Source organism: Phaethon aethereus, assembly GCF_964289735.1.
Source record: "Phaethon aethereus genome assembly, chromosome: Z".
Classification (NCBI taxonomy): Eukaryota; Metazoa; Chordata; class Aves; order Phaethontiformes; family Phaethontidae; genus Phaethon; species Phaethon aethereus.
Window position 1 is genome coordinate 36,468,714 of NC_138577.1, and position 144,179 is coordinate 36,612,892.

At 39.6% G+C, this 144,179-nt stretch overlaps 1 protein-coding gene across 1 annotated transcript; it reads right to left on the reverse strand.

Moving 5' to 3' along the window:
• Positions 1-9,942: 9,942 nt before the first annotated feature.
• MPDZ (multiple PDZ domain crumbs cell polarity complex component) lies at positions 9,943-99,707 on the reverse strand (the record flags this gene model as incomplete). The annotated part of the gene is made up of 44 exons (XM_082013293.1): positions 9,943-10,089; positions 11,412-11,535; positions 12,608-12,720; positions 12,838-12,942; positions 13,903-14,025; positions 15,150-15,193; positions 15,823-15,919; positions 17,304-17,390; positions 20,400-20,547; positions 20,791-20,984; positions 21,093-21,176; positions 21,497-21,642; positions 23,925-24,102; positions 25,534-25,608; positions 25,701-25,793; positions 26,798-26,878; positions 27,210-27,300; positions 27,576-27,667; positions 29,748-29,944; positions 30,560-30,722; positions 37,930-38,040; positions 40,175-40,352; positions 40,840-40,932; positions 41,714-41,818; positions 49,070-49,268; positions 53,532-53,655; positions 54,569-54,856; positions 57,815-57,973; positions 60,498-60,614; positions 62,969-63,178; positions 65,553-65,738; positions 66,714-66,881; positions 69,231-69,377; positions 70,097-70,176; positions 72,166-72,255; positions 73,579-73,774; positions 75,473-75,561; positions 77,982-78,096; positions 81,102-81,305; positions 82,494-82,622; positions 84,514-84,727; positions 86,756-86,895; positions 87,848-88,069; positions 99,525-99,707. 44 exons carry the CDS (start codon positions 99,705-99,707, stop codon positions 9,943-9,945), a joined length of 6,129 nt encoding a protein of 2,042 aa, XP_081869419.1.
• Between the last annotated feature and the right edge of the window lie 44,472 nt (positions 99,708-144,179).

Here is a 144,179-nt window from a genome sequence, read left to right on the forward strand (position 1 = left end):
GTCGATTAGTAAAGGATGCCTGAAGCAGGCTGGAAGAGTGATTGACAAACTTTACCCAGTTCTGTGTTGGCACAACTGACTCTTATCACCAGGAAAGTTCAGCCCTCCAAGCTGCAGCTGAGGGACTGGCGTGGGAGGGAAAAGGAGGGCTGCAAGATCTTAATTCAAATTGTGGAGAAACAGATGATCAACCTTCAGCGCTGTTCAATCTCTTATCTTGTTTAAACATACACCTCTCGCATACTGACACGAAAAGATGAATTTCTACAGAAAGTTGGTAGGTAACGATGTTCTGGGTGTACTGTAAGTGTAAGCAAGCCTCAAAGATAGCCCATGTGTCTTGGTAACAGGCTGTCATTTCTGCAAGGAACAGCTTACTGGCTAGAAGAGTTCCCACATGCATCAGCCCAGTGCACTGGGAGCTCCTGAGAGCTTCTATCCATGACAGCCAAGTCTGCAGTCCTTGAAGTTCCTGTACCTAAGATGAAGCACGCTTATAGCAAGTAAGCACCAGTACAGCTGCGTATTTTGGTATCAGTCTGTTTAGTGTACTTTAGAAGCAAGCTGCAAGAGTCAGAGACCCTGAGCTGCTTATGAATCTGTCCTTCAAGACAAGCATTAAGGAGACATTACTCTAGGAGTTCAAGACCTTCAAACTTCAAATTTTAGATCCTTGCCAAAAACTCTTGAGACATGTTATCAAAGTAGGATATGGCATATGGGTATACAAACCCCATTAATAAATAACAGAAGAATTTGCAATCACCTACACAGTACTTTGGAACCAAAGTCAGGAATACCGTTTTCAGAGGAGATCACCAAGTTTCTTACCTTGCACAGCACCGTGCATTCCTCAGAACTGCCAGAAAAATTGTTTATGGATGTGCAGATCAAAAGTACTTACAGGTATTAAGTATACGGTTTGCAAGAGGAGTGCAAAACCTATGAAAATGCACAGCACAAGCAGGCAGTAACCCATGCCTTTCTCCTAAGGCCTTTTGCGTTTCCTAATCCCATATGGGGCTTCTTGAAAGGCTATCAGTAAGCAAGTAAAAGTTGTAAGTTTATTGCTTTTCATAGCAGAGATTAAAAATATCAGTTCTTGGCTTCTCACACAGATTGTCAGTAATGATTTCATTACCTTAAATTCTTCTTGGAAAGCTAAAAACACCAAGTAATTTTGCAAGGGATAGAGTAAACTTCCAGAAAGTGACAGGCACAGACAACTTTTTACCCTCTCTGCAGATGAGTTCTGTTGAGGGTATGTTTCTGGAAGCATAATTTTGGAAAGCATATATGCCTATGGATAATTTTAGAGGCATATTTTTACTTCCATTTTAAAGTGTTCACTTTGTGATGGCCAGTATGAAACATTTTAGATTTAATGCACATTTTGTGAAAGCTTGTGGCCTTCAATAAAGATCAAAAGTAATAAAAAGAGGGCTAGAGTAGGGTAACTGTTCATGCTACTATTATTGTTCATGCTACTCTTTTTGCTTGGGAATACATCAGTGTAGACATTTTAAATACACCAGAAGTTAAAACAACTTTCTCCTGATTGAATGATTTCCATTAGGCTGCTGATCAGAGCTGAACACCAATCACTGACTCCAGTGGTTGTTAGTTTTGGAGTTTAAATCTTTGCAACCCATGCTGTTTTGAGACTTATCTTGATTCTCTAGTGCTATCTAGCGGCTAGTACTGAAAATAATTAATGCATAGAAATGCAGCTACACAACAGTGAGCACCTATGGCCAAATCCAGGTCCCTCTCCCATGGCTAGTCCGACATCAAGGTGTGCATGTGGGGCTGGGTACAACAGACAAATAGCCTCTCCCACAAAGCTTCAGTAGCGCCCAAGTCCCAGGCTAAGTGCCCAAGTTGAAACCAGCAGCCGACTGCACAAACACTTTTTCTTTTTTCCCTTGAAGTACCACAGAAACACTCACGCAGGCAGCATTCATTGCTGGTGGCCACCTCTAGGCCTGTTTGTGCCTAAATGGGTGAGCACTTGCCCTCTCCTGTTCCCATGCACTTTTGAACTGGAAGTTCAGACTAGAGCAGTTCCAGAGAAAAGCAAACAGGCTGCCAGGCGCCAGCAAACACCTTCGCCTCCTTGCCGCTTGTTGCCGGAGATTTTTTTCTTGGTTCATCTTGCCTTGACATTGAGAAGGAAAGCAATCTAGTTCAGGGTTCCCACTTTTGGGCTTGGTCAGAGGTTTGCTCACTTGGCCAAGAGATTTAAGGTTTACACTCAAGTCTGAGTGTCAATAATATGTACAGGTACGCGAGAACCACACTATCAACTGAGTAAAATTGAGTACATATAAAGGAACAGTCCTATGAACGTAAGAACTTTGACATTGCCCTAAATAAAAAGCTTTTAGCAGTGAGGAAGTCTGGAGCATACTGATACTTCTTGAGGTGCTCTAAGGCCCACAAACACTGTATCAGTACCCCAGACCCAAACAATTTCTCAATCCAATGAAATAGGATTTCATTGACCTAAAAGCACAATCTGGAATGTACTCCATACTTAAACATACCAAGCTGATAGAAAAGCTGTATACTCACATAGAAAAACATTCATCGGGAATCATTATAATCACAATCTAATGGAGAAGGAACAGATAATCCTTCTGCTGCAGTTTTTCCTGACATTAAAATACACAAAATACTTACTCCCTTTTTTAAAACCCTTTGAGACCTATGGTTCAAAAGGGTTAGAGTGCCTATTTTAATTTCTTCCATGAAAAAAAAAATCATGCCTGGAAGCAAATATCTGCAGGCTAATAATTAGCACTTACACACAGTACTATTCCTCAAACTACACATAAACATGCATACATAAACGTATGTGCACACAAAAAGCCTTTGACATCCTCCCCTCACACATAATATCCCCATATACACAAGACACACACAAATTAAAAGAAATGGGAGCAGGGGAAGTATGGACAGGAATGGTTTGGCTGCTGGAAAAATAAATAGCTTTGACGAGTCTCTGACTTCTTAGGGTGGAAAGAACAGAATGTCGTATGATAGCAAACAGTAAACTGTTAATGAGTTATTTCTACTTAATGCTAATATTCCCTAGATCTGCATTTAAAGACACAGGTCCAGTTCTATTTTTAATTCCAGCTCTAGCGACTGCAATTGGAAAAGCAAAGGCCTTTCTCTAGAGGGAAAGAGACTACATGCACAGAATTCCGATGGTCAGCTGGTATTTGACAAGAATAAAAGCCAAGTTGTTCCTAGGGAGATAAGGCACATTTCAAAAAGAAGGCCTGCTTAGTCATAATAGGAAATTCAGCTCAGTCCAGGAGGTTCCCACCTTGTCTTGAGCAACTCACTTTCCTGGCCAGGACAGAATTACAGTTACTGCAAAGGCTTTGTTAGACACCCAATTTAACACAAAGGCAATCACTGCTGTCCTTCAGTGTTGTGAAGGGGCTGTAAAAGCTTTACCAGGAGACTGTGTTCACAAACATTTCTGCAGTAATTAACACACATACTTGGTTAGAACAACATCTGACTCTACAGTAACAATAAATTTAAGTAGATTACTTCTCCTGATGTATATGCTTAAAAAGGGAAGTATATGATAGAACTGGAGATAAAGGTAGAACAAGTGCAGGTCCTCTGCATAGTTCTTAAATTTAAGCCAAGACATTCATGGCTAGATCTTAAAAAAAAAAAAACCCAACGCACCCAACCAATAAAAACCCGCCTGACTTCTAGGACTGCAAGTGAAGTTTGTCAGATTTCTGGTACACACCTGTATGCCGACCGAGGAGAGCCAAGTACGCATCAGTCCCGTCAAGGGAGCGACCTTGGAGCCAAGTACACCCAGCGGTGGGTTTTTAACCACCACGTCTCTCCGAGGAGGTCCGTCAGGAACAGCATCAGAGTTTTTGTCTGCCTGGGACCTAAACCTCAGGATTTCTCATACAGAAATCTACAGTTATTCTTCCAAAATGCTGCTGGACCTTATTTTCCATTAAAGCATGACTTGCCAGTGAAATGGTGGAACCTAAGCCTTGGATCCTAAGATCCTTTACAGGATCTTTTCCAGGACATAGGAATTCAAGCAGTGAACCATCTAGGTGTGTGCAAAACGAAGAAGCTGCAGGTGCAGCTGGTATGATCCAGTGTTTAAGATCACCATGAAACAACACTAATTTATGATATTAAATGTGTTACTTGTGCTATTTAAATCCCCAACTACCAAAAATTAAGTCTCCGGCCCAGACACTAAGTTCGGAGAATTTTAAGAACGACATTTTCCTTCACTACCTATATTTGCATGTATTCATCAAAACCAAGAAAAACAATGTATCTGAAACAATAACCGAGTCATTTTTTTTTATTCCAAGAATATCATAAGAATAACACCTTATTAGTTCTTTGCAGGCACTTTACACTTTGGATAAAATCCAGGAAAAAGAGCTGGTGTGGACTTGCCAAAATAACATGACAAAAATATGAACACTATCACTTCTAACCATCTTCTGGTCTTGGTGACAGTACAGAAGTTAATGCTTTCCCCATATGACAATCTTTATTATCATCTGTCCTCAGTGTTTCCTGTCACAAACACAATTCCATTGCCCATTTGCTGCTTTAACCATTAGGATTATATTGATATTTATGTAACTCGTCAGCAACACTGACCTTTCTACTCCCATCACACATATTCACATTTAACACTGAGTAATGAATAATTTTTTCCAACGAAAAAAAAAGCGTATGTCTTTTACAGTTTCAAAGATTCTCCCCAAACAGAAAACAACTCATTTCCTATCAAATACCAAGATGTTGCTCCCATTGTTTTTTGTAAAATCTCCAGTAATGTGAAACTCTGAAGTGTTGGATGTGGTGGCTATGGTATCCCTGGGATGAGAAGGTACTTGAAAGTTACAGCCTGCAAAGACTTTTAATGTTCCTCAGCCTAAGTGCTCGTGTGAGGTACCCAACAAGAAACTCAGACTCCTTTCTCTCTCGACTGTGCAGCAGCAGAAAGCTGATGAAGCATCCTGAAAATGTGCCATTTGGTCTCAGTCCTCCCAGTCCTGGTATCGTGCACTCATCTGTGGCTATGAACAGTGAGGAGCATAAAAATATGCTATGACAACACACCGAACTGTGATGCTGTTGTTGACCAGTGCTGACAGTCTCAAAAAGGTACCCCACATCTCATGGAAATACTCTTGAAGAATATTCAATCCCTTTTAGCTATAACACTTACCTTGCTCAGTCTAAGCATACTCTTAATTAAGCTGAACTACACTTAACAGAGTGTAATCTTAACTAAAAAACTGCCAAAGGCTGAAATACCAGAAAACATTAACAAGTGCTGACAAATTCAAAGCCTCCCATATTAAGACAAAAACCTTTCACTTACCTGTCTGTGGGTAAACTGGACATCTAACTGCAAGCAATTAAAATATCCAGTGTAGCACTCTCAGCTAAGAACACAGCTAAGATTTATTGCACGTGATTCAAGCACTCCCTTTATGCAATAAAAAACCACACCTACCTATCTGAAGATCAAAAAAAGTAATAATGGAGTGACCAGAAAGTAATTTGATGGGAAGTACTAAGTGAAAGCCTGTTTAGTTTACTTTCTAAAAACAATTTGCTGCTGCAACTTAACAATAAATCTTGAGTTAAAAATGAATAAACCAGTTTGGGTAGTTCTGTTATCTTCAACCAAGAGGTATGCAGCTTTCAGGATTAGCAATTTATCAGAAATTATTCTCCTCTTCTTTCTACTGAAGTAAGAGAAGCAACACCTATTTTTTTCTGACCGTTTCATATGACCATTTTCACTGGGAGTAGAAAGTTCAGTAATATTGTGGAAGATTTTACCACAGGAGAATGAAAACAATGTGGCAAAAAGTCAGGAACCTTGAACTACTTATGCATCATCTTCCATTAGCAGATATACTGTTTTCAAGTGTTTGAAATGTATCAGTCTAACCTGACACTGTTAGCATTTTCCTGAATATCGGTGGGACAACTTCACAAGCTAACACATAACTTTGCAACAGTAGTTATGAACTAAAATGCATTAAAATAAAGATCAACACAGCTGTTCAGGAAAATGCATGATTTCCAATTCAGAGAGAAATAAAAACAGCTTGCATATACACTGCAGGTGTTGAATATGCTAAGGACAACAGTGTTCAGAATTTTAATAGCATTTGTAAAGGAAGTGAAAATTTTTATCTATTCTTAGTAGTTTCAAGTAGTGCCTAAGACAGAAGTGCTCCCTACACATGAACATTTCAGATGCTTCAAAGAATTTGTTTTTAATAAGAAAGAAAAAGGTGTGTGTGGGAAACATGTCACTCTCACATTGGAGAGAGAAGGCTTTTTTGCAAAACACTATTAAAACCACTAAGTTCCTCCACATTACTTGCAAGTGTCTGTCAGTAACAGAATACATTTTTGACACTTTAGATCAAAGACAACAACTTTTGTCTTCTTTTAGGTTTGGCATTTCTTTTAGGCAAGTTCATGTCTAGGTCCACAGAATATCCAGCTGCTTTTTTTCTTAAAAAGAGACTGGAAAGGGTGAAGGGAAGGACATCCTCAACGGCTACTAAATCCACCCACTCTCCCAACTGAGAATTACCGATACCATAAAGCTAACCCAGAAATAAAATCCAACAGAGGAATAAAGAGGAAAGCAGCCATGCCAATGATACCTGCTCACTGCTAAGAAATGAACTATGTGCACTCCCGTGAGCCAGCTGTCCTTTGTCCAGACCCACGCTTACAAAAAGTGACAGTCTTTTTCATTAATACCACTGTAGGACTACTAGCATTGAACAGGTGAGAGGTAAGCAGAGTTAAAAGAAAGGACTGGGCATCCGAACACACAATGGGCTGGAGTCTTTCAGATGCCAAGCCCTTCAGCTCCAATCCTGTCAAGTCCCATAGTTAACACAGTCATGTGGCAAAAATGTAACCAAAAATGGAAGATTTGATAAAACTGGGGCCACAGTACGTAGCACCTTACAGGACTAATCCCTGTGACATGAAAGTTGTGTTGAATACCAAATTATGAAGAAAACCAAACATCCTAATCCTGCAAAGTTTACTGCACGTCATGGTCCAGTGCATGGCAGCCACTATGTGGTCACTGGTCATGCAACAGCTTTCCCAGCTTGGGGCTCGGGGGGAGAGCCTGTGCTCTGGAACAACAGCGTGGGTCACAGGTAAATGCAGAGTCCCAGGCTCCATGGCTCACTGTTTTGACCCCTCATGGCAAGTCCCATGTCTGAAGGAATGTTTTTTAAACAAACCGAACAATGATTAACGCTGGCTGTTTCAAAAAAGCAAGGCAGCTCCATATTAGTTCCTGGATAGTTTTGGTATCTGGTCTCATGGATTTGCTAGAAGTTTGGAAGCAAAGATAAAATCTTAAAATCCAAATAAAGTAATTTTTAGCAGATGCTTTAAAGTTCACATAAAAAGCAATGCCTTTTTTTTTTAAATAATGTAAATTGCTTTGAATTAACCTTTCACAACGGAACAAGCAATGCAAGACGCCATTGTAAAGCAACCAGAAACACACCTGCAACTTTATTTCTTCATCATGACAGTTTGGAATTTATTCACTTAAAACCTCTATTTAATCACAACAGCAGTAATAAAATATCTGTACACTACTTCTGTTACAAATATAGGTACTATTTAAAGTGACTTTACATAGTCTAGTGGAGGCATTCTCACTCTAACCAAGGAATAAGTATAGAAGAGCAATTCAATAATAATTGAATAGTAACAGTATCATCCATTTTCTTTCACCTTAGCCTACCACAGTGTAACTTCTAGAATAGTTAGAGAGACAAAGAGAGTGGGTTTTTTAGTTAATTCATTTCGACATAGGTATCAGTTTGTTACTACTATTTCACAGACATTCCTAATACTGTTTTTGTGTCGCACTAAAACAAATGCTAGTCTTTTGTATCTTGCCCTAATAATGGCCTGACTATTGCCTGCATTTTCAGTTCAGATTTTTCCTAAATGACAACTGACATGGTGGCCCTCTTGCTGTGATTTTTTTGCTAATTAACACAAAGGGCCTTGCTGCTAATTAACATGCTAATTAGCTAGGTATCTTTCTCCCTCAAAAGACTTGGTGCATTTTTCTGCAGGAAGGTAAATCATGGGCAAAGTATGTTTTATATATGTCCGATTCCTAAGAGCCAGTTTGAAGGAGCAGAGGCACAGGCAGCCTACAATCAGCTAAGGGTTTCAGTGAGCGCAGTTTTTGGACGTTTTAGTGAGGACCCCAACTTAGGAAACTGAGAATGTTGATAAATTTATTGACCACACTCCTACCCAAATAACAGCTCCACGGTTGCACTGTACTTACTAGACACTGTCTCGTATTTGTGCCTCTATCATTAATAACCCCAAAACAACTTGTGGCTCTCAAATCTCCTCCTCTGCTTAATGCTGATGCAGGAAGTCCTTCACTGCTGTCTCCACTGGGCTCACTCAACCTCCACTGGGAAGGATTTTCAGCCTTTTACCTGTATGGGATGGCCAGCTAGACTGGTTTTGGAGCATGGAGGCGAGATGCAGGGAGCTGTGAATCGACTCAGCTTCGTCTCACCTTGGCAGACGTGAAGTGAGCATTCAAATAGAAGTTCAAAAATTTGTGAGTGGAGTTCAAATACATTGTTTATTTGAACCTTACAGTGAAGTCTAATTTGCACCTTACAGTGAAGTCTCCTTCTCACCGTCACATTACCGACCCTCAGCTCCTGGTTTTAGGCCTCCTCCATCCGAGGAGGACTCTTACCTTTGCTGCTACTGATAATGGCAGCAACACCATAACATCAACTTCTTCCACCTTGGCTTAACCAGTATCAACAAGTCACTGTCTGCAGCTAAGTAAACCTGCCCTGATGAGTTTGTTCACAGCTCTGATTCAAGCAGCTCGCAGAAATGTCTGCACTGAGCCTGTAGTTAATCTTGCACATTGGAAGAGGACAACCTTCGCTTACACACACTTCTTATTGGGAAGGTTGCTTTCACACCTATATAGGCTGGAAAACACTACTATTATAGAGTTCTAGTTCTTCTAATGCTGCAGTTGCTGGGCAGTCTCATTCACCAGAGTAGTTTCCACTAGCAAAGGGATTTTTCAGCCCTGAGCACAAGCTCTCTCCTTTCAAAACAAACACATACACGCCCCTGCGTCAAAAAAAATCCACAACCCAAACCCTCAAACCTAAGCCAAAGTAAAGCACAGTTTTCTTTTTTTTTGATACACTGTGACTTAGGAAATTTAAACACAGAAATGGACAAGCAAAAAAATCCACCAAAGTCACCCACCCAGCTCCTTCTACTTGGGCACTGTGAAACAACACAAATAACCATCTTAGTCCACTAATCATCTGCCTCCAGATTACATACTTTTCCTTCTTTTCAAAAAATTCCCTATTTTGGGTTTGGGGTTTTTTTCCCCTTCAATAATCTTATTTCTGTTTTCTGACTACTGCTGCCCATGACACCCCCTTGTTGACAGGTGACTTTGTAACTTTTCCAACATATTTCAAATATCCAAAGCCTCTTAGCAAAACATTCCAGTTTTGTTATGTGGTTATTAATGGAAACATTCCTTTCCTTTTTTTTTTTTTTTTTTCCCCCGGTAGCTTACAAGCAATCATTTTAACACTAATAGGAAAAATATCACTGTCTTTCCATAGTTTACATAACACCATCCCAGTAGTTTAACAGTAAAAGAAATAGTTCTATTGCATACAAAAATACGGTTAAATGTTTTTTTTTTCATCGGTGTTGTAACACAGTCCTGTGAAGCTGGAAGAGCAAGAAGGCTATATAAACACTTCCATTCTCTTTGCTATACGGAATGTAAATAACATAGTCTTATTGACCCTACCCCTTTGGGCAGCCAGTTCACGACAAAACAGTCAAAGTGACTGTTCCTTTTGTCCTTTTCAGAATAGCAACTGCTTCCTCATGGGTCACCCCTTCTAAACTCTGCCCATTCACAGCAATGATTTGATCCCCCCTCTTCAGGCGTCCATCTTCTGCTGCTGCACCCTGAAACGACACAACATGTAACTGCAGACTCAAGCATTTTGTTTTCTCCCTGCCACACTGTCCTTATGGTGTGAGTAAGATGGGTTCAGTGCACAAAATCCCTTAAAACCTTTTTGATTTTCAATGATTCAAATACAGTCAATTGTAGTACAGCCTGCTAGTGCTGCAGTATGCCGTGCCTTAAGCTTCACAACACCTAGAAACTGGATCTATAGAATTTTTATATTCTCTTAACCCTGTTGGGCCAGCTAGTATAATGTTTAAACTCTACTATCACAGAAGTAAGATTTTCAAGACTTAATGAAGTTTTCAGCAACTGGTGTAAGAAATTCAGTAATCAAAATCTAGCTCTGTAGATATACCATAAATGTTTGGAATTCCTGATTTCATTTTTCTCGGACTCCAGGATGTTTTCTAGGGCAGTCCAAGCTATCAAAACCAGGTCAGTACCTGAACTTCTCCAAAGGTCCAGACTGAGTTCAATTATTTTACCTTGGTCTAGCTTTCAAAATAAATAAAGAAGTCCCTACTACTACGTGAAGAAAATACACTCTAAAGGTAAGGCAAGCGGTCTGTTTTGCTAAGTATGTGCACAATTCCAGTTTTGAGAGTTGAAGAAGATTCTGCACAGGAAGGACATGGACTTGTTGGAGAGGATCCAGAGGAGAACCACAAAAAGATCAGAGGGATGGAACGCTTCTCCTATGAGAACAGGCTGAGAGAGTTACGGCTGTTCAGCCTGGACAAGAAAAGGCTCCAGGGAGACCTTATTGCAGCCTTCCAGTACTTAAATGGGGCTTGGAAGAAAGATGGGGACAAACTTTTTAGCAGGGCCTGTAGCGATAGGACAAGGAGTAATTATTTTAAACCAAAAGACTGTAGACTTAGACTAGACATAAGGAAGAAATTTTTCACAATGAGGGTGGTGAAACACTGGCACACGTTGCCCTGAGAGGTGGCAGATGCCCTGTCCTGGAAACCTTCAAGGTCAGGTTGGATGGGTTCTCTGAGCAATGTGATCTAATTGAAGATGTCCCTGCTCCTTGCAGGGACTTTTGGACTAGATGGCCTTTAAATGTCCCTTCCAATCCAAACTGTTCTATGATTCTACATGCAGAGTCACATGCATGTGGAAATTCTGAATCTTCCTAAGATCATAGCCTTCAAATGCTGCAAGCACATTTTGACCAGCACTGGCATTAAGGAAGAAAAGCTGTGAGAAACTCTAACAATCCTTTCACTTCAAACTCAGGCCATGTTTTAAAATAGTAGCTGCTATGAACTAAATAATATATGTATTGACTGAACAAATTTACACTTACCTTTGCAAACACTGTCTTCACATAAATGGGTAAGTCTCCATGGGGACTGCCATAACCACCCACAATACTAAAACCTAGGCCATCTGGTCCTCTATCCAAAGTAATGGTCTTGTACTGAGGAGGTCTAAGGAAAAAGAGTATTGAGATGTTGTCTGAACTTACAATTTAACATGTAGAACATTCAGCAAAAAACATTTTTCCTTTCAAGCTATTTCCCTTTCCACTATAATTACAAATGCTTTTATTATAACGAACTGGCTATTTTAGTTCATGTAAAACACTCTAAGTAACTGCCTAATGCCCTCTTTATTACTTAGAAATAGCTATTTCAAACACCTCTTCCATCCAACTCGGGGCATAGTTATGGCTACAATGTCCCACTAACAGTGGTTACCAGTAAAACAGAGATGCAATACCAGTACCTCAAATCTCCGTAACAAACATGTACTTTAAAAATCTTGTAACCCATTGCACCGCCTAAAAAACATCTAAAATTAGCCCCTATAGTTTTTCCTGTAAGGTTTAATTGATTCTCTCCTCCTCTAGTATATAACTGTGTATTTGTATGTTTGTGTTTATACAGGCTATTTATAGGTATATTTCTCCACATATGACTATATGAAATTTTAAGTTCTATCTTTCAAAGTAGATCTATGGGGCTAATGAAACCCATTCTCTCCTTCCCTCTTCATAGAAAAAAAATGCCTCAGGTTTATGACAGAGTTTGAGGCAAATCTTGTTTACATAGCTGTAGCTTGCAGTATACCAGAAGCAGTATACTTTGTACGCCAGAAAAGTTTGATGCTTCTGATAGCCCAGGGCTAGCAAGCACATTATGGAAACAGAGGTACCACTGTGGAAAGGGCCTCACTATTTAAGTCTGAGGAAAAAAAATTTGGGTGTATCAATTAACCCCTGCTACGAAGGCTCAGTGAAACAAACGACGTTGTATTTACAGAGGAAAAAATCAGATCACATCGTAACTCTACAAAGGGCAAAATAAATCAGCACAGCAAATCACATCATGAAAAATGCAGAAAAGGACCTATGGCCTACAGGTCCCACGTATATCAAAAGCATTAAATTATGATCAAGTCAAACAATTCATCCATTATTTGCTAGAATTTTAAGGTTTTCAGCTTGAGTTCCACCTAAAATAAAAGGCTACAGAGGTTGTATATTCTATAGTTACTGACCCTAAATCATCCTGAAAAATGCTGGTTGAAGTTAGTCCCGTAAATGAAAGATTGGATGTAGGTGGATCCTGCTGCTGACCAGTTATGACACTCACTTCTCCTCCAGCTACAACCTAGGAACAGAGTTCATAAACCGATAAAATGAGAATGCTGACACTAAAATAATACATTGTAGCAGCCTGCAAAATAGTATTCAGATAATATTCCAAATGTCACTGAAGATTTTTTACCTGCAACTCAACAGTGCCTGAAGCACTTTTTAAGAGACTAACGGCTTGGGAGTGAGTCATGCCCTCAGTAGATGTTCCACAGATGCTAACAATCCTGTCCCCAACCTGCAGAAGAAAACATAGAAAATCTAACTAACAATAAGTTTAGTTACACAGATTTATTTGTCACTTTCTTTCAACATCAGCAGATCTGGGTATTTGCATTTAGCCAGATTTTATCAGTGATATAGGGCAGGAAGAAAGAAATTAGCAACTGTTCACGGTATGTTTTCTCTCAAAGGAATATCATCTTTGAACTACATAATGACCCAATAAGAAGGTAAAAAATTCAACATCACAAGTAGCAAATTACACTGGTTTACTGTATTCAGCATAAAAAAAAGTAAGGATGCTTTACAAAATTGATCCTAACACTCTAGAAATGCACAGCACATAAAAAAAGAGATGCATTTTGCATGTCATCTCAAGACAGACTGAAGTAGCAAATTATCATCAGAGATTTTATGTTTTAATTGAGATTATATGTTTGAATTCATCCTGAAATAACACTGTCCATCTCCCAAGGAGCACAAGTCAAATTCAGCCACCTTTGGTACAGATTGGATACAGTATGCATGTAAGTACTGTATCAGATAAAACCTCCCACTTTAACTCAGAACATTAAAAGTACTATCTCTATCCTAAGACAGATAAGCATAGAAAACATGAGAAATAGAACAGACTGGATACATACAGTTGCAGGAATGGCCACCACGCTCATCAGTGGAGCTCACTTACAGAATCTATCATTCTGAACAACTTTCTCTGCTTTTAATTTTCACAAGCTGACTACCTCTATGATCCAAGATTGCTTGAGGACTTCCTTCCCAAAGTTAGTATCTTTCAGCATTACCTTCTACCATCCTACCAATCTGAGTTTGTTTTGTCAATCCAAACAGCAAAAATTCTTGTCATAACCAGAAGCACTTATGACTGTATCATTAAACTGCTAGTTTATTGCCTGCCTAGAATAATTATTGTGTCTTACCCACGCAATCTTTACAACCTTCTTAACAATTAACTTACTCTGAGTTTCTGAGTCTGAGCTGCAACTCCATTCGGATGCATCATAGCAATAAATATGGGAACATCTCCAAGAGGACTTCCTACACCTCCAGCAATGCTCACTCCTAGTGAATCTGCAGGTCCCTGTTTTGTAATGAAAAAAGGTTAGATTTTTCTAGAAAGAAAAACACATACAGAGGATTGCAGGCTTATCTCAAAAAAATATTAAAGCCTCTTTTATGAGAATCACTATTCCTATGTCTCAAGCCATTTTTTAAGCTAATACACTTTGCATCATTTTAAGAAAGAGCAGAAAGCACAATATATGTTTCTTCTTACCAGTGGTAGGTGACAATTTGCTGATCTAGTTGCATGTTTTATCCTAACCAAACTAAGTACTTACAGAATTCAGCATCAGACCCTTAATGTCAGCATAGAAAGTCTGGGCAAGGAAAACCGGACAGATGGGATTGCTTGTCCTTAATACTGTCTGGATCAATCTCCTATTATAAACCTGCCGAACACTAGAATTATCTTTATGCTCCCCCTAGTGTCCTATTGTTGAAGAACAAAACTAGCTGTTCACTGTCGTACAACACCCTACTACTACCTGACTGTAAAAACTGCTATTGTAAACTGCAATTTATTTGCAGATTCCACTGTAAAAGGAGAATGGCTAAATACAATCCATGTAATCAAGTGAACTAGATGCCAGGCAAAGTCAAATAAATATAAATATTTTGGACAATCAGAAGCAGTCTATGACTCAGATCTTATGTTCCTGTAAATAAGGAAGTCTACTAAATTTCACAGTTGAAAACCTGGCAGCTGTTGTGTAAGAGCCTATCCATTAAACATATGTGTGAAGAAAAATATGAAATACCAAACAACGGGCTTGCAACTTAGTTCCCTTGACTTCACTAAAATGGAGTCTGGATTTTACTCAGTCTAGTAACAGTAAAACTAGGTCCCATTAGCTCTTACTAATCCTTCCTCCTTTTGTTTTCAAAACAGGTCACAAAATATGACAGAATAAACTGCACTGATTTTACACAACAACACAGGCAGCAGAGATCAGATAGACTTGACCTGAAAAGATAGGCTATGGCCTATCAATAGACTGCTACCAAAAAGACAGCTATGGCCATGTCAATTCCCCTCCCAATATGACTACCAGGGCCAGACTTCTTCCCTTCTGTAAACACACCTATTGACACATAATCTACAAAACCTGTTCCTGATATATACCACTTCACATTGTAGCTTACCTTTTTTATTTCAACTGTTCTTAGTCCCTGTATTTCAGAAGCTGCTGTCAAAAGAATTTAAAAAAAGAAAAGTTAAACTAGCAGTTTTAGGAAACTTTTCCATTAAAGTTATCTAAACCACTAAACAGACATGTTTTAAACTGATTTTGAAAGTGTCTGTCATTAAATTAATAGGACTGAAATACTTCTAGAATGGGTGAAAAAGTCATTCATTCTCTCCATTTAAATAATTTTTGGAACAGGACTGCTAAGCATGCTCAAATAGATCATAAAAAGCTATTATTTGCTAGCAATACTTTGGCCAGTAGTAACTTTGTTCTAAATTTGAGCACGAGACAGCTATTCCACATCTATTCTAATTTAACTATACAGTATCTGGATTTCTATGCATGAGACAGCTTGACTGAAGACATATTTAGATTAAATAAAAAATTATGGCTACACAGATTCTAAGTATCCAAACTGCTGGTGTAACAGGCTGCTAGTTTAATTTCTAAAAAGCTATTCAAAGATATATATGATGTACTGTACAGTAACCAACTCTGCAGTGTTTTAATGACTAAGGAATCACTTTCAGGCATACAGCACATAATGACAACATTTTAGAGAACGTGAAAGATCTCAGCTACCAGTTCACATGTATAGAATACTGAAAGCATCAAAGAAAACTTACTGGTATTCTTCTTTAGACCACTTTCAATGACCTCAGGTGCACTGGACCCAGAAACCAGGACACTGAATGATGAGAGACTGCCACTTCCTTCACTGACCTAAATACAGTGTTAGACTGGGATTAGAGAGCAGCTTCAGACACCCAACTGATAAAAGTAAAACTGTAACCCACTGTATTCAGTGTATTTTGTTGTATTTTACTTTTTCTGTGCCCAGTTAAAGCTGACACAGTGAATCTCCACATACTTCTTGGTCACCCTAGAGGGCTCCTTCCTTGAAACATTGTTAGACCAACAGAGATTGCATGTCTACAACCCCATGCAACGCTCTGAAGCACTACTTCCGAGGGCCAGACTGTGTCCTTCTATTTGTACCTTCTATCACCTCATAGAGATCTTCGGGTGCAAATGTTAGCCATGATTATCAAGGTAGTGACGGAATACAAAAGACAGATCTTTATACACCCTCATGTGTACTCTCACATTCACCTACTGTACCAGCTAAAACTACAATTAGGCTCTCCACTCGCCTTCACCTGCACAATTTCCAGAAAGATTTTCACTATACCAGTAGGGCAATGTAAAACAACATGGCTCCCAGTGAGACTCGTTCACTGACTGTTATAGACTCTTCAAAACATTCAACACTGTGAGATTCTCTTACTTGACAACTTAGATTAAGGCCACCCACAGCCTGCATGTCTTCATCTCGTTTGGCATTACCCATTTTGAAGAGACCCTAACATTTCAGTCTTATCCAGTCTTAGCCTGCTCACTTGAAACTGTTTAATTACAGTTTGTCTTAAAACTATTTATCTTCAGTACTTGATGATTTGCACAACCAGTTTATAACCAGAGAAACTTCTACGGTAACTTCTAAGCTCCTACTGGAGTGAATCACGATGTGAGCTGCTACCACCTAAAGGATGTATTCAAATGCAGAAACGGTTACAAGTCTGTAACACTCCACCATTACATCAATAGTAGAATAAAAAGAACTTGAGAGAAGTCTGATGGAAAGGGTGCAGGTTTCTTGCTTCTTATGACAAAGATTATGATAAGAATATGCAAAGAGTGGAGAAATTCACTAAGTTTACTGGAACAATACCCCATTGCATGCTAAGCACTCCTAAAGTAACAAAGAGGTTTAAAGTCTAAGAAGAATTCTAAGTTCTTCTGGTATCAATGAGAATCAGAGTGCTCTCTGCTTCCCAGGGTCGATCCATAAAAACAAGACTAGGCAACATAGCAAAGCCACTTCTGGAATACATTTTTGGCTGTATCATGTCTTTAACAGATACAATATGCTAAAGGGAACATATAAAATGGGCACTGAAAAGCTGCAAAGTAGATAAAAACTACTTTTTTTCATCTTGGATCAGGTATGTGGAAAACCATTGTCATCATAAAAGCAATTCTTTTTATTTGCTTTCATTATTTAACCATTATTTTTTCCAAACTAAACAGTTTTACAGTTACACACCTGGCTGCTCTGGGATGTTCTCCTCTCGGAGTGGAATGGACCAGCTTTTATTCTTCCGACCTCTAGTCTTACTGTACCTAATGAACACTAAAGAACCAGTCACTTACAATGCATCTCTTCTATCTACAACATTAAAGCGTATGACAATATTTACGTCACTTATTAGATGGTGGAAGAAGAAAAAAATATTGACAGAGGGGAAAATAATGGGCTAACAACCCTCCAATGAGCACTGAGCAGACAGAGCTCATGGCAGGATCAGAGCCACACTAACCAAGTACACCATGATATTCAGTACTGAGCAGGGTACTTTTTGGATTAACCAGTATTACAATACAGATGTGAAAATTACACAAGAAGACTAATTCTGTGACCTTTCACTTAACTGGGAGTAATTCTGGCTTTTCAATGGTAATGTCAACGTATATTTTCAAGATGGCATTTTTCGAGGAATAGTGAAATTGACTATTTTCACAATAAGCACTAAAAATAGCATAACACCTCAAAGTATTAAGCATTATTTCTGTTGATATGAATGAGTACATGGTATTCAAACTGGTAGTTAGTCATCTCTCTCCCACTCTTGAAATTATCTGTTACTCTGGATTCGTACCAACACAACTGATGAAATTTTGGTCAGGAGATTTTCCAAACATCTATCTGTAGTTTAAGTGACCTTTCTGTATCTGACTCCTAACAGGAAGCTGGGTGATATGGACTGTTTGTATATTGGAAAATTTCCACAACTCCTCAAGCTTTTGATTATACTATTCAGTATTTACATGTCTGCATAAAATGCGTGTGTTAGAAGAAAATTCCCCCTGCAATTAAGTATTTAGAAACCAAGACATTAGACTGATGTTGGAAACAGGTAAGTTATTATCACAAACAACATTTAGAAAACTGGACTTCTCATATAATACAAGTAGTGCCAAAAGAAGACCACCTGTCTGCAACACATTCAGATACAGAATGTGTTTTTCAGAAAATTCACAGTAAGAAATAGACCAATGCACCAAAAACAACAACAGGACATACCCATTCAAATAGGGTTTCCATACCTCAGATGCTGTTGTTATTCTCCTAGGGGTGACGAGATTATTACTAAATTGATTTTTATTTTTTAAATAAAGCTGACTTCTCTATGTCCTGGGAAAGATTTGATCAAAGTTCAGGCAAAACCATTCTTTCCTGCTTGTATGAATCAACTCGTATTAAACCATACAGACAAGAATATGTAAAACTGATGAAGTAATCCATGTACCTAAAATTACAACATATTCACATAAAATGTAAACCCACAAATGAGATTTAAAAGTTATAATCCGTGAAAGTGGGAGGTAATACTTTCCAACTGAACTTGTGAATAAATCAATTCACATTTAATTTTATTACAGCTTTCTCCCTCTTCCTGAAATCTCCCACTTGATAAATCTGTAAGTCAAATGAGGGGAAAAAATTATCAGCTTTCCACATGTTTTAGGGATACTTAAAAAGAAACACTGCAAGAACAGGCGGAATCCTCAGCCTGATGACACATTCTAATGGTCTCATGCTACTTAAAATACACTGGGATTTTCCAAAGATTATAAGTAATTTTCTAGCAAAATACCTTTCAAGCAGTTCAAGGAAATTCAGTCCTAGATCTTACTCTCATGAATGAAAACAGAACTGAAACCTGAACTAAAAATGGTGACTGCCTACATGTGACTGATCATGCTTTACTCCATTTATACTGCATGAACAAAACAGAATCGTTAACAGTAATATATCTGAGGTATTTTAAAAGCTTCATTTCTCACGGCCATGACAATAAATTGTAAGTATTACTGAGTGGGATGAAGTACTTAGAACATGAATACATGAATGGTAAGTGGGAACTAAGAATTTTCAATTAGATATTCCAAAATGCTTGCCAAAATGAAAGAAACTTTCCACATAAAATGGCATTTTAATTTAGAGAGCATGTAAAAGTGCAGTATATGAAGAAGAAATGCACTGTCCTTAGGTAAAATAAAGTATCAGGTAAGAATGGAAAAGTACTATTAGCCCAGAAGAGTACATTAAGGACTTCACTGTCAGAACACAGACCCAGTTCTGGCATTCTCACTTATGGGCACATGATGAAAATACAGAAAAAGGGCTCCTACCTCCCTTTTCTAACCCCTGCCCCTCCTTCCCCCTCAAAAAAACCCAACCAAAAAGTAAGCTCCAGGAATTGTTCAAGACCTGGAAGATTATACCTTTGAATGCGAATGCAAAGAAGCATGAATGTGTGTCTATGTATTTAAGAGTCAGCTATGAGTAGTGGCTGTTAAATATTTTGAAGTGGAAGCATTTTCCACTGGAAATGCTAACTCCATGGAATCAAGCAGAAATGTCTCAAATGCAGCAGGAATGTCTCAAAACCCTGGAAGGAAAACAGACAAGCTGGCTGACCAGCTGGACTTCCTATCAAACCACAGGAAATGTTGTATATCTGACTTCATTCTGATTTGGAAATGGGAGGAGGACATCAGAAGCATAAAATTTATTGAGACAAGAAATTCTGGTTCCAAGAGCTGCAGACAGGAGTTTACTTCAGCCACCTTTGTGAGAAAGCAATTTCTTATACTAGGTGCCTTGGTCACTAAAAAATGGATTATAGTATTTAATGATGTAAGGTGACAACAGACATACACAGGAAAAAGACAAACATTATCAACTATGAAAATAATCACATTTTGGAACAACTGCTCTGATGAATTCTCCATCATTTAAAGTCAGTTCTCCTTATCTTTCTTAAAAATGTGAGATAGCTAACCAGTTATCAGTTTGTTGGAGAAAATACAGTGTTAAGTCTTAGGTTATTCCAGGCAACGGTATTCTACTGCCCTATAAACGTATGGCGCGCTGCACCATCACTACTCCCATTTTCATCAGGCAAAGTATCAAAATCTGAATGCTCTAGACTTTAGGAAATGTAAATTTGGATCCACAGCTTATTCTCACTGACATCTCAGTAACAGTCTGAACTCACTCTGAGTAAAACTACAGCTTTCAAAAAATCTGGATCTCAATTCTTCACTTTTATCCACCTTCTCTTTTCCCCAATACCTTTAGCAAAGCTGCAACAGCCTCCTGGTTAGCATTTCGAACATCTTCTCCATTCACTGTCAATATCTGGTCTCCTTGCATCAATCTCCCATCTGTATCTGCTATTCCTCCTTTGACGATGTCTGACACAAACACCCCTGTATCATTTCTGCAAATACACATAGGTTTTGCATTACAGCATTGTTTGAGGGCCATTTTTATGGCTTGCTATTGGGAAGATAATTGTCTCATTTTTCTGTTGAGAAACGCTGCACTAGTTCCTCTAGGAACGACCAGTTAGCTTAGGTACAAAAATTACATATATGGCCTTCAAGCCCACTCAGTCTGAGCACCAGATCCCAACAGAAACATGAGCGTGTCCCAGCCACTGACTCTCCAGGTACATTCATACCTTTTCCCAACAATACTCAGTCCAAGGCCTTTGCCAGGCTTCTTTTGGAGCTCTATGTTCAGTACATCATACATGTCTTCCTCCTTGTACTGGGCCTCATCTCTGTACACAGTCAGACGAACTTTTTGGGGAGTCTGCCTGAGGACATTTATTGCTTCATCGTGTGTGGCATTCCTGAGGTCAATCCCATTCACCTGCAATGAAAGCATACAATGATAAAGTGTGCAGGACCTTCCATCAGACAAACAGAAGATGCCTAGCTAGCGAACGATGAAAAAAAATGACCAAAGAAACCACCACACCTCTAATATCTGATCCCCAGCCCACAGTCTCCCATCTTTAGATGCTGCTCCTTCTTCATATACTTCATGGATAATGATTGCTCCCTGTGGATAAATAAAACAAAAATAAATTGCATGTTGAAAGAACGTGCCCCTACATTGAACCAAGAGCAACTGAAAATTCCTACTATAATTTATCAGTGATAAACAAAACAGATGTATGATGAACAATTGCCACAATATTTAAGAAGTTCATTTATACTTTCGAAAGTGTTTTTTTCTTTTTTTTTTCCCCTGAATTGCTATCTTTGGTATGTTTCTATAAATACTAGGGAAACAAATTAAGAAAAAAATCTCTTCTATCAGACATTTTAATTTCATTAATATAATTTCACTTGAGTGACACACATATTTTTCCAACCAACCAGCAAAGTGTCTGCTCCTCCAACAATGCTCAGACCAAGACCAGTCCGCCCCTTGGAGATATCAATGGTTGTTTCACATCCAGGAATGATGGGACAAGTAGCTGGGTCAGAGGTTAATGTGGCTGGAGTTGAAGATCTGCTTGTGTCTAAAACAACAATTATACATCCCAGTTACAATAAGAGGGCTCAATATTAGAAAAGTGACCTTAAAACAGCATTTTGAGAGTCCACTGACAGGACTCCAGCAACAGATGAAAAGCTGACCTACAGAGAATGATGCTGCCAACTCTCCCATCCCCTCAGAAAAGTACTGCATTGTAGTTTTAATCACAGTTGTCCAGTTTTTATACCATTAAGTATCTGGATCACAGTCTGGACAGCCAAAGAAGCTATTGTACACAACAGATTCTATTTAGGATAGAATTTGATTTAAACATCTATACCAGCAACTATACAATGTAAATCAGAGATAAATGAAGTACAGAGTATGTATTAAATACATGGATTCAAGGATGTCAGCCCTGCACTTTTTCAATGGGTCAAGTCAAGGTCCATCTAACTAAATATACCATCTCAGACTCAGTTCTGTACCATGAGAAAGAATGCTAAATATGAATCAAATATAGTGGTTTCGCAAGTCCAGCAATCCGGGGTCACGTCAAAGTTTTCATATGTATCATTATATTTAGTGGTCCTCAAAAAGAACTTTTTTACACCCGTCCAACTTTTAACTGGCCACTGACACAGCTTTTGGAAGCAGTAAGTTTTGTGGTGTAAATATATATTCTCATAGTACAAATATATATGGCATCCTTACATAGCAATTTATCTGTAAATTCAGTATCTCTGGTATGTCACAAATGGATCTTTACTTCAGTATTTTAGTATGTTCTGTACTCTTCACACACAAAAAAAAAAAAGGCAAAAAATACTAGGAGGAGATACTGTGTAGTGACTAAAGGGAAAAATCAGCAATCAAAACGTCTGGGATGTTCAGATTATCTCTATCACTGATGGCTTCTGCACTTTAATGAAGTGTTTCCAAAGTTAAAAACAGGCATCTAAATCCTTTTGAGGCACTTTAAACAGGGCACTGATTAAAAGAATTTCCACTGAAACTACCAGAGGACCTGACTGTTCAGAAATTTCTATAGACATAGAAATATCTATATACTTAGATATAGTGTAACCAATAGGTCTTACAGGAACAGTAAGTCTCAAAACTAAGAGTCTTGGCCTCTGAAGGGAACCAGAAAGGCAATTAAGACTTTTTAAGGGTAAAGCTTCTGTGCAAGTACAGAACAGATTACTCTACTGCTCTGTTATGCAAATTCTTTGTGTGTACGATAAGCAACTGCTCATGCTTAGTTTGAGCTAAGTAGGAGAGTCAAGGCTTAAGTATAATAACTCTGTCCAGAAGGAATAAAATGCACATGGAATACATGGACTGAAGAATTGGAAAGATGTCTTGGCGTGCAAGGTTGCCTCATCTAGATAGCTGCATCATTACTGGGCCAAAAACTGCCTACATAGTACTGCTGGAAAGACCAAAGTTGGGTAGAGATCCTTCGTAAAAGAAAGCGGGGGAATAAGTTATAAAATCAGGTGAAGAACCAAGAGGAGGGAGATCTTCCAACAGTTGGGTTGTGGATGCCTGTAAATGGTAGTGAATCCAAGCTGCAACTGCAAATCCGCAGGATGCTAGAGGGAGCACCGCTGAAATCTCCATCAGGTCTTTATCCCTAAGCCTTGCTGTGACAGCGTGGAGACGGAAAGGATAGACTTGGACAAAGCAATAGATTTTACGCTAAAACTAAATGCAGAAGGGAAGACAACAGAATTATTACCTAGTAGGTCTCCTGTCTGTTTCTTAAGATTTCTTTATAGTAGTATAATTGCTTATCAATACTACTGCTAGTAATAAGCAATAAAAACATGACTCAGTAATACTTGCAGTGACGTACATATAAATTGTGATGTGTGCATTACTCAATTAAGTTACTATTAGCTTCTTAGTGTGCTGCTTAACCAATAACCACCATCAATCGGTCACATCTACATTGCTAGTCATAAATGGCAAGACAGTCTCAGCCATTCCCCTTTTAGGAAACATGACATGACTTTTCTCTCTCATTTAAAGGAATGCCTCCCACTTAGTTCTAGACAACCATGACAAAGGCACCTGCTGCACAGCCTTGGGAGGGAGAAGGAAATCCCTCCATCCTCCCACCTTTACAAAAGTGGGAAGGCAAGATGTGTGGAGCCTCACTGCTTTATTTAGGTGGATATGTAATCTGAAAATTAGCACTAGACAATGCAATGCAGAAGACAGCTGAGTGCATCCAAGAAAAGAAAACTTGTTTACAAGCTGAGTCTTCATTTTTATGTCACAGCCCCAGTGAAGACAGACACACAAGGAGAACCTTACTTTTCACTGCTTCCGGTTCCGGTGAGTTAGAAGAGGGGACAGTTGCTGGTGGCTGCATATTCCTCCTCTCTGCTGGGGCAGTGCTGGAAGGGGCTGGGGCTGCAGTCAGGCTATCCGTCTCTGCTGAGTTGATTGTAAGCCTCACCACATTTTTGGATGTCTTCAGGAGACTAATAAACTGAATGATAAAGAGAAAAGCTGGTGAAGGGTGTAACTAGACTGTTCAGTTGTAAAACAAAAATAAAGCAGAAGAACTGTCCTGCAAACTGGAGCTACAAGTCACAATCCTGCAAGTTTTCTTGGTAATGAACAAGAGCAAATACTGATGTTTTTTATAAGAAACTGCAATAGAGTTAACTGTGGGCCAGACCTGGCTGTTGTTAATCAAGTAGCTTCCATGAACCTTCAGCAAACTACACCAGATGAGAATGTGACAGTCTTTCAATGGCTTCTCTGGACAAAATACTATGTTTATAGCAATTAGAAAAATCAGAAAACTAGCATTGTCTTTTAATGCTTGGGTGGAGCCCAAATCTGATCCTACACAAGTCAATGCCAAAACATCTACTGATTTAAATAAATGTGCTACTGCCATTCTAGCTCCTTAATCAGATGCACAGCTGGAAGAAAAATCTAAAAATATTATCTGAACTATGGGAGGGAGAGAAGGACACTAGGGTAGAACACAAAATCTAGTTTAAAGGGATACTGAAAAACCTTCAAAATTAATTGTCATCTCACAGAAAAGACACCAAATCCTCCCAAGACTTTACATTTAAGTAGAACTAGAAGTATTTTCAGAAATTACCTACTCAATCTGTTTCTTCTTCCAAAGCCTACCTGCGTCTCTGCAGACCATTTTACTATCTCTTACTCATTCAATGCTTCAGAGAGCAGTGCATCAAAGAGTAAGATGGATGCTCTCCTAATTGCCCTCTAACAAACAAAAAGTAATTTTCTCATGCCTAAAGAATCACTTTTCTCAGTAGAAAGACAGATGCAGAAAAAAAGCCCTCCTTGATTCATTACAGAACCCAAACTGAGTTCGCAGAGCTAGAAGTTAGAAATAAATCCTGTTATTTAGGAATGGAGATCGTTTTCTCCAATGGGTTGAAATATCAGGCTTGGAATACAACGAGGCAGTTATTACAGACACTCCCCATGTATAAGCACAGTTCATGAACTGATTTGCCATTGATGTAACTCACACATGTAAATTTACACTTATTAATTTTACTGGTTCTAATACTTTTAAAGTGGACTAGCTATGAAGAGTCATTACTGAGCGATAGTTCATGGCTTTTACCCCACAATTAAGTGCCTCTCAGTCATCACATCTAAACTACAGGGAAAAAAAAAACCACATTTGTAGCACAGAGATAGATGATTCACGTAGTGCATAAATGTAAAACAGCAGCTGAGATTTAAATTCAGGCTTTAGCTTATTCTCTCCTTATTCAGACAATGCCTGCAGATCTTCGGTTCTTTAGCCGGCTTTGAAAATGAAGTCAGAGTATAGTCACGAAAACCTCACTGGTTTGTTAAGACACAATCACCTCCTACATTAAGAGCTGTGATTTCTGCGACATTCCTGACACTTCAGATATACCTTTTCTACTGGATATCCCACAACAATTTCATCATCCACTGCCAGGATCTGATCTCCAACTTTGATTCGTCCATCCTGGAAACAACACAGAGTAAAAAATATGAGCTATGGCTGTTACTCCAAAAAATATTTTTCATTCCCCATTTGGATTTTAAATGTTCTCACACCTTTGCTGCTGCACCATGATCTGTCAAGCTCTTAATAACCACCCCATTAATTGTGTCTTCTTCACTAATGGCAATTCCAAAGCCTCCTTGATCCTGGGGCAAACAGAAAAACGCAAACGGTTAGGTACTGTGTTTATCAAAATGTTAGAACACCTTCACTAAAGACTAGTGAAGCCTGCAAACATAACACAAGTTTCAGTTTTCACAATGCATCAATACTTTTGTTTTAAACTAATCTATTTCTGAAATAGATTTGCCCACCTATAAACAGTATACTGGCTACCAAGATAAATCTGAAACATTTCTAAATTCAAATCCACCCCCTTTATGTGATTCAGTTGTTAAATTCGTAATAGGGGTAAGAAACACAAAATATTTGGAAACCAGAAACTGAGATAAATAAAACTTCATGATACAGCTTGAATTCATTATTTGAAACCACAGAAAAAATACTCACAGAAGTGGAAAATAGAGAGGATGGAAAAATGCATGCTCTTCCCACGAGATTAGTAAATGTTTGTGGCAAAGTGAAATTTCCCTAATATTGTCACCTAGAGTTAAATCATCTGGATACCATCATCTGTAAGATGTTCTCCTGCTTAATAATGGAAGGCTAAATGCCTTCCAAGAAGAAAATTTACCAACAGTCCACAAGTCTCTATCCTTATGTCCACTGAATACAACTATCTCCTCCATGCCAATAAGCAGGAACAGCATTTTTTCCACCCTCATTTGGCAGCTTCATAGTTACAGAACACCTGGCCATTTTCTCACAGCTGCAAAATTTCAACTAATTATCTATGTTGTTTGGGGGATTTGGTGTTTATAATCCGCTAATTCATTTACTTTGAAGTAAGAGACACAGGGCAATTGGCAAATTTATGTGAAGAGACTCATGAGGTTGCCAAAGACAGTCACTGCATGAGGAAAACTTCGGTGTCCATTCACAAATAGGAAGAGAAGATGTCTAGAAATCTCTATTCTGACTTCCAGTAAGTAAGAAACAAAGTTTGTCTGCCATATGAGGGACTCTATTACAAAAAAGCAAGCTAGTGAATACAAATGTGGCTGATGTAAATTTAATTTTCAGCACATACCTTAGGGAGTTCAACATACTGAAGGTTTTTACATGAACTGAAGTCAGAACAAGCACTGGAATTTGCAGCACTGATATCAATCTAATAGAAAATGAAAACATAACTGTGAACAACTACATTCAACATTTTGCATCAAAAGAAACTAGCACACAAACATTTAAAGCGGGTCTGATAATTTTCTGGATTAATTTAAACTGCTATAACCCAATTCACAGGGATATTAGATATATTTCATAGTTTAGATTAATATAAAATAAAACAGAACTAAGTTAACAGCTTTACTAAAATCTCACTTCTTTTTCCCTTGGATTTCTTTTTCTTTTGTAGTATTTGATAAGCAGACAAGGCACTCTTCTATCCAGCACAATGTTAGTATCTCAGTCAAACGAGGAAAACAAAAAATTTACTTTACCTCTTGACGTTGAAGTGTCCCTGAAGTACACTGTGAAGCCTCTACTGACTTTGCAGGGCAAACAGCCATCTGATTTATTGCATCTTTACTTCTGTAATAGATTCAGTTAAAGAATGTAGTAAGAATGTGGTAATACACCACCATATTTCTTAGAACAAGTTTGAAACTAGCACTTTTACTTTACTTCTGGCACTCACAATGCAAATATCAAACCAGAAAACTCAAGACATATTTAACAACTACTATGAACTGGGTTCAAAAACACTTCTACCTTACCAAAATTGAAAATAAAAAAGAAACACTCTGTGCAAAACTTGAACATATTAAACATTAAACTTTTTAGCCAAATCTTTAACCAGAACTTACCTGATAAAAATTATTTTTACTTTAGATGGTGCCCATTTGATTATTGAGGAGGCATTCTGATGAGTCCTTCCATAGAGTATTTGCCCATTTATCTATATAAAGGAAGGTACCAATTATTTCCCAAAATATTTTAATTCCCTTAAACTAATTTTTAAGCCCTTAAAAAAAAAATTCATTATCCCACACCACTGGCTAAAGCAACAATTGTATTATAATAACAGAGTATGTTGTGTCCCGCTTTCACTCTCTTTTTCCACTAAAAAATTCCTTATTGTTTAACTTCAGATGAACACTGTCACAGTGCTAAAAATGTCATTCTCTGAGTTATACTGGGTTGACTTGGCACATAATCTATTTCCACTTGCCATTGTTCACCTCATGACTGGTGTTGTGACAAAGCAGGGCCATGGGAAATTCTAACGATAACAAATAAATGAATCACGTATATCCAGCAATGAGATTGCTATTATTCACCAAATCTCAGCTCTGAACTGGGCACTTGATACACAGGAGTCTGAACACCAGTGAATTTACAATCTGAAGGTTTGACCTGACAATTTTTGTCTTTGCTGGAATAGACTCACTGAACCCGCTTGAAGCTCCTACGATTCAGATATGATTAGAAGCATCAGCGTGGATTTGCAGAATAAGGCCAGTTATTTGTTCACATTTCATTAGTTGCTTTTGTTCTTGGAAATGGAAAACTACAATGCAGAAGTCCACCCTAAGAAAGGGGAAATGACTGGAGAAGGACAGCTTGGCCCTACACAAAGGAAAATAATGCAACACACACCAAGGGAGTACTAATAGAACTAGAAAAGCAGCGAACAGTGAGCAATAACCACAAGACACTGAACTGAGGGTTGAGCATAACAGAAACCCCTCAGCTCCACACAGGCTGTGTCCACCAGGCTTGGTCACAGGGACACCGAGCCCTATCATTTACACTGGAGGTGACTATCCAGATGCAGCACTGCTTTCAGTGTTTGCCACGGCCTTATGAAGAACCACAGACAGACTGTCAGCTGTGGGATGGGGCTCAGCCTGCCCTAAGGAACATAAGGAGCAAGCATAGGTGTCTCCTCTCAGAAGAGGTTGAGACAATCTCTTAGCATCAGTTTGCAGGCTTACAGAGTGGACAGTAAGAAATCACATGAGAGCAGACTCAGACAGATGTGCTTCAATGTGTTCTGAGGATACTCAGCATCTGCAACATCAAGGTTTTAAAAACAGACATTTTAACTGATTCAAGAGAACCACCCAGCAGATAACATTGGACTCTGCAACTAGCAGGTCCCTCCTTGAGACTAGGTCCACAGTGCCACAAATCCATTAGTTACTCTCCTAGTCTGCAACTACCAACTTACATCGTCCACTCTCTCAGTGTCTCCCTCAAGCTTTGTTCAGTTTCGCTATTCTCTCTCTGTATCATCTCTCCAGTGCATCCTCAAACATCTCCACATACAGTTTTGAAGTTAACAGAAAGCATTTATGTGAGAGCAATGTTACTTACTGCTATCAGAAAGAATGGGAAATGCTATAGCAGCGAATACATCTGCAAGTACCATCAGCTGAACTGTGGTGATATGAAAATCACGCTCGTATACATATTGGGAATGCTAGCTGCACGTTCAGTGATTGGGTCCCTCCACAAAGCCACAAGCAAACAGACCAAATGCGTCATAAGATAAACATCCATAATATAAATGGATTTGTTCTTGTTTCCCTGATTTAATTTCCATTTTATATTTTACACAACATAAAAATATTCTGGTATTATCACACTTCCAGTAGACAGAGTAGTAATTAGAAAGTCTAGAGCACTCCACAGATGGATGGACTAAAGGACTTACAGTATTTTCCATGGTCTGCAATGCATTGCCCTTCCATACCTCTCCATAACCCAGAAACTGCTGTCATGCCCTCATTTTTATCCATTTTAAATACACACAGACACCTTTACTTACTACTACTATAACTAGGAAAAAAAATCCCAGCTACAACTATTTGGCATATACCAGAATGAAAATCTGGTAGCACAGTGATATTAACTTCGAAAACTTGGGGATTTTGAAGTCCACTGAAGAACATCTATATAGCAGCAAGAACCTAATATTCTAGTGCATTTTAAGTCAGTATGTTTGGGTTTCAGTATAAATCGTAAAAACTCACCTCTAGTAACTCATCTGCAATCTGTAACCTGCCATCTTTGCCAGCTGCTCCATTTGGATCAATTCCCACTATAAAGACACTCATCCTGGATCGGTCTTTGTTACCAGCAAGACTAAGTCCCAGACCTGTCCTTCCTTTTTCCAGCTCAATCATGTGTAGCTCCCCCGGCAGATTTCCATAGCGCTGCACAATCTTTTCTAAATGTAAAAGTGTGGGCAGCAGAGGTTGGGTTTACATTAGAAAGTTTCACAAGTCACCTAGAGATTCAAGATCAGGGTCCAGTAGGTGGTAACTGACAGAAAAATCCCAAACTGGATGAGAAAATTTTAGGTGTACACCACATATTTTTTTAAGCTAAGCCTTAGGTGCTTTATAACAATATTTCTAGTTCCTTGTTTTCCTTCTAACTTTGGAAAACATTAAAACATCTTTTAAAAAAAGACTTTTCACACATAAAAGCAGTAATATTCCCTCCAGTAACACCTTCACGTAAGAGAAGCTATCACATCAATCACTGCCATTAGTTACCTAAAGTACATTGAAATTCTTCAAGTAGTCCTACACGTGAAACAGTGAGTTTGGACCATGGAGGAAAACAGAGACTGGAGTGCAATGAAGAAGAACAAATTAGTTTTATATTTCACCATGTGCATCTGACCAAGCACAACTGAAAGCTGACAGCAACACTTAACACCCAAATCACAAAGCACATGAGAATGAAGTAGTTCAAACTGGAACCCCCCCCATACCTTCTGCTACAGTGCTATTTCAACACTGAGTATTTCGGACATTATCACAAAGGATAAACTTACTCCAGCTGTAACCGAACTCATCCTCCTTCTCCACATCCTCTGGGACCCTGCTAGAAGATGACTGTGCAACATCACAGCTCATTCCTGAAAATGCTGAAGGAGGGGGCACAGGCAAGTTACAAAGCGAAGTCTTTTCTGTCTCTAAATCAGACTGATCGAATGCCTGCGGAGAATAAGAAAAATGCAGTGGCTAAGCAGATGCAGACTCTATGTAGGGCAAACTAGTATACAAAGATGTCGAAATGGCAATCAATGGCTATGACTTTGAAGTTTAAATACCAAGCAGCTGGAATTCTAAATTAATAACATGGCACAGAAAGGCTGCAAGAGATCAAAGATAGAAACAAACACCAAGCAAGGTAAAAGATAACACCACTCCAAAATGTATTTGGAAGCAAACAGATCTCACAATAAAAGCCCAATTCAGTAAAGTTTTATGTGCCACTTTACATTTCAGAAAAAGTCTCTTACAAAGACTCAAATGATTTTTTTTATGACATATTTGTAAAATACTTCCACTTTATTTTATTTTTAAAAGCCACCGCATATCATTTCTTCCTATCATATGCTTTGGAAGCCAAATAGGAGGAAAGGGAACAAAGAATTTGGTGCTTTCAGAAATGCCTCCAGAAAAAAGAAAATAACTGGCGTATTAACTGAAAGGACAACTTAAAAACAACATTAAACAGATGATAACTGAAGAAATCCACAGGAACCAAACTTTTCCTGTTTATTTACTGGTTTCCTATAAACTGCACAGGGGAGATAAAATAATGGAGGATACAGATTAAATGACAAAGGAGAAAAATACTTTTGGTTTGAGGTATGTGATCTATTTATATTCACAAAAAGTTAAAAAGTATAAACACATGACTACTGCAATATAATGGTTAAATGCCCAAATCCACAATCTGGCAAGCCTCCATTGAAGTCAGTTTCCTTGAGGAACATGGACTCTGGTCAGGGGTTTGGCTAAGAGTTTGTAATTCATATCATTTTGACTTGCCGAGAGTAAACATGTAGGCAAGAAATTTGTATCTGAATATCATCATTCTGAAGCTTATGCATGCCCAACACTAGGATTTTCAGGTGTTGCCCTAGCTTCATAGCTCTATTGTCATCATTTCAGCTTTCATTACCTCCATTAGAAAAAGTTCATCAGAGGCAACAGTGAAATGGGTAACAATATACACCCTGGAAGACTTCACTCCGCTTTAAATTGAGGGTGTTGAAAAAACTATAAAATTACCAATTTAGGTCTTACTGAGATTTAAGGAAGTTCCCATCTCTCAGGGAAAATAAGTTACCTTTATTCTCTGTATACTCCAAAGATTTAAAGAAAAGGCAAGTTCCCTATTTCAGTTTCCTCATTCTGCTTCTGCTTGAAAAAGATTTTCCTTTCATTCACAAACTTGTTCTAGGAGCTTAACTAAGAAGTCATTAAATGTCAGAAGTGTGGGAAGTTTTAATATGGCACCCAAGCCAATGTTTTTTATAAAAAAAATCATATAAATGCTGTATGATTTTTTGTATATCGGTCACACTGATCTGTGCTTCAAATATAAGACAATGCCACCCTGCTGAGATGATACCTTGCATCACTAAACTTCCTGTAGGAATTATCTACAGTTTAGGCAAATTATACTCTAAAACTTGAGTTACAGGGCAGACATAAACCTCAACTGAAGCAGCAAGATTCTAGCAAACACATTGTTACCAATCAGAATCAGAGTAGGGGGGAAATACTACTTAATAACATTCAAAGTGACTTTTCATAATCAAAAACTCATGTATCCTCCAAGCAGAAAAGTTGGTGACAGATCTCTACCTCAAGCAGCGTTGAAGGGGAGAGTAGTTCTAGAAACACGACTTTTCAGAGTGCTTCCTAGAGTTTTAACTAGAAAGTTACGTAACATACAGAAAAAAATGAGGAAATAACAGTGTTGAAAGCAGACCAAATCAGCAGACCTTACAGTAGCCTCTGTGTTTTAAAACCAAAATTAACGTACCGCTTTAGTGGTATTCTTTATAAATGATGGTGTCCAAGAACTTTGCAAAATTCAAGAAAACATCACCAAAAAAAAAGAACAAAAAATTGCTGACAAGAACCTCTAGAAGATGGTGGATGTACGGCTACATCCTGACATTATCAGCATTTACAAATTGTGGCCACCATAATCTGATTGACAAAATGCTTCTTTCTGTACCTCTGTGCACAGGTACATAAAACTGAACATGTCTAACTTTTAATGAAATGTTCAAATGAAAGTAAAAGCAAGTCTCCTTTGTGAGAAGGCTAAAAAAGGTGTTACAATGCCATTTGGGTGGAGAGGACCACGTCCTGCCTCCAGATCTCAGCCTGCCACACATGCACCACCAGCAGTAGATGCTGGCCCCCCCAGTTTACACACACATAAGACTTTTGCTCCCTGAATCGGGCCACAGACAAAAAACTAAAATGCTTTAACTCATGAAATACTTTCAGTATGCCATGGCACAGTATTTCATTTAAAATGCAAAGCATCAGACAGTGCATGAACCCATCTGCCTACCAAGGTCACCCCAATCACAGCCAAGCAAATATGAAAAATGGCAGTAAGTTTGGAGCAGTATCACTTTCAACAAAGGAGGCAAACGTGGAGGAAGAAGCAGTACTCCAGAAGGTATCACAGGCCATGTACAAACGTACAGCACGCATACAGCAGGACTCATTCACTGGAATCCAGACAAACCTTGAATGGTGTAGGAGCAAAAGGGTTAGTTGGGGAACAACGGAAGGTAGCCCTAATTGGATTCGATACCTCCTACAGTAACAGAAAACAGTAATCCACATGTTACAGAACCTTTGTCAATACACAGCATTATTAATGAATAACTCATTTTCAATTACAGTTCTATTTAACTAACTCCAGCAATACTAAGTCCATTTATAAATGGATGAAGTATTTAAGGGGGTTACTAAGGACCATGACTCAGCAAAGTTTCTTATTGTACATGAATCTTACAGTTCAGCAGAATCACACAGAGATGACAAAAGACCGTTCTTATCTCGTGTTAAAAAAGGAATTATGCAGAAACTGCAAAACATTAGCTTCTCTCTAAAAATATGTGCAATTTTTTTCCAAAATACTTTTGAGAACATAGAAAATACAAGTCATCATTTATGTTACACTTCTACTGCCTTTCTTCAGAACTGTAACAAACACAAAGACAGATTTCAAAAACACACATGCAATTATACACCATATATCATGTCGTAAGTGTTCATTGTATATTCGACCTATTTGACAACAAGGGGAAATAGACAAAGGGCACAATCACTCCCAAGACCTATTACCAGCTAGAAATTATTTTATTAAACCAGAAATGCATGCACGTAAGAATTAAGCCTTTATTTATTATTGTGCTAGAGGTTAATTCTGTTTCCAGTATGAATAACATGCAGCAAGCACTAACCACAAAAAAAAAGAATCTAACCTTTTTCATATTTCCAAAGATGTCAGCATCCTGTTCATGGTGCATTAAAAGAATTTTCAAGAAGCAGAGGGAAAATACATTCAGCATCATAAAACAAAAGCTGCCAATGGTTTTTTTTTTTTTCATGCAAAAAGAAAAAAGATATTTCAAAGCTGGAAAGTCCTAACCACATAAAAAGAAAATTAAGTACACAGCAGCAAAACACCTCACACTAATGAGAGGCATGGGTCCACTCAGGTGGATATTTTAACATATACCACAGGGACTGATTTCGTAATTGACAACCTACTCCTTTGGTAGCTCTGATTAGATCAGATTTAGTGCTTACAATTACTGGAGCTGGCATTTTTTAACTTCTGCAAAACTGTTCTATTTGCATGTGTGTCTGTGTCTTTTTAATTTACTACACAGAATTTCTACTCTCATCAGCACGTATTTTACCCAAACTGGTATCAAAGAATTTAAATGCAGAGAGACACTAGTGGCAAAGAAGCACAAATATAACGTTTGATGAGTCAAAAGCAGACAGTGTGTCGTCATCCAACCTTGTTAGTGCTGAACTGAGAAGAATCAGCAAACGGATTAGTGCTGCTGAAGACAGCTGATCTACAGAAAAGACTGTTCTGCGGGAAAGGCAGGGAAGGGTTCTAAAAGAAAAACATAATAGAAACTAAGCAAAAACATTTTTAAATTAATCCTTTGTGACTCATGAAACAAAACTTACTTATTCAGCAGTTTGTGCTAACCAAACAAGGTCCGCTTCCTGCACTTTGCTACAGACATGGGAAGGTAAGCAAAACTGTATTTGCCCTGTGTTTGTATCAGCTCTGTTTAGCAGAGTGTAGAGAAAAAGCACCAATCCTCATACCTGTTCTAGCCCACAAAATGCATGAAGTGCAGAATTCAGCAGCATGATCAACACAAAATTTTCTTGCTGTGACATTTGTACAATTTTGTCCAAGCATCTCAGCATACGGGATACTCTTATACATTATTTAATTATAAGATTGTGGCTTTCTGGATTAGAATAAAAACAATTCTTTGTAATAATGCAGTATGTTTGGTTTTATTTTGAAAACCAGATTAATTCTTGTAATTTGATTCACCTCTTGTGGTAAAACACTCACTGTGTCCTTTGCAAAAGAGAAGGTTTAGTAATATTAGGCATCTCTAAACAGACTTCACATCTAGCAACTTTTACAGATCCCTTTGTATGTGTGTGCATGCATCTATGATTTTCTGAATTTCTAGTTTAATGAAACTAAATTCTCTGGTTTTCTCCTTAACCAATACAGGGTACTTCGTTATTATTATTTAACACAAAAAGAGTTTCACATTTAGACAAAATTAAAGGATGTAATTTGAGCATTTATAATCCTTATGCATTTTTCTACTGTCCTCGAGATCAGAACCTGTTTAATAAAGAGGGAACAGCTCTGATTTTTCATACTATGTTGGAAATCCTGTTCCATGCATACTTAAAAGTAATTTTTGCACTAGGTGTATCCATCTGGCAATTGCCTAAACGTCTTAGGGTTGTAAGTTTAACACTGCTGGAAAATAAGTCGCATAGTAAATGGAAAGGAATATGAAAGGCTTGTAGCATCAACTGATACATTTCTATCATGGAAATTTAATCTAGATATATGTTGCTGCTAAAAATTTTCTTAAAACATTTTTGTTTTTTAAACGATTCTGAAAATAGAAAATGCATCCCTAAACATTTACTCTCACATATCATTTTGGAAAAAAAAAAAAAGAAATGTAATTTGGTAAGACAACATATGTCTTGGTTCTACAGTATCTTCAGCAATGAGAAAGTAGAGCTCTGCATGAACAAGGTTTCTTCACTGGAGAGTCACTCAAAGTCAACAGGCATTTTCCCTACAGTACACCAAGATTTTCTGTTTACACATGCAATTCACATTTGATTTTGTCTTCCATAAAGAGAAGTTTGGGAAAAGTAATTTGCCAGTGTAATGAACCTATTACACCTTAATAATAACATTTGTCATCTGCATAAAACTTTAAATTGTACCTTGAAGAAATTTTAAGCAACTAAAACAAGCATCACAAACATTTTGTATATGAACAGTGAAATCCTAGTAAAAGAGAAAACAAAAGACCAGCCAGAGTAATTCAAAATCTTGCCATTTGTATTTTGTCATGATGGCATAGCACCTAAAATACTGCTGCTAGCTCTAATCCCAATCCATGCAACAGCACTGTATTAATATGGACCAACTACCATCATAAAATATGGAACGTTTGAGTTTGCCAAAACAATTAGGTTTAGCACGCTTTCTTGCACAGTCTAGGACAAGAAAAGCAAAAGATAAATTAAAGGGTATTCTTCCTTTTACTTTTTTTTTTTTCAAAATAAACCCTAAAATAACAGGATTTATTTTACCTTTTTTTTTTCCTCCATATAACTTGTGTTCAGCATTTTATTAATGAGTCCAGAATGCTACGGTATCAGAAACTAGCTAAGTTTTCGTATAGCACAGTGCTGTAACCCTACAAATTATCTGGGACCATAACCATTGTGACAGATTAGTTCTTACTCAGAAATACCCAGAGCAGTATCAGTATGAAACACAGATTCAATGTGGAACTGCTTGCCAGCAATACTATCAAACAGCTTTTCGCAGCCCATTTCCATTATTTGGGCTATTGTGGGGTACACTTAGGATCTCTTTAATTACTACAGCAACCTGAATGAAAAACAAAGGAAGAAACTGTCTCATTAGCAACATGTCAGTTGAAACTGACTGCCTTGCTAAATACATAGCAGTACCATATTAAATATAGCTACTGTGTGCAGGCAGCTAGCTATCTGGGTGACTGCACATGAATGAAAGCAGGAAATTCCCTCATAAGATCTTACTAAAAAGTACAGATGCAAGTTTCAAAAGATGAAGACAATAAATATAATGCCATTTACAAAGATCACAACACAATGCATGAGTACAGTAAGACCATTTGCAACATTTCTGCTTACAGAGAAACAAAGGTTTGTTAATAAACAGTCAAGAAATAACCAACAGCTTAATAACTGGAAAATGAAGAGAACAAAGAACTACAATTAAAATTAGCAAAGAAGCATTCTCTAAATAAAAGTAAGTTGTGATAATGGCATCGTTCCCACCCCAAACTGGCCGAAACATTCAGCAATGGCAGTTTTGTTCACATCACAGCAAATGCAAAAGTCTTATTTTAGTAACTTGAGTAGCAAGAACCAACATTCAACAGAGCTTTTTCATGCAACTTTACCTTAGATGACTGACGATAAAATGGGTTAGTAGTTTTCTGCCCACAGGGAGCAGAAGCTGAAGAAGGGCTATAAAGAGACTCTGGCTGGGGAACAAGAGTTATGAGACAACTAGTAAATAAACATGCAGCTTACAGAGACTCTACAATGAGGAAGTTTAGTTTCTAGTGATGCAAGCAACTTATATTAAAGCTCAGTAGCTTTTGTCTGCAATGTCCATGCAGCTTAGTGACAGAAAACTTCCGTGTACTTCTAAGTCCTTTCATTAATGTCCAAAGAATTTTTTAACAGGTGCTGTATTTCTGCATGCGCTCCTCAGACATGCTGTCAATCTCTAAGAGCTGGTTTTAGTTAGACTCCTACTCTGCCCCCCAACATATTATCTTTCTTGAGGCTTTTCAAAATAGTTTGAGGACGGCGTGCTGGAGGGTAATTCCAAATCCAAATCGATTTCATTCTAAATGGAAATAATACTTAAATCAAATCTTTGTTCCTAAAATAGCTGAGCTGGAACGTTCAGGATTAAATATCCCATTCCCAAACACCACCACCTTGAACATTTGTTTCATCTATTACTATGTATTACATCTCTCATCTATTACATCATATTCTTTATGCTTACCCTTGGTCTGCTTATAATGCTCTGTACCATAAAGACTACAGGATTGCCTGCCTTCCGTATGGCTTCCACAGCTTGCTCGTGGCTGGCATCTCTGAGGTCAATCCCATCCACCTGTAATTGGAAGGCCTCATCTTAACATTGCAAGAAGCTACAAGAATCATGGGTCAGCTTTGGCTTTTGGTTTTGGAACTCTAACACCTAAGCCCAAACCTCCATTACTGGCAGACAGTTTTCTACTGACTTGGCCTGAGGTACCTCACACACAGGTTTGAGATTTCCAAGAACACTGAAAGGACATCAAATATATTTTCTCCATGGTTTTAAAAACATTTTTTTCAACGTTCTTTGTTCAGGCTCCCTACATTTTTCCACAGGCAATGTAATAGAAGAGATAGGATAATAAGAAGAGATAAGATAATCTGAAGAGAGTGCTAGCATTTGCCAAATACTGCTTCTTTTAAAACCTATCTCGGAATAACCTACCTCCCAGGACTTTATGAGATTTACAAACTGAAACTTGTTAGGTGATGAAGGATCTTTAATTATGGGGTATTATGTAAGCATAGTGTACTTTTTGCCTTTTTTTTTTTTTTTAAAGCAAGGTAAGTCCAATTTTAGCTACTAGACACTTTCCCCAGAAGTTGAAATTTAAGGTCAGAAGTGAAAAGCTTTCTCTCTGCTAGAAGAAAGCATTTACAAAGGATGCCTAAGGACAAATTTTTGCCTTGTCTTTTTTCTTCATGCCTTCCTATGTATTGGTGTGTAAAACAGCTTGTCTTGCAATCCAGGTAAGAACCATGTTATGGTGAGGTTAGCATCAGTAAAGCGTTCTCACAATGACCATAATAAAACCTAAAAGCTAACACAGAAAGGTTATTTGTTAGTGGCAATTCTTGCACACAAAGTTATATAATGCAGGTTACCCTTACCTTTCTAATTGTCTAACTCTATCTTAAACTTAACCATCCAATGTAAATAAAGAGAGAACAAAAACAATCCAAGAGAGAAAATTCTAAACCTATGAGGAACTGAACAATAACACTAAGGCTCTCTGACTCCCTGTGTCTGAAATACTGTAAGCAGTACAGAGGAAAGCCCAGATCAACACCAACTTGAGAAACTGAAATAATCCATTGAGGAACAGTCACATTAACACAACTTTAGTTACTTAGTTTCTCTCCAACTTCTGCAATCATCATTGTCAGTGACAATTGCTGCATTCATAATAATCCAGGTATTCAGATATAATGAATGTTTTTTTAACTTTGTGGCCATCACGCAAAATTCCACCTCCCAACTTGTTATACAATGGAAACTCTTTCATCCTGTTGTGGAAAGTGCTACCTATATTATGGTATTATTTTGAGATCCTTTATATGGATCTTGTAGCAGACAGTGAACTGCAGATTAAGTATCACCATGTAAAGCAAGCCCAGTCTGATCCCGGGGAAGAACCATCATCTCCATCACCCTTCTCATTATATTCTTCCTGATGGACAGCCAGCTAACAACATTCAGCGGGCTGAAAATGAGTGCAGTTCCTAACGGCCTGACACTGGAGACAGTGTAATGTCTGACTTACTGATAATCATCACAGGAAAGACACATTCTTTTCAGTATGATCATTCTTCAGTATTTTTAAGCAAGAAAGCAGAAGTAGCTGCATAAGCGCAGGATTGGGTAAGCAGGAAAGAAATCTAGATCAATTTCTACCTGCAACACCACTGGCTACCCTAATCCTCAGTCATGGGCACAACGCTCTTAACTTCCTCTGTATCAACGCCAGCCTTCTTCATGTCAGCAGGTAAAAAAAAACGTGCCTCTCAATTCCTGCACAAGATGCACAAGAATGATGTGATCTGATTAAGACATGAGGGAAATAAGCTTGGCATTTATTTGCATGATTTTCCATTCACTGGCCACTTCTGTTGCTATCCAGTATGCAAAGGTAAAACCTTTTAGCCTCACCAAACTTAAGCTTTTCCCCACTTTCGGCTTTAAAACAGGCAGGTAGAACTGCTGACTTTGTAGACCCCTGCTCACACAGCCAGCCACCTATGCTTTAGGTTGTATATTCAATTTAAAGCTATCTGCACACAAACATCAGCAGATGGTACTACACTCTGTATGGATCAAGTGGTGCCAGCTGGCGCAATTACACAGCTGTCAGCCCAGGACCACACATCCATCTCAGTGGCTCCTGAGATGCTGGGGGTACTGCAAGCAAAAGACACTCGGCTGGTACCTCCACGATCCGATCTCCAGTTTTCAGTGTTCCATTTTTGCCAGCCGGGCTGTCTTCCAGGATGTGCTTGATGAAGATCCCTCTCATCACTTCTCCATTACTCAGGCGGCTCCCCATCCCTCGTCCTCCAACAATGCTGATCCCCAGTGACTTGCTAGGCTCTCTCCAGAGTTCAACCCTGTTGGGACAAAACAAGGACCAAAATAAATGAAAATCTGTTTTGATTATGACAATGCTGCATGCTGAAGACACCTGGATTTGCACAATTGTTTAAAAACATTCAGAAATAACTTCCCCTTGGCAAGTTTTGTCTTTCAGTGGGAGTTATCTACTGAATTACTCAGAAAGTCTGTAATTGTGTCTACTGTTGTTCACTTTATTTTGGATTCTAATAAAAACTTTAAATCCTTCTCTTCATGTCTTCTTACTGGCTTCCAGGGAGTGAGCCTATAAAGAAAAATTATTAAAGCAATCAAGAAATTGCTTGACTGCAGGGATTTAGCCCAATGGCAGTAAAAATCAACAGTGAATTACTCCTGCAATGCACAATATATGTAGAGTGCAGCAGTTCTGTTGTTTTCTTATTCCTCTTAAAATATATTACACGTTTAAAAATTCTTTAATTTCAGATGAGATTTTATACTGTGCAACTAGATTGCACTTACTTTCTGGGCTGGTTCCAGTTACTGAAAGATGCATTCTGAAGTTCACTTTCTTCTCCCTCCCCCTCTTCACGTTCTGGAAGCTCTGGGAGTTCCCTGCTGATGAACAGGAACATGCAATTCATTTTAGAAGTACCCACATAATCACTAGATTTCACTGCAAAATTTCGTATTGGATCACCCTGCCAGCATTAGAATTTGTACACAGGGGTTGTTTAAGGAACTTCTTTTTCAGATGTCTGCTAGAATACATACTGTGTTTGGTCTCTGCATTTAAGTTGCTATCAACTGCCAATCACAGAATACAAGCCCCTGCATTTTAGAACTAGAACCAAATCAAAGCTGAAGGTAATTATTTATTGTTTCCAAAATAAAAGAAATTACAACAGCCGCATTCAAAAATAGTTACTGCTTTTGGAGATTAATTTCAAGAAAACAAAAATTATTAGTCATTTTAAGATTTTGGCCTATAACTGTAATGAATTTTTGAAACGCAAGGAAAAGGACAGCATAATTCATCCTTTCTAGTATATGTTCTGGAAAGACCATCAATGCCAAATTCTCATGTTGGAAGCACTGAGTATTTGTGGCACCACATAAATCAAATTGCATGGTATTTAAGAGAAGTTTAGGATGAAGTAGTATTCAATCTTCTTTTGGGTGATCAAACACCCATAAAACAGCCTTGTAAAAATGTCAGAAAAATTTGTTAGCCAAAGCAAAAATTTATTGTGAACAGCTTTTTATGGTAATGGCTACTGGTCTGAAGAAAATTGCCCATCTTTCAGCTCTCCTAAAATAACCGAACTATGCAAAGTGTATGGCAAGTTACACCCAAGAGCCCTATGGGAGAAAACAGTTAAGTCTTTTGACTCACCTCACAGTATGTGAAGGAAAAAGTTCAAGTGGCACAGCTCCCTCTGTCTGTTGTCCCAAACTGGCCCTGTACTCGTCTAAATTTTCTGCTGGCACATAAGTAATACTGCAATAAAACGGGACATGATTAAAGTAGAATGAGGACTGCTGGTCCTGCCTTTGGTAGGTGTCAGGAATGGATATGAGGAAGCTACTCAAGATTACTTCATATAATCATTGACTTCAAAGCCACAATGCTGGTATGTTGGGAATAAGGAATTTTACGAATCCTTTGTGGCTTTGCAACAAATATGCATTTATGGTCAAATTAGGTAACTGAACAGCACATCATTTTCTGAGGGCTGGCCACTCTATTTTATGGTGCTTCAACAGCGACAAGAGTGTAATAGAGACAATCCAGCTTCAGTCAAAACAGAAATTTCTCGTGCAAAGACAAACACTGAAGGATCTGCGAGGTGTGAAGCACCATTACCATCCTAAACACTGACTGAAAATGCTTCTGGAAGTTGACTTGCAGGAAGTTTTGTGCTTTCCTGGATGTTTTGTATCTATTTTAGGTTTCTGTGCTTTTGGTGAAAAATACCGCACAGGTTTGGACAGAGAAATGTTTTACAGACCACCACCTATGCCACAGGGAGCAAACCCCTCCTCAGCTCCTTCCTCCACCCCTTCATGCACTTCCAACCACCTTGGGACAGTCAGACAGTTATGTGACACTAGCCAAATGACATGCAGACTCCTGAAGCCCTGGTGTAACCTGATCATGTCTGAATGCCAGAAACAGAAATGGCCCAATAGACTGGGGAGGCAGAAATGAAGAGAAGGAAAAAAAATTAAGGCATGAAGAATTTCTTAAAAAACTTCCCTCTTACAGGCAAAAGGACACCATAATCTAAAAAGGGCTACTTAGATGGCTCTCCTGTAATGATGTTTTGTCTTCTTAAAAACCTTTAGTTGTTCTGTAAGCAGCTTAGCTATCAGATCCAAGCTTGCCAAGAAGTAAGGCTGATGGAAAAACAGCACAAAAAAATGGCTGTCCTCCCATTCATCACATGGTTAAAAGAACTATGAACATACTTCCCTACAGAACAGATGGGGGGGAAAAAAAAAATCTTGACCACTTCACAAGGTCATGTAAGCTGTTGAGGAGAGACTCCTTCAGTATTGAGTCTCTCACTTGAAGCCCTCTCCTGCCTGTCACTCCCTGACTGCCATCAATTCCCCCTCACTGGTCTTCTGCTGAATACAGCAAGATGGAGAAGGCAGAGCAAATAAACTTTTATGTGACTAATGCTGTCTGTCCAAAAGACTCTACCAAAATCATTATAAGGACCATCTTTCTTTGCCTCGTCTGTGCCCAATCCTGTTCCCTACCTCCTCTCACAACTACCATATCTAGAAAAGTGCAGAAGATTGTCATTAAGGAGATGCCTAGGGTGCTGAACAGGAGGAACTCTCCAGTTCTTTTAACAGAAATTTCTAAATCATCCATATTATCACCAACTTTTTCACTTCCTTAAATCTCCCCCCTCTTCTGCTTTGGCCTTTTTTCAAACACACAGGTGTTACATGCTTGACACAACGTGTTTTCGTTTTGAAGTGCTGGGGACTTAACATATACTAGGGAACAAGCACTCAGCAGAAGATCTCTGACTCTTATCTGTCTTTCCTGAGGACATTCCAGCACTGGGAAACATGCAAGACATGCTCCAGAGAGAAGTAAGAGGAAAAAAGTTTTTGGAAATAATTACTACCACTTCTCAGTCATCTCCAACTCCAAATGCGTTGAACTATAGCAAAATGCTAGCATTATGGTCTCAAAACTTGCACAGGGCCAATGCTGCTGCAGAAGCATCACTCAGTAAGCCTGTAAGATTACCTTCCCTCTACAAAAACTATGAGATGTAGAACCTGCGCTTCAGTGAAAGAAAATGCCTCATTCATGCTGTTACGTTCATCTGTTTCATCCCAACCAAATTCATCAATTTTCACCCTATAAAAATCAGTAGGAATAATGTATTTTCCCTTGAAAGGCCAGAATTGCAAGCAACATTTCTGCTGGCTAGAAGGCTTGGACAATCTCCTTTATGCTAAACTGCAGCTGGAAACTATTGTTCAAAGTGTGGCAAGGAGAATGGCTGGTGATCAGATCAGGCAGGAAACAGATCTACCCAGATTCAGCCTGGATGTAGACAGTAGAGTGTGATCACTGCTAGTAGGGTGTCCACCATCTTTTAACTCTTGTCCAGTCCATTTGTGCAAGGAGTACATGGCAAACAATTATGCAGCACCCCAAGGTCCAAGGGTAGTAGCAGTCCTTAGTTCACACTTCTGTGCATCATCAGCATCAGAGATCAGCTAAGCAGGGAGGCAAACCATATGCACTCCAACTTCTGTGATACCCTGTGGTTTTTTGTTATAAAAATGAGTAACTGACATTGCGCTGGGACATTCAGAAGATGCTCTCAAACAGCCTTAAATGTTACTTACAAACATCTCCCAAAACTTCTCTTGGGTAGGTAAGCTTCCTTTTCTGTGTACAACACAGGAACTGAGAAGAAAAGAGGTTCACTCCACTGTTTTCAAAAAGGCATCTAAAATTGAGCAACTGAATTACCTAATTGATTTCCACAGATGGAGTCAAATTTAGACAGTATCACTGGGAGCTGTTACATTTGGAAAATTACACTATTTCTAGTCTAGTGCTTAAGTACAGTTCTAATTGTCTAATTTTAAGCACTCAAAGGAACATTCAATATGTATTTAACTGTTCATTCTTATCTACAACTAAACTTCAATAATGCTTCAGCTACTTCATAAATATAAACCAGAACACTTGCATTTTGCATTTTCTTTCAAGCATAGAAAAGAAAACTAAACTACATGGATCAAATGCATGAAAAGGTATATTCTGTATAGAAGTCCACATTTGTTTCTTGCTCATGATTTCCAAAGTTCAGTTAACCGCAAACATTTCCCTAGCTGCTCTTACTAGCTAAGCTGTATTACTGATGTGATTGTCCTCCCCTCTTTCTCCTTTGAATGTTATTACTGAAATGAAAAGTCACACAAAAAACCTAGCTCTGCTGAGTATTAGAGAAGCCATCTTTGCTAAGTGGTTGTCTGTCCTGCTCCTGCCTTCTGTGACACACAGCAAGGTCAGATTGTACTGAAGACCTTGGATTCCTATCTGCCAAGAATTCTTTCCCTGTTTAGTACTTCATGGGCAGACACTCCACAGTTATCAAACCCACCCCTTGTTGGATCACTACTGTAGCTCCATTCTTGGAGGTCGCAGTGAGGTCTGAAGACATCCAGCATCATCCTGAACAGCTCAGATGTTGGGCCCATGATGAGGGGCCCATAACAAGAAGGGTGTTGGGCTCCTCTGGTCAACTCTGTTGACCTTTGTGCTGTACAGTGGAAGAAAAAATCCACCCAGGCACCTGAATGGACTACAAAAGGGACTCGTAATTGCCTTAATACGGTCACAGGGAAGAGAGTAAGAGAAACAAGTGCCAGGAAATAGGGATGAAGACACAGGAAACAGGAAACAAGTAAATGACTGCTCTACTATTGTGTCGTATTTCTTATCAGCAAGAGAAGCTAAAGTTCAACAATTTCAAGGGGAAGTATATGCAGGGTTTAATCATTTCCTCTCTTTCATAGCTGTACAGCTTGAAGGAGAAAGTGTTCTGGTTTTCTTTCGCGATAGCTAAAACCACCCTCCTCCCCGCTAGAGATATGCACTAGCAGTGAAAGCAGTGACAATGGAAACACCAAAGGGTGTGTATATGAAAATACCTTGTGAACACAACACCACATGCAGTACAGAGGAACATTTATCACATGCTTGACTGAACAGCCACACAAAACCTTGAAACACCAAGAAACCAAATAACAAAGTATGGAAAATGCTCAGGACAAATTACTCTCATTAATATTTAAGGTCTAATTTGAACCTTTTTATGCACGAAGGAAGTAAAATATAAGTGCCACAGAAAATATGACACTGAGATTAATCCAGATATCAGTACATTGTACTCGTGCCCATTCTAGCAGTGAATCCTGTACACACACATGCTCTGAGCACGTCTGGAGTGGTTGTCATAGATGAAATTTTAAAATATTAGCAACAATTTTTTAGAATACAGGTGTTTTCATTCCAGTCTTAGGAAGTATGCTCCAATCTTCAAGTTTAAAGCCATATATATACATACATATATATACACACACACTCTCATACCTTTTTTTTAAAAAAACATATATACACAGCCACATATGCAGCCACATGTGCATGCACACACACACACAAAGAGAGACAGAATATGTACCTATATCTGGATATATCCCTGACATTACTATGGATGTCATAAAAGCATGGAATGATTTTACAGACAAGTTGCAACATACAGCCATAATGAATTTCTGAATTGCCAATACTCACACATAACAGAGGGCCTGATCATCAGCAGGTGCTGGAGAAGATCTAGAATGTGAAGCATATGATGCAGCATCTTTTTACAACGGTGTTAACAAATGTCAATGTCTCATGCTGAATGCGAGAGGCATACTTATGTAGTTAAAAAGTGTGAGCTGCTTTTTTTTTTCCTCTTCTTTTTTTTTCCCATTCTACTTCTAACTACACCTCCCACAGAAAGCATCTGCTGTTTATTATTGTCTGTAGCAACAATCATTAACAAGCATGGAAAATGGAATTGCAATCTTTTATTTCTTGATCAGAAATTCATCCCCACACTTTATGTAGGTGAATTCTGATTCAGCTCTGTAATTATCTGACAGATGTTACAAGCAGCTGCTGCTGAGCACAAAACGCTGACTATTGTTACAGAAATGTAAGACCTCCTGGCAAGGTGGAGTGAGAAGTTAAATAGAATGCTTCCAGTAAGGCCATACATCTGGTTTTCCACACACAAAGGGGGAAAAAAATTAAATACCTAAGTTTGAAACTCAGATTGCTAGTTCTTGAACTATTTAAAATCACATTTCCTTTAATAAAATAAAACAAAGCCTTTATGTGACAAGTAAGAACAGCTTTGTATTTTCTCAGCAAATAATGTCTGCCACTGAAATACAGCTTTGAAATTAAAATACTTCTGCTTAATCACTTTCTGGGAGCACACTGCTATCCAAAAAAAGCTCAGGCTAGATGTTAAGGTGCCAACTTTGCAGCTCTGTATGGACAAAGATAAATTTTATCAAGATGGCCACACCTGAGTGCTTGTTCACTCTTGTTTCCTGAGGAAGACACCAAAGAGATTCAACTTGCTTATCTGAAATGCTGGCCCTTAAATCACAAATCTTGCATGGTTGTGCAGAACATTAGCTCTAAAATTACACCCATATAGCTACGTATCCCTCTCAGCACAGTGAAGAACTATCATGGGATAATGCTCCACATCTCCAAATTTCTGATTTGGGACATTACCCACATGTTTGTATTATAATATTTTTCGGGGATCCTGTATTGCTCCTGAAAGTACAAATTACAGAAAAGTTTCATTATGCTGCAACAACTTTGTATGAAAAACTATGTAGGCCCAAAAATACTATCATTATTCTTGCAAGACTCCTTCAGAAGCTACCAAAGGATGTGGTCTTTCAGTTCTTTCAAGTGCAGAAGCCAGCTTCACTTTAAACCCTTATCATGTCAATGCACCAAAGAACATAAGCATGAAGTGAAAGACAAAAATCTTAAGTAAGAATATGAATAGCAACTGCCCCTCTTCTGTGAGATCTTTCAGAAAGGAGATGCACTTTTCTCTGGAAAATCTGAATATTCACGTCTAAACCAAGATTTTGGTATTTCTGACATATCTGCAAAAGACTAAGACTACAAAATAAAACTTACAGTCACATAGTGTAACATGCAGCAGCTATAAAAGGATAAGCACAAATAATGAACACATCTGTGTTTAATCATGTAACTGGCACCAATAAAAGACTCCTCAAAGAAGAATAGTGCTGTAGCACTTGTATCTAAGCAGATGTACACACACATGCATGCGCACATACCAACTAATTTCAGTCGTGGCATTCAGAATTGTAATACAGTTTGAAAGCCTACAATAATAATCAATGTCACATTTTATCAAGACTGACTCGCTCATATTCATGACAGCATTGACAATAATGTAATTCATTGTATGAGCATATCCCATTATTTAAACTAGTTTGCATTAAATCATAATCCTAAATGCATGAAAGCTATGGGGCAGACAATTAAAACTACCACCCACAGTGAAGATATTCTGCCTTCCTGTTCCCAAAATGCCAGGTCTCTTCAAAGATAGAATACTTCTGGGGAAGAACGTAATGCACTGCAGTCCATTTTGAACTGACAGAAACCACTGCAACCACAGTGGGACTGAACTGATCCCTTTCAAGACAACCCTCTTAAATAAGTAGAGGCTTCTATTACCAACAGCTCCGTTAATCCCATTTGCAGATCTGACCCAATTCATGTTACCATGGGTTTGAGAAAAACAGCTACTAGATTTACGGAGCTGTAAACCCAGCATTGGTGTGTCTAGAGCATAAGCTTAGGAACAACTTTATTTCTAGATGGTGCATGTGGACAAAGTTAACTCCACAACCACGACAGCTAGAAAGAATTGTACTTCTAGGCAAAGTTAAAACTGTGTAAATCGAGTGAACCTGAGAAGAAAAAAACTTCTCATCAATCAAGTGGATTTTTCAAAACTTGTATTAATTACTGCAAGTTTAAAGTAGTACTTCCAAGAGCAGGTATTTATGCCCTAGAGCAACAGCTCCTTTGTATGTACTAACAAAAACTTTTGACTTCACAAAATAGACTGTTTCTGCTGTTTGTCACAGATGTACTGAAAATGTTGTAAGTATTATTTTTCTGCATTAACATCATGTGTCATACTTTCTGTCTGGCTGTCAAAAACCAAAATCCATTACGAAGATCTCCGTGAAATGAAATTACTTGTGGATTGTCCTGGCCATTGCACCTTTGAGGAACACAAACATCCAGAGAAAATCCTTACTTTCTTTAGAAGAGTCATACTATGAATGCAAAACTCTTGACTATTCTCATTCCTTCAATAAAACCACACAGGGCAGTAATAATGATGATTACTAATGACAGTAATAACTTTCCTAAGAACATGCAAAGCCCCTCACACAAGTGATTTTATCTTTCAAATCCATGAAGCTGTAATCTGAAGGTGAATTATCCATCTGAAGCTGTACCTTAAAGGTAAATTAACTGTAAAAACAAACAAAATTTTCATTTAGAATACTTGCATAAATAAACAAATGTTGATTACTAGCCTCTTCCTACCACAATTCATCACCTAGGTTTACCTACTTTATATCTGGTCCAATGAGCGAATGCCTCCTTAGCATAGCTCGGGCTTGTGCATTGGTTAAGTTAGTGGTTGACTCTTCATTAATGGATAGGATGCAGTCCCCCACACCAATCCGTCCATCACGACTTATTGAGCCTCCATGGATGACGCTGCGGACTATCATTCCTGAGCCATCTTTATTGGAACTTACCGTCATCCCTATAGTGAAAAATGCATAAAACAGTTAATAACTTCTTTGATCCCCAGCTCTGAGTGCCAAGAAAAAGAAATGTATCCTGGGGCAGGGTAAGCCAGCCAGCCAACTTGCCAACGTCAGCAAGCCTACAAATGTTGCTCTTATTCTCCCTTGCATTTCCTTCTTTCTAACAGGAGACAGCAGTTAAAACCACAATCACAGTATCTCCACTTTGCCTTGTGTCATTTCACATACCAGGCTCAGTATAAACAAATACAAAAAATATAAATATTAAAATCAATATTAAAAAACAGTGGAAAATTTAAGCATAAAATCAACAAAAAAGGTAATGAAATTGCTTCTGAAACAGTCAAATCTACCACTCTTCTGGATGGCTCACTGAGTTTATACACCGAATTTCAGTTTTGTTTATGATGGCTGTCTTTGGAAAGGAGGTGAAATGATTAAACAGTTAATTAGTTAATTTCCAACAGAAAGTCTGTCTCAGACCCCACTGAGAGAGTGGCTGCCTTCCCGCTCTCCTAGATGGGCCATCACTTAGGCCCAGAAGTGCATCCTGACTTCTGCGACAGCCTGTGCCCTACTGATGGATACTGTCCACTACTTGAGTTGCAGCACTATCCCACCTGTGGCACAGCAGGACACTACTTGCTAATGTTTATACACACCATTTAACTCCACTTTCTTTCCACTAATGGGAGATGAGACAGACACACTCCCCCACCCTCCCAACTGGGAGACCATGGGGACTTACTTGTGGTGCTGGGCTTCACTTGTGTTTGTTAACTGTTCTTACATGCATGAGTTGTCACTGTTATTTTCAGGGCAGTTGGTGCTTATTAAATCAACTGATGACAGTTCCACGAAAAACTGTTCTTCACAAAGGCAATGGAAAGGTAGATGAAGGGTCAGCACCCTGGAAGTCCATCCAGTGGACTTCTCCTATCTTAATGCTGCCAAACTCATTTTTGTTCTTTTTTGTGCACTAGCATGGAAGCTTTCCTTTACTAACAAGATGAAGCCACTGAAGTAAGAGTGCCTTATAGAGGAGTATCTATGGGAGAAAGAGGCAGTGACTATCCCACTATGTGTTCTCCTTGTTTTGCATGTAAATGTCAGACTAGCAAGCACTGGGACTGCAGTTGTGTGGCTGCAAGCCCTTACCTTATTGTCCAGACTGAGTGGAAGGAAGATGATAGCTACACAACGCAAAACCACCACGGATACTGACTATGAAAAAATTCTAAATGTTTATACATACACATGGCTACAGAAGACAGAGACTGAACACTTTAGTCTGTGACCTCAGACCTTGTGAGACAGACTGACTGAACAGAGTTTAGAAGGCAAGCCCCAGGCTAACCAGACTCAGCCAACCATACAAACATCTGCCTATGTATCTGTCTCAGGGAAAAAAAATAAAATCCTGTAACCATTTAAAGAACAACACTAATCTGGATAGTCATATTTTTAGGACTCCTTCCAGAAAATATAGAAGTCTTTTAATAGCATTGGCTCCTAACATCCAGTTGTAGCTGAGATCAACAATAGCTGTCAAACGTACGAGAAGATGACCCTGGCTAGCAAGGAACTGCGCAACAATCTTAGATAGAGGAATACGTGTATGTCTCTACTTTGGCGGGTGGAAGTCAAGGTTTATCTTTTGGAAAAACTGCAAAACCCATCTTCATGATTGCACTTAAATTTAAGCTGATGGAAGAATACGGTATTACCATTGACTGGAGATTTGTACTTATGATTTGCCAGGTAATGATGTCAGCTGTGGTCAGGCATAATTTAAACATAGGTGTATCAGACTTGTGATAGAGACACACAATGCCACTGATTCCCTGCCTTGCTATCAGAAAAAGTAGACGTAAACTGCCTGTCACCTATACCCTTCAGATTAGTAACGTTACAATGCTGAGCACATCACAGATGTCATTTACAGGTGCCATCCTTGTGTGGATGCCCCAGTGTTTACACTCACATACTCCTTCCAACAACCATCTCTTGACAGATCTGTTCACACAGGTTACTCAAGTCAGATCTGAATGTAACTCTGCAACAGAGTGGTCTCCACCAGAATACAGGTAGCATGCACACAAAAAAGCAAACTGCCAAGGAAACAGCTAAAATGTGTTTGTTAATTATGAACCTAACTTTGCTGCTTGGTTAAGCCAGTAACAAACAACAGTATTACTGAGGCTAGTGTAATAGCACTTTAGAAAAACATCATCCTCAGTTTCTACAGTGACATCCTCATTACAACAGATCAGCAAGGCTGATGTCACACTTCGGACAGCTACAGTTTCAGGTTAAAAATGCAAATGCCACTGTCAAATTGCCAAATGAATCACACAGGACAATGGCATTTCAGCTCTTCTTGCATGTGGGTGCTCCATTCTCTTACCTTTTAAAAATCACAATCAAAAGGTTACAGCTCCAGCTGTGGCTGGATTTGAAGAGCTGCTGCAAGCTATGGGTGACACCATTTAAAAGGAAAAAGAAGTGCCAGTTATCAACTGAAATAATCAATGCAGCTGCAGTTTTCAATATCATTCACAGCTCTTGATTTAGCCCCTTTTGTAAAAATGAAAGTTAAAAGCAGAGCAGCTATGTGCATAAATCAGTCACTGTGCCCAGGCAGCTTCCCAGACCAGAGCACCCATAGATCGTAAGAAAAGGACTACAGTCAAAAGTCAGGAGAAAGCATTATTTACATTCATACTACGCATACATGAGAGGTCAGTCTTACTTTTCATGCATGTAATGTCTGCCAGTGTGCACCCTGCCCCAAGTTTGTATTTTTCTGCTCTACTACGCTTGACGTGAAATTTATTTTGTATGTTCACTGCACTTGAAATACTCACAGACATACATGAAAAACACTGCTCCATTGAGTTAAGAGGTTATTGCAAACAAGACTTCTTTAATAAAATCCTAATGCCTAGAACTGTGACCTGCACTTTATACAGACTGGTGATGACACCAGTAAAGTCAGTAGTTATTCCAAGCACCTCATACCAATTAAAGTCAAAACGTATACCCACATCAGCCTTGCCTACAGCTTTGTATTTTGGAGAGGCTGATTTTAAACCAGATCACCTCCCGATCCAGTTTGGAAGCTGTCTGTAACATGAACAAAAAGGTGATATGGGGCAGACTTAGTGTCCAGCCATCAGAGGGCAGTTTATTCCAGGCAGAAGCACCCACTGAATTAGCGCAGCACAGCACCCCACCCATCTCTGCACAGCAAGGGAGTCCTGAGTGGTGGCTGTTTATGAACAAGAGGCCCACGGGTTGCTTTCAGGGAGCTTTCTCTGGACAACCCATGTTGAAGCATTTGTGGAGTCACTGCAAACAGCCAGTGCCCACACAAATTCCTATCCTACCAACACCACAGTCTTCAAGGACGTGCAGTTGGCCGGAAGAAGCGGCACGAGGAACTTAAACCAAAGCAAATGAACACACCAGCCATGAACAGGAGGGGAGCACCAGTGCCTCTCATCACCAAGCCATCCTGGCACTGGCTCTGGGAACTGGTCTGGGAGGATGCTATCCCCATGCTCCCCCTTACACTGCCCAGGGCTGCACCAGAGCACGGGAGAGGACACAGAAAAACATTTCCATCTGTTGTGCCTGCTCCAAAATGTGCCTCTAGTCAGTATGCTCAGGAAGTTGCAAATGGCAGGTACTTAAAACTCTGAAAGTATCTACAAAATTGTATCATTGAGCTAAAACAACTATTAAATGTATCAATGATCCAATTTTCAGAAGTACCAAGGCACAAGTATAAATATGTAGCAAGGAAGTGAACAGCTTGTTTAGACCCTTTTGAGCATCCTCAGAAAGCAAGATCATTTTGTGTCTACATACGTTTGAAAGTCTGCAGCTCTTTGACCTGTTCTTCTCCAGCATTCCTTGGCTGTATCTCATTTTTCCCCTATACTATATAAATGTATAGGCATTAAAAAACAAGGTATTAAAATTCTTATGTTAACATTTAGGAAGGTCTAAATTCTTTTACAGGGGAAAAAAAAATCTCAGTGACACTAGACACTTTCATTTTGTGTTCATGGTGACAGCAAATGGATCCACTGCCATCATAGCCAAACAGGGCAAGAGCAGCAAAGAATGAATATCCTGTTATGCTTTCCTCACTAAAAGGAAAATGTTTAGTCTTTACTAATAAAACAGCAAACATATGAGAAAAACAGAAAGCTATGTTCCTGAACAGGTTACAAAAAATATTACTACTTTACCTAGACTTGAATTTCCTTTTGCAATAGTGATAGTCTTCTCATACACGTTTTTGACTGAATTTGGAGTTGTGGAACTTCCCTCCAAAGACAGTGGGCATCTCTTTTCCATTAAAAGCACTTGATCCTAACACAAGGGAAAATAACATCAGTTCAGAATACAGAGATAAAAACGTGATTGAACATACTGACCTGAACTCATCTTACTTTATACAAAAGCTAGAGGCATAATTAATAGATTCCTTACACTGACATGGGGAAAGTCAGTCCATCAAAGATCAAACCAACATACATGAGGTTTCTGTTTTCATTCAGGTAATAAAGCAAATCTACCACAAACCATGCTTTTAATTTAGGGACATCAGTCGCACTCTTAAAATTACTGGGATGAATTCAAGGGGTCTCAGGCTCGTTCACCACAGATGTCTGACAATCTGCCAGTGCTAAAGTAACAAATCTTATAAGAAATTGCAGCTCTCAAGAATTTCTTAATAAATCACTGTATGGAAGGAAAAAGAAACATATGTCACAGTGACTGCCATATAAAGGAATATTATGTTTGCACACTGTGGCATCACAGGCCAGTTTGTGAGCTGAACTGCTCAGGCTTGCACAAACACCAGGATGCAGGAGTTTTACACCACTCCCCCTTGGCTTCCTAGGCGTGGTTTCCAGCTGTGCACCTCCTCCTTGCACCCATGCCTCTGCAGAGGTTAACAGGGGTAAGAAAAGCCCCCTGGCCTGCCAAATGGGTACACTGTGGTCCAGCAGTGTCTACTGATGTGGGGTATGAGCAGACTTTTATATACCCCTGTATCACCAGTCTCTGGGATATGACTATCTTGATGCCATAAATTATCTCCTGTTTTGGATAGGTCTAAATCCGTAAGTTTTGATGTGAGCTACCACACCTCATGGACATCTATAATCAAAGAACCATACATGGCTGTTGCCCAGTGTCAATTTCTGTAGGAAATTCTATGGTGTAATGTGGCCTTTCTGTAGGGTTTTTTTTTAATATTAAAAAAAAAAAAAATTACTTTTCCAGTAGGATCAAGCTGCATGATAGTAGCAAGGCTTGTACTTAGTGCAATTTCTGCTGTTGTCTGAGATCCAGTCCATGTTGCTGCATTTTCACTTTCATTTTGGTTGGTATCCGAAACATCCAGAGGCAGAAGATCCTTTTTAGTAAAACCAGTTGCAGTTTCCAGGCCATTGCCCATTACAGACTTTTGCTCTCTCACTCTCTGATTCACATCCATGCCGTACACATTCTTGTCAGATACACAGAAATCATCTGCAACATTTGAACGTTCCTCTCCAACAGACTGTTAAACACAGGAGACAATGAACAAGCAACATTTTTTTGTAGCGTAATTGGAAAGTACTTATCATACTAAAATCTTAAACGGAAAGTAACCTCACAGAATTTAAACGTATTTGTTGTAACATCGGTGTCTTCACTAGATGCCTACAAGCATTTTACTATCAAATTTACTTTATTCCTCAAACAATTTCTTCTCTTTTAAAATACCAGAAATCAATGAAAATAAGTTACGGCTGAAGGCCAAATTCTAATTTGGTATCCATCAATAATGTTCCACTAACTTCAGTAAAGTCATGTCCATTCAGACATTCTCAAACTAGACATAACTCCAGCAAGTTTTTAAAATTAAAGCATCTATTTGTCTTTCTCAGGTGGAAGAACTTTGCAAGGCCAAGATCTTTACTTTCAAAACACTTAGCAAGCAATTAGCAATTTCAAGCAGCTCAGATAATAAGCATGCGTTCTAATAACCCATTTTACTGAGCAGAAAGATATTTAGATATCCCTTCCATACAAAGAGGGAAAAGTAAAAACTCAGTCAAATCTCAGCAAAAAATGAACATGAGGTTTTGAAGTGTGACAACAATGGAACAGAATGATGCAGTTACAGAAACTTAGCAGTTAGTACTTTTTGTAAGTGTGTCGATTATGGCTTCAGTACAAGGATTAAGTTCTCTACACAAACTTTGTTTAGCCTTCCAAGATTCCAAGATCCTGCATTTTAAATATTTTAACGGATTTCAATAATCACAACCTTCCGGAAAAAAAAAAAAATCTTCAAATATTCTCTAAGTGAGCTTTCAAAATAAGTAATTTTAAAAACATGTAGGCCATTAGACATGAGAAAGTTATATCAAATACTTAGAGGTTGGACTTAGAGGCTCTGTATCAATATTAGGGATTTTTCTCTGACACGTAGTAAATGTAGTCACAAGAACATCTACCTCTATCTGTCCTAGTTATTATACACTGGTCCTATTAATTCTTCTACTCCTTTTCCAAAAAGTGGGGAAAACATGTTTCCCAGGATTTGGGGATATTTTGCAACATTTTGTATCAAGGGCCTTAGAATTAGTTTTTCTCATCTTTCGTGAAGTGCATAAATGCTTGCTCTGTCCCCCATCTTCAAAAAAGGTTCACCTGTAAATAAGTAGTTTAAGTAACATCTGAGAAGGTAATTGAGCAAAGCCTAAATACAACTAATCTGAATGATGCAATCAAATTATTTCCTACCTTTTGGAGAACAGAACACCAGGACTACAGTCTATTTAAATTATTTCATAAGGTTTCAAAGACACCTACTTTCAAGTCTGGTTTTTATCAATTTCCTACCAGTGAAATCAAGACACAGATCTTACTGCATTTATTCCAAGTGCCATATATACATACTAGAGTTGCAGCACAAACCCGTGTTTATTTTTGTTTGACTTAAAGAAAAGCCAATGCTGTAATTCCTGAGAGACACATGATGTCAGGAATTTGTAGCTACAGCAACATGTGGCCTCATTAGAACATCTGCCTTACTTTAAATACTTTTTTTCAGTATTTATTTCAGAAATGACACCAAAGGCATTCAGAACCTGTCAACTGCCCTGCAGTAAGAAATAGCCGAAATATCTCTGCATTCCTCATAGCATTGAATAGCAATTTTTTCATTTTTACTGCATTTCACTTGCTTCAAAAGTCTTCTTTTATGAACAGATATTCTTGCTACACTTGCTTGTGAAGTCACTCATAACTGCAGAGTATAAAACGTTACTTGATGAGAACTTAACACTCAATTCTTACTGGTACACAGAGAGGAACATGGAAAAGTAAGCACCGTAATCTTTAAAAAACGTGTAAACCAAAGCCATCTTTAAGTCAAAGCTGAAAATAACTTAAGACTTTCTAGAGCCTCAACGTGATATGTAATGTAAATCCAGTCTCTATCTCATAAAATGCTTCTCAGCATGCAAAATGCATGATCCATTTAAGTAACAATTACAGTGTTAAACAATGCAATCTGTCCCACTGGCACAGCAGAGACGTGCTCTTCTGTGGATTAGGAGAAACCATTAGAAGATGAATTTAGTTTTCCAACCAGTGCCTCGTAAGGGCTGAACATATTCCAGAAGGAATAAAGGGAGTTACTGCAGCTCAGGTGGAAAGGAAAAAGCAGCAGCTACCCTATTCAAGACCACAGACTGCAAACTCTGGAAGAAATCCCTACAATGTTGATTTCAAAGATGACTGCTAGGAGAAATGACTTGGAGACTCTGGATTAGCGAAATAAATCTACAGATTGCAAAGAAAAAAAGAATGAAAAACCATGGAGAGAAACAAAACACCAACTCTGACATAACCAAGTCATTATAGGTACGTGACCAACAAGAAAAAAAGATACTGATCTTTGTAATACTCTAAAGAACTTATCTTCATTTGCTGACTTTACATAGAAATTATTAGGAATCAGATGTTTGATATATACAGATTTACTTTTAATTACAGTATCATTATGAACATTTAATTCAAGTACACAGTAAATGCATTAGCAAACACACTAACTATGAAGCATAAAAGCAAAGCTTAGAATGAAAACATACTCTTGCTTTTCATACCTAAATATTGTAGAATAATGCAGTTATTTTGTGTTACCACTCTTTACTATGCTCTGAAGTAGTAACAATTAAGGTTTTGCAGCAGACTGCTCACCACACCTTTAACTCTATAAATATCTCACCATACTTTATCTGGCTAAACAAAACACAAATCCAAGCTTTCAATGTTCTAGCTGCCTCTCTCCAACACAAACGTCTGAAAGACACCAGCACTACCCTAGACAAAACTGCACTTTAATATGGTAACAAATAGTGCAGTTTGAACCAGAATGATACAAAACATTTCTATCTAATAATACTACAGCCTTTTCACACTTATAATCAAAGCTTGTCATCAATAAAACCATCCTCCTTTTTACCTTGGGAGTTGACAATGGAAGAGAGAAGCTGTAGTTCAGCTCGCCGCTACAGGCACTGCCAGGCAGAGATATCCCTGAAGCCTGGAAGACGTCACTCTCTAGAGAATACTGCGATTCAAAGGTGGACTCATCCACTAGATCTGCCTCGCCGGAGTCCACCTAACAACAGAAGCAATTAAATCAGAGAGGCTATCTGTTACCTTCACACCACATAAAGCCCCGACACATGCACCTCAGCCACTACATACTGATAGACACTTCCCTTCTTTTTTTTTCCCTTCCATGTTTTACATTGAAGTTATATTTGCACAGCACAGTGGGAAAAATTTCTGCTCCCAGTTACAATCCATGTTATTACACCTTCAGAGGTTCCAAAGAATATCTTAAGTGAGAGTCTCAAATAGGATGAGCTGCAGGGCTGAGGCAGGCTCATGCCTGTTAACAGAAGTACAAGGTATTGGGAGAACTTTGTTGTACTTCCTGGCGTCAATATTTTGATTTCCTTAGGGCTTTTTTTTTCTTTTTAATTTTGTCCTACAAGAATTAGCACTGAAAAAATAATGAGCTTCACCTAGTGCCACCTGTCAGGAGTGTTGCCTCCACCCAACTTTGTAGGTTCGGCTGTCTTAAAAGGGTACAAAAAATAATCTTCTGGAAACTGCAATGCCTTCTGATACATTTATAAGAAAAATAGATGACATCAAAATACTTTACATTTGACAACAAGATTAATATAGACAAATCTGCTGTCTTAAATGGGAAATTTAAAAAGAGTTCCAGACACGGACATGGGCAGTATTTTTTGCGTTTTTTTTCTTAAATGAAATATATTTTTTTTCAAGACTCATATACTTTCAAATAATAGTATACAGTTAAGTCGTAAAAAATTTATGGTGCTTCACATACTTTGATTATAATTTCATCTCCCCTGCAGAGATCAAGAAAGCCGTGTATGCTAACAAAAATGATCAGTGAGTTCAGAGCCATGACCATACCATAAAGTTGTATGAAGCAGCCAAGTCCATCCATCTGCAGAGATGGGAACCTAACTGTTCTTTTTCAGCCTCTGTGGTTAATCATACTATGAATTCATTATGTCAGATTCACAACAGTGGTAGCAACAATCTTCAGTGATTCAACATACTGATTCTGTTTTGGGGTAGAAATGATCCTTTTTTTTTCACTGTCTCAACCCTAAAGACTTAACAGCTAATTCAAACTGCTCCTTTGGTGTAACGCACTCTCAGCCCATCTTCTGGAAAATGCAGGCTAGTATTGCCGAGGATTGTGAAAAATGGGGACAGACCTGTAGAATCTGGCTGTAGATTTATCTATGAAAAACAGTATCTCATGGTGTACTCTGCAAACACATCTTCAGCTGTGTGACTGCACATTCAATTTCATATTTTGCATTTAATTAGATAGTTGACAGAGTTGACAATTTAACCATATTAGTATCTGCCATATATTTTCATTGTCCTCTCACAATTTTAGTTTTATTATATGAATCACAGATAGAAGTAAAATTTTTAAATAGTTAAGTTTTAATCTGATCTTTTCAACACATCTTTAATTAAAGGATATTTACAATATATAAACTGGTTTCTTCATACTTCCTCTCAATGAACAGAATAAGGCAAATGCTATTATCAAACTACTGTACCAAGGTAATAAACTGCAGAAGAAAAAACAGGCAGTCTTGTTTAAAAGCAAGTTATTAAAACCAGCTTGCCATCTGCAAATGAGAAAACATAGCAAACATACTGTAATCAGTAATTCAGAGATTTTTCTCTTGGAAGAATCCATTTCAGGTTTTTTGTTTGGTTTTGTTTTTTTTCTAATTAATTAAGTTCTGATGTTTACTAGAAACTGCTCCCCTGACCATGTCCCCAGAAAATGAGGGGCAAGCAACTTCAATATGAAACCCAGATCAGTACAAATAACCATGAGAAGTCACACTCAGAATATATTTATATTCTGGTTTTGGGTTTTTGTTTTTTGGGGTGTTTGGTTTTTTTCGTAGAGTCCTATTTCCTTTGCCTTTTTTATCTGAGTTCTTATTGGTAACACATTTTCTTTTTTACAGTGACATCTTAATAGGTAGGGCACTGAATGCTCAGGTAAGCCACGTTGTTTGTACAAGTGAACACCTTTTGACCTTGCAAATCTCATAATCACTGATTGATGCTGAAGTTTAAAGAATACTATTAGGAAGAAGCATTGCCAGCTTTTGAAGACAAACAGCATTCCTTGTAAGGCTGGCTTACATGCAAAAAGAGAGTTCCAAATACTTTTCAAGGTAAAGAAGTGATGTATTATGATATATAGGAGAAGAGATTTATTTACAAAATAAGCACATGAACATTTCTCTTTACAAGCTGAGATTTTCAAAGGGATACGCAGTGCATGCAAGAAGTTGGTTGCCATGCACTTTTGAAAATCTCAGCAAAATACTTCCTTTCTTTCTAGCAATTAACATATCATAGGCCAGATTCACAGCTCACACAAATGGACAAAATTTCCAGATGCCAGTTTCTACCATGTGAGGATACATCCCAGCTATGGTGGATGAGTAATGTGCTGACAGTAAACACTAAAAAATAAGCATGAACAGTGACAAAGCAAGCCCTTTCATTACAGAATGCAAAGACTTAAGAAATCTTGGGTAAGTTGGGCCACTAACCAGAGCCAGCTCAGCATGGAAGAGGGCTGCATCAGCTGGCCCCTCCTCCTCAAGTGACTGGGCAGTGTAGAAAAAGCAATCTTCCTTAGCAGAGACACAGCCCTCCTCTGGTGAAAGCTGCAGAAAGAATGAAGCTCTGAGTCGGATGAGTGGCCAGGACACAGGGTGTGCACAATGTGTTGTATGTGGCGGTTTAGAGAGGCAAACGAATTCCAAATGCAGCAAAGAGTTCACTTCAATCACAGTCACAGCGCTGGGTAGGTGAAGAGACAATTTTCTTTTTTTCAAATTTATCTGAATTGATTCAGCTTCACATCTCATTTTACATCCCCAAATAATGAAAGAAGCCTATCAGACTATACCACAGAGCGCACAGCTTAGTCTAAAAACTCATCCGCAATTTCTGCTCTTATTAAACATATACTAAAACTGCCATCAGAGCTGCCACTACGGAAATAGCTAACAGCAGAGGCCTTTACAACCTTGCTAGCCGCAGAGTAATCTTGTTAGCAGGCAGGAAGACTGCATCCACTGCCTGTGTGTTAAGATTGTATCTGCCAGGTAGAACAGCCTCAAGAGGAAAAACAGTAATTCTGACTATAAATCAATAGCTTTTTCCAACAAAATTTGATGCTAGGTGTGCTCAATAGGTACTGCAAAGAATTCAGTGATTATTCATAATGGTTAATTAATTGGCATTAACATATGAAATATTACAGTGAAAATGTTAGAATGAATCACAGAATCAGAGAATTTTGGGGTTGAAAGGAACTTCTTAAGGTCATCCCCTAGAAGGAATAGGGACTTCTTCAACTAAATCAGGTTGCTCAGAGCCTCATCCAAACTGACCTGGAACGTTTCCAGAGATGGGGCATCTGCCACCTCTCTGGCAACCTGTGCCAGTGTTTCACCACTCTCATTGGGAAAAATTTCTTCCTTCTATCTAGTCTAAATCTACCCTGTTTTAGCTTAAAACCATTACCCTTTGTCCTATCGCAGCAGGCCCTGCTAAAAAGTCTGTCCCCATCTTTCTTAGAAGCCCCCTTTAAGTACTGAAAGGTTGCAATAAGGTCGCCCCAGAGAATTCTCTTCTCCAGACTGAACAAACCCAATTCCCCCCGCCTTTCCTCACAGGAGAGGTGTTCCACCCCTCTGATCATTTTTGTGGCCCTCCTCTGGACACAGTCCAACAGGTCCATGTCCCTCCTGTGCTGAGGGCTCCAGAGCTGGATACAGGACTTCAGGTAGGGTCTCAGCAGAGAGGTGTAGAAGGGTAGAATCACCTCCCTCGACCTGCTGGCCACACTTCTTTGGATGCAGCCCAGGATACAGTTGGCCTCAGGGTTACGAGCACACATTGCTAGCTCATGTCCAGCTTTTCATCCACCAGTACCCCCAAGTCCTTCTCAGCAGGGCTACTCTCAAATCCTTCATCCCCCAGCCTGTATTGATACCATTTAATGTTTACTAACTTCTGGGAACAGAAATAAAAACCCCACACATTTTCTTTTTTACAGTGACATCTTAAGTATGAAAATGTTGATTTACAAGACATTTTAGTGTGTAACACGGAGTCTCCACTACAAAAAATGAATTTAAGAAAGGAAGTTAAAAAAGTACTCTTTTATGAAAAGCCAAGTTTCTAGCAACTTAAACATCTGCCATTCCCTCCCACTCTCTTCACAAAGACCTACTAAGAATGAAAATTTGATATCCGCATCCACAAGAATTACAAGATTAAAATTTCACGAGCAGCAAAAATTAACCCCAAAGACTGCACTTGGGCTTACAAATGTAGTGAAAGGTATCTCCTTTGTATGCATGAACTGATGCCATTCTACTGATTTGAATTTAACACACCAGGGACACTAGTCCACTAGCATCCTTACTGATACACTATCTCAGTAACCCTAGGTCTCCTTCAACCTCATTCTTCTAACTGTTACAGACTACATTCTAAAATCAAGCCTGAAATTATTTACGGCTATACTAAAATAACCTGTTTGAGGCGTATGAACTGAAGACTACTCACCATTGTTTACACGTAAAGTGTGCACTCTAAATACAAAGACTGCACATGTACTCTACCTTGCAAAGTAGAGGAATAGACTAATTCCAGATAAACTACATAAAATTGACTTTATGTCACCATCTCACACATTCAGAGAATCTTGTAAAGTCTATAAAATTTTGCCTGGCAACTTGCAGCCCTTAAAGACTGCTGGTTGCAAGACACTTTGCTGTTTTGTCAGGCGCAAGACTGGTGTGGTCCTGCAACCACTACACCAGTCATACAGTACAAAGGCCACTCCTACGTGCAAGGAGATACCGGAATCCGTCAAAGACAGTTTCTGGATGTTTTGAGCCATCCAGCTGTATCTCAAAGCACACAAAGTGTCTGCAGAAGTCAGGATCAGCATGTAACAGCCTAAGTAACATCAAAAGTAACCATCGAATCCCCAGATTCTTACAGGCAGTGGTTTGGCAACTCCTATTTTAACTGTTCCTGTTGGGGCTCCTTTCAGTGCTTGTACCGCTTCCTCCAGGCTGCCATTTTCCAAATTGGTATCATTGACAAACATAAGCCGATCTCCAGGAAGAAGTCTGCCATCTTGCTCGGCCACACCCCCAGGAACTAATGAGCGAATCACAATTACAGTGTTTGCTGGATCAACGGGATCCTAATTTTAAAAAAGGAAGAAAAACATTTCATTCTATTTACTCTTCCATGTTTTGAGAGGGTAACTTTTATGCATGAGCTTTTAATAACCAAACAAAATTGAGTAATTAAAAAAATTTGGAGCTTTGCTCCAGATGAACCCTCAGCAGTAACATAAGCTCCTGTCCATACTGCCCCTATGTTTAGACTTCCACCTATTTTTAATCCTTAATTCTGAAAATCATTACTCCTTCCTAGGTGATGTCACATCATGTATCTCCAGCATAAAATACTGCTAAATTGCAGAGTGCTGTTCGTTCTGTAATGAGTAATCACACACCAGAAATTCAAATACTTCCTGCTGCAATGACAGCATTGGAGATTTCATGCTACCTTACACTGAGTGCTTTGGAAATACAGCTGGGCAGTGCAGACTGGGGCAAAGTTAACACGTGCACTCTAGTGGAAGAAAGGGCTTATTTTCAGTAACTCTCATACTCCATGGCACTAGATCTTGCTCAGTTGAGAAAGCACTTTTTAAGAGGCAAGTCCTCGTGCATGCCTGATTAAACACTTTATGGGAGACAGGAACATACCAATACAACACACTAATCAACAAGACACAACAAAATGGTGGTTGATTTTAAAAAAGAAAACTGCTATGAAGTCTGCATCCTCCAACCGACTGATTTTTATAGAAACACTAGCATCAAATACTAGTAACAGGAATGTATAATTCTATTATAACAATTATCACAGGTGCACACATTTGCATGATTCTTACAGAATTACATTCACAAGGAACATCATTACATGTTAATACTTCTAACACACCGCAATTCATTTGAGTGCACGCACAGGAAAAAAAAAGAGAAATGTAATAATATACCAGCTTTACTGATAGCAAAAGGAAGAGAAAAGCAAACATCTACAAACTGGCATGCAACTGTAAGAAGTTTCCATGCCAACATGTACAGCTGAAAGGATGCACACCATCAAGGCCGCACCAAAAACTACAGGAATTGGAGCCTGCTGAAAGCTAGTGAGAGAGGGAAGGAGGGAGAGACACCAAGAAGACCTTTAACACTTCATGGCAGTTAATGCAGTAAGAAGAATGTCATGGAACAATGAAACACTCACAAGTGGAAATACAGTCAGCATTGCTGGAGATCGTGCTTAAGCTGAACACCGACATCTTCCTCACTATTTTAACAGGTGTTTACACTGTCACTTTAGATGACACTGAATAACAATTTTTTGTTTAAAAAAATCACCTCTCTAGTATATGGATAGTCTTTCCTGGGGTAAGAAATTATGTAGACTTTCCTACATGCCTGCCATTGTATGAAACATGAGGGACGTATTAGCATGAACATAACCATCCTTAATTTTAGTCACTGTTCTTTAAAAATTAATTGAAAATTTGACAGAAACAGTGAAATTCAAAGATAATTCTCACTGTAAACATATTGTTCACAGTCTTAGATGAAAGCAGAAACTTCTGTGACAAACTGAAATGTTTTAACACGTCAAAGGAGAGAACATAGGACAAATCACAAATATTATAACATCAAAAAAAAGCTAAGTTTCAGAAAGCTGACCACAGCTGTAGGATATAATCAAACTCACATTTGCAAAACATATAAAACAATTTAAGGTACTTCCCACAACCCTTCAGTATTACCATCCATAAACAAAATTCAGTAACTAGCCACACAGGCAACCACCATTTGTGTCCATGCTTCAGAAGAGGCTGGAGCAAAAATTATGTCAAATTAAAAAGCTATAACTGAGAACAGGAGGAACATTGGTTCTGGAATCCTGACCAAGTGCAGGCAGGAGACAGGCACTGAATTGTTCATCGGGACACACCAACAATCACAGCTTGAGATACCCAGGAATTTGAAGTCAAACACAAAATGAGTGGAGGTGTTTAGGCATTTCCTGGACAGACAGAAGCTAAGAAAGGGATTTCAGAATTGCAGTACTGGATTTTAGTAAATCCTGCTTTAAGCACCTAAGTCCTTTATTGGATCTTGCCCTAAGCACCTCAGTGCAGGTGCAAAATACATGGCTAAATGCCTGAATATTCTGACTACATCTTTTATTGTCCCTGGGCCACTAGAAGCTTTCTGAAGACCCTAGTATATTACGGATTATCTACTTTTCTGGACCAGTATTACCATTACCATTAGAACCTGTAGTCTTAATACAGTAAGAAGAGTAAGTAATGTAGCTAGTGGGATGTCCACCAGTAGTGATATCCATTTAGCTTTACTATATTGCTTTGTTCCCATTAACATTTACCCATAAAATACATATTTAGATCATATTGTGAGATCGAAACAATACAAAGTATTTTGTCTTCTACTCAAAGAAAGGAGGGCAGAAGTTACCTGGTAGTCCAATATGCTAAATCCAAGTCCTATACTCCCTTTCTCCAGCTCAATGTGCTGTACTTCTGTTTCCCACATCGCCAAAGACGAGCTTTGCACCTCTTCCATACTCTGACCCTCGTCAGCTATTTCCAAAGCTGTTCCCTCTGTATCTGACGAGCCAATGAATCCAAGGTCTATGTGAGCCTGAGAAATACAGTGAATGTTCACCAATAAAACGTATATGTTTGTGAATCTGCAAAGACAAAACTCTGTTCACAAAGAACAAGATAAAAACGAAGTGATGTGTCTCTAAACACAGAGAAAGTGCAAGTGCTCAGCAGAGTTAACAAGTCTGATAAACCTAGCACAGAACATATCTTCATAACAAAATAGCCATGCTGCAAGTATATGAAATTAATCACAGGAAAAAATATTTACACAATGGAATTTTTGTCAAACTAAAAACTTCAGAAAACTTCAGTGTGCATGTATTCAAATATATAGGAAACATCAGTTATTAAATGGTATGTCTAACAATATGTCTTGATCTAAACATAGTAGCACTGACAAGAGTGAGAACATTTAAAAAAAGAAAAAACAGACACACGCATGTATGTTCTTCGCTTCCCTTGGTTTCACAGAAAAGCTCAGCAACTACAAGCTGAATTTGGTGCCTTGCCCAGAACTCAGAATTAACTGTGTCTCTTTTCATACAAATGCTATTGCTCTGTATACTATACTGCAGGCCATTCCTACATGTTTAGTACATCAGGCTGCCCAGAACTTTGCACTTATGAGTGACAGAAGTTGTCCGCTACTGATTGCACATGCAGTTCTTCGCAACACAAACCCAGAAAGCAAAGTTCAAAACCAGATTAAATATATTCAGATTGTAAAGAACACACAGTTCCATCTGCCATACCCCCATAGCCCATCTGCAAAACAGAATTTAAGTACTTTGGTAGATAGACCTCCGTCCCAGAATATTTCTGCCCATGACCTACCGGGAGCGACATCTTCTGGTGTCCTACAATACAGTTGATGAACATAATTTGACTTTATTTATCTGGTTCCAAGTCCTAAAATATTAAAACTTATTTCTAATCTTGTACAATAACTTTAAATGTTTTTTCTCAAGGAAAAGGTGATTTTCTCAGTAATCTTTTTAAGACAAAATACCTTTTCTGTGAGCTGAACGTCAGACAGACTTAGACTCTCCAGTACTTCTGGGTGAGCGATGAGGGGAGCTACTGGACGACAGCACACCATTGTCACTTTAATAGGCAGTTCTTTCAAGATATTGACCACATCCTTGTGGTTTTCTCCAAGCAAAGAGATCTCATTCACCTCAATAAATAAAGAATACACAGTGTTCAAAAGTACACACAGTATTTAGCAGTACAATGAACAAAAATGGGTAAAAAAAAACCCAGCTCACTAATCACCTCATTTAAAAATAAAACAAAAACAAATAACCACACTAATGGACATTGTCAAGCCTTGATTTCTACTCAATTTGGTACTCAGAATCAGCACCAAGTTAAGTTTTGAACTGAATGGACAGTCTCATAAATTGCATGACACCACCCTACAAACACCACATACTCTGTCACTTCATGTTTCTTTTATTCACTGTGAACCAAATTCACATTTTAAGAAAATTATTTAGAAACGTAAACATATACTTAGTCCCTTCACTGCGTAGGGACTTACTGTATCTTAATGCTTTTCCTAGGTATTCTTTTTTGGTGACCTTGAACTGTATCTGAAAAATCAGCTATGAGCTGAGAAATGCATGTAAGCATATACATTCACATAAATGAATGATGAGCAGACTGGCAGACTGGTAACGACAGATGAGAAGAAGGCTGAGGTACTCAACGACTTTCTTTGCCTTAGTCTTCACTGGCAGTCTCTCTTCCCACACCTCTTGAGGGAATGGACTGCAAGATGGGGACCGGGGCAGCAAAGTGTCTGCCACTGTAAGAGAAGATCAGGTTCAAGACCACCTGAGGAACCTGAACATGCACACGACATTACAGATTCCTGAGGGAGCTGGCTGATGTAGTTGCCAAGCCTCTCTCCATGATATTTGAAAAGTCCTGGAAGTCAGGTGAAGTTGCTGGGAACTGGAAAAAGGGAAACATTGCACCCATTTTTAAAAAGGGTAGCAAGGAGGACCATGGGAAGTACCAACCTGTCAGCCTCACCTCTGTGCCTGGGAAGTTCATGGAACAGATCCTGCTAGAAGCTATGCTGAGGCACATGGAGGACAGGGAGCTGATTTGAGACAGCCAGCATGGCTTCACCAAGGGCAAGTCCTGCCTGACCAAACTAGTGGCCTTTTATGATGAAGTGACCATATTGGTGGACAAGAGAAGAGCTACCCACGTTGTCTATCTGGACTTCTGTAAGGCCTTTGAAATGGTCCCCTACAACACCCTTCTCTCTAAATTGGAGAGAGATGGATTGATGGGTGGACTGCTGGGTGGATAAAGAATTGGTTGGATGGTCGCATCCAGAGGGTAGTGGTCAATGGCTCAATGTCCAGATGGAGATTGGTGACAAGTGGTGTTCCTCAGGGGTTCGTATTGGGACCAGTACTGTTTAATATCTGCACCAGTGACACAGGCAGTGAGATCCGAGTGCACCCTCAGCAAGTCTGCAGATGACACCAAGCTGAGTGGTGCGGCTGACACACCTGAGGGACGGGATGCCATCCAGAGGGACCTGGACAAGCTTGAGGCATGGGCCCGTGTGAACCTCAGGAGGTTCAACACAGCCAAGTGAAAGGGCCTGCACCTGCATCAAGGCAACCCCCAGTATCAGTACAAGCTGGGGGATGAAGGAATTGAGAGCAGCCCTGCCGAGAAGGACTTAGGGGTGCTGGTAGACGAAAAGCTGGATATGAGTCAGCTATGTGCGCTTGCAGCCCAGAAGGCCAACCGTATCCCGGGCTGCATCCAAAGAACCATGGCCAGCAGGTCGAGGGAGGGGATTCTGCCCCTCTACTCCCACCTGGAGTCCTGCATCCAGCTCTGGAGCCCTCAGCACAGGAAATACATGGACCTGCTGGAGCAGGTCAGAGGAGGGCCACAAAAATGATCAGAGGGATGGAACACTCCTCCTACAAGGACAGGCTGAGAGAGTTGTGATTGTTCAGTCTAGAGAAGAAAAGTCTCTGGGGAGACCTTATTGCAGCCTTCCAGTACTTAAAGGGGCCTATCAGAAAGATGGGGACAGATTTTTTAACAGGGCCTGTTGCGATAGGACAAGGGGTAATAGTTTTAAACTAAAAGAGGGTAGATTTAGACTAGATAGAAGGAAGAAATTTTTCACAACAACAGTGGTGAAACACTGGCACAGGTTGCCCTGAGAGGTGGTAGATGCCCCATCCTGGAAACATTCCAGGTCAGTTTGGAAGGGCCTCTGAGCAAGCTGAGCTAGTGGAAGATGTCCCCTGCTCACTGCAGGGCGGTTGGACTAGATGCCGTCTAAAGGTCCCTTCCAACACAAATTATTCTATGATTCTATGAAATACACGAGTACATATGAAGTGACTGCTCGAGCACTTCTGGTTACAGCTGGTATGCAATTAGATATGCTACATTCCCAACGTCATAACCTGTGAGAAGCAAGTCACTGCTCAAAAATCTTACTGAATGCATACTAAGATGAAGTAGTATGTTCTCTTACTTCCAACAGCTCATCTCCACTGAACAGCTTGCCGCTTCGCCCCACTGGCCCCTCCGGTAAGATAGATCTGATGAAATGATGTCCCACTGTAGCTTCAAGGCTTATCCCTAACCCACTGCTTTCACTAAATTTGTTAACTATAGCCACCTAAAATAAAATTAAGAAATTGTTACTTTTGACATATTTACAGCTGTACCTGTTACCTTCTGTTTCAATTCACATACAATGAGGTGAATATTCTAGAAGTGAGAAAGCAGAAATACTGTCATTTGTAATGGGGACAATCAGGAAAAAACTGAAACTTTGATCACATACCACTTCAGCATAAACAAGTGCAAAGTGTACATGACAACAATATATCTAATAATACATACTTTTACTCTGGAATGTAATTTTGAAATAATGTCCTAAACTCAGATACTGCTTTTCAACTGTATCTACAGTAAACATGCTCTGCATTATGTAGATCATTACATCAACAATTTATTTGCTATGCAGAATGGTAGGACGTTTCAAGCACTAGCTTCAAATTCTGGCTAATGAAGGAAGCTTTGAATTTCACAAATATTACTTTTTCTCTAACACACATTTATCCTCTTGAAGCTCTAAGCTAGTAAATCTGTGAAACAATACTCATAGGCACAGTAACCTAAGAAGCCTGTGATTACTTTGCGAAAATCAATAGAGAAAAGTACATATCTATATTAAAAATTTAAAATCAAAGTAAAATAAATCTCAAGAGATTAATGAGTATGATTTTTATAAATAAAGGAGCAAATACAATACAAATATATTTCTATATGTTGACAACATAATAGGTGGACAGCTCAAAGGGCATTTAATAACAGTAAACAAAGTCTACCTACCACTATTTCATAATTCGAACCCATAATCCTCTGCCACTTTGCCTTCGTAACTGCTTCTTCTGCAGTAGTTATCTGGAAATCTAAAAGTTATGTCTGAGATTACTGTGACAACAAGCAAAACATCCTGTCTATTCCTGTAACTGATAAAGTTAAAACTGATAAACCATGCAAGACTACCTAATCATTCCCATGATGCCAGAACTCTCCTAAATATGACTAAAAAGCCAAGCCTGCTTTGTCTCACAACGCTTGGGTTTACCAGAGGAAAAATTTGCACAACAGTATTATATTCCCCCCCTGCAAAATAACCATGTATTTTGAAAGACATGAAGCTCAGTCAAAAGGTCTGGTGTGCACAGCTCAGAAGAAAGGACACATATTTAAACTACCCTCAGTGTTGAGTGAATTTACTGTAACTTTGCAAGATAATGGGCACAAAGCAAAGGAAAACGTTATATGCACGTCTTGGGCACTTGTTAAACCAGACTGTATGTGGGTTGATCAGACTGCTTCAGAATGATAGCTGAAATACTTACATATGTCATACTGCATACAGATCATTTTGGACAGACCCTGCATTTTACAGAGAGTGTCCAAAGAAAGTTTTCAAACAAATTCTGAAGGTTTTGTACTTTCAAAACTGTAAGCACAACTGTAAAAGATTTTTTTGAAACTGTAGGCCCTGGAGGGCAGTGAGAGAACACAAATCCTAGCTCTTTTTCTCTGCCCCCCACCGCCCCCCCGGTGGGTTAGATTCATATATGTGCACACATACAGTAAGAAATAGTTCTAATAGCTAAAGAGAAGCAATGAAATTCGAAGGGAAGGAGGAGAGAAAAGTAACGATGCCTGTGAACAGGCTATTCAGCAAACTGCAGCAACTCTTATATTGACTGAATGTTTATCTGCACGTTGAAAAACAGAGAAATGCTTTACTCCTGTTCATTTTCCCCTCATTCATACTGTTTAGATTCTAAGGCAGGAAACAATAAAAAGCAGTATTTAGGTACAGCAGCCAGCCAACACAGCAGATTTAACAGGACACTACATATTCAAGTTCTGTGGTCTATGCTGTGCCTACAGTAAGTATCAAAATAAACTCTTCAGGTTTGAATGCTCATCTCAGGTAAAGACTAGAATCTTCATTACAAGATTAAGTTCCCAATTCCCACTGACTTTTAGTAAGTATTTAAAGTGACTAACAGCCTCAGACAGTGTTTTAAATCTAAAGCCAGGTGTTCTGGGGCATTCAAAAATGACAACACTTTCCCCAAAGCAGAGTCCCTGCAGTATCTGAAGGAAAGGTGTTAAAAGGAAATTCTTCAGCTACCCAGGATAATTGAAAGCAATAAGTTATGAAAAGATACATATCACAGAATTCATATGGGTGATGCTTTTCAGTTCCCCTCTAGTTCTGTAAGCAGGAATATGTTAGAAAACACATCCAAGTGCTGTCTCAATACAGAAAACATACCATCACATAGGACTTCTGAAATGCAGCACAGTGGCCTAACAGATCAAGAGGGAAAGGAAAATACCCATTAGAAAATAAGAATTTCCACAAGAAGTATGAGAAAAGTCAGAGCATATCAGTGCACCAGAACTGACTGGATTTCAAACATTATCAGAGAACACAGATTGAAATGAATACGAGCTCAGGAATTTGGGAAAAGGAAGTTTATCAGAAGCGGTTGAAGTCCTGGAACTGCAGCTGGGCAGCTGCAGGCAGTTGGAAAGTTAAGGCATGTTGGAGAATGAGGACGGAAAAAGTTTAATACACAACTAGACTAAAAGGAGTAGAAATACAAAACTAGACTAAAAAGAGGACTGAGCATGTCAGCAAAAGCAGACTGCTTCATATAACATCTTTGACACATAATTATTTTCAGACACATGCAGTAGTCGATGATCTTACAGCACTCAAGAGTACATGCTGACATGTATGATTACTTTCACTTTATAGCTGTACCTCAGCTACACAGCACACAGGAGACAGAAAGGCACACAAAACACCTGATCTTTGTATAAGCACACCCAAATGCATTTTCACAGAATTAAACATTGAGAACCTGTTTCCTGTTGTTTCATGTCCTCGCCAGTATTTACCACACTGGCACTGCATGGCAGTGACGGGGATCCCTGTTCTGTTTCACTGTTATCTGGAAAAAGAAGAAGCAGCAGCCTTTTCAGCTATTTTATGTGTTGTAATATCCATCAAGCCCACAGGCAAGCCCACTGACTCTCTTTTCCACTGGACTTCAGAGGATCTACATTTGGCAAATACAATCTGGCATGAGGGGCCCAGAAGAAATGCCGTATTTTAAATACATTTTGTCTTCTGTTAATGCTTTGCCTTCTCCAGTGAGTTTTTCAATGAAACAAGGGAAAAAAAAAAGCGCACAACTATCAGTAGCTGCATCTTTATAATTGAATGAAAAGTTAAATATAACATTCTTTAGCACTCTTGTATTACCTTTTTTGCTTCCCTTCCTCTTCCTTCCTTTGTGCAATTCAGGAAGCTGACACTGAAAAACGAAAATGCTACAGACTTGGAGACCTGCATACCTGACAGACTTTTCATTTGTAGAAAGCCTCTCCTACCACAGAGTTCTGTTAGGTATGTTGCTGGCTGTCAGCTGTCTTGAACACCTCTAGGCTAGACAAACAGCACATTCTGAGCTTTTCCTCTGAAATTTTTGCTAAAGGTGGGAATGAGAGGATGACATACAGACAACACACTACTGAGTCTTTCAAAATCTTGTGTGAGGTGGGGTTTATGCCTCAGTCTGTAAGTTGTGATATACTTCTGCTGACATCAACCTATAACACAAATAGCTGAAAAAAATCTGTTTGTGCATCCAGCCTCTGGGCAGATATTCTGTTCAAAAACACTTGACTTTCAAGATCTGGCACATATACTTCAACATGTGCACAGTATACAATTAAGCTGCACTAATTTCATCAACAGCAAAATTAATATTGGTAATTGACTTCTGAACTTTGTACACATATACAGTTAATTCCCTATCAGGTTATTAATAACCTCTAGATACCAGCCACTCCTCTCCTATCTTGAGCTTGTCACACTGACATGCAAGAGTGACAGGAACTGAGACTTGCTTTTGCTTGTTGTGGAGGGTATCTCTTTGCTTGCTCTTGAATGCTCTCACCCTTGAGCACAAATAAAACATTCACTGCCTTCTTACTATTTGAAGATTTGCAGGATCAAAGTCTTGAAGCAGTTCAGCCAGAACTGCAATGCCGTGGAGAGCTTTCAACACTTGCTCTGACAATTTAGCAAATAATACCACTGTGTCTAAAAGATTAATCAAACCATAGTAGGCCAAATTCTCCCCTCACGTACAACAGCTCTGCCATGAGTAATAGCTACACACAATGAATCTGGCCCACTTTATTTCCAGTTTGCAACTGAGAAGAAAAATGTTTCAAGCCAGCTTTAAAGCAAAGACAGTTTTAATTACCTTTGGCTGTGCTACTATCCATTGTTTGGAACAGTAAGTCCTTCTCAACAGCAGCACTGAAGTCCTCCTGGGGCTGAATATGATTTTCCTGCTTAAGACCTCTTCTGATCAAAGTGAGCCGAACCGTTTGTCCCGTGTGCCGCAAAACGTCAACTGCTTGCTGGTTAGTAAAACCCTGAAGATTTGTTCCATCCACCTGCAAGATTAAGCAGCTTTTCAGCCCTCAAGACACCACCCAGAAAAAAAAAATAAACCAATGTCCAGGGCAAAATAATATGGTGAGCTCTCAGCATCTGTTAGCCTCAGCACAAAGCGAGCGGAGGGACAAGAAAAAAAACCAGGAGGACTGAACAACACTAAGCACTTTCGCTGGAGTACTCCACAGCTCGGTAACAATCAGTACCACAGCAAAGTAGGGAGAAGGGCTTTGGGCGCCCACCATAGGGGGCCAGCCACATCTGCTCTGTGAGGTGGGAAAGAACACAGCATGTGCTGTGTAGGGCATGTTGTGCAGCCTGCCTGCTCGACAGCTTCAGCCATCCTCACCTCAGAGGAGAAAATACTGGGTGAATAAACCAACACAGCCATGGACAGGAGAGCTGGGGAGGGGAGGGTGAAAAGAGACACATCCAGTGTGGTAGGAAGAACTACAGAGCACAGCCGTCCTGAGGCCACCTAACATCAGACACAGTGAAGTCTACTATTGAACACCATGAAGTCCAATTTCTCAACAAAACACTGTCCCAGCCAGCCGAATGTTAACTCTGGTCCATCATTTTACTATTTTAAGGAACAAAACTTTGGCCTCTTCTGCTTGAAGCTACCCCATTACCTCATTAACTCATGTTCTTTTTCTGAAACTCAAGACTTTGGCATTGCTTAATTTCATCTCATTATCCTAGTACATGCCACTTTTTATTCTCATCCTCTCTGCAAACTCTGTATCCTCCTATTGTTTCTCTGTCTCCCCTCTCAGTGCCTTTAACTTCTGAAATACTTCTAACAATACTATATTCCTTGACTCCTGTAGCTGTTTCAGTCTATCTGTAAAAACACGTATATTCTATTATTTTAATTCCTCCTGCATGAAGAATGACACCTCCCTGACCCTTAAAATCATTTTAGTTCCGCTTTCTGAACTTCTTCCAAGTTTGTTGCTCTTCTAAATATAAAGTAACTAAAAATGAGCTGTGTTTATTTAATTTTTCCTCCACATTTAAGCAAACCGTATTTAAAAAATTATCATTCTTTCATCTGAGGTCATTCAAATATTTTCTCCTTTGGCATCTGCAGTAGAATAAGAAATCAAACTTTGGAATAATCAATTTTAGCCATTCATACTCAGCATTTAAGTAATTATGACAACCATATATACTTCCACATACAAACATGCAAGCACATTTGGACTTGGAGACAGACATAACTTGATCTTAGTGCTGCCTTCACACAAATGCAAGGACAGATCTATGACAGCCACAAGACCACAGTTCCTGTATTCATGACTTTATTTTCAGCACACAACTAACATTTTATGAGTGAAAATATTTTCTTCTTTCTCTGAACATCTAAAACTATGACCTATTTTTAAAAATCATTTTGAAAAGTTGCTTAGTTTGAATCAAACTTTGAAACTCTGCCTTTACTAAGCAGTCTCACAGCTCCTGCTGATAAGATAAAAAAAAAACATCTGTGTTGTACGTGTGTAAGTATCACAAGTTATAATAAGGTAGCATAATCAAAAAGATACTGTGATTGAACATTCAGTCAAAAAAAGGACTCACCACTTCAACACCAATCTTAAATGTTTTAAACAAGTACTATACGAGAATTTCTTTACAACTTAAAGAAGCAGAGTTTTGCAGACAAGTGATCTCATTTTTTTCTGTTTACTTACAACTATAATTTGATCTCCCACATGGATTCTGCCATCATGTTCAACAGCACTGCCTTTTGTAATGCTTTTCACAAAGATACCAGAAGGTTCTGCAATGAAGAAACAGAGAAAATTAAATTAATTATTAAGAAACAATTTAAATAATGCAACAATCTCCAGCTAACGCCACCAGACAATGGGAGAAAAAGAAAGAAAACACAATCTCCAGGTAAGATAAGGAAAGAATCATCAAGAAAATACATGCTTTAAGCAAAACACATATATTGTTATTTTCCTAATGGATGAGCCTGATTAATATCAGCTTGCATTGGACCAGATTTCATTCAAAATCTTACAATGCCGAATTCCCAACTGTTGCTGCAAATGAAGAAATATTCTAACAGATGTTAACTAAATGTTGAAACCAACATCAATTAAAAAAACGTATCTTTGACTCTTGGTCAGATTTAAAACTGCAGGACAGAAAATTCAGTTTGAGTACACTAACCTGGTAAATTCTGTATTTTCTATATACTTAATATCTCGCTTAAGAAAATGCATGCTTGGATAACCAATGCAGAAAATATAAGCAAGTATGACTACAAGTTAACATCTGAATCATCTTTCAACTACAACTGCCGGTATTTGATCCAATTAAAAAAAAGACAAAAGAAAAAAAAAATCCAAACCCCAAAACAGAACCATTTTAAACCGTTACTGATTTTGAATCAGAAGAAAAAGTCTTTTATATAAAACATCTACAGAATGGACATTGTAAAAAAGAAAACAATTTCAGGAAAAACACACTAGAATTTAAAACAACTTCAACAGCTCAGTAAGCTGAACATCTATGGAGTTCATACATACACATTTTGCAAAGTATACATGAAATCAAGAAAAATACTAGCATGAACTGGCATGAAATCAGGTCTGAGGGTCACAAGCCTGTTAACACTGGTATCAGAAATCTTAACAGAATCTACTTTCTCTCAACACATCTTCCAAATCTGTTAAATGAATACACTTGATGGGAAGATAATCCACTACAAAATGGGTTTTAACAGCTGTCAAGACACCCCACTGCCTTTGCAGACGTGAAACTCATCTTTTACTGGGCCTCAATATGACAAAAGTTAGCAAGAAGGAGGGCTAAATCTATGTTTTGGTCTAATGACTATATTCAGCTTAGAAAGAATAAGATTAAAAACACAGTTAAGTCACAACACTGACAATTTTTTTCTGTTTGTTCTTAATTTGTTGTTTTACCAGGTTTTGTGAATAACTAAATGGCTTAATAGTCTTAATTAAGTCTTAAAAACTTCCAAGGGTTTTTATATCTTCTAACAGCCGTATGGTAACATGACAAGTTGGTATTTGTCATTCATGAAAGATTCAGACGCAGATCTTGTTGTCCAGTACTTTATTGCTGCTTCCTTAACAGCAAAATTGTTCAACTAAGATTTAAGTCACAAAATTAAGTGAGATGCCCAAGTAGCTCCTAATGCAAGAACATTTTCTGATGCAGTTACATGCAGCACGCTAATTTAAAATCAAAGATTAGCAATTAGTGACTCCAACACTAAATCAGTTAAAATACACTTATCAGATCTATCACGGGTTCTATAATTTAATTTGCCTTTTAAAGATTCATCTTGAAGCTGTTGAAGAGTGGATTTACTCAAACTGTGACTATTCCGTCCTATGGAACTGATTGTTAAAATTTAGTCCAGCCTCTCAAAGCCAACAAATTATGTCTATGAACTGCCAATAATGTGGGATATATCTATCCATACATACTTCTAACAATACATACATGTGTAAAAGTCAAACCAACAGCTCTCCGAGAAGTTTTATAACACATTTGACAACTGTCCCTTCCTAGCAGTACTGCATTTGCCAAATCCTCCCTAGAGAGGCCTGAGTTCTGGATCAATTTTCTGAAAAATGTAGTGGAATTTACAAAGTAAAAATACACAACTATACAGGAACACAGTTCAATGTAATTATTTGAATGAACTTACTTATTGACTGCAACAACCCACAGGTCAACATTTATTATTTCCAGAAGTCACTAAGGAATTCTTCATCTGCCAGCACTACTACACACAGCTTAAAAAAATAACACCAGTAATTCCTAAAACTACTCAAAATACTAACGTATTATCTTGCAAGAGCCTTTTAAAAATGAAAATGTAATTTAAAAAGCCCAGCTAATTCTAACAAAAATGGCTCAATCTATTTTAGAAATGTTTTGCAAAAACGTATATGCACAAGCTTTAGCTAAGAGTGAATACAAAAACTAATTTAGAAATGCTGAGGTGGGATTTCATAATAAAACTAATTGCTTCTAATCTGAATGTCCTTCTCACAAAAGGAATAAAATTCTTTTTTCTTTACAAACTTCAAAAATATTTTAGATGGTCAAGGGTTTTTTTAGAGACGCTATACCAAAACTAAAATTAAGTCTTGGATGCACATGTACCATAGTACACAACAGATTGTATAGTAAACTGCAGAAATCGTTCATTACCTGACGTTTTGTCTCCAATATAACCAGCAATAGTTATTCCTAATCCCTGGTTGTTTTTAGTGAGTTCAACATTAAATTTCTCCCCATCTTCACAGTTACCAACAGAAGCATCTGCCTAATAAGAAAAGCATGATTAGAAAGGAAGCTTTTTTTTTTTCTTTAGAGATCCACCATGTTCTTTGATGTCATTGACATGTAAAATTAGACACAAATGTAAATAAGAAAGTACCAACATTGCTTTTGCTCTTATTTGGTGTTCAGCAGAGAAACTAGACATAGGTAACATTCTTCACTGTAAAGCAATGCAGGTCATGACCTCCCCGCCCTGCTGCCCCTGGGATATTACCCTCTAACCCATAAAATCATTATTTGATGACTAAAGTGTCTGGTGAAATTTGTACAAATTGAACAATGAACCTCTTGTACCGTAAGTTACACAAACCATGCTTAAACATTAGAATATGTAGCTTGCTGCCCTTCTGGGACCTCATCAGAACCAGCTTTAGACTGCTGTGTTATTAAAAAGAAGAAAAAAAGATCAAAATTATCTTTTGTATTCTATTTGTTTAAATTCCTGTTCAGTAACTATAGCTATTTTTTTCCTACGCATGCCAGTTTAGAACATAATAAAAACTATCACTAGTGAGGCAATTAAGTCTCTTGGGTTGTGAAAGACTTAAAAATTCTGTTCTAGAAAGTAGCAATTACACTTCCAGCTAGTTAAATAATGAAAATCTCTGCTAACATCTACTACAACCCTCTGAATTTCAATAACAAAGAATTTTGGGGGTAATGAATTAATTTATTTATTGTTAATGAAACTACAATACATATTAAAATCCCATTTCAACAATATTGCTTTTGTATTAAAAGAAAAAAAAAATAAACTTATAAAACTTAATTTCAACTTTTAAAAGTGGTTTTTTAAAAATTTTTCATTTTCCATCTATCTAAAACAGTTACTAGCCACTTCTGTAACTGGTGCATCAGTATGTGATTACATACACAAGGCTTCAATTTCATTGTATTTATATGGGCATTTATGCACATATTTAAAATAGGAATTCATAAATATAGTACAAATCTATCGAGATCCTGCTATTTTATATATATATTTTTTATATATATATATTTATATATACTCCTATTTTATTCTGTCTCTTCTGCATGAAAAATAGCAGCTAATATTTTTTAAAGTGCTAATACAGCAACCAGGCAGATACTAACTAAACCCAGTTTGACTAAGATGAGTATGCATGTGCCAAAAAAAAAAAAGTATGATGCTATTTACCAAAAGAGAATCTGACTTCAGTTCTTTATCTGAACAACTCCACCCAAAACCACAGTCAAACACAAGAAAAATTATTTTATACTGCTTTAACTACCTGTTTGCTTGATAACATGGGATTATTTTGGCCACAGGTAATGCGCCCATTTCTATAACCTCATGAATTTTTATGGGATAGACATCTAAAGGGAACATGATGAGACGTGCCCATTTTGGAAAGCCATTCTGCTCTCACTAATAGCTTTAAGATCATCATAAAGTCTTCACCCACCCTGTATTTGCCAGGAAGAAACAGACAAACCAAGCTGTTCCCACCATCATCTTCACTTCAGACCCAAATCAATGAGGCTTGCAGCACCATTAACTGGTGCTCCCTCCAAGAAGACAACTGTGCAAGCAGAAACAGTTTAAAAATAGTCTGCCTCCTGCCAGGAGGTATGTACCAGGAATGAAGTATTGAAAAGGATGGAAATGGAGCAGAAGGTGGCAAAGAAGTAAAATTTTGATACTTGATGGCTTTGAGCTGTTTATTCAGTACTAGAAATCCTACACATCCTGCAGCTGCAGACACGGCCTTCAATGTTGTATCATATAACCTCAGAAAGGCAAATACTGAAGAAATATACACAGATTAAATTATCGAATTCGGCTTCTCTTTTGAGACTGACGCCTTTCTGATAAATAATAATAAGGATAAATATTGATCCCTTTATCTAAAATACAGCCACATTTTCATGCCTCTCAGTGCTGTAGAGACACAAAAGTTACCAGTCTCTTCTTAGATGCTCAAAGACTCCATGTTGAGATTAACTTTCTTTGTCTTATAGCCACAAAAGAGGGGATGGATATATGTTTGTTTTCCACAGATACCACTACAGTGGACAGATGCAAAACAATGGTAATCATTCAAAAATTATTAAGGTGTTTTTTCTTCCAAAGTGACCTATCTGAAATGTAATTTGTAACTGGGAAGAAAATGTCTAGAAAAACAACAGGAAAACATGAAACAAAAAATTCTTTGTAAGGCATAAATTCTATCTGTAGGCTCAAAAAGAACCCCCTTTTCTTCTCTCATTCACTTATTCCATGTATTCATATTTATATGTATCTGATCATAGCTATATGTTACAAATCACTACTGTTCCTGACTCCCATGAAACCAGGTTTTGTTGCAAACATGCACATGACCTATTTTGTAGCAGTTTTGAGCTGACAGGACATGATAATATTTACAGCATTTTTTAAGTGGCTGACAGTTGTAGAGGAGTAATGGCACAGAGAGTACAAGCATCAACAGGGGAATACAGGTTATCAGCTGGCTGACATTTTTTGGATGATGTCTAGCAAATGAGCAATGTCAGGTGATCTAGGAAAGAAGCAGCATCTGCGTGCTGGTTGGCAGAGGGAGGAACTGTCTGATGGACGGCTGCAATGATATAGAAATAAGAAATGCTCCTGGAGACAAAAAGAACTGGCAGACAGAGAAATGCTGTAGGGCTAGCGTGCTCTGTCTAAAGAAAAGACTGCATGGCTTCAGTTGTTCTCAATGTACTACTGCAAAATCACAAGCAAAACAGAACTAGGCATTATTCAGATCATACTTATGGAAGTTCTAAGCCTTGATCCCAAAAGGCTTCAAGCATATAGTTCCTTGTGTTGTGGACTCATGACATTTAAATTCTCTCATACTGTCAGCTGAGAACACTGCTACTGGGAAAGAAAATCCTGGCTTTTGAGAACGTAAGTGCAAAAGACATTCAAACAGCTGTTAAAAGAAAAGGAGGTTTGAAGTAAAAGTTTGCCATGAGTTAAGTACATTCACTGTTGCTTACATGTTTCTCTGATGTGCAGATGGGTACTGGTGTACCTGGAGGGACTGCTGGTGGAGGCAGCTCCTCAATAGGACCTCTTGCAATTACCAGTTTCACTCGATTTCCACACTGCCTCAGAACTTGTGCCACCTGCTCACTGCTCATTCCAGCTAGGTCTGTATCACCAATTTTCAAGATGTGGTCTCCACTACACAATCTCCCATGCTGGAGGAAGGACAGTGATTAAAAAAAAAAAAATCTATTAGCATCCTGCCATTCCTCCCACATACCATACAACTAGCTTTAGTCACTTTTAAGACATATCAACCAGCTGACTTTTTTTGGGTGCCAAGTCAATATCCTGGTAACATGGAGAAGAAAAGTAGGTTGCCTAATGGCACACTAATTTTACTAGAAATCGCCCCAGAAATATCCAGGACATCCTTTTACAAGCAGTCAGTCACTTGAGTCACAGAAAAAAATGCTTATAGTTATGGCAACTACCTACTGGTTTTTAACAACTGCATGGAGATTAGAGAACTTCAGGTTTCATTTCCAAACACACTTCCAAAAGACAGCACAGAAACGTATTCAGCTTTGCAATTCTATTTAAAAACTGGTCCTCAGGACTAACTATAACTTCAAAATAAAATACATTTCTCCCTTACTGTGATCCAGTTATGTATATTGCTTTACACTGACGTACTCTCCTTCAATCAATAAAAAAGCTTCACATTAATTTAGCCCATATGAAAAGTATTAAAGAGTCAAGTCTGTAGAAGGAACCCATCCACCTGCTCAGGAAAAGATTGCCGCAGTAAATCCTGTCCATGCATCTCCAGGCCCTGTTATCAGGCCACCACTTCTGTGGTTAGAAAATTGACCAGTCTCTTCACCTGTTCAATCCTTGACCATCATTAACGCAGCCCTAGACAAGCCTGCATTGAGCTGTGATCACCAAATTCAATTTGCATGAGCTGTTCAGGCAGGAGCACAGCTCGTTTCTGGAAGCAGATACATGAAGCCACATGCCTGCTCCAAGCTTCAGTAAGCCCAGTGGAGAGAAGCAGGTGCTATTCTTAGCTGTCAGGGCAGAGCAAGTAAGTGTTTGGGGGGTGTGTGTGTCCCGGATTACAACCAGTATATTCATGAAAGAATTATGAGTCCAAATGCATCCATGCCACATGTATAACGTAACAGGTTTGAAAACGTGATTTAGAGACTAATCCAGCTTTTACATTAGCACAGATCCCCTACACTAAACACACCTTTAACTGAGGATAAATTTCACTACTTGCTCTCTCCTTTTTACAGTTAAAAGGAATAAAGCTACCACTGCTTAGCATGATTATAAAAGTAAACAGTAACTTCACATCTTTCCAAATGGTAAACAGAAGGGCAGGTTGAATTTACCTGATCAGCCACACCTCCTGGGAGGATGGTTTTAACAATCACTCCAGTTGATTTTCCTCCCACTATCCCAAATCCCAGACCTGAGCCATCATTCACCAGCTCAATGGTCTCCACATGCTGCCAGTGAACCTAAAAGGAAAAAATATGAGCTTGCAAATGATTAAAATAAGGACATATGTATCAAAACTTGCAAAATATTTTCTCATATTTTCTGGCTACGTTTTTGAATAAAGGAAGGTGGGAGGAAGATGGAAATATGGGACCTTTCTAACAATTACTATTAGGTATAAGATTACATAATATTTAAGGAATAAATTGCTCATTCCGTAACAGCTGGAATTTCTCTGGTACAAACCAGAGCTGGGTAGCGAGTCAGGCCTTTCAAGAACTTGCTAAATTAATTTAAGCAGCAACCTAGGACTGTCCACCTCAATGCCCCATTGCAGTCAGTGAGAAAAATGCCACTACTAGGAAATGTCATGGGACTAGAAATTGAAATCTTCAGATAACTGCATGTTCACATCGGCCATTATGACGAAGCGCAGGAGGAAGCATAAACCCAATGCTGAGGTTAAGGGAGAAAGTAGCACCAGGTACTGCAAGGTACACATTAGCAGAAATGCCTCCTGTGTAACAAAGATTTCTGGGCTGTCTGAAGTCAACAGCACTGGAATGAAGTAGCTCTGATGGCAGGCTTCATGTTCTGACAGGAGCAAAACTGCTCTGAAAGAAAGGCAAAGGCTAGCTCACTCGCATGGGGCGGTATTGGAGGGATGACTGGAAGCTCCTGGTATCATTTCTCCTGAAGACAAACCACACCGTAAACTCATCTGAAATTTAAAACCACAGACGGTGCTCCACGAGGTAGGATCTTGAAAATAAGTCTTTATTTTGGAATAATCAAAGTACTGCAAATTCAAAGCCCTGTCATACCTGTTTGGGAAACAACAGTCTTAATGTAAACCAATGATAACCAAGCAAAGCCTGAAGGAAGAACAGCTTCAGATAAGCTGCCTTCCCCCCAGTATTTGAAAGCAAAGGGAACACAAGAACAGGGAAAGGCAAGCATAAAAAAAAACAGAAGGAGCTGTGGCAGGTTTGAAAGGAAAACTTTTTTCAAGCAAGAGAAGCTGTTCAGAGGCAATCACGTAGAGAAAGACATGTGTCACAGGAATACTGGAAAAGAGCAGGCCTCTCCTATGTGCTGACAGGAAAAGTTAGGCCAATCAGCTTTATTCCTGACACAGAAGAATAATTATGAAATTCTTCACTAAAGGTTATATGCTAAAGATTAAAATAAACGCTAAAATAGCTCCTCTTCCCAGACTGATTGCTCCATATACTTCCCATTATTGACTCCCTTAAAGAGCAGCCACAGATGACTGAACAGCAAAACCTACAGAAGTCGGATAGGCCGCTGCATGACAGAAAAAGCCATTACGTGAGTAAGATACCAGGAAGAGAAAGTGCGGGGAGTATCAACATGTTTCTGAGCTATGTTCTCTACACTCAGATGTGCAAAAGCTTTCAAAAAAAAAGAAAACGTCGCAGAGCTGTTTTCTGGGGGTCCTAAAGTGTGTCCTACACATGGCATTCTGATGGCTGTCTTTTGTTGCTCTACTTGAGCCCTACCACTAACAGACAACAGAGAAACAAACAGAGAAGCACCCATGAGCTGGTGCTGCAGATTAGACTGCAATGCCTCAAAGATCCTCTTTACTGCTACCTCAGAATACAGCTTCATAAAGTAAGGTAAACATGCTGTACTTGTATTGCTGCATAAAAAGAATTTGGCAAATGGGAAGAAGGAATACGTCCAAGATCAAGATTCCCCCAGCAAGCCTGAATATTTTCTACTCTTTGCATGGGAAAAGGTACAACAAAGATAAACAGAGGAAAAACCTCAAGAACTGTTGAAGGAAATGTACATATAAGTTACAAAAAAAGTCTCAAAATACAAGATGCAGTAAGTGCATACATGACCAGAACTGAATACATAAGACATGTGGGGTATACTCACCGGGTTGGAATGGGCTGAAACTGTGCTAGCAGCAGATGGAGACCGGGAAACTACAGGACTGATGAGCTGAGGGCATGTGCCCCTGGCCACAACTAGCTGCACATTATCTTTTGCTTTCTGTAGAATGCTGATAGCCTGTTGATGTGTAATTGTCTGATCAAGGGCTTGTCCATTAATAGCAAGGATTTGATCTGCTTCCTTCAGCTTTCCATCTCTGTCACATATGTGTAAACAGGGAAGGGGATGACAAAATAAACAAACAAGAAAAAACGAAGAAGTGCTGCTACAGAAATTACAATATTATGACAATTTTCCAGTATTTTTAATAACCTGTTCTCTGTTCCCCCCACTTTTTAATCTCTCCCTGCAGTTTTGCTGAAGGGAGCTGATGAGGCACGCTGGTGATCGCTTCCTTTGAAGTTAATCCCACTGCCACTCTTCCCTGGCTACTACCCCCTAGCTAGCTTTCTTCTCCCTGTACCCCCATGTGAGACTAAGCATATTAGATCTCAGTCACTCCCAACCATAGCCTGGGAACTTATGTTTATTCTTGACTTTGAGCCTCTTGCTTAACAGACCAAGTGCTCCACTTTGTTCGGTACACTCATTCTGAATATTCATCAAACCGTGGAGTGGAACATGCTTTCACCAAGATGTTACGGAACAAATTTTGTTTTGCACAAAACCGGGGGGGGGGGGGGGCGGTATGAAAAAAGAAGGGGCGGCAGAGAGACAGAAAGAAAATGATAAAACAGATCCCTTTTAAATGAGGGGGGAAAAAGCCCTGAATAGATTAAAAAATAATTCTTCACTTTCTGACAAGGGAAGCACTACTGTAAAATTACACACTGAGCCCTTGCCCAGACCTACTTCAAAGGAAGTGTATGAAGTCTACACAGATCAGTTACCCTCTGCCACTTCCACCGTTTCCACTGCTTCTGCAACAAAACAGCAAAAACTCTGGAGTCTTTTCTTCAAGACCCCAAAATGACAATGCTTTGAAAACAAAGGGCAGCACCAAAAACAAGGATCGCTATTACAGCAGCTTTTGTGAGCACCCGGGGTGTAGAAGCCAAGGTACTCAACAGCATTCAGGAAAAACACTATTTAGCTTCAACCTGTAGTATTTTTGCTTGTGAATTTGAACTGTTTTTCAGAGTCCTCTTGAAGACCTATTACTGCCAGGGCCTTTATAATTTATGAGCCCTGTAACAGTTGTTGAATATTTCTCTTCTAGCCAGTGAATTAGGCAGGGCCTGATTCAGTAAAGATAGGTCTGAACTCCATGGAATAAGAAAAGTAGAAGCAAAGACTTGAAGGGAAAAAAAAAAAGTGGAATTCAGGCAGATTAAAAAAAACTGTAATGACACAGAGCATGCCACTTTTCGTAACTGAATTAACTCTGTAGGCCACGCTCTGCCTTCTGTTAAAAGCACAGCGTTCAGACCAGAAATAATGAGAAAATTTCTCCCTACAGCACAGTGAGAAATAGCACCCAGATGACTCAGCCACCCCATGCAACATACGGGGTACACCATGAAGCAGCTGTGGCCAGGATCCTGATCAGCAAATCCACACACAGTGATACACCCCACCAGTCCACAGTGAACCCGTGCTGCTGCCATTCACCACTGAGTTCGTTTGTTTCGTCAGGTTGTTCTTCAGCAGAAATCTGTTTCTCTCAACGCTACTTGCGGAATCAGGACTAAGTCCAAAGCATACTTTTGGCAAGTTATTATTGCTGAGTTTCTGGTAACATCAGCGGAGTATCTTTTTTTAAGAATCCAACAACTTTAGCTCAAGCTTTGCTTGATTTAAAAGCTGGATTTCACACCTGGTCAGTGGGACCCTACCTAATAAAAAATCCTGCTAGTTACAACCAATTTTTTTGCACGAAATCATTTTTCACTGCATTCAAGGATAGCAAAATCCATATTTCAGCTTTAAAAGCCACAACACAGAACAGCAACCTCCCTGTTTTCCCTGTTGGAAAGGAGATATTATAAGCAAACCACAAATAAAATACAGATGTAGTTTCTAGAAATTCAGAACATATCACATGCCACCCTGTTCCAACATTAGGTATATTGTAGTGCTAAGAAATTTTAAATCTGCTATGATGTACGGCTTAGAATACAAGAGAAATGTGCCCTCGTACCACAAAAACAACAGCAATAACACAACTAAATTGCAGCGTCATGTTAACACTTGGTACAGTAAAATACTCCTGTAGTTATTTTACCTATGTGCCACACTTCCTTCCTGGATTTCTTGCACAAATATTCCTAGTTCTCCCCTGTTTTCACTCTTGAGTCCCACGACACTGAAGCCCAGACCACCACTCGAAGGTTTAATAAGCTCGATGGTTTCAACAAGACGACCCTGTTCAGTAGAAGGAAAAAAAAAGGGTACAAATGTTAAAAACACTGAAAAGCAGCATTAATGCATGTGGTAAACAACTTAGAAATGAGTACTAATTTGACTGCTACCGCTGGACAAGGCTACACTAGCTAGTAACTGAAACACAGTTGTTCAGTACCAATTTCTCACTATCATACAGAACAGTGGCAATTATGAAAGATTTGAGAAATAAAGATTATCACAGCCCGGAAGAGGAAATCAGGAAACAACAGCTAAATACACAGAGTTTAGACTTACTAGTGACCAAACTAGGACATATTTCTACAAAATTTTAGAAGGTACAGGCCAACTCTTAAGCAGAACTAGAAAAAGAGGATGAATTTCAGAAAGAGGGAAAAAGTAGGACTGTGCAAAAGGCTCTCCAGGAGAAAAGCAGACGACTTCCCCTATCTAGCTCTATTACAGGTTAATTAGAAAAATGCTAGAATATATGCCTGGCCATCCCCAGCTCCAGACACTGCAGGGACTCGTACACCATTTCTGCCTACCACCAGAAAGCAGTAAGATTACAGAACAATGCGTAGCAAGGCCAAAAAGGAATTTTCCATCTGATTTCCAAGCAAGTCACAGAACTAACTTTCATTAGTTACGCATACAAGAGCATGCTCTAACAAAGCATCTCCCTCATGTACAGAGCAGCACTTCTACAATGAGCACAGAAAGATAATGGCATGCTGATCTGTGAGAGGCACACTGCCCAGCTAAGGGCAATAACTCAGCAGTGACAATGTCAAGGCTGCTTTTCCAACTGTTTTCTCTCTTAACACTTGTTCCTCAAATTAAAAGGTTATTTTTGTTTTACATAGCTCTGATTTCCTTAATAACTCAATTGCTTTTACATAAGCATACATGTATTTCAATTTTCCAGATAACCAGTGATCCACATTTTGTGGTTACCAGGTAACATGCTCACCTGGGACATACTTCTGATCAGCTGCTCAAAGTCATCACTAGAGGGCTTCCCATTAATCTGAGGAGTAATGGATCTCATCGATGCTTCTAGCACATTAGCTGGGCTGCCATTCTGCTGAGCCAACAAATATGACTCATTATGTGGCAAGGACCCCATATTCACACCATGATGGAGAAGCTGGGGGAATTCACCAGAGGAATGTACGGAAGATGTAACATTTACCTGTAAAAGATTGATGGCAACACAGATTTAGACACAGCAGAAACCTCGTCCTTATCCAAAAGCATTATAATAGTCTAATTGCTTGTTAGAAAATATTTGAAATCCCAATTTGCAATTTTAAAGACATTCTAAAAATAAAAATTAATATTTATAATCACTGTGAAGTTGTGAATTATCAGCATAAAACATGAAAGACATTGGTGAGAATAATCATAAAATTATTTTCCATACTCTGCCTAAAGTTCTTTTGTTCATAACAATATAGGAGCTTGAAGTTCTCCAACACAATTATGAACAGTTTTTCTACAGTATGAGTATTTTTTAAAAAATCAAGTATTTTACAAGAAAATTAAAAAAAAGTACAGGTACTTCGATGAAGAAAGAAAGAAACCTCACCAGCTACGTAGGAAGCAAATTTCACTAATCAGGGTTTCTGTATCACTATGCACTACGGCTGCCAACATGACTCCCTACATGAGCTATAATTAAATACAAAATTACTGAGTAATTGATATTATATATATCTGATATTATATGTATTACATATACCAAAATAATGAATAAATACAAAATTACTAGACTTCTGAAAACCACAGATGAACCTTTACATAGACAGCTTTGACAATACACTTCTCTTGGAGAGGGAGAGAAAATAAGAAAATTCTCCACTTTGCCCAGCCGTAGTACATCACCTATTTCCAAGCAGGTCTCTGCCAACCAATCTAATGAATGGCTGGTGGTGGTATAAAGCTCAGGTGAAGCAGGAGCCCTCAACTGGCTACTGTCCCACTTGCCTGTTGACTCTTAATAGGCACCGATTTACTCCACATCGATCTGTTTCATACTTGCCTGTCATGCTAACCACAATTTAGGACCACAATATTGCAGCCTCAAATATTTTTCATAGTTTTACAGTGAAAATTTTCTAGTATTCTGCAGCACAATACGAAAGACTGGGATTCCCCTTCCTTGAAGCCTTATTTTTCAACTTCAAGTATCAACAAAAAATTTCAAAAGTGCAAATGTATTCTAAAATCTCTACTGCACCAATCTCAACTGTTTAAGCATGCTACTTCCATTAGGTTTATTATATCATTCTCCCAACAGTCCAGTCATTAAAAAGTCAATTGTTCTCCATCACACAATTTCTTCTCATCTGGGGGGCTTTAGGAAAATATAATAGAACAAACATCGTTTGTTGAACACCTTATGTGCCTTGGAAGATCCTCAAGTTACAGAAAAAATACCGCAAGACAGCACTGAGAAGAAAAGTCCTCAACAGCACTGAGCTTGCTTGGCCATAAAAAAAATGGAAAGAGGAAAACCAGGATGTTTGGAAATTAGTGATTTCCATCACACAGTGATTACATTCGATTGTCCATATTTGTGAGGAATCACTTGGTCTATGTTTCAAACAAATCATTATGACTAAAGTGTGCACACATGCACTTTCTTTAATAACATACAGTCATTTCAGCAACCATGTAAGGCACAGGTAGATAAGCCTTGTTTCACAGTTCATTACATGTAAAAACACCCAGAGACATAATCAAATTCTGCCCTTCTGTGAACGCAAGATTTCTCCTTACATTATATGCATGAATTTGAAACAAAGCCTATGCCACACTGTTTCTTATCTGTATGAGTCCATATAATAGGTTAATTCACTTCCACTCTCCCAGCATCATCCATTTCAATGTATAAAAGAATATCACTGAACTTGCTCAATGAGTGTGAATTTCTTGTTTTCCTCCACCTTCAAATCTTCCTATACATCCCACTGGCATGTTCCTTCTCACAAAAAATTGTTATGGGTCAAATTATCGTTTTTAAGAGTATCTGGCACCACTATAATTAGCCAGTCTTGCACTGCTTATATATAAGAACATTTTTACATTTCCACAGCAAGATGTAGCAGCCTAAGAATATATGAGGCGCAAACCCAAGCTACTTTTCATGTGCGCTCAAAAGCCATAGTATATGGATCTTACACCACAAAAGTTAGTAAGTCATGGATATACGTTCATTTTCTAAATTGTAGTGCTCATTGGAGAAAATAGCACTGAACTACCCTTCTTGGTGAAGGTTACCATCCTCAGAGCTTGCTTGGTGAAGGAGTCACTACAGAACTCATCACCTGCTCAGGCAAAGCCAGGAAGGTTAGCCTAAAAAAGTTAACAGCACAGCACGAGCAAAACCTACTGATTTTGCCCAGTGTAGATTAGTGAGAGCCCACATAACCTCTGCAGTGCAGCCTATAGAGTGGTAACCTCAAACTAAGTAGACAACACTCAGCAGCTGAGAGTGGTAATGACTCCAGTCAATACGATTAAACCTAGATTAAATACATGAAATGCCTTCAGTTTCATTGAGCACCGTTCCAAACACAGCATTACTCTGTCTCGGGACCCTTTTAGTATAGCAAGACCTTCCTGAGGTTTCATCTTTCAGAATGGCAGGAGGAGAAGGGTCACTGGTATTACTGGTAAGTCCTATAAAAACCAACTGTGCATGAATTCTCCACTTTGAATGGAGTGTGCAGTCATCTTCTAAGACAAAAAAGGGAAAAGAAGAAAAATCATACAACAATGCTAAGAGCAAAATTTGAGACGATATACAGAAAGCTAGAAACCCTCTGCTTTACAGAGGGTGAGCAATGCAGGCTTTCACCTTGCTTTGTAAATTTCACATTAAGTTCTTTCCATGTTACCACTTGGTGTGCAGACTTAACACAGGCACAATTCCAGTCTGTGAAACCTCTCTCTGGATAAAAAGTCAATGTCTAACCTGTATCTAGAGCATTCCTTGACACAGAAACATGTAGGGAGCAGGCAGCAACACTGGAAAAATGATTCAATGCACAAAAAGTGGATCAAGCAAGCCACAGTAATCCTAAAATTTGACATTTTTAGAATATTATGAATGATACCAAGGGTGTTTACATCATTATATTGTTTTTCTCTAATATACAATAAAACACTTTCCTGTATGCACAAACAGCAAGGAAAAAAAAACAGAGCTACATGCCAAAAATAAAAGGTTATTGAGTTTGACACATTGCCCTTATGATGAATTGTATTATATGCTTTCTCTGAATCTAAAATACTTCTTGTACTACTCAATGTCCTATACAGCATAACCTTCAGAATGCAGAGGAGCTCTGTGCCCATCCTGTACTATGTTCTGTTTATGTTCTGCTAGTATTGCTTAACAGAGGATTGCTTTAGGCAGCTCATTTTACTGTCTGTAATGTTTGAACTGCAGGCTAGCCATGACTGGCACATTAGCTTCCAGGTGAACATGTGCCCAGTATCACCATTTTCTTCTCTAGGTAAGTTTGAAAGAGTTCTTCCATTAAGATATGACAGTCTCCTTAGGAATTCATGTTTTTCTCTCCGGTACAAAACTCACATATCCCAATGCCAAAATAGAAGTAGCACCAGGCCAATTCATATTTTAGTTCTACACTGTATGTTTTCATAGACAAAATCCTGTTCAAGCTGGCAATACAATGCCCACCTTCTCAGGCTGACATTTCATCCCTTCTGCATACTTGTGTGAGCTAGGACATCACTGCAAACATACAGAAATTGACTAACCTCTCCCACTCAGATGTCCAGAAGGAGATCGGTGAGAACTGGCATCCCTCAGGGGTCCAAACTGGGACCAGTACTGTTTCATATCTGCACCAGTGACACAGGCAGTGAGATCCGAGTGCACCCTCAGCAAGTCTGCAGACAACACCAAGCTGAGTGGTGCGGCTGACACACCTGAGGGACGGGATGCCATCCAGAGGGACCTGGACAAGCTTGAGGCATGGGCCCGTGTGAAATTCATGAGGTTCAACACGGTCAAGTGAAAGGGCCTGCACCTGGGTCATGGCAACCCCCACTATCAATACAGTCTGGGGGATGAAGGGATTGAGAGCAGCCCTGCCGAGAAGGACTTGGGGCACTGGTAGATGAAAAGCTGGACATGAGCCGGCAATGTGTGCCCACAGCCCAGAAGACCAGCCATATCCTGGGCTGCACCCAAATAAACATGGCCAGCAGGTCGAGCGAGGGCATTCTGCCCCTCTGCTCTGGTGAGACCCCACCTGGAGTGCTGTGTCCAGCTCTGGAGCCCTCAGCACAGGAAAGACATGGGCCTGTTGGAGAGGGTCCAGAGGAGGCCACAAAAGTGATCAAAGCAATGGAACACCTCACCTGTGAAGAAAGGCTGAGAGAGTTGGGGTTGTTCAGCCTGGAGAATAGAAGGCTCCAGGGAGACTTTACTGCAGCCTTCCAGTACTTAAAGGGGGCTTATAAGAAAGATGGGGACAGACTTTTTAGCAGGGCCTGTTGTGATAGGACAAGGGGTAATAGTTTTGAGCTAAAAGAGGGTAGATTTAGACTAGATATAAGTAAGAAATTTTTCACAACGAGGGTGGTGAAACACTGGCACAGGTTGCCCTGAGAGCTGGTAAATGCCCCATCCCTGGAAACATTCCAGGTCAGGCGGGATGGGGCTCTGAGCAACCTTGTTGAAGATGTCCCTACTCCTTACAAGCGTGTTGGACTAGATAACCTTTAAAGGTCTCTACCAACCCAAACTATTCTGTGATTCCTTCTGCCTTCCAAACCACAATGTTGTTCATGTTTTTGTAAGACATTTTTCCGTAACTAATTATTAACTTCATTATTCCAAACACACTGGATGGTTTTTATTTGGATGGTTGAAATACCACTGAAGTGCTGCATACTATATACAGCAGGAAAAAGCAAAAATAACCCTACAATCCACATCAGTTTAACGAGAACTTTAAAAAGCTTCACTTCAAATATTCAGTAAAACTGTGATGACAGCACAGCTACAATGCATTACCAAACATCACCTCTTCAACAGCAATTGATAGCAACACCTCATTTTCATCACACCTTTTTTAAACAAACACAGCTACACGTTCAAGGGAGGATGTGCTCAACACAGGAAGCCTACCTCACATAAAGTGGCTTCTGACTTGTGAAAACTCCAAGAAAAAAAAAGAAGCTCTACAAGTAAATGGCAAATTATTAACAGAATAAAGTTTTGTGTATGTATGTGTGCAAAAAACTTACTTTCAGAATATCCCCTCTCATGAAACACACACATACTTACATTTTAACTGTTCTGTTTTATAATGACTTTTACAATGATCCTAAAGGTAGAAGCTCAGAATCCCCAGACCAATTACAAGCAGAAACACAACCCTCACTCTCTTCCCTGTCCTCCACAAAATACAGGCTTATAGCATATAAGCTCAGAAGAATTGGTGTATATTCTTACTAACCACAGAACTATAGGTCATTCCAGCGAGCGCAATAAACCACAAGTGGAAATCTTAGAAAGATGACCACAGAATGACAGAATGGTTAAGGCTGGAAAAGACCTTTAAGATCTTCACGTCCAACCGTCAACCCAACACCACCATGCCCCCTAAACCATGTCCTGAAGTGCCACGTCTACACATTTTTGAATACTTCGAGAGATGGTGACTCCACCACCTCCCTGGGCAGCCTGTTCCAATGCTTGACCACTCTCTCCGTGAAGAAATTTTTCCCAATATCAAGTCTAAACCTCCCCTGGTGCAACTTGAGGCCATTTCCTCTCGTCCCAAGTAAAAGAGACCAACACTCACTTCACTACAATCTCCTTTCAGGTACTTGTAGAGATTGATGAGGTCTCCCTTCAGCCTCCTCTTCTCCAGACTGAACAACCCCAGTTCCCTCAGCCGCTCCTCGTAAGACTTGTGCTCCAGACCCCTCATCAGCTTCACTCCCTTCTCTGGACACACTCCAGTAACTCCATGTCCTTCTTGTAGTGAGGGGCCCAAAACACTGTATTCAAGATGCGGCCTCACCAGTGCTGAGTACAGGGGCACAATCACTTTCCTACTCCTCCTGGCTGCACCATATGCTGTTGGCCTTCTTGGCCACCTAGGCATGCTGCTGGCTCTTCTTCAGCTGGCTGTCAACCAGCATCCCTGGGTCCTTTTGTAGTGGGCAGCTCTCCAGCCACTCCTCCCCAAGCCTGTAGCATTGCATGGGGCTGTTGTGACTGAAGTGCAGGACCCAGCACTTGGCCTTATTAAACCTCATACAGCTGGCCTCGGCCCATCGATCCAGCCTGTCCAGATCCCTCTGCAGAGCCCTCCTACCCTCAAACAGATCAACACTCCCACCCAACTTGGTGTCATCTGCAAACTTACTGAAGGAGCACTCGATCCCCTCATCCAGATCACTGATAAAGATATTGAACAAGACCGGCCCCAGAACCGAGCCCTGGGGAACACCGCTTGTAACCGGCTGCCAACTGGATTTAATTCCATTCACCACAACTCTCTGGGCTCGGCCGTTCAGCCAGTTCTTTACCAAGTGAAGAGTACACCTGTCTAAGCCACAAGCTGCCAGTTTCTCCAGGAGAATGCTGTGGGAGATGTTGTCTACTAAAGCCCAGGCAGACAACATCCACAGCCTTTCCCTCATCCACTAGGCGTGCCACCTGGTCATAGAAGGAGATCAGGCTGGTCAAGCAGGACCTGCCTTTCATGAACCCATGCTGGCTGGGCCCGATCCCTTGGTTGTCCTTCACATGCCTTGTGAGCATACTCAGAATGAACCTCTCTATAATCTTCCCCGGTACGGAGGTCAGACTCACAGGCCTGTAGTTCCCCAGATAGTTCTTCTGCTCGTTCTTGCAGATGGGCGTCACACTGGGTCCCAGTCACCTGGGACCTCCCGTGTTAACCAGGACTGCTGATAAATGATGGAGAGTGGCTTGGCAAACTCCTCCACCAGCTCTCTCAGTGGGATGGAAGGATGGAGATTCTCCTTGGCTCTCTTTTTGTTGTTCATATATTTGTAGAACAGGTTTTTTTGTTGTTGTCCCTTATGACCGTGGTCAGATTGAGGTCTAGCTGGGCTTTTGCCTTTCTAATTTTCTCTCTGCATGATCTAACGAGATCCTTGTACTCTTCTTGAGTTGCTTGCCCCTCCTTCCAAATGTGAAAAACTCTCCTTTTTTTCCCCAAGAGTCTCAGCTCCTTGTGGTTGCATGAAATATTTTTCATAACATATAAACTGCACTACTTTACAGTAATAAAATAAAAAAATAAAACTAACCCTAATTCGATCAACAAGTAGCTTTACAGCACTGTGATTCTGGATTCTGTATGTACTGTATGAATGGATATTGCTTTGTTTTATGCTTTGGCTTATGCTGATTTTCCTTGACTGGCTTTCTCCTTAATGTATGTAATACCTGCAATGTGGACGTCATTTAGCGTAAGACAAAAAGAAAAATTCACCAATACCACCAAGTGTGATAAAACTTAGTCACAGCTGTGCAGATAGACACTAAATGCAATCAAATAGAGCTTACATGCAGTTGCCCCAAATATTTTTTTATCAAAAACAGAGCTACCCAAGCCACGTCTGCAAGCGTATCAACATTTAAAGCAATGTAATCGGCATTGCTGGGTCTCCACCTGGTCAAGAACAAACTCAAGTGTTTCTGCACTCCACCCACCAAGCTCCAGCCCATGGAGACGCCAAAAAGCACCGGGGCAGTCTGACTTCAGCTCAGTGCAAGTGTCATGAGTAGCAGAAAGGGCAGCTGTGACACCGACGAAGCGCAGGCCAGCTGCCGCCGGGCACCAAGCACTGCCAGGCGCTCCCGCAGCCACGCAGCCCACGCCGCAGTGGCAGCTCCAGGCTCCCTGGGAACGGGCACCGGCACTGGTGCCAATGTTACTCCAGCACTGTCCTGCTGACTGCTCCTTTACGTCTCCGTTCTCGGGGTGGGTGAAGCAGATCCCAAATGAGCATTACTTACAAGCACTTCCTTTCAAACGAGCAAACAGCGTCGTTGCAGAACAGTGTTATTGTCTCCTCTAGTTGCACAAGCCACAGAGCTAAGTGAGTGTATGGCACTATGAAAGGACACAGTTTTTCCACTTCTTCGCTAAATGTGCTCTAGCACTGACACCCAGCTATTCCATGCAACCCAGCACATGTTGCGCTGTGGGAGGACTCTTCCACACTACTGTATTGTGAACGAAGTGGCTACGGTCAAACTCACAAGCAAAAAAAATCTGAGGAATGCAGCCCAGCCAAGGGAAGGGTATTTTTTTCTGGCAGACCCTGGAGTGGGGACAGGAGGAGGAGGGGAAAAGGAGGTAGACAAGGGAGAGACAAGTAGGAAAGAAAGAGGAAGAGGACTGCCAGCATGGTCTGAGTATTTTCTCCAAAATATTTTATAAAGAAAAGAAAATACTACTGAAAAGTTCAAAACGTCACAATTTCTATTTTTCTTATCTGTAACTCCCTTATCTTCAAATGAGACTGCTCCTCAGCATGAGAAAAGAAGCATTCACTGAAGAATATAAGGATGCTAGGAGGCAGAAAAAAGCCTGGTTCCTTCAGCGCTCACCTAGTGAAGTCAAGACAGTAATTCTCAAAAAAACATCCCTTTGCCATCCCTAGACTTTTCCCACTCCAGTTCTTAACTTCACAGTGACAGATCTGCAGTGCAAACAAATCCTGCTTGCTCATTTAAGAAAAAAAACCTTTAATAAACACCAAAGTATCAGATTTGCTGACTTCAGCATCGTGCCTCACCAACATCCAGATGAGGCAACATACCACTCAGTCCACACCACTGCATGTAACACACATGCAAACTCAAAAGGCTCTTGTTAAGCACACACCAACACTGAAGGGGATCAATTCCCAATTAACACACACAACCTTTAAGGAAATGGGACAGCAACTCTGAAACACCTCCATGCATGCAAAAACACACACTTTTTCAGATCTTTTAGTGCTTAAAAGATCTCTTATTTGTAGGAGAAGAAAGAAAAGGAAGTCTGCTGTTTTACACTGTAAAAAAATGGTAGTAACTTTCACTGGAATGCAAGGAATATTTGTCTACTAAAACTGTACATTTGCATCCAATTTTTTGCTAGGAAAACATGACAGATATTTACAAGATTTGCTAGCTCATTTTCCAGGCTCATTGCACAAACAAAAGACAGGGCTCTCACTACCATCTCTGTGCCTTCCAGACACAGTGCCTCAAAACAGGAATACTTCTTATCCTCAAATTTATTGAGGCCAATAACAGGTCCACAAGTAGTTCTCACTTAATGGCCTACTTCTGCTGGGATGCATGCAAGGAATCAGTTTGACTTAGAAAGTAAATTGCCATTATTGCTACTCTGCCCCCATCCTCTCTTTCAACCTATACTTTCCCCAAAAATGGCCTTCTCCTGAGAATTTTGCAATAGTCTTGCAGCTCTTTAAAAACTCATAACTATTTAAAAACACAGGAACAGTTTAACAGACTGTCACAGTTCACCTTGTGAAGAAACAGACTTTCGTTAAACTTTCAGTGCAGCTCATTGTGAAACATCAAAAAAAATTCAGTCATCTTAGTCTTCACTGGGTAGAGCCTGCAACACCTATCAACTGCACAGCTCAGCACCACTTGTCATCCTGTCTCAAACACAGCTCTGACTGCAAGTGCTTGGGAAACAACTTGCCTCCTTCCTCACTCTGGCATGGCTTGGCTGAAAGCCTGGTCACTATTCACATGCCTTGCAATTTTCACCAACTTGTAGTTTAAGAGTTTCAAGAGCACACTGCCTTCCCAGCCACAAAAAGAAATGTAAAGGGTGTACTTGAACAAAACTGAGCCTTTGAAAATGCCAAGAAATACAATTTTTTAAACATAGCTGCCTACTTCATGATTTTATTCTTTGTCCTGTTTCAATACAACTTAGAAACATTTAAATAAAGCAAAGCAGAGACAGACAATCTCATGTTATATTGTAGGGAAGAAATGATTCCACAGAGAAAGCACAGGACACTTTTTGAATAGCTGACTGAAATCTAAGAACGGCCAGAAACATACATCTGCATGTGGAAGTGTTCATATAAGCATGCGCCAAGAAGGGAATTCACATCCCAGTAGCTCCTCTGTCAACTAGACTAGATGTACAGCCTGCAACATGCACAGGCCGCTAAAATTACTGCACGGATAAACCTGCAGAGTTAGGGCAGAAGGCAAAATTATTATTTCCTTTTTAAAAAATACACATCTGAAATTACCCATGTGTAGGATCAGGTACTTTGCTTTACTAATTTAGGTGACTATTTAAAAAGAGAAGCATCCTTCAACATCACACAGTTAACATCTGGAAATTAAAATCTAATTTGCTTTTTCACAAAATTCCCAGTGTGCTTCAGGCATACTTCCGTTTCTCACTACATGTTCCCAGAGACATAACCACATAATTGACATAATTTCTGGATGTCACTGTTAAATTCTCCATTTCAAATAGTAGAGCAAACAAACCCTCAGAACAGCTTTTTGTCATAGATTTTTTTAAAAATCACTCCAAAGTCAGCAAGTCTCCACACACCAAACATACAAAATCTGAAAAACATGGTCACATATAGCATTGTAGACACCATTCCAACTTACTCCTTGTCTGTGCAAAATAGCATCAGGATGATCCACAAAAAGCAATTATGGGGTAGATTGTGCTCTTCTGCCACACAGCTGAAGTCGCGTCAAGATCATGAGGATTCCCCACCAGCCGCATTCCAGTCAGAGACCAGATGTGGCTCCACTCTGATGATAAGGTCAGTGTGCAGGGGCTGCATCCTCCCGCTTTGGTATTTCTGTATACCAGCCACAGAGCTGTCTACCTCACAGGAGTCAAAAGGAACAACTATTTGCAAAGCCAGATACACAGTTCAGTCCTAATCCAGTTACTGAACTACTTTTTAATCCTTCAAGTTCTTATTCTGCCAACAAGGAAATGAAATTATATTAATAAGTATTCAAGTCAGTATAGCCGAGTTGCTGCCCAATTTCTCACCCTCACCAAAGACATGCAGAAAAGTAATACTTTTACTTAAAACCCTGAGCAAGAAAAAAGGAGGTCGGAGCTCTCGCTTCTCTTTGATCTTTTATTCCTATACAAAAAAAACAGATCTTCCCGTCCTTCTGAAGTCAAGATTCCACAGCTTCCCTTACATATTCTCATTTTAGCAGGGTAAGACACAAGAGAGCAATAGAAAGCGCCTAGGAAAAATATCGTTAAGACCTCATCCAAAACATGTTACTTCTGAAGCACAGAGACAGCCAGCCTTATGTTAATTCTCCACCCAGTATCACCATTTCCCTACCATACACGCTGTGAAGTGACAAGCATATACATAAAAAAACACATACACAAACTATGGACCTCAACAAAGCCCAGAAAAGTCAATGGGTATGTCCCCCTCAGTTCCCTGACGCTTTACATCAGACATTTAATTTAGATATTTGATTTCACTGTTCAACATGCAGGGACGCACACATGGGACACACACATTTTTGCACCTTCTTAGCAATTTTTCTCTGGTGCCTGTGAGGCTGTTTTTCCTACCTGATCTCTCAGTTGTTGAACAGAAGTCTGAAGGTTGAGAATTTGGTTAAAAAGAGGACTCTGCAGCACTGATTTTAACAAGCTCAGTTTCTCCTCGTTTGCAACATCACCTCGATCACGAAGTTTTGCCTGTAAGCGCTCCATGGCCTGGAGGGCCCGATGTGTATCTGTAGCGATAATCATTCCTCATCAGTAGCAGTTTAGAAACAGCCACATAGAAGCAGGTAACAGGTTTAAATGTATCCCTCTCTACTGTTCAAAGTACAGAGGACTTGAATGGTTCAGTTCTGAAAAAAAATCCCAGCCCAAGCATGTCTAATGAATCAGGAAGTCAGAGGCAAAGCACAAAACCAATGAAAAACACATTTTTGTCCATCAAGAACTAGGTTACAAAATTGAAAGAGCCCTCATTAAAATTCAGTTATAGGAACTGTGGCTACAGACCACTGTAAAGACATAGTGACAAAAACAGCCATTATCAAAAACATTCATCTTTTTCACAAGAACTTTTTTTAAGATTAAAACAATGAAATCAAGACAACAGGCTAAAAATTAAATACAGCAAACAAATTATGACACACCTTTTGTTTTCAAACACAAAATACAAAAACCCAAATACATCATGTATTTCTAAGCCCAGTAGACTTTTTTTTACTCCTCTCTCAGGAGTATGTACCAATGTCCTAAATCTATCATGCACACTTGATATGGCCACAAAAATATAGTGATACAAATAAAAAAAAATTACCAATTGTTTCCAACATGTTTTCTGCTTCTCAGCTTCTATTCCAATAATGGTAAGAGGCAGCAAATACAGTACTTCCCTGAAAAATAACAGAAAGGGAAAAGGGTCATATTTATAGAAGCACTAGGCTCTGAAGAAGCAGCAGCAGCTTGACTTCTGAAAAAGAAACAGCCCTGCAAAATAACAATCCACAAAAACCCTATCTCCTTGTATAATTAAAATAACCTCAGAGGTGACCATATTCTGCATCACTTTGAGGGTTAAAACTTGCCTGAAAATTGTTTTTAGGAACATACTTCATAATATTTTTGCATTTCCATATCAAAACTGCTGTCTGCATACTGTTGCACAACATGTCCTGTGTTGCTTTAATCAGAACCTATGAATCATAGCTGTCACTGCTAGTTTACACAATTTCACTGCTTTCCTTTTCAGTGATTCATAAAAAACATTCCCTGCGGGATCAGTTTTCAAGCTCTTATGTTGACAATTTTAGGTGCCATATGAGCCATGGCACATTTTTTAAAGTCACCTCTTAAAAAGAAAAGTCACATAAGTCACGAAGGCTTCATGCCACACAGGCTTGCAGGACTCTCACACCACAGCCTCCACTATTAACCCCTACTGGGACTGAGACTTCGGATCTGGATGACGGCTGGGTTTTCACCAGCGTTGAGCTTCCAAGCAGGAGATTCTACACTGGGAGGAAGAAATTCTGAAATTGCTTTGCTTATTCTTTCTTGTTGCTTTTTGGGGGTTTGGTTGTTTGGGTTTTTTCCAACAGTGTGTCTGCAATTGCTCAGAAATTTGTAGTGACAGAATACATTAGATGGAGATGGACAGCTGAGGGAAAGTGAGGAGTTCAAATATTACTACAGGTAGGTGAACTGAGCTGTACATTTTATAGTCTTATTTTTCACAATGGTGTCTTTGTTTTCTTAATAATAGGAAAGCACTTCAGTATAGCATCCTGACTTGAATCTGGTGAGCTTACCAATATGCAGAGACCTGTGATCTCTAAGCACTCAGGAAAAATTACTTTTTCTTGAAACTTCAGAGAAAAACAGGGAAAGGAATGGTGTTGACAGATCTCTGGGTAAGACAGCCTAACTAAAATTCAACAGGACCGTTAGTTCTAGAACCTGAGCAGGACAAACGTGAATCAATCCTCACAATAAATGCAAGAAAACAGGTGTTAACATAGATTCACTTAGAAGGAACACAAGCGAGGATGAACATTTTGACAAGCCTATATTATTTGCCGTTTCTGCAGAAAACCCAAATCAAATGGCTTTAAAATGGTTTCAAGTTCCGTCGCCAAGCATTCCCTAGTTTTGATATGCCTGAGGCTTCATATCAGCGTATATAATTGCATTTGAATTTACCAATGCATTGGTATAGAATCGCTGGTCATCCCTTTTAGGACAATGTACCACTTAGGGACAGACATTCAAACCCTTTGAATCTGACTTTGTCAAAGTAACCTTATTCCATGATCCAAATTATGCTATCAGTAATAAATAAAAACAAGCCTTTATGAATTTGTTTTCTCACTTGGCAAGGCAAATCCCAGCACATGATTACCAGATACGAAAATCAAACCAAGTATCTTGTGTTTTCACCTTGTCACTCTACAAAAACAAGACAAAAAATTTCTGTTTTACATAGGAAGGGCTGGATGAGATTATTTAAACATTATGAAGGAAGCTAGCTTCCCCAAACCTTAATCACTCACAGTTTTTCCTTCTAGATTAACAAATTACTATCACTTCTTCTATTCTGAGCCCCTGTTTACAAATAGAGGCATTTATGTCATGTTCACAGGTGTTTTTCTCAGTGGCAATGCCAAACAAAGCAGTTCTTTCCCATTTCACCATTCCAGTTCCTCCTCTACAACTACTCTTGGGGCTGTGTTGTGGATGCAACCGAAGAACTGTGCGGAAAAAAAAGATGTGGAGTATTTTTCAGTCATTTCAGTGCCATGATCCTGTTTATCACAGCGGTACATGCACAAGCACATAGCATACGTTCAACTCTCATCTTCTGAGGAAACTAATCAGGAAAAATAGAAGGTTACTGTTGTTCTACTTTAGCTTCCTAAGAATCTCAAGAAGAGAGGCAGCTGTAAAAAGCCTGTATCTTTTGGAGCAGCTGGATATTGCTTTACATTATGATTTAACTTGGTTAAGATCTCATTCTCGGTGTGCCATGAAAGTCATGTTTTTACAAGTGACAGAATGGACAAGGTCACTACTGTTTTTGTGCAATCCCAGAGGTACAAACCCTGATGATTTATAATGGAAGCTTTCTAAAAGCAGACACAAGTCCTAAACATACTCTATAGATGGAGATGATCCCATGTAATTTGCAATGAAAAGACATCCATAGCTCCGCTAAGACACTCATTTACACCTTCTACTTATTTACTATTTATTCACTCATGCCTTAGAGGTAGGAAAACTGCTCCAGAGCTATCTTAGCATCAGCAAATCCATTTTTAACTCTTTTAATTCTCCTTATTTTGTGTTTATATTAGCAGGAAATCCCTCCTCAGCTGACCAGCTTAATGCTTTCGTCGACTGTAGCACTAAGCAGGAGCAAGACCAAAATTGCCATCAGGATGTTTTCCCTCAGGACACTCACTCTGACGCAGAAGCAATGCATCTAGGCATGTCAGCACTTCTACATGTCGCAGTCCAAGATGACCCCTGTTCACTCTGCACGCAGTCTGAAATGGCGAAAAGCCACGTGACTCTGCTCCTGCTGTGCCACATCCATGCTAACTAGCGGGATCTGTCAGCACCAGCTTAGTGGTACATTAACACAGCCGAAGGACAGCGGAAGCAACTGCACATCTGTCCAAAATGCACCACAGAGAAATGCCCATAACCAGCACCACCCACTACAGCTCCAACTCCTGGCCTTTAAACCAGCTTGCTTCTAGGTATTTTAACAATAATGCCCCGAGGAGAAGCATGGAGGCATGCATGATTATTTGTTGAAAGGTGTAAGGGTATCATTTGCTATCACAGACTTCTAGATGCAGAAATGGGAAGTTTAGTTCCGATTCTCTCCTTTTGCACTCTCCTGGCAGTCTCCATCACGGGAGTCTGAAGCCAAAACCAGGCCTTCCATATACGATACAAATCCTGTTCCCGCCTCAAAGAGCTTACTAGCTTAGCTCAAAGTGGATTTAACTATTTTTGTATTTCACTGCTAAAGTTCATTAGTATCACAGTAATAAGAACACAGACTGACCGAGTTAGACTTTTTTACTGGGAATTTGAGGAAGTACTTTTAAACAAATAGCAGGTTAAATTCACTTTCAAGTTTTTAAACACACAGGCACCTGAAAGATGTGGCGCTTTTTTTCCTTAAAAAAAAAAAAAAACCCTTCTCTTTTTCCTCCTGTCTTGTAACAGGAAAGTAGAAAATGCAAGTATTTTAGACAGGTACACGGTGAGAAACATGTCATCTTCTACCAAAGCATGCAGAAAAGTTAAAGCTGATCTTTTTCCAACTTGCACTTCTGAAATTTGATTCTTCCCGTGCTAACAAACAAAAATGTGTTATATACACATTTCTCCAGTCTTTATGCTACCCTTCTTCTATAAGGTCAGTTGCCAGAAAACAGTTGGCATGCTGCAGCTCTGGTTTCTTTGTGCCTGTTCCTAAAACACTAAAATCCACAGGTGTCATAATTTTAAAAAACAGACATGAAATTTATGCTGCATGCAAATTTATGCCTCCTTTTCACTGCAACTATGCTAGCTACTTAGCGACACAGCCAAAACGTTCACGAAAAGGGAAAGATGACCCATTTCCAATGATTACTCTTTCACACCTGATCATGTAGTTCCTACACAGAAACTTACTCCGTTTCACTGACAGATACTCCATCTAGTATTTCACAAAGCCACTTCATATAATACCCTGCAAACTAATGCTCATAGCACTGGATTAGCAAACATGCGATGCCAAAGATAGAAAACGCAGTAATAGGCTTTGCCCTGTAGCTCCTGCATTACTTCAAGTGCTCCGAGGATACAAAGGAAACGTCTATCTTAAGAGCGATCTGTAGGCCCAAACATTGGCTAGGAGTTGCTTGAGATTAAAACTAAATCGTTTTCAATTAAGCAGCACAGTAATCACAACATGCATTTTACAGCTGCGAAAATGAGTATTTCAAAACTCCTAATCTAAATTTCAACACCTGTGCCTGGATTTGGCTGGGCTAGAGATATCCTTTTGAACTCAATTTTCATCCTGTGTCATTTCCCTCCCCTGCTTTCTGGCACTCACTCAAACCGGCACGTTGTGTTGGCACTGCCTGGCATGGGACTGGAAACCAAACCGCACAGGATGTGGAAGATACTAATTACTGCTAAACCTTCTGCTTTGCCTGCAATTTCCAGGAGCTCTTCCGTTTCGCCCAGTTAGCTCTCTCACGCTGGCTACCATCCCCAGGAAGAAAATTAAGATGATCCCTGAACTCCAGGGCGGGGGGAGTCTTGTCAATATAAAGGCAGCTGAAATCATTCATGGTAAACTGGAAGATCTCACACTTTTCTATGTATTCTTCCACTGTCACAAAGGCGATTTTGCTGTTGCATACAGCACTTTCCAGGATTATAAGCAATATTACAAAGATTTGACAACTGTTGCCTGACTGGTATAGCCTTCACTACTCATTATGAAAGCGATACGCATACGTGAGCCTGCGCTGAAAGGGTATGGAAGTAAATGCTGGAGAGCAGCGACGAACAGGGAAAGGGGGATGAACAAAAACAAAAAATGGAAAGGAAGAAAGACAGGGAAAAAAGGCTAGACTACCACTGGCATCTGCGTGCTTCTGCATGACAGAAGAGAGAAATCATTCATATTAAGGATTTAATACAAAAGCAAAATTAACGTACACTGTTCCACATTAAACAAAGCAGATTTCCACTGACTACCTGGAATGTAACAGGCAAGCATGAGAAGCCTGAAATTTACATTTAAAAGCTATGCTAATGAAAAACTGCTCTGAAACATCCAAAGCAGAAATAAAAAGGCAGTTCAAAAACTAATGCACAGCCTATATTAAGACTGTAAGCAGTCTAAGCAGTCTTTTGTTTGAAAAGTGACATTACTACCCTCTTGAAATTTAGCACAATGCTGAATGCATAAAAAAGATGTAAAAAAATGACAGTAGTGGCTCTGTGTGTTAAAGTACTGATAGAGCTGAACAGCATTATGTATTTTGAAGCAAATATGAAAATAGGATTTTGAACATTTGGCTATTTTTAAGCTTCTGTCCACATCACACTAATGTATTAAGGCAACGTACAATGCTTTTGGATGAACAAGCAACCTGTTCGCTTGTGCTTGATTAAGAATGTTTGGTAACACTGTAAGGAGGCCGACATGAGCACAATGTCCACATTAGACCATGTGCAAGTTATAATTGCAACTTGGAAATGGGCCTAAACTATACTTAATGCCTTCACATACTGATAAACATGTGTGATACACGGTATTCAAAAGCATTTTGTAAAAAGTATCACAAAAACAACAACATAGTAGGGGAACTTTTTCTGGTGAGGTTTTTGGGGGAGTTTCGGTTAAGGAAACTAACAGATCATCTGTTCACAAAAAAAAATCTTGCAGTAAATATTTTAAATTGAGATTAACTGGAATCACTTTCTTTTAACTTTTGAAATACAGGATCAGCTTCAAAAACTGAAAAGCAGCTTTCTAGTATATGCAGAATATATGTGACACTACATACACTGAATTAATGTACGAAACCCACGCACGGTTAATGTTGCCTCTTTAAGTTTTCAGCATAAGCAATTGATTACCATGTTAATTAAACTCAGTTAAACTTGATGAAACATAGATCCTACAACAGTTGCACCTCTTCATCAATACTGGATTCTTCACAGAGGTGACAACAGCACACATAAATGAATAAATACGAAGCCCCACTGAACAGATGCCAGCAAGCTTCAACGAAGAGTCACCAGCAAGCTTCAATGAAGAGTCACCATTTTCCTTACAAACTGAGAACACAAAGTTATCATTGTATATTGTGACAATAATGGGCAAATAATGCAGAGAATCATTACAGCATGTAACAAGACTGTGGTGCAAGGTGTCTCAGATGCAAGGACAGGGTCTGAAAAGCCTGCAAAGTAAATACTCCAATGAAATGCCTAGGCCAATTATTCCATAAGCAGCAACCAACACTCCTTCAGAGCAATTTCTATGTGAAAAGGCGGCACTGAAAACAAAATGGCGTATTTATATATTGACTTGTTGTGAATGCCAAAAATGAAATAAAACCATCCTTACCAATGATGATACAGTATACTGCCAGCATGGCATCGTATGCGCTTAAACTGCTTCAGTAGGGTGCTCAAATACAAAGCCAATCAGGAATATACTGGATACACTCCACAGAATTTTAAATTTTCTTACACAGACCAAATGGTTTAAAACGTCTTTATAATGGTTCTCAATACAGTGATTAAAGTGTTATCTATTAAAACAAAACCATTTACAGAAATTTGCACAACTGAAAAGTTGTATGGCATTCCTCACTGAAGAATTCAGACACAGAGCCAGATGGAATGTAAGGATGGTCCATTAGTATGTAAGTAGTGCAGTTCTCTTTTCCCTAGTGCTGATACTGATCTAACTTTCCTAGCACACTTTTGTGCGAAGAGAGCGGAGAACGTATCCCGTTCCTGATGAAAAAGCTTCTTGAAAGCACAAAGGAAGTCATTAGAAACACCAGTGCTTATCACTAAATGTTGCATGCATATTGCTGTTAAAAAGATACAGACCAATAAAAAAATATGTATACTAAAAACGGGTAACAATTTTGAAAAGAAAAAAAAATGGTGACGTTCTCTGTCATAAAAACTGTAGCTAGTTAAGGCAGATGTATGTCCTTAGTTTCATTCTGCATTCTTTTCTTCTAATGTTACAGTACTTTCCGTTTACACAAGAGCATCAAGTAACATTTCCCAAAAATATTTCATCACTTTCCCCTTTTCCAGTTTACATTCTTCCCTCCCAACAAGTTGCTGTTATCTTGGAAAATGCAGTGTAGATATGGAAACCACAAGGCATTACACAATAGACTTCCGCAATGGCAGAATTCAGACCCTTCAGCTTAATTACGGTAAATCACGGCTCTGCTCCAGCTGCAGCAACAGACTCCTGCTATCCTTTCTGGCACCACAGCCAGTAATGACATTTTCTGTTCCACAGCTTATACTAACGCAATCCTCTGCATGTGTTAAGGAGCAAAAATATAAAGGGATGAAGCAGTGTTTACAAAAGCGAATGAAGAGGGGGAAAAAAAAAAAAGAACACATCACTGTTCAGCTGAACGGCAAATCAAATCTCTGAAAGTTCAAACGGCCGTCTTCGTGAGGTTTTGGGGTTTGTGGGTTTTTTTTCCTTTCTTCCTATTCCTCTTTCCAGTAATGTAGGGAGGTCCTGGCAGCAAGGCGGACCACCACACGAGAAACAAATCATCCCAAAAAGCAGACCCTTTGCACAACTAGACCCATCAAACAGCACAACTGATGCTTGAGCCTCGCCCCTCCACTTCCACTCCGCCAAAACGGTCACGTTTAAATGCGGCCCCGGGGGGATGCTGGAGAGCTACAGAGGGGTTCCGGATCTGCGAGAAGTGCCGACACCGGCACGGCAACAGGTACCGGCACGGGCACCCGGGGACTAGCGGTCGCCGCTGCGCCAGGAGCCCGCACAGCCGCCGCAGAGGAAACCGCCGGCCCCGCTCGGGCCGCTGGGCCAGCTCAGGCTCCCAGCGAGTCTCAACGCCGCCGGCCCCGAGCGCTGGGCGAGGGCCGCTGCGCCCTGGAGACCCCCCCGGCCCGCAGGTCTGTGGCGGCAGCAGGTTAGGAGACCTCCCTCGGCATGGAACATTCCCGCTAGGGGTAAAAAAAGGGAGGAGGGGGGGAGCACAGCTCCCAGCGGCAGCCGGGGAGGCTCGGCTTTTGTTTACCGGAGGACGACTCCCCGCCAGGCCGCCCGCGCGCGCGGACCGCCCGCCCGCGGCAGGCCGGAGCCGCGGCCCGGCCCCCAGCGCCGCTCCCAGCCGCCCGCGGACAGCTCGGCCCGGGGCGGGCGCGGGGGGGACGGGGCACGGGGACACCAACAGGCTCAGCCCTCCCGCGGCTCCACGGCCTCCCTCCTCCTCCAACCGCCCCCCCGTCAAACCCGGTGGGTCAACAGAAAAACAATAAACAAACTTCGCCAGATAAATACGTTTTAAAAGGCCGCTCAAAACTCCAGCGACACCGCGGGCCCCTCCCCGCCCTGCCCGTACCCCCGCAGAACGACACAAGCGGGCTCGCCCCGCACCCCGGCGCCCCGCTTACCCTGGCGGCTCGGCGGGCCCCGCGGCCCGGCCCCGCTCTCCGCCTTCGCCCTTCCCACCCCCAAGTAACGGCGCCGAGCCGCGCCGCGGGGGAAACGCGCTCAGGCACGCCCCGGCGGCCTGAAACCTAATCCTGCCCCGCCACCCCCGCGGCCCGGCCCTGGCCCGGCCAGGCGCGGCCCCCCCGCCGGCGGGTCTCCCGGCGCGGCGCCCCCCGGGGCTGGCTCGGGCGGCTGCTCGCCGGGGGAGCGGGACTGCGGGCCCATCCGCACAGGGGGGGGCGGGGGTATGAAGGGTGCTGGGGGGCACACTGGAGGGCTTCCCGGCCCGCTCCCTCCCTGGGGAGTCGCAGCCTTTCCATCAAAGCTTCTCTCCCCCGCCGGCTGCAGGGGCCGAGCCGCGGAGCGTACGCCTTGCCCGGCATGACGCCCAGGAGCCGGGCTGCCCTGGTGTTGCGTCCCCGGCTTCCCGGGCTGACGGTTTGCTCCTGAAATGCAGGCGGCGGCGGCGGCGGCACGCTCGCCCCTGCCTCCCCCAGGCGGGCCGTGCCTCGCCCGGCGGGGCCTGGCCCGGCGTCCGCGGAGGGGCCGCCCCGTCCCTCTGCCGCGCGAGCCGCCGGCTGCCCTCCTGCTGGCTCGACAAGAGGAGCCTGGGCTGGGGCGGAGGAGAACGGGTAATGTTTGGGAATGGTAAAAAGAGAACCAAAACCAACGAATAACCCATGATGAAGTTAGAGAAAATGATGAAGAAGGTCATCATGAAGGGCTAAAAAAAGGATGATTTTCCCTCTAAGCAACAGCTGGTGACTGTTTTTAACTGGAAGAACACAAGATGCTGTGTACATTTCACATGTGTATGAACATCGTAAGAATAAAGCACATACTGCTAGACTGTTTGCAATGGCCAAAAAAAAAAAAAAAAAAAAGTTCTGCAAAAAGTGGAAGTATTCTGCTGCTTTTTAACTTTGCTTCGCTTAGCGAACGTTGCCAGGATCACGGTCTCCCCTTTCCCTTGCCAGGAGATGGCTCTTTGCGGTGGATGTGCTCGGGCGGCCTCGTCGAGTGAGGTAACACCCTGCAGCGGGCACGCAACCCGGGCTGTTCTGCTGGTGCGCTCTTCATCTTGCTTGGCTTTTTGATTTGGTTTGGTTCTTTCTCCGAATGTATTTTAACTGCAAGCGTCATCATATTCAAGTGATAGTTGTTCGGAGGTTTTTTTTGTCCCACAAGCACTTTGAAGAAAGTTACTGTTTCAGAGACAGAATGGAATGCTGCCCTATTTATTTGAGAGAGGATCAGTAAATGCAATCCCGGTACAAACACTTTCACAAGCAGAATTTTTAGCATGTAAACGTTAAGAAATGCAGCTCTTTGTACATTGCATTGATTTTTTTTTTTTTAATTTGGAAGATTAACTTTTGAAAAAAGTTGACCCTCCAAACAATATTTCGCTTGCTTATTACATTTGACAGATTGAAGAACTGCAAGTTATTAGCTACTTTTTCCTCTGCTGTATATTAAAATATGCATGTAATTACAGCTGTTTAAGAATCATTCTTCCACTTATTAATTAAGAAAAAATAATTTTCAAGATTTTATTCACAGGTCGCATTGTTTGCTCCAGTGTGTGCCAGTGAGCATATTGGTTTTTTAAATCAAATATAGATGCTCTGTTTGCTATAGCTAGGACATTGAATGTTCTATAAACAGTCCCACTGGCTTTCTGTGTTACATGAGCCTTTATTGAATCCAGAATGAAATCTGAAAAACAAGGTACATGTTGTTTGCACGTATCATTGTTCAATAAGTGAGCCACAGTAGGTTAGCTAAGTGCAAAAGCAGACAGCTATTGTTATTTTTTCTCTTGCTCAGGCTTTAACCATGGCATCCCACTGAAATAAAATACAGGAACTCTAGTAAGCTTATTTGGAGATAAAAAACAGGTCAAAATTAGGTGCAATGGCACTTTACTCCTGATATGTAACATCAGCTGTGTAATAGTTCTTCCCAGTGCAATTTGTGTTTGTGTGCGATATAGCATTCAGATAATTTTTTAACATGCAAACTCTATTCTCAAGTAGAATTGCATTTTCAATTATGTTCAGATTTTGTCAAGTCCCTTGAAGTATATATTAAGTAGATCATACCTACTGAAGTTCAAAATATCATGCTACCTTAGGCTTTGCCTGTATTAAAAATATTTGCATGGGTATAATTATACTAGCATAGCCGTAGCCACAAACCTAGCCCTCTCAGCAAACGTACAACACATCTGTAACAGGAATTTGCATCACAGTAACACAAGCAGCTCTCATGCACAGTAGTAGATGACTCTGATGAAGAGTCATGCAGACACGGTTCTAGCAAATACTAAAGCAAACTATTAAGGGTTGGAGTACACTAGTGGTCTTGTGGTTTCTGCAGGTTTTTCTAAACCTGCTAATAGGTTTAGAGAGATAACTAGAAAGACATCAGCAATTAGTATGTACTCATTTCTTCTTTTTGCCATAAGTGGTATAAAGTAGGGCAAAAAGATAGTAATTTCAATGATTCCACAATGAGGAAACCACGGTACCTCTCCAACCCCTTTGCAGAAAAAGAGGATCTCAAAGTATTGATGATTCCCCAGGGTGGATTAGGTGATGTACAGTGACACGCAATCTTTATGTCATGGCTTCGTTAGCCTAAGTAGTGTGGCCATTAATGTTGTGTAATTTTGAGAGATGCTGTCCTTAAAATGTCCTTAAAATGTGAGGAAAGAGAATCTACTTTGGATTTCAAGTCTAAATGTGTTTACAAATTGAAATATATATCTCCGTACATTTATTTACACGATTTTAAATAAAAACTGCAAGCACTTTTTTAAAATATAAGCTTTCTTCAAAAGACTGCTATGACCACAAAATCCATAATATAATATTCTGTCAGAAAGGACTCTTAAGGAGAAGATGAAGGGGAACTAAAAAAAAAATATTTTATGTTCTCCAGTATTAATCTCCAGTAATATTTCATTTCTCAAGCCAATTTATAATATACTCATGGTAGAAGTATCAATATTGGATGTCTGCCTTCCTGATTTACTTCCTGCTGGTAAAATAGCAGCGATTAATGTGAGTGGCATACTGCTTAAATTTATTAGAAAACATGAGGGAGAAATAAACTCAGAAAACAGGTCTTTAGAAAAATAGCAGGAGCACCAAAACCAAGGCTATATGTCCGTTAAATCATTCATCAGACCACGGTTGGGTATGCAGTCTTTTAAAATAGTAATGGAAACAGGACCTAGCAAATGAAATCAGAGTCCGATGCTGCTCTATCTGTGTCACAAATGTTGACCTCACTGTGAGAAGGATATTGCCTATAAAACACATTTGGCAGCAATTATGGCACAAGTTAATTTATTTCCTAACAGAAAAGATGCATTCACAACAGTAATTGTTTAGTTTCATCACTCTGGATATTATATTTGATGTTGCATGGCCCACTGCCAAATGGGTAGAGTATATATTTTAGGGACCTAGAAGAATTCTGAGAGGAAGGACTCAGAAATATTTATATATTTTATATTTATGCTTGAAAAATCCCATCTCTGAACTTGGAATAAAACATTAAAAGCAATCCACCTTCATAAGCCCTACCTTAATTAAAAATTGAATACATTCCTGCTCTTATAACCTTACTCTTCAATATTGCAGCATCATTTTGTTAATGTATATTCATATGTATTTATGCATACATAGACACAATATTACACTTTTCAGCAGAGCATTTACTCAAATTTTGGGTTGAACACCACTAATAACAATCCTCCATGTTAGAAAATGGTAATAATTATTATAGATCGAATTTTATTCCCAGATGTGTAAACCAAGAGTAATTCATTGCATTAAGTGGAATTAAACTGTAGAAAACCAGTCTGAGATCAAAGGTAACTATGATCCTAATTGCTATAGCTGCTAATCTAAATATATTATGTGGTTATGCATTCTATCCTTAGCTATCCAAATAAGGCTGGATCACCATCTTTCTTCTTTTTCATGGAGCTCTTTAGAATACTATACTTTTGTACTACATTTTCCAAAAGTTGTACTAGCAGAAGCATACAGTCAAATTAAATAGAACACTCTTCTCCTCCATCACCTCAACATAAAAGTTATGCTTCAGAAGTCAGATGGCAAGAAGAAACTATGCAGTTGGAGGTAACACCGTGCATGTTGTTACGCAGAGTTAAAATTAGGAACTTTCTCTTAACTTTGGTGCTTGGAATTTATTCAGTTCTTGGATTATTATGCTGGCAAGTACAGAATATTAGTTTCACTTACTGGAGCATACATGTTGGCAAGAATGGTGCATAGATTTACATTTTAAAGGTGTTTAGGGAAATTGTCTCCCCTGTGGACATACTTCATAACTGTTATTATTGCTACTGGAGGTTACACATGTGTGTAGAAGAGCAAGTACTCCCCGTAAGGTAAAACAGAGTAAAAAAATCATAAAAGGTATGTTAATTATTTATAACTACAAAACAAAATACTTGAAATTGTGGCAAATTAAAAGAGCATTTATTTACACACAAACAGGATTGTTTAAAACCACAGGCCTTGCCCATAGCACAGAAGTGAAGCCAAATAAGTCACAAAGCATATTAACCTTATCTTAGATTTTTCAGACACATAATACCTACAAGGAGAGTCTGGTTTGTTAGATTAAGGCTTTTTTTTTTTTTTTCAAATGTTGTGTTTTGCCGAAGGTGGCCACATATTTGACAGACTCCACTCTCAGAAAATCTAATTTAAAAGGCTTCTTTTGAAAGTGCCTCAAGTGACACAGTCCAGAGCAACATGTGATCTGGGGTATTTGTCAATGCAACAGTTGTTCCAGTATTTGAAAAGAGAAGACAGAATCTCATTAATAAATTTTGCGTTAGAAAAATGGGTAGGTCCTACATGAGATTTCCTTGAGTTTTAAAAAATTCATAATGGAAGGAACTGACCTAACTATTTCATGGGTTTGTATGCAGCTGATCATGTTAATGTTATGTATTGAAAACGATAATACCTCTTCCCTAAGTGTTGGGATATCAGAACAGTGACATAAATTTACCTGAAAAAAATGTCATGTAATTAACCAGTTTTACAGCCTGGTAAACTACAGTACATTAGATGCAAGGGAGCCATGTTTACAGGAAGAAAAGGAAATATTTCTCTGGCACGTTGATTTATTTTCAGAATAACTCCTCTTGAAGATGAATTGGTGAAACTAAAGTAAAGCAGAGCAGTATGTATAGATCAATTTGTCATATGGCTCTGCAGTTTATTATTGTCCAAATAGCTTGTATTTTTCTCTGTATTCACTATTTAGCTAATCAGTGTGTCTGAGATCATCCCCTATACAGTGTATGATGCTTTAAGTTCTTTGCTTCTAAACTGTGAAATTGGAGAGGTGTTTCTGTTTCAGTGGGTTTCAGGATTAAAAGTTTAGGAAAAATACGGCTCTGCCTTGCAGCCTTGAGTTTTTGTTCCCAGAAACAGTCATGATATTACCCATTTTGGATGAACAGTTCCCTACCTATTACACCATTGGAATGGAACGTCCCAGTCTCAGACAAGGACCAGCATCTGAGTTGTACTCTCTTTCAGAGGGCAATGAAGATTTACAGATCGCTTTGCCGCGTCACTCTGTGTACAGAGACCTTGCAAACAACCCTCTTCCATGACATTCTACAGATGCTTTTCCAAAGGGGCTGTTTCCACATGGCGCTGCGTGTTCTCTCTCAATTTTAAGTTACGTGTAGAGAAGAGGCTGAAATGTACATCTGCGTCCTTCTTTCACCTTACTTGTGATGCAGCTGCACTTTGGTATAGGACTAAAATTATTGGTATTACTAGTATTATTAACTGCAGTTAATACTATTAACACATAGTTGAGTTGAATATCTGATTGTTACAGGCTAGGAATTACCAACTCAGTGTTGGTATGGAGATTTTGGGCCTGAAATCCAAACATGCCGAGTACATATCCCTCTGCCTAGGAACTTGAAAACTACATACTGCTTATTCACATCAGCCCAGTCATTTGCAGATGGCAGGTGACATCTCCAAAGGAAATAGCTCTAATCTCTTGAAGAAGCTACCCAGGAAAAAGGCTTTATTAGCCATTATCCCTATTATCCTATACCAATGCTATTGTGCCTAGCAAGATCAACACCTGTCAAAACAGGAAGACTGGGGGGAACCTTCCCCATATTGAGAACATCTATTCAGTGAACTGGATGAAAGGAGGAAACTTCTGGTGCTGTGTGCTACAGACTGTTGGCCCAGATATGGGTGAGTATGTCCGTAATTGGCCGAGTTTTTAGCATCTCGGGCAGGTTCACTGATGTAAAAATCCTTCCAGTTTGCTTTGATTAGTGCTGGACTTGCCTTCCTCTGTACATGCTCAGCTGTTGAAAAGGGATTCACCGTTCCTACATGCCACCATGAAAGTACTAAGAAAAAACTGAAAAGTACAGTGAGAAAAGAGGCTTGAACTGACTAAAAGCCTTTAAAAGGTTGGTGTTTCTGGAATAAGCCCATTTATACAACTATCTGACAACTGAAGAGTCCATTTTACCTCATTCTTGAATAGGAATTTAGTACTAAGTGAAAAACACTTTAGCAAATGAAACAAATATAAATTCAGTTCAACTGTACTTTCACCAACGTTAAAAAAGCTGTGTTAGAGCAGGAAGCTGACTCAGTAAATCCCTTTTTTCTGTTAAAGTGCACTTTGGTTTAGGTCTGCTGCTTCTCTTGTAGATAAGGGTTCCTTCTCACAGTGGCATTGCCATGAGGAGCTCTTAAAGACTTTGATACGAAATGAAAATTTGCCCTTAGCTGTTCAGTCAGTACCAGCAACTTCCATCATAAGTAAAAATAAGAATGAATATTTCATATAAAAATGTGCAGCTGTAGTAAGCTGAACCCTTTACTTTCAGCAGTAAAATGGTTGCCCATCTGTACTCACAACTTTGTAGGCAGCAAACAGTTCATCTTCTAGCTAAATGGTGTTGCTACTGTCATTGGCTAAGTCTCCATTTTTTTTCTCCAACCTTTTAAGGATTCATATAGTGTGTGGAGCACAGGATAAGATCTCAAGGCTCCCATAAACTTCCTCCCATTTTCTGGCTTGAGCCCACATCAAGTCTACAACCAGTCAGAATCTCAAAATGTGTTATGCGAAGACAGGCTTAGATGAGCTGCAGGGTTTTTTTCATCATATGGTTGCCTTGTAATTTTTGTTGCCAAGGGGACAAACCAAGAGGAAATGGATTTAAACAACTGCAAAGTGATGAATTTTAAAGCTGCTGTTAATAATATTTGAACACTGAATCTAATGTGTATGCAGGAGGAATGAAGGATAATGATGTAATTTCAGAAAATAAAAAAACCCAACTAAACAAAAATCACCCTTTCCCTCCCATGCTCTTCTCTCTCATGTCCATATCATTTGAGAACTTGAGCTTTGAAAAAACAGAACTCTAAACACCCAGGCAACTACAGAAACATGGGAAGGTAAAGGGCATAAAAATATTGAACCTATTATATCTCATAACTCCCTATTACTTTAACATACACAGACATTCTTGAACATGAAGAAGGTCCAAAATGCACATCTGGTTTGTAAAATTCTACTCTAACAGCAGAAAGAAGCTGCTGCAGACAGCAAGAGAGACATTTCTACACTTCCCCTCCTCCTTGAGCATTTTTCAATAGGGAAGACTTGCCAAGAATGACAGGAGGGAAGCCGGCAGCAGGATAAAAACCTGTGTAGTTTTTAGGACCGCTCTTTGCATAAACTAGCTGGAACTAACTGTATGCAAACTTAGACCACTAGTTTGCATACAACCCCTGCCCCACATCACAGCGCCCATCATCCCGCTCACGTGGCTACAAGCAGCCTTTCTCCTTTCCTCTTCCAGGTTACTGTGTGTGTTTTTTTCTGTGGCCTAATGCATGAAAACTCACAGAGGCTTCACTGTAGGAGTGTTGCTGGTGCCTTCAGACATTTATGCCTGCAAAGTCACCCTCGCTGCAGACATCTTCTGCAGATGCTTTTTCTAATAATGCCACTGTTCATTCCTCCGTAGTGAAATAGATGTTGCACCTGAGTATTGAAACTATCCTCAGAAAAGTTAGAGAGAAACAGTTCTTACAGAATTTATTCAAGCTGGAGAGAACAAAAAGCCTTTCTCCAGATCTGCGTATGTGCCTAGAGAAGGCTACCAGTGTTGTTGCACCCAACACTTGGCCCTACCTAAGTCTGCTGCCTGGGTCTTCACACTTTGAGATCCATGAGCATTACTTTTGTGACACTGAATTTACCTAGATCCGTCTTTGTTTCCTGATATAATTTTGGTCTACCACCAGGCAAGCCCTGCTAGAATTCATAAACCAGACATTTTTCTATCTGATTTTGAGGACTGTACCAAGACTTCTCTATTAGAAGATACCTTCCTGCTCAGGTACCACAATGACCAAAGGACATCATGCTTCTTCACTGTTTTTAAGGAAGAATTTGTCACTCAGACAAAAGAATTGAGATCCCTCTTGGAAGGGATTTAAATTCCCATTTCTTGCAAAAATAACCTAGACTAGCCTAGCTAATGGTATGCTGAGTTGGGCACAGTCCCTGCATTTGACACTGAGACTATTCCATGTTGCAGTCCTCATATATGGCATTACTGACATTTAAGACCAGAAGTGCTTAACCTAGCTCACTCCTGGAATGTCATAGTAGTGTCCTTGATCAAGAGAGCCCTCAGTCCAAACAAAGGGAGGAATGAAAATTGAATCAGGGTTTGCTACACTCCGTGTGGACAGTCTGCCTATGAAACTATGCTGTGCATATGTGGACAACTCTATTCCGCATGAAAAGGAACAAGCTTTTCTTTCAGGTATCTGCTAGTCAGAGAACTTCATGATCCATAAACTTTACATGATAGGAAGTGCCTCAGTCCCAAGAAGGAGAAAGTTTGAATACCCTTGTCTATATTCTTCCTTGCTAAGGCAGCCCAGCATCATTTTATAAGACAGCAAATGCTCTCTGCCCATATCTCAGTACTTTTATCAAGGCCCTGAAAGCCGTAGCAAGCAATAGGCATCTAATACATTTGCAAGCATATACCAAGCTGGACTAAACACATTTCCTTTGGATCCAGCTCCAGATTCATTACCTTATACTTTTTGTCTCAGGAAAACCTCCGAACAGGTCTCTCGCTTCATATAATGCTCTCAACTTTGGGAACATCTTTATGTGAATCCTTTTGTATGAATTGGAAAGGAAATGCTCAAAGTACTTTGAAAAGGCAAATTTATCTTCCGAATAGTGTAATAAGACTTAGTTGGCTTCAGCAATTTTATTCAGGAGCAGTATTTATAACGACTGATAAACAGTTTTGAGAAAAAAGAATATATACCAGTTTTGCCTTCTGACTTTCAGCTGTCTCAAGCTTCCATTAAGCTATAAGCATCAGCAGTCTGATAGAGAAACATGTACCAAGTACGGCAGTGACAGTCATGCATTGCTTACAAGAGTATTTTCCTTACAATTGTGGCAGGGGGTAGGTGATTTTTCAACCTTGGTAGGAGATTTGAGAAGTCAAATTTTCCATGAGAACATAAATGCCTTGTAACCTAGAGGTGCTGAAGACACTTATTAAGACCAGGGGGGAATTGCAAACTCTAGAAATTAAGGAATTTTAACATCTGTTAAAACTCAATAAGCCTTTCTCCAAAGAGTGAAGTAATAAATCTGATAGAGTTTCAGTGTAGAAACTTCGAGAGAATCAACAAAAGAGATTTATACTTCAAATTAATTTGGCAGATGGCTCAAAAAAGGTTTCTTCATTTCTCTTCAAAATTGTAAATAAATCAGTTGAACACCCAGGAGTAACTAAGAGAAATCTAAGGACTACATTTACCAAGTATCAGATGAGGAGAGGCATATAGTGTAATCAAGTATCTGGCACTGCAACAAGCTCATAAAGCAGGAAATGCATCGGATCCCTAGCAGTTTGTCTGCAGAACTGGTCCCCAAGGTGGTTCAAGCTGCTGCTGGGACCAGTCCTGACTTCTTGTTGCTACCGAGAATTTCAGATATGCCTATGTGGCATGATGCAGTGCTGTGCAGAGATAGGCAACCTAGCTTCAGGTGTTCAGAGATGGCTTAGGTAACAGAAGCTCTATATCCACACTACTGCAGTACCTTGACTCAGCTAATTAGTTCTGGGCAACAGAGCATTTTAGCCCAGGTGGACACTGTGCTAACGTTACCATCCTGCTCCTGGTACCCATGTGGTTGCATCATGTAGACACACGTAATTATCAAATATACACTACAGGGAATGAATGATCCACAATGCATGCAGACAATTAACATACCATCTCTGTTTTACAATACAATAAAATGCAGGCAATGTTTTTAGTGAAATTAAGTAAAATTTAAGGTGTACAAATTAATTTACTGGTGCAACATGAAGCATTTTTCCCCAACAGATGCTGTAGCAGCTGCTACAGTTTTTGGTTACAGGAAGCCAACACTGATTGAGGGACACTGTAGTGCAGAAAATGGACAGAGAGGGCAAATGGAAAACAGAAGTTCATTGTATCTTCCACTGCAAGTATTAGGAGACCTCAAATTAAACTAGAAGTTACTAATTAAAACAGAAGGGGATAATTCTTTGTGCAACATGTGGAGCACCTTGCCACAGGACAAAAGTTTACATGGGATCAATACAAGTTTAGAAGAAGAATGTGGAAGAAAACCCATTCGAGACTTAAATATGAAGACATGAAAAACAATAAGACAGAGAGAAAATATTCATTATATTTATAATCACGATTTTCTCATACTCTTCATTAGTAACAGTCAAATAGTGCCTGAATGTCCTACTGGGTGCCTGAATGCCTTCCTGGAGGAAGTGCAGTAGACAATAAGAAAGTGTATTCTGTTAAAATAGATACCAATAATCTTTGCAAAAGAAGACACTATGTAAAATCATAGAATTGTGGAATAGTTTGGTTTGGAAGGGACCTTTGAAGATCACCTAGTCCAACCCTCCTGCCGTGGGCAGGGACATCTTTCTCTCAAAGTCCCATCCAACCTGACCTTAACATTTCCAATGATGAGGCATCCACTTCTCTGGACAACCTGTTCCAGTGTCTCACCACTCTCATTGTAAGTAATTTCTTCCTTATGTCCAATCTAAACTTACATTCTTTCAGTTGAAAACTGTTGTCCCTTGTCCTGTTACTACAGACCCTGGTAAAAAGTCTCTCTCCATCTTTCTTATAAACCCGGCTTTAAGTACTGGAAGGCCACAATAAGGCCTCTCCAGAGCCTTCTCTTCTCTAAGCTGAACAACCCCAGCTCTTAACAGCCTTTCTTCACAGGAGAGGTGTTCCAGTGCTCTGATCAATTTTGTGAGCCTCCTCTGGTCCCACGCTAACAGATCTAAAATCTCATCCCAGATGTAGTCCCAGACTACAGAGGAAGTCAGGATGGCTTGCCTAAGGTTACTTTCATGGTCCTGATTTCAATGAATGGACAAGTTCATGCTAGAAGCTTTGTTGTGTTTAGTGACAGTCCTTCAAATGTGGGTGTCAAGTCTGCTGTCATAACGTATGTAGTAGATTTGACCATAGGTGGCAAAATTTTACAATAAACAAGGCATATAAAGGAGAATTTACTCATATAGGCATTTAAGTGTAATATCTAATTACATTAAAAGTTTCTAAAAACATCTGTCATAACTTAGCAGTATTCTCACCTTTGTCTCCCTTTACAAAGAGCAAACTCTATTGCAATATTCTCACAGCTGGAAAATAAGAGGTAAGCTTTAAGCCTGTTTAGGAGTACTAAATTCTCATTTTCAAATATTTAGGTTTTCTAGTTACAACAGCATTTCCATAATATCTTAAATAAATTTGCTATTTGCAGCCCTGAATGTCAGTTTAAATTTTCCATTACCACAGCCTTAGGGATTATTGAATTATATGCAAGGATTATTTTGTACTGAAAAATATAAAAAGAAAGTAATTCTCATAAATTAACACTGCAAAAGAACTATGTTGTTTAACTAATATTTGTGCCATACTCAGTTGGAGAGCTCCAACTAAAAGCTGCTTTTCATATTGTTACTATCTCTAGTAACAATAAATTAGTCTTTTAAATAGCTTTTCAAATACGCTTTAAAATATTTGTAAATAATAATAATTTTTTACAAATTAGTTTTATATTCCTAATCTCTTGCTCTAATGCCACATGTCCTGTCAATATGGTTAAAATGGGACAGATTGCTTGTGATTTGTTGCAGTTTTAGAAAGCTACAGATCAGTAAAGGGAAAGCATTTAACATGGTTATTGGCCAGCAGTTTCTTTTAGCAAACTATAGTGAATCATGTACCCTTATAATGACTGAAGATTAAAGGATTTATCTAATGTAACTATGATGTCTAATTTACAAAGAATATGAGATCTTCAGATGTACAAAAGATCCAGCTGTCCAAAGCTACTGGTAATCGAGACATCTATCAGTATTTTCACGTCCTAAATTAAGCATTTAAACACCTATCAAGACTACTGTTTCTCCATCTGAAACTTCATAATTTCTTAGTGATGAGATAAGTCCAAAAGCTGGGATAAAAAAAGTATAATCACATTTAAGAAGAGTTTAAAACTGTAGTTCCTGTCTGACTGCAGGTAAAACATAAATCAACCATTTCAAGGGTTGCTCTGTTCAAACTAGCACAGTCAACACAGTAATGTGTTGTGTTGATGTTTTGTGCATCTTGTTAATGAAGTAGTTTTAATGATAAGCATAGACAGAAATCAAGCAACAGCTGCTATACATACCCTGAAACTTTCATTATTAATGGGCTATTCCATAGATGATTTCAAGTAGCCTTTGAAAGACGAAGCATACACATTCCATATTAAATCTCAGAGGATCTCATTTCTTAGTCTTTTTTCTCCATTCCTGAACTGTCACAGTGCCCATTGAGTCTCCCTGGTCTGATCAAGATAAAAATCAATCAGGGAACTCAACCAAAATTACAAAGAACATTCCAAACGTTGGACTTTTTTGTGAAAGGCATTTGAAATCTAACAATAAAACATTATTTAAAAGGTGGTATCTTAGCATGCCTTTTTATTCCTCAAGTTTTGAGGAAAAAAAGATTTAAAGTATAGCAAAAGTTATCTATTAGAAGGTTACAGACTGATGTTTGAAAAAAGGCTGACTTAACCTCCTTCCTGTGTTAAACGGCTGAGGACACATTTCCTCGGAAATTTTATTACATTTAGAAGTTCTTATTTGTTTGTCTTTTTGTGTTTTAAAGACATGTATTGTGAAGAGCAGTAATTCATGTGTACTGTTTCCTGCTCATCAACTTTTGAGCATGCTCATTTCTAATGGGATTCCATTCCATTTTATGATGTGCTTGGCCAGCTATAAATTAAAAACTCCTCCAAGAGGTGTCAAAATAACTTCAGTCAGAGGTGATTGCAGGGGAGAGTTTGGTGTTTTTCTGTCCTGATGCAGAAGCCGTGCTGCAGCATGCCTGTACATCAGAGTGATATTACAGCAGTTCTGATGTAACAGTAAAATCTGTGCCTGCCCTTAACCATTAAAGTTGTGTTCTACCCCTTTTTTGTCATTGCAATGTCTTTTGTTTAGTACTGAATTAGCCGGTAGCATCCCCAGTCCCTTTCAATACATGACCAGGGGGTGCTATAAAACAACCAAAATTAGTTGATATACCAACCAGCCAAAATACCCAAATTGCAACCCTGGTGATGGTACATTTCATTACAAAGAAAATGCAGTTCCTGAAATTGTATTCCATTATTAGCAAGATGTCAACACAATAGTATAGCTGCTTGTTTTAATGCAATAAAAAGAAGAGTAAATTAAGTTCAAAGAAAGGAAAAAAATTTAGTACTTGCTGGGGGTGATGTTTTCTTACATTACAACTAACAAGCTTGTAATTTTTTACTTCAAATATCACACATAATAGTTAAAAATACTATTATACCAGTAGATGTCAGTACAGTCATTGAGCTCAACTACAGTATAGAAGAGTGTATTCTTTGTATTCACTGCTGCAGACAAGTGAAAGTATGCTGAGGAAAGTCGGTATATCATGAAACGCTTAGTCCGACAGTTTTGGAAAAGATTGAGTCTGTGCCTTTTAGAAGTACATTTATAACATCCAAGAAATTGCATTTCATAACATTGAAGAGATTTTCAGTGCTAAAAATTTCAAAGGTATTTTCTAAGCATCTTCTTTACTTGCTGAACAGCAACTCTAATTTTTCATTTTCTTTCCAAAACCATTTGTACGTTAATGTATTCATAACATTTACAGAAATAGGTATTGGGACTGGGCTTTTTCCAACCAGAACCTGGCATTAGAAATCCATCCAGAGGCATGGCTAGAAGTTATCAAAGATATCTGTAGTCTTCTCTGACCTTTCCAGGATGAGTCTAGAGCTGAGAGGACTATAACTCATGTTCCATTAAGCCTGCGTTACAGACTTTTCTTCTGACTTTCAATGGGATGGGGAATTTGAATAAAACTTGAGGTAGCCAGTGAGAAGAGATCCTGGAATTGGTAAACCCTCAAAGTAAGGTAAGAATGGCATGATAATAGCCTCAACAAGTGCAGAACTAGACTGTTTCTACATCAAATCTCTGCACAGGGGCATGGCAAACTCCCATTTATCAGCTCTGGTCTGAAAGATTGTTTTCCCACAGTATTGTTATAGTCTTTCACCTCCTCTCATTCCCGTGTTAACGTCTTGCTCCTTGGGTTGAAATCCTGAGTGATACCTACCCTCCAGGAATCCTGAAAAGCTGCAGAATTAACACCATGAAAAACACCAAAAATCTAATTTGGGGCAGTATACCATACTACCCGCACCAGTTCTTATAGTCTAATTGCTACAACAGCATACCATAGAAAAAAAGTATATTTTCCTAGGTATATAATGTACACACATTCGATGATACATGACCCTGCTGTTAAAACAGGCTGGATCCTGGAGACAAACATTATCAAGTGTCAATACACTGAATCCGTAACACAGCTTCGTTTTGCTTACCTTGAACCAAAAAAGGCATCAAAATAAAGAATAGAAAATGAGATGTACTTGCTCAGTCAGCTGCTTTAACTGCCACAAACAGACGATCCTCTTCCAACGCCTTCAAATGCCACCTAGACAAACTTTACTCCTGGTCAGAAACAGTAGGTGTTAATTCACACAATGTCAAATTCCAGTTTACTTTCATGTCTTTTACATTTTCCTATTACATTCAACGTGCTTATCCTCACTGCCCTGCACAGAGATGCTGAAACAAGCCCAAAGAAATCAAAGTCATGGCTAAGGTGACTACCGGGCACCTGGATGTTGCTTGCTGCAGTTCCTTTCCTGCAAGCATGCTGACATTTCCTTGCCATGAAGATAGGGGAGGAAAGATGTGGGGAGGTGGGGTAGAGTGTGGTGGGTGCTTGGGTCTTCCCGGCACAGCACCCTGGGGCAGAGTCAGGGCATGAACCCCCAGGTGAGCTGAGCCTAGGAAAGACAAGAAAGCCAAGGAGGTAGCACAGGATCTCATTTCCATGCTGGTGCCATCCTTCCTCCCTATTGGTGAATATTAATTTATCAGTATTGTAATGGATTTCTCATTCTTGTGCCAGTTTGTCTATTTTGAATGCATATGTTTTTAACTGTCCTGCTGTTGGGATTTCTTAATCATTTAGATGACTGTTTGCTTTGGGGCACCTTGGGACAACTGTTGAAAAGAGCACTTGCACTTAACGTGACGTGTTTCTCGCTCTGTGTCTCCATGTGCAGCAGATACACTTTTCTTGACTCTTCAGCTATCCTTGCGTAGTTGACAGACTGATCCACAGGACATGAGACTGGAAATACAAAGGCCTGGCTTCTGTCTGGATTTGGACCGCTCTGACAGCTATCTGCCCTCCTGCTGTTTTGTCACCTGAGGATGGCAAAATGTCTTACAAACTGGAAGTAAAACCAACAAATGCTCCAAGAGCCATGATTAAGCCCTCTTTTGTCTCATGGAGAAATTTGCAAAGAAATTTTATTCATGCAAATTGTGGGATCCAAGCTAAGCAGAAAGAATTTGCTTTAGTTTGAACCCCATGCACATATTTCACATTCCTGTTATACTTCTATACATACCTATCTTTTTTCACAAGTATGCATGTGTGCAGTGGCTTATATAGACAGTTAAGTTGGTGGGACCAGACATGTTGAATTGGTAGATTTATAATCACATTAAAAAGTAAAAAAGAGCTGATGATGCTGTTCTTCCTGGGTTTAAGTTTTCATACGCCAAGACTGTGATTCTTTTTTTTTTTCTCGCAATAGCTGATGCCAGTCCTGACACCTATAGCAGAACACAAAATTAGATTCTCCATGATGATTTAGGTGTTAGTGATGTCATTAACTATTGACAGAGAAACACAAAACTCAGTCCACACCCCAAAGTCCATGGCCATCATGCAGAATGAAATCAGTTGAGATGTTTACCTGAAAACAAAGGAGAACAAGCAGAGAGAAGGAAAAAATCTATTAAATGACCCTTTTTAAAGAAACTCAGACACGTTAATATCAAGTTAAACAAAGTCATTATGGGCAAACTGCTCTACTTCTTTAGGGTTTTAGAAACTCGTATGAGAGCCCTCAAGGTGGAATGCAGATCAGAGTGTGTTGAAATGGAGGAATTTCACCAAGGCACATGCTCCTGTCTACTCCTTTTGACTCCTGTTATCTGTGTCTTGGCTGTGCACAAATACCAGTTTTCTACAATGAGATGGAATATTTCATGAATGATTTGAGAAATGCACATTGTTCTCTGAAGACGCCAGGGTAATCAGCAACAGGTCTGTTCTTGACTAATATCCTTCTTGGCTTCATGAATCATAGGAAGTTTAACATCTCTTCGTCAAACTTAACAGACTGTGTTATTTACAACCTCCACAGCTTTCCTGAAAGTCAATAATCAGTCCCACATTGCTGATCGTTACCAGACAGCTGGAATTAAGATGTATAAAGTACATAATATCCAATACAGGAGGATGGTTACAGAGATTGGGATGAGTATGCCTCAGTGACATTAAGTTTTCTGACCCGGTATGTGAACAAGAAAGAAGAGAGATGAAATCAGGCACTCAGGAGACTGTACTTAATATACAACCTGGGAAATGTGGTGAGGATCAAACATGGAAAAAAAATAGATATTCTGTATTAAGGGATGGACTAGCCTCTTAAAATTAACAGACCCCTGAAAGCAAATGGAAAGCAATATGTAACACTGCAAAGCCTTTCACCCATTTCTCCAGTACTTCCATCAATCACACAGCAATAGGTACTACATGAGAAGGGCTTGTCTCTCTGAAAGAGAAAAAACCTTTCCACTTGTTGCTCTCTGAAGAGCCAAACTTATAAAATTCGTCATTGATATTTTGACAAAATGCAAGAGAAAACTTGGTCCCCTCAGTAACTAAAGCTGAAAAGAGAAATGAAGGTTTATAACCATCAGACAGAAGATAAATTTCACACAATATAACATAGCAAGAACAGACTTTCAGGGAGAGAGGGCTGTATTTAGTTAAGCACTATTGCATTTTGCTTAAACTTAAAAATAACTTTAAAAAGTGATAGGAGACTGCCTGTCTTGAGTTGCCAGGCTGCATAATCATTCAGACCTTGCTAATATTTCCTGGCTGACTGTTCATTTTGTCATATGACACCATATGAGTAAAATCTTCATGCTATTGCATGTGGAAGAGCTTTCAGTGCTTTAATAACCCTTAGGTGCCTTGGCCTCAGCACTAGGTCACAAAATCTGCTCCAGTAGGGAAATTATAAAGTCCAAGAGAAACACAGAGCATACCCGGCTCAGGTCTCATGGTTACACATCTCTGCTCACTGCTGAAGGGCCTGCTTTCCTTCACACACCCTGGCTGACCCTAAGACAGCTGTCCTGACCCTGGTCCGTAGAGGGGCATCTGTCCAGACACAGGTGAGCTGAACTCAAACCATAGCCTCTGAAGTGACTGCTCAGCTGGTGGAGGGTGTCACAAAAATCTGCTGTGAAAAATGATAACTCACCAGATGGTGGCATCACTTAACAACATATGAAACTTGGCTAAACCCTCCTTCATCCTACTTCTTTCCAGGAATTCAGCAAGTACCAGTGAATGAATACTTAACATAACTTGATGAGACATGTAGCATTGCTAGCTTACTCAAAGGCTACGTTGGAGTGGGCAGCCATGTGTTTCCCCCCGCTCCATCTTGCATGATAGTGTTGCAAAAAGTAAAGGAAGGGTGGATTGAATAGCATAAGGAAGGCAGCAGCTCTTCACTCTGGTTTTCCTTCCTTTTGAAGACTGCTAGACCACTCCTTTTACTGAAGGGGATCTTCAGTGGTGAGAGTTACGAGAGTCCCGCAAATGCGCCATAAAAAGCAGCCTGCCCTAACAATGCTCTTTGTAGCATCACAAAGAAGCAAGCCCTCTGGTGCCACCAGTCATCTTTCAATGGTTTGCCTCAGTGGTACAGTGGCTTATGGCAGAGGCAATAGCCTCATGGTGCCAGGAGGAAGGCACTGAAGTTCAAATCCACAAAGCATTTAGGCACCCAACTCCTAGCCCGCAGCTGTTTGGAGAATTATGCACCTGGCCTTCAATCAGGGCAGCAGAAAAAACCACATCATCTGAGAAAAGCGCAGGGCATGCAAATTAGTAGCAAATGCAACAAGGAGTCTGCCCTGTTGCTGCATCCCCCACTCCTTGTTCTAGACAGTACCAGGTGCCCAGCTAATCAAGATTGGCACACACAAGGGTGGGCAAGGTTAGCTTAGTCAAAGGTCAGTTTGCTCTCACACTACTTGGTGATGCCCTCAGAACTGTGCTGTCATGGCCCCAACAGCTTGGCATCAGCAAAAGGCTCACAACACTTCTAAATACTTGGAATCAAACATACTAAAAGTATGTGTCATGAAAGTAATAGAGTTGCACATGAGTGTGCATTGATGCAAGCAATACGATGAGTCTGACTGCTGATGCTTGCCAGACCCACAAGGCAAATTTAAAAAAATAAAAATTAAAAATATATAACCACATCATCTGACTTGAAACATGGATTACAGAGTTCATGTTCATGGTAGAGACAACTCAATATTTTAATTCACAAAAGAATGAGTAACATATATCAGTTACAGGGGACCAAATTATTCACAGATTAAATTGGTCCAAAATCTACTTTTAAAAGACATACAGAAGAGTCTTCATAGAATTCTGAGGAAAAGGAGTTTTTTAAAACAGAGAGTTTCTGACTGAAAACTGCAGATGCAACTAAATATTGAAGGCATTTGGAAACCTAGCCCAGATGCAAATTTTGTCTTTGTGTCTGCAATGATGTAACCTAGAAGTGAGAAATAAATATCACCGAGTCTGGAGGTGAGGTAGTAATAGAAATCTGTGTGTGAATTCTGTGATTCAGATGTGTGTTTTCATGCACATATTACTTTTCAGGACACCCCCATCTTTATGTAAATGATGGATTCCTAAAATGTGTACCATATGATTTGCAGAATAACAGTGCCCCAGTTTTGCATAAATTAAAGAGCAGATCCTGATAACTAGGCTTTCCCATTTACATTATGCCTCAGTTCCAAATCCATGGGATATAAATGAGAGCAGCATATGGTCCAGAAATAGGAAAGCTGTGGGACTTTCATGTACACACCATGGGAGCAAATGGCTGTCCCACAGATGGTGGAGTATTTAGATGCATCTCCTGTATGATGGATGCCAATGCGCAGGAGGATGAAGCCATGAGCAGCCTCTAGAGGTCTCTGCTGGCTGGTATGCCTAGGACAGATGCTAGATCAACACAAAGCGTTTGCAGGGATCTCTCTTCTTTTTATATCTTGGCTTTCTGTTCTCAGTGCTTGTCTGTATGTGGAAATTTATGGCATAGTTGAATGATCTTTCCATTAAAGCTGTACTATAGTTAGAACTTGTCCGTGAGAGCACTAATAATAAAAATAATTTTATTTCAAATTAATTGCTTCACTTCGTTTTTTTCTGTGAGCCATGCGGGAAGCAAACACAGGTTTGTTGGTTTTTTGCTCTCTTGGCCTGGGGCTGTGAAGAAAAATTCACAAGGCAGAGAGGATGATAAAGAAAGATCTGAGAAGCTACTTCCATATTGCACAGAATTCCATAGGCACAAGCTATATACAACAGTATCAACTTTGACAGAGGCAAGCATTTAGACACAGCTAACAGGGACAATATCATTGGAAGGAAAATCAAAAAAATCTTTGTGTGAACAATAAATCAGTCCACTGGTATATTTTGAAATACCAAGCTCAATTATTTGGGGAAGGCTTTTAAGACATTGCAAAAAAACAAACCAAAACAAAACAAACATCTTATTTCAAAAACTACTTTATGTTTACCTGTGAATCCTTAGCTAGCTGTAACAATAAATGAGTAATGCCACATGGCCCCTAGCACACTGGTGTGTGTCCCATCAGCTATAATCAAAACGTGCATATAAAAGCAGCAGAAAACTGTCATGAGAAACACATACAAAAATATTGGTGCCAAAGGACAGCACTGCACTTACTAAAGCAAGATACTGTGGGCATAGAAAATTCCGCTCCCTGGTCCTCCTCCCACAGCTGACCACATCTCCCACATCCTGCCCACCCCACGTGCACTCTTCTCCTGACCCCACTCCCATCGCCTCCTCCTGCAGTCATGCTCCTTCACCTTCCAGATACATTCCTGAGTCCTCTACAGTGTTGCTGTAATCAGACTTCTCACTGCAGACTGGGAACTTGATGTCCTTCTGATAATGCCTAGCTGGGCTGCAAGGGCCAGGCTTCCACATGAGTTTTGGAGAGGTCAAGTCGTGGGAGCTAGGCCAAAAGCTGAAAGTATTGATCCTTTTCTGCGCTCAGAATGGGTATTTCTGGGTCAGAGCCTGGGCAGCAGAAAGGAGAGCTGCGATGTGCCAAACCAGGCATGGGTGCAGAGATGCGGCAGCAGCAGAGTGCGTGGGTGGCTCCGTGTAGGTGGGATGATGCTGTTGGGGAATACCCTCTGCTGATGCTTCTTGAGCTCCAGAAGCTCCTCCAGCAGACCAGTGCAGGAACTGCATTTCTTCACACTTGACTCCTTACCCTGTTTTCCCTCCTCCACCAAAACACAGAGTTTTCTTTTCTAGCACAGTTAAAGTGAGTCAGTAAACTTCCTTACATCGTCTCAGCCCTTCAAAAAGCTATACCAGCACTTCCTAGGGGTAAGGGACAAGAAAGAGCAGAGACAATCCAGGATATTTTTCCCCTTTGTACTGGTATATCTAAAAACCCAGTCCATCCACAACATATAATAAGAATATAAGAATAGGCAGAAGGAAAAATTTGTAAAATCTTGCTGTATGTAAGATCATGCATCAAGTGTAGGTCTTGGATCTCTCCAACAGGTTCATGGCACTGGTGGAATCCAAAGAACAGAGCTTTTTTTCTCTGTGGTCATTTTGTAGACAATAGGAGACTGTATGTATGTATGCTATAACAAGCTTAATCCTTGATTTTGATTTTTTTCCTTGTCTTTTCTATAGCTATTTTTCTGAAATTTTTATTCAGTTGTGTTTACAATTAGTTTTATTAAAGACATTCTCCCTCATCTTACTTTTCTGTTCCAAATATCTGTTTTTCTGATTCTACTTTGTTTTTTCCTCTCCTAAATAGTGGTGAATCATTTTTCTTCTCAATCTTTCATCAGCCTTTTCTCTGAAGTGTTTTCAGATTTTACAGAATTTGTTTTTTTCTGAGAAAGTCTTTTCCCCATTTCAATTCCATTTTTGAAAACAGATCAGTTCAGTCTCTCCTCTTCTGCCTTCCACTTTTTTGTCATCAAAATCTCATAGTTTTTACTATTAAAATGCCTTTCTAGAGCTTGCTGATCGAAAACAGTACATATACACAGACTGAAATGGAAAGTTAAAATCAATCCATGTGTACAGAACTCTCAATAAGAAGCCTACTGGTCTGCAGCAGATACCATAAACACCTGTAGGTACCATATACACACACAAATGACATTGTATAATGTGGTGTAGTGTTGCATACCTGGCAATTTCACAGCTAAATGTGCATAATTGTATAAAGTCAGCTGCCTTCCCCATGCCCAAAAGAGTCCTACAGGGGATCAAATGTATCACTGAAGTAGCTGCACAACGTCACTGGAGTAACACAAAAGCAAAATCTGTCACAGAGTGTTCAGGTAGAGATCAAAGACTCATAAAAGATCTAAGTTTTTAAAGTATAATGAATGTTAAAAATGAAAAATAATTACTTTTATAACTGGGTACTTTTTCTAATAATTTCATTAGTATTTCAATAGCATTTCTACTATTATATTTTATTGTTACATTTCCTCAGTAGGATGTTCCAATTCCATAGCTATATACATGAGAGCCTGACAAGTTGGATTTGATACAGTCTGTATCAGGAGTTAATTTACTAAACATTTAATCATTAGACAAACTTTCACTTAAAAAAAAAAAAAAAAAAAACCTGAAAGGATATCTAGATTGCTAGGCACTCACAATAAATTTCCAAATGAAAAATGTATCATCTCCTCAGTTACAATGGTATAGATCAAAATTATGATCCTTTATTTTCACCAATTTAACTGAGAAGGAAATTCATCTTAGGACTTTTTTTGCAGTTCTTTTTTTCTGTGTAAGATCACAAAAATGCCAATAACAAGTAAAGCCAGGACAAGCAATTGGTTTCTTAATATAGAAAGTGTCCTCTAATAGCTCAAATGAAAAAAGAAAAAAAATCTTGCTTGTCATGAAAACGTAGCAAATGAGCTCTTGGCTTTCACTGCGTTCTAAGTTCCAAGGTTTAAAGTTGACCTGTTTATTGGCACCCAGCTGAGTAATGGAGGAGTTTTATTTGGAAATACTTTTGGAATGTATTCAACCCAGTTTTGGCAGCATTAATTTCACTGTAGTTTGGGAAGATTTTCACCTTTCTTGGAGTGTATAACTTGCTGGCATTAACCCAGGTATAATCTACCAGAATCATGTAATCTAGTTTACAAACATGTTCAATGAACATTTTGGGAAGAGTCACTAAAAAGACATACAATATCTCTTCTACTTTCCATATGGTATCTTATCTTTTAGTCTCAAATGAAGAACTTCAAAGCCTTAAGAAGTACTCTCCACGGAATGAAACATTTTTCACAAATGCAATAACAAGCTATCAACATTTGGAGTTGATCTTACAATAAACTCACTGCCCCTTATCTCACTGAAATTAACCTGTTTGGGAACAACCTCCAAAATGGAGAGTTGTTCTTGATTAACATCTCTTGATTAACTTATTTTTTTCACACAGATACTCTACCCTGTAAGATCCATTTTCTTTTATTTATGAGAAACATAAAGAAAATCTATTTTTTGTTGGATTTGATTGTCTCAGTCACTGAATCACAGAACCACAGTGTGGCTGAGGCTGGCCAACACCTCTAGAGATTGATCAGTCCCACCTCTCCTTAGAGCAGGGTCAGCTCCAGGGTCAGCTCAGGGACATATCCAGTTGGGTTCGATTATCTCCAAGAACAGAGACTCCCACAGATTCTGCGGGCTCCGTTGCAGTGTTTGACTGCCTTTTGTGTTTAAACAGTATTTACTGCATTTCAGCTTGTACCCTTTGCTTCTCATCCTGTCACTGGACACAACTGAGAAGAGTCTGTTTCCATCTTTTTCAGTTGCCCCATCAGGTATTATACACATAAATAAGATCCTTCAGAATTTTCTCCAGGCTAAACAATCACAGAAATCTCAGCCTGTCCTTGTATGGCAGATGCTTCATCCACTTCATCTTTTTTGTGACCCTTCACTGGACCCAATCCAGTATGTTCATGTTTCTTTTGTACCGGAGAGCCCAGCCCTGGACCCAGCACTCCAGGTGTGACCTCACCAGTGCTGAGTGGAGGGAAAGGATCCCTCCACATCCTGGCAACACTCCTTCTAATGCAGTCCTGGACACTGTTGGACTTCGTTGTAGGAAGGGCAATTTCTGGTTCATGGTCAACTTGGTGTCCACCCCCTGGGCTGCTTCTGCAAAGTTCCATTCCAGCCAGTCAGCCCCCAGTCTGTGTTGGTGCATGAATTTATTCCTCACCAGGTGCTGACTTGCATTTTCCTTGGTTGACCATCATGGAGTTCCTGTTATCCCATTTCTCCAGGGTGTCCAGGTCGCTCTGAATGGCAACACGACCAGCTGATATAGCAGCCACTTCTCCTGGTTTTGTATCATGAGGAAATTTGCTGAGGGTGAGCTCTGTTACATCATTCACGTCATTAAAGAAGATGTTAAACAGTGCTGGACCCAGTATTGACCCCTGGAGTACACCAGTAGTGACTGGGCCTCCAGCTGGACTTTGTGCTGCTGTTCACAACACTTTGAGCCCAGTTCTTTCAACAATTTTGATCCACCTTGCTGTGCACTTACCTAGCCCATACCTCATCAGCTTGTTTGTGACGTTATGGGAGACAGTGACAAAAGCCTTGCTAAGTCAGGCTAAACAGCATACACTTTGCCCCTCATGCATCAAGCCAGTTCTCTCATTGTAGAAGGCAATGAGAATGGTCAGACATGATCTCCCTTTCATAAATCCATACTGACTTCTTCCAATCTCCTTATTGTCCTTAATATGTTTGGAAATTGTTTTCAGGATTATTTGCTCCACAAGCTACCCAGGGAGTGAGGCGAGACTGACCAGCCTGTAGTCCCCCAGATCCTCCTTGCCCTTCTTGAAGACAGGAGTGACATTTGCTGTCTGCCAGTCACCAGCCTCAACCTCTCAGAGGTAACCAAGAGTGATTTCACAGTGACCAGGGACAGCTGTCTCAGCACTCACAGGTGCAGCCGTGAGGTCCCAGGAACTATCTTGTATGTCCAGTTTGTTTAAATGTACCCTAGCCCAACCTGCCTCCAGGGAGGGTAAGTTTTCTTTGCTCTAGACCCATGTCTGCTGTTTTAAATGACTGTTCCTTGAACTTTAAATTAATTTTGTGAGGATGTTTAGTCATACGACTCATGAAATTTAATAAGCACCATAAAGCAAGACCCCTACATCACTCCTTGAAAAATCACCACTAAAACTTAGTGCTACTATTTTTGTAATTTGTGGACAGAAAAGTTAAGAGTTACATAAATACAAAGGATTTTTATGGGAAAAGTAGGAGGAGACAAGTTGGCTGAATGTTAATGTAAGGGTTTGAGAAAACTGATGGCCTAAAAAGTCCTTCGTGTGGAGGTAACCAGTTCAAACCACTGAAATCAATGTTGAATAAAAATTCTATCAGTGACCTTTGTGAAATGGTCTTTTCTCAGTTCTCTGAGATAAGCAAAAAACTGTTGTAAACGGCACCTCTGTTGATATCCAAGCTGGGTCCAAAACAAGAGTGAGAAAGGTACGAGGACAGAGTTCTTTTTGAGAGCTGTACCTCCAGGAACAGGTCAATACAAACCAGTGTGTTTGTGGAGATCAGGCTCCCGTCCATGATAGAAGAATTTACTGCGGAAAAAGAAGACTTCAGTTCGTGCTATCATCAAAATGTAATCTTCTGCTAATACTAAGATTTTAAAACAGAAACAGAAATTTTGAAAAACAAGTATCTTTTAAATATCAGGAATTGCTTAAGACAAGATAAAAAATGAGTACCTCAAGCTTGAAGAGTTATAAAAAAGCCTATGCTAAACAAGAAAAACAAAAAAATCAGCAATTAATATGCAGACCTTAATAAAGTTGCCAATAAAATAAAACTGCTGTGCATCTGTTAATGCCAAAGGCATTATCTTATGTACAATGAAAAGCCATCACGTGTTCTAGACATGAAATAAGACTGGATGAAGGAAGGACAGTGCATGGGCAAGGTTGAGGGGCTAGATGTAACTTCACTGTTTGGATTCTGCTCTGTTCTTCTTTTACATTTAGGTACAGCACCAACTGCCGTATGGTACATAGTTCAAAGTAAAATGAAGAGTGAGGAAAAGTTTGATCCATACCAGCTGGCAAAGAGTTGTTTTTTGCCAACTTTAGTAGGACGTGCAGGAGCTGTGTTGGGATTTAGGGGCTCTGCAAAAATATCTGCATGCTGAAACATCAATTCTCCAGAGTTATCTGTTTCTGCTGCATGTTACCTGTCCGGAAACAAATGTTCACCACCCAGAAATGTACTTTACTTTGATACTATTCAGGAAGGAGTGTGCTTTAGGGAGAAGGAGAGCCGGAAATGATCTGGGAAACAGTGATAAATGTTAAAATCAACCATCAAATCTACGTACCTATAAATATACTCAGTGTGAGATCAGGAAACAGGAAACGTGCATGGTGTTTATTACCCACACACAGAAGTGAGACCAGCTGGCTACATGTCCTGGAGTGGCCAGGATAATCCTGTAATTAACATCACACCACAATGGCAAAAAAAAATAATTCCTTCTAGTCATCTCATACTTGAGGATGGAGGTGTGGAGGAAGAGGGCAGCAAAGAGCATTTAAAGACCAGTCAGGAATTTTTGACTCCATGCTGTGTTCACAATGCAGTATTCCTGTGCACAGGCAGGTCCTCAACCAGTCCAGAATGCTTCTAGGGGTCCTGCATCAGGACATCCTGTTTCTTAACTGCAGAAATACAAGCTGTATTTCTCTTGGAAGCCAAGAGATGCTACTGTAGAAATGTAACATGAGACATAATTCTGCTGGTGTGTGGAGGCAACAGAGACATAACGAGTATGATTTACTCTTTAAAATTTTATTTTTATCCTACCACCCCTCACTGTGAACAGTAACAGGTTTCTGAGATCACATTGCAATAGCCAAATGGATGGAGATCATTAGAAGTGGAGACCCCTTTTGTAGAGATGACAAAGGCAAAATCCCTTTGTAAGACACAAAACTGCAAAAAAAATTTGGGCAAATATTTTTGAGTCTTCCATGGGTATTCTATGCCTCCCAGTTTCTAAGAAAGTTATTTTCTTCAACTTCCTTTAAAAATTAATATGATCAGATAAATCTGTTAAGAGCTAATGTATTATCTTGGTAATACACCTGCAGAACTACTAACAGGTCATATCCTTTTCTCCTTTATTCACAGACATGTTGTCATTGAGCAAAAGAACAACTTGGTGTTGTTTAAGGACCGTTTCACCTTGGACAGATTACTTCTTTTTTGCTGATTTATGCTAGCTATAGGAGAGAGTAGTCTGATGGCAGGGCTGTGCATAAGGGAAGGCCTCTGTAGGTCCAATGACTTATGACAGCTGAGCCTTACCTGCAGTATTTTAAAGTGAAACACTCAGTTTGTGCAAAAATGGTCATGCTCATGCCTGCTTTTGTGAGACTTCTGTGAGTTCACTGTCTCATAACTCAGATTTCTGTAAAACATCAAATATTAATGATTATTGAATCAGCACTACAACACAGCCTCCCTGGTTTGACTAACCCAAGCTGTGCAAAGGAGAAGGAGGGATAATGTTTCTGATTTTAGACAGGGATAGTCTGCCTTCTCTGTCTAGTGGGTTTTCGATCAGCTCCGGATGTTACCCAAGAAGAACCACAGCCCAGCACCTCTGCCACTGAGCAGCAGAAGAGCTGGTTTGAAGATACTACCTCCGAAAACCTCAAATCCATAATAAATCTTGCCCCCATTGAGGGTAGGACAGTCAAGGTATTGGCAGCTTTTCCAGCTGGATTCCCATGCATACACTTAAAATCACTAAATGATATTTCACTTGGCCCTGTCTGACAGTGGAAAGCATAATGCGCAGGGCCCTGCAGACTAAGTCTTTTGGGGTTTCCATCTACTCCCTCCATCTACTTGCACAGAAGACATCCATTTCACTGTTTGCCAGTCCCCCTTGGTGCTGCACTGTTCGCAGACTGTTCGTGATGTGAATATCAAAACCATGTCATTGTGACCAAGAGTGAATAAATAGTGCACAAATTCTCCGTGATGTTTCACTCACACACCGTAATGGGGGCATGAGCCTTTAGAAATGCTGTGCTGTACTCGGCTCGACGTGCCTGCTATCTTAGCAAGCAACAAGGGGTTAAAAAATTTGCCTTGTCCTTTCAAAAGTACCACTTTTTTTTTAATCTTAAAATAGCCTCCAGTTCATCTGTGTCTCCCAGAAGGGAGCTGTTTGCAAACAACTCTTTCCTTTTCTCCCTGCCTGCACAGACCAGAGCCCTCATTCTCCCAGCCAAGGCAAAGGGGTTGCAATTCCCTTTGGATTTCATCCACAAATCTCCTTAATTGGCAGGAGAGATTGCCGCTGAGTGGTGTGAAGGATTCTTTCCTCCACAGGGGCCGATTGTGTCGCCTCTGAAAGGCTACCCACATCTGCCAGCCAGCAGAGTCGATCATCTTCAGATACAAACCTCCTACCTAGTTAGTGCTTTGAAGAGCACATCGGGAAGAATATGTGGTGTGCACCTGAATATAGTGTTATTTTTTTTGCGGCTGGCACTATTGCACTTAGCACTCAAAATGAGTCAACGCTTGCAATACAATGTCCTTCCCTTTCTCAGTGGGCTGCAGTGTGGACTAAGTAGCAAATATTTAATGCTACCTAGCCAGGGATATCATCAGGTGATTACAGCCAGAGGAAAAGGGCCCAGCTAGTGATGAAGTATCAGACCTCAGCACCTTGTCTTCCATCTGTATCACCCATAACAGCACCCCTGACATTTATCCTATCTCCAGGGTGATAACTACAGGAGAGAAGGTTTGTCCATAGAGATATTTCACCACAGGGGAAACCAAGCCAGAGGAAAATACTCAGCGGCATCAGTTTCTCAACTTGAGGGTACTTACCAGCAGTGAATGTGGAGAGCCATGCCGGTTGGCAGCAGTCAGTTCTTGCTCTCAGGACCATAATGAGCAATGCACAATAGCAACTCTTTTCAAGCTGGTGCAGCTGTTCAGCTCCATCAAGCACCTACTGAGTTGAAGGATAGGCACTTCATTTGAATGCTACAGCCTCAATTTGAAAAGGCAAATGAATTTTCTGAAATGTGCAAAAGTGATAACAAGTCAGGCAAATAGCATACATGAGTTGGTCATGGTAATTTGAACACTTAAATTGGATACCAGTTTTCTTAATAAAAAAAAAGAAAAAAAAAAAAGCCCTGTGCTCCATCTGTCCCTCTAACTAGCTGGTCATTTTCAGTCTGTCTGCAGGTCCATAATACAATGTGATCTTGGAAGGCAAGTGCTTAAGGACTGACACAGAAACAAGCAAATACTTTATAGAAAAACACCTATCTGGCAAATTTCTTGTTTTATCCATTCCTAAAATTCCCACAATCATATGTCTTTCTTGGAAAACTTTTCCCAAGTTGTTCCTGTGTGTAATTCTTCTTTTACACTTTACCAGACAGTGTGTGGTTGGTCTTCTGTAACTTTAGCAATGTGAAGTTCAGATTGTCCTGTTAAACCTTTGTCAAGTGAACAGGCATTGCACTCAGGAAGGTTAAAGGTAGCTGAAACTATCATCTGAATTCCTCGTTTAAACGCTTTAGTGCAAGGCTGAAAACTAGGGCTCACCAGGTAGCACACAGTCTTGAACCCATGTCTGAATGGTTTCTAGCATGGTCCCATGCATGGTGCAATGCTCATGACCCACTTTCTTCTTCCTTGCTAGTCATGCTGTAGGAGTGCTGATGTCTAGCTCAGCTTGGAATGGGTAGCAGAAGGGGACACCCCACCTGGCAGTCAGTAGCCATGCCAGTGACCATCAAACAGCACAGATGGCAAGTACCATTCAAAGCAACCCTCACATTGACCTAAACTTTGCTGAAAGGAACAGTGTCCATGGAGGCGCTGGATTAATGGTTGGACTTGATGATCTTGAAGGTCCTTTCCAACCTAGTGATTCTGTGCTTCTGTGCTTCTGTGATTCTGTGTCATATTTTAATATTCATGTTTAGACAGAGGAGATGTCATTCTTGCCTGTAGATACTTCGTGTTTTGCCACATGGTTGCTGCTGAACATGATAAGTGCAGCTGTGTCCCACCATCAAAGAAAAGACTTCACATTTACAAGTTCGGTCTTTTTGGTTACTTGGAGATACTTGCTTAAAATTTGTAGCTTCCTGCAGTAATCTGAGACAGAACATCCACAATGAGCAAACACTGCAAGCAGGGAAAAGCACTGGAAACAAAGTTAACGTAAAACACCCATGGATACTGGAGAGGAATGTTGGCCCTATCCATCACAATGATACTGCACTCATTCTTGAAGCAGGAGATAAAGCTCTCATATCTCAGAGGATGAATACTGAAGTTTCTTTGACTTCCTGGTGTAAGCGAAATCTTTCTAGGACAGTCTGAGAATTACCACAATACTGCTAAAGACCATTGTGCTATTTGATCACTCACCCCAGAAGTATTACATAAAATGTAAGGTATGATAAGGTCCCAAACAGGCTCATTGCACAAGAGAAAATTTTATCCAAAGACAATAAAAGCTATGAATGCCTGGAAAAAAAACGTGCTGCATAGTTTGTTCTCTGGACTGGATGTAATTCTATAGAAATGTAGCAGTCTGGCCAAGAGAAAATTAAGGAAATTATTTTTGGTGGGGTATGGGATTTTTTGTTTTGTTTTGTTTTAAATCAGAGAACATTATGTCTTTGCAAATGAAGTATTCAGACAAGAAATTCAGAGCTGGGAAAATAGATATCTTAAAAGATGAGCCCTTCTTAATTAAATAGAATGTCAGCTATTGAAAGAGTTATTTTCTAAAACTAGTTTTCCAGCTGAGATGTGATTTTTTCTTTTTGTACCATGCTGCCTAGTAGACAAAAAGGGGAAAGAGGATCTAGTCACAGAATTTCCTTTTTAGCATGCCCAGTGGTCTAACTTACAGCTCCAGTTCTGCAAAAACTTAGTCTCACCCCATCTGTGTGGTTTCAGTGGAACTAGTCACAGGGCATACAGTTCATACTGGTGTTTGAACACCTCTGTCTCTATATTTTATACGACCTCACTGGGAGTTCGCTGTTACGAAAAAAAAAATGAAGGCAGACAGCTAGACAATAGAAAGGAGGGACAAGATTTAGAAATGCAGTTCTGTTACAGCAAAGGCAGGAAGCTTCTTGTGAGTTGGCCAGCCTCCTAATTTCAGTTGCACTTAAAACTCACAAGAAGTTCATGCTAATAAACCGAGGTAAGAAATTATGTAGTATGACAACACAATTCTGTTGAAAGACATGGATGATACAATAAACCAGGACAGTAAAGCTCTGTCAAACTCCCATTTTAATGACCCCATCATATCCATCTTAGCACTGTGTCACTGCTCAACCTATGCTAGTACATTCATGCAGACAGCATCTGACAGGGTCTCAATTCACAGTGCTGGAGGCCAAGACTCTCTTCTGTGCTTTTTTCTGAACCTCCCCGCACAGGTAGTTCCAGATGAACAGTTTCGTAACAGAGTACCGCCACGATCTCCTTGCAGTTTTGAGGAAAAAATGCATTGCACTTGTCTCAAAGGTGAAATTCTTGCTTTATTAAAAAACAGTGGGAGTTTTGCCATTATCCTGAATAAAGCAGTTTGTCAGACCATCCCTTTCGCTGTAACATTTTCAGGCAGTGTCACAATACTTTGCAATTACAGCTCCAAACTCTACTGAAGATATTTACATATATATGCAGCTACCTCTGTAATCTCATTACTAATGTTGTATGTGCAGGTACCCAGGTATGAAAGCTGAATAACCTGGCTAAATTCCACATTTGGATATGCCTTCTCAAGCTTAATAACAGTAATTTTATGTAGTTGTATTTAGTGTCAAAGCATCCAAGATTCAGCCATCCATTAAGAGGTTAACATCTGAAAGTTAGGCTAGAATAAAAACCACTGTTATTTCAGCCCATTAAATTCTACATTTGATAACTCAAAATTTAATCTTTTCTCCATTCCTTTACTACAAATGTTCAAAATAACTGGAAGAAATGCTTCTCTTGAATATGAAGATGAACATTGTACATGTCTGTAAATATTTGTTGCCTTTGTCCAATTTTAATTGTTTTGCACAAACGACTAAAGGTGAGGGATGGATAAACAAGAAATTACTCCTTTTTCTTTCCCAGTACTAGACTCCAATTCAGCAAACCAAAACAATTTATTTACCTTGCTGAGTGACTTCTCCACTTGCTCATGAGAATGTCTGTTATTCACTATCTAAAATATTTATTGAATAAAGATCACCCTGGGCCACACGGTTGTGTGGAAACTTTCCACCATTGAGAAGAAAGGGAAAAAAAAGGCGGACAGTGAAGAATTAAAAATTATACTCTCGTAATGAAACTCTTTAACCTAAATTCCCTCTGCTAATAACATGTAGGAAACTTAGTGAGTACTTCTATTGCTGTGCCAGACTCTGTGGGTGGTTAATCCTTATTTGAATTCTGATTCAGTTTTAAATGAGTGTAAGGAGGATGGAATATTGGACTAGAACCATTTATAGTGAAATAAAAACTCTGGGGCAGCCTTCATGTAAGGACATCTGCAAGTCCCTTTATCTGGCTGCAAAAAAACATTTATTCTTATAGAACATTTTTCAACTTACTCTTAGAGTCATTTTTTCTTCACTATATATGGTGATTATTCTAGAATGGCACAGAAGCCTAAATACATTGCTTCTTAAAGGAAACATGCCTGTGCCATAGGTAGTCAGTGTCAAGACAAAAGTGTTTGGAGTCATTAAGCACATTTTGCATTTCTCTCTTGCTTGCCCCTACTTTGTCATGGATGGAAAAGAGACGCACTTTGTCACAGTTGCAATTTCATGTTAATAAAAAAGGAAAAAGAAAGGAAAATAAATTGCTTTGAGTGCAATGCCGTAGTATTATAACTAGATGAAGAAACAACATTAGTCAGTGTGGTATCAAATTTCTTACCCGCTGACTTTTGGTGCCTGTAAACTTTTTACTACATAATATCACACTTTGTTGGTCTCCAAAACGCACTAAGCGTAACAGTGCAGTTCACAAACTTCCTGAGAAGTTAGTACTCTTTCCTAAACAGTACCCAAGGACAGCAAAAAACTGTCTATGCTCAGCATACTCTAACTTGTTGAAGCAACCTGAAGAAAAAAAAGACAATCTTTCTTTAGCCACATTGTTTTCAAGCAATGTGGTGGTAACACAGGAAACAAGAATACCGTAAAAAAAAAAAAGAGTATGAAGATGAAGGAGTATTTTGAATTTGGCAGAGGTCTTTTAAAGCTGAAGTTTGCTCATCTCGTTTTTTTGTGCTGTAGTCAGTCAGACTGTAAAAACAAATCCACCAACCAACCAACCAACCAATACAATCTGCAAATTGTATGTTTCTGCTTGTAAAGTACATAAATGTGTGGACAAAACCCTGATGTTTGATGCTGTGAGGGGAGCCAGCGTATGCATGGTAATGTGCATGCAACCTGGTTTTGAAAGCCATTGAGCATCCCATTGAAACCTGATGCAATTTACATGAAGGGGCATTACAAGTGCCAACCTCTATAGCATCTGGGCCTGCAGCACGCTCCCATTGTGCAGCAGTTACTGGAGAGCATCATCAAGGTAGACTGCTCATTAGGATTATGAGACAGCTCAGCCTTACAAGGAAGATGTCATTTGCTTTGGAAGACTCTACAGCAGCAGCTCATTGCATCGCGTGTGCATTCATTAGGCTGCCTTTTTTATGGTAAAGATAAAGCTGGCTCTCAGGAGACCCTCATAGTGGCCATGGTGTTGGGAAGCACATGCCTGGGCAGGAAACAATGTTGCTACTTCTTTGTTTTTAAAACAACTCATTTCATTTCATCAGGACAAAAATGTGTAGGTTGGTTTATTCAGCCTCTGGCACAACATGGCCCTGAGGCCTATGACACAGCTGCGTTGCGTGAGGCCCCAAACGCAAGCCCAGCCCAGCCAGAGTGGCCTTGCCTTCCACGTGTCCATACAGCATGGCCATATACAAACCCACCGCACAGCAACAGTTGTGTGTGAGGCAGGAGTATCCCGTCAGGGACACGTGGACCCCCTCAAGCCAATGTGACCAAACCTGGCGGTGCCAGGACGTGGTCCTGCATGCAGGCTGCCAAACCAGTCTGTAGGGGAAACTCGGCTGCGGCTGGGCTCTGAGGCAGGTTCCCTGGCCCGCCCTGCTCCCGACCCCTCTCTCTGGTTCCAGGATTTGCAAGCAGGGGTCTTTCTTCCCATAATGGATCATTCTGACCTCTGCTCTTCCTTGCAGCCTGAGGACCATCCGTATCCGCCTTTGTCTCAGCTCTTATCTTGGCAGTCCCCGGTCCCTCATCCTCACCCTGTAGCCCACTGACTGGAGTTTCCTGTTTTCCACCCCTGCTCACAGCAATCTCTGCCTTATCTCCCTGCTGGTTTCATTCTCGGCTCCATCTGTTCATTTGACATTTATGAACCTCATCAAGCATTTGTTTTCAAACCCATCCAAATTTAAATACCTTCCATTGTATTTGCGCTCGCTCAGTTCTCACATTTGTCACTGGGATGATAACTGTGCTGAATAACCTAAATTTGGTTCTGACTTAGGCTTCCATCCTTTTCCAAAAAGCCTGGGTGCTTTCAAAGCCTCACAATGAGGTCCCCATGGCTAAAACAGTCCTTTTTTGTGCTCTATGCCTGTCAGGCATTCTCCAGATGCATGAAACTTCTGATGTAAATCGAGCTCCTCATCCTGCCCCTGTCCTCTTCCAGCCGTAAATTGTATTTCTTTGTCCTCAGACATCATCTGATTTTGTCGTACTCCGTCTTAGTTTCATGCATTTAGTGGCTAACTTTCACTCCTGTGAGTAGCGTATTTTTATTATTCCGGTCTAATTCTGCCATCTCTAAATTCAACAGGAAACCTTTCCTTCACCTTGCCTTCATTCTCAGCAGGGAGGACAGGTTTGAAAAGAGAAGCTTTTTAAATAAAATAGCTCCCTCCTCACTAACGTTTATATCTCTTGGCTGCTTTATTCTCATCTGAAATGTCTCATTCCTCCATAATTTTAGCTGTAGTGAAGTGTCACATAGATAAAGGCAGGAAGGAAACATAACTAGCTTAATTTATCCTTATTTTTATCTCAACTAAATCTGACTTAAATCCCCTAGTTATTAAACCGGCTCCATTCCAAGTATGCCACCTGCACAGGATACTTCGAAAAATAAGCTGCAATCAGAACTCCAGCTCAAGAGCTGAAAGTTAAAGAGGAAAAAAAAAAAAAACCAAAAACCAAATCCCCCAAAACAAACAAAACCTCAAAAGCAAATTAAACACTTCAAACTTGCAAAAGTGCAGACTAACATTGAGATCCTAACTT